We start from the raw sequence: 144,179 nt of genomic DNA, 5'->3' as shown, positions 1-144,179 counted from the left end.
TCCCCCGGTCCTCCGATCCCCCCCCCGTGTTCCGATCCCACCCCCCCATACTTACCTAGCTTCGATGTCCCTCCCGGTGTCCGGCCGTCTTCTCCATGGGCGCCGCCATCTTGGAAAATGGCGGGCGCATGCGCAGTGCGCCCGCCGAATCTGCCAGCCGGCAGATTCATTACAAGTACATTTTGATCGCTGTGGTAGGTTCTATCGCAGCGATCAAAATAAAAAAATAATAAATAAACCCCCCCCCCCTTTATCACCCCCATAGGTAGGGACAATAATAAAATAAAGAAAATATATTTTTTTCTTTTTCCACTAGGGTTAGGGTTAGAACTAGAGTTAGAACTAGGAGTAGGGTTAGGGTTAGGGGTAGGGTTAGGGTTAGGGGTAGGGTTAGGGTTACGGGTAGGGTTATGGCATGTGCACCCATCGGCAGCGGATCCGCAGAGAATTGGCCGCGGATCTGCAGCGGATTGGCCGCGGATCCGCAGCGGATTGGCCGCGGATCCGCAGCGGATTGGCCGCGGATCCGCAGCGGATTGGCCGCGGATCCGCAGCGGATTGGCCGCGGATCCGCAGTGGATTGGCCGCTGCAAATTCGAAGCAGTTTTCAATCAGGTTTACAGTACCATGTACACCTATGGAAAACCAAATCCGCTGTGCCCATGGTGCGGAAAATTCCGTGCAGAAACGCTGCGTTGTATTTTCCGAAGCATGTCAATTCTTTGTGCGGATTCCGCAGCGTTTTACACCTGTTCCTCAATAGGAATCCGCAGGTGAAATCCGCACAAAAAACACTGGAAATCTGCTGTAAATCCGCAGGTAAAACACAGTGCCTTTTACCTGCAGATTTTTCAAAAATCGTGCGGAAAAATCTCACACGAATCCGCAACGTGGGCACATAGCCTTAGGGTTAGGGTTGGAATTAGAGTTAGGGTTGGAATTAGGGCTAGGGTTTGAAATAGGGTTAAGATTAGGCTTGTGGTTAGGGTTACGGATAGGGTTAGGGGTGTGTTGGGGTTACAGTTGTGGTTAGGGTTGGGATTAGGGTTACGGTTGGGATTAGGGTTAGGATTAGGGTTAGGGTTGGAATTAGGGTTACGGGTGTGTTGCGGTTAGGGTTGTGGTTAGGGGTGTGTTGGGGTTAGGGTTGTGATTAGGGTTATGGCTACAGTTGGGATTAGGATTAGGGGTGTGTTGGGGTTAGTGTTGAAGTTAGAATTGAGGGGTTTCCACTGTTTAGGCACATCAGGGGTCTCCAAACGCAACATGGCGCCACCATTGATTCCAGCCAATCTTGCGTTCAAAAAGTCAAATGGTGCTCCCGCCCTTCCAAGCCCCGACGTGCGCCCAAACAGTGGTTTACCCCCACATTTGGGGTACCAGCATACTCAGGACAAACTGGGCAACAACTGTTGGGGTCCAATTTCTCCTGTTACCCTTGCAAAAATAAAAAATTACTTGCTAAAACATAATTTTTGAGGAAAGAACAATTATTTTTTATTTTCACAGCTCTGCGTTATAAACTTCTGGGAAGCACTTGGGGGTTGAAAGTGCTCACCACACATCTAGATAAGTTCCTTCGGGGGTCTAGTTTCCAAAATGGGGTCACTTGTGGGGTGTTTCTACTGTTTAGGCACATCAGGGGCTCTGCAAATGCAATGTGACGCCCGCAGACCATTCCATCAAAGTCTGCATTTCAAATGTCACTACTTCCCTTCCGAGCCCTGACGTGTGCCCAAACAGTGGTTTACCCCCACATATGGGGTATCAGCGTACTCACAACAAACTGGGCAACAAATATTGGGGTCCAAATTCTCCTGTTACCCTTGTGAAAATAAAAAATTGCTTGCTAAAACATCTTTTTTGAGGAAAGAAAAATGATTTTTTATTTTCACGGCTCTGCATTGTAAACTTCTGTGAAGCACTTGGGGGTTGAACGTGCTCACCACACATCTAGATAAGTTCCTTAGGGGGTCTAGTTTCCAAAATGGGGTCACTTGTGGGGGGTTTCTACTGTTTAGGCATATCAGGGGCTCTGCAAACGTAACATGATGCCCGCAGACCATTCCATCAAAGTCTGCATTCCAAAACGTCACTACTTCCCTTCCGAGCCCCGGCATGTGCCCAAACAGTGGTTTACCCCCACATATGGGGTATCAGCGTACTCAGGAGAAACTGGACAACAACTTTTAGGGTCTAATTTCTCCTGTTACTCTTGTAAAAATAAAAAATTCTGGGCTAAAAAAATATTTTTGAGGAAAGGAAACACATTTTTTATTTTCACGGCTCTGCGTTATAAACTTCTGTGAAGCACTTGGGGGTTCAAAGTGCTCACTACACATCTAAATAAGTTCCCTTGGGGGTCTAGTTTTCAAAATGGAGTCACTTGTGGGGAGTTCCTACTGTTTAGGCACATCAGGGGCTCTGCAAACGCAACCTGACGCCCGCAGAGCATTCCATCAAAGTCTGCATTTCAAAACGTCACTACTTCCCTTCCGAACCCCGACGTGTGCCAAAACAGTGGTTTACCCTCACATATGGGGTATCAGCGTACTCAGGAGAAACTGGACAACAACTTTTGGGGTCCAATTTCTCCTGTTACCCTTGGGAAAATAAAAAATTGTGGGCTAAAAAATCATTTTTGAGAAAAGAAAAATTATTTTTTATTTTCATGGCTCTGCGTTACAAACTTCTGTGAAGCACCTGGGGGTTATAAGTGCTCACTATGCATCTAGATAAGTTCCTTGGGGGGTCTAGTTTCCAAAATGGGGTCACTTGTAGGGGAGCTCCAATGTTTAGGCACACAGGGGCTCTCCAAACGCGACATGGTGTCCGCTAACGATTGGAGCTAATTTTCCATTCAAAAAGTCAAATGGCACGCCTCCCCTTCCGAGCCTTGCCGTGCACCCAAACAGTGGTTTACCCCCACATATGGGGTATCATCGTACTCAGGACAAACTGGACAACAACATTTGGGGTCCAATTTCTCCTATTATCCTTGGGAAAATAAAAAATTCTGGGCTAAAAATCATTTTTGAGGAAAGAAAAATTATTTTTTTATTTTCACGGCTCTGCGTTATAAACTTCTGTGAAGCACCTGGGGGTTATAAGTGCTCACTATGCATCTACATAAGTTCCTTGGGGGGTCTAGTTTCCAAAATGGGGTCACTTGTAGGGGAGCTCCAATGTTTAGGCACACAGGGGCTCTCCAAACGCGACATGGTGTCCGCTAACGATTGGAGCTAATTTTCCATTCAAAAAGTCAAATGGCACGCCTCCCCTTCCGAGCCTTGCCGTGCACCCAAACAGTGGTTTACCCCCACATATGAGGTATCGGCATACTCAGGAGAAATTGCCCAACAAATTTTAGGATCCATTTTATCCTGTTGCCCATGTGAAAATGAAAGAATTGAGGCTAAAAGAAATTTTGTGTGAAAAAAAAGTACTTTTTCATTTTTGCGGATCAATTTGTGAAGCACCTGGGGGTTTAAAGTGCTCACTATGCCTCTAGATGAGTTCCTTGGGGGGTCTAGTTTCCAAAATGGGGTCACTTGTGGAGGAGCTCCAATGTTTAGGCACACAGGGGCTTTCCAAACGCGACATGGTGTCCGCTAACGATGGAGATAATTTTTCATTCAAAAAGTCAAATGGCGCTCCTTCCCTTCCGTGCCTTACCATGTGCCCAAACAGTGGTTTACCCCCACATGTGAGGTATTGGTGTACTCAGGAGAAATTTCCCAACAAAATTTAGGATCCACTTTATCCTGTTGCCCATGTGAAAATGAAAAAATTGAGGCTAAAATAATTTTTTTGTGAAAAAAAAGTACTTTTTCATTTTTACGGATCAATTTGTGAAGCACCTGGGGGCTTAAAGTGCTCACTATGCTTCTAGATAAGTTCCTTGGGGGGTCTAGTTTCCAAAATGGGGTCACTTGTGGGGGAGCTCCAATGTTTAGGCACACGGGGGCTCTCCAAATGCGACATGGTGTCCGCTAAAGATTGGAGCCAATTTTTCATTCAAAAAGTCAAATGGCGCTCGTTCCCTTCCGAGCCCTGCCGTGCGCCCAAACAGTGGTTTACCCCCACATATGAGGTATCAGCATACTCAGGACAAATTGGACAACAACGTCCGTGGTCCAGTTTCTCCTTTTACCCTTGGGAAAATAAAAAAATTGTTGCTAAAAGATCATTTTTGTGACTAAAAAGTTAAATGTTCATTTTTTACTTCCATGTTGCTTCTGCTGCTGTGAAACACATGAAGGGTTAATAAACTTCTTGAATGTGGTTTTGAGCACCTTGAGGGGTGCAGTTTTTAGAATGGTGTCACTTTTGGGTATTTTCAGCCATATAGAACCCTCAAAATGACTTCAAATGTGAGGTGGTCCCTAAAAAAAATGGTTTTGTAAATTTTGTTGTAAAAATGAGAAATCACTGGTCAAATTTTAACCCTTATAACTTCCTAGCAAAAAAAAAATTGTTTCCAAAATTGTGCTGATGTAAAGTAGACATGTGGGAAACGTTATTTATTAACTATTTTGTGTCACATAACTCTCTGGTTTAACAGAATAAAAATTCAAAATGTGAAAATTGCGAAATTTTCAAAATTTTCGCCAAATTTCCGTTTTTTTCACAAATAAACTCAGAAATTATAAATTATAAATTTACCACTAACATGAAGCCCAATATGTCACGAAAAAACAGTCTCAGAATCGCTAGGATCCGTTGAAGCGTTCCTGAGTTATTACCTCATAAAGGGACACTGGTCAGAATTGCAAAAAACGGCAAGGTCGTTAAGGCCAAAATAGGCTGGGTCATGAAGGGGTTAAAACTGTGTGAATTTGGGCAAAATGTCTGGATATCACAAAAATATCCTTCCCTTCTTTTTTCTCACAGTTGGGACGTGCCTCCATGTCCTAATCCTCAAGTGACATATGGTGCAATCTATATATTGTTTTTTATACGGAAAAAAATTGTGTGTTGAGACACAATTTTTTTAATGTCCGATCAGCAATTATATTTACAGACGACAGGTGCCTCTATGAGGTCTAAAGTAACCCCATTCATAGCAAATGTTTTTAAGGCATGATTTGAATATAATTATGTTTTTCTCTTGGACCATCTCCTTCTTCATAACATAGTCTGAGTATAGTCGTTCTATTGATGACATCGTCATCATATGGTCTGGTGATGTGGCATCCTTACCAGACATATTGCAGTTTTTCAATAGTAATAGTATTAATTTGCAATTAGTGATGAGCGAGCATGCTCGGATAAGGTGATATCCGAGCATGCTCAAGTGCTAATAGAGCATCTTCAGCATGCTCTAACATTATGTTTGAGCTTCTTAGGCAATCCCGGCATGTATTGGGGCTGTCGACCAGCCACGAGACGTGCAGCCACACTGACTCAAACATAGTATTAGAGCATGCCGAAGATGCTCTATTAGCACTCGAACATGCTATGATAACATCTTATCCGAGAGTGTTCACTCATCACTATTTGCAATTCACTATGAAAACAAATTGCACTATAATAGAATTTTTGGATTTAAGTATATAGTGGCAGATAAAATCAGAGAGGATATTACAACCCTAGCGTATAAAAAACGGTATCTGGTAAGTCCCTGCATATTGTCCTCTCCCACCTCCCAGTTCAGTAGCGTCCTATCCCCCATTGTGCTTTCTCTACTGTGTTTTAATAATTCTCTTGGCATCACTTCCTTCCTCTTCTGGCTGAGTGCCTTCTGATGTCATCACACTGCACGCACCTGAGTCATACTGAAAGCATGGGGCAGATAGCTGAGGATGGTTTCTACCGTTCTATAGTTTCTATTTTCTATTGTAGGTAGCAGGGTTGCTGCATTGCTCCCTACTCAACATGTTCCTAATAACAAGGGTAATCTGGCCATGATCCCCCTGAGCCTTGGACTCTGAGCCACAGGCCAGATTGCTCTCATTACAAGCCACCCCTTCCACCTGAGCCAGATGCAAATGCAACAGCTACGAGAGCAGTATGTCCACCCCATGCCATGCTCAAACTGGGCATTATGTTAGCATATGATTGGGTTTATAAACCAGCAACAAGCCAAAAAATATCCAGCCTTCATATATATTTGATCCAGTCTTATCTTGAGGCTTCCAATATTGTGGTAAATCTAGCTATGGACCATCAAGTGTAAAATTCCAATCAAGACTCAAAAATAGTGTCCTATGACATTGAAATCATATACACTACTCAAAAAATAAAGGGAACACTAAAATCCCACATCTGATATATCAATGAATGAAATATTCCAGTTGCAAATCTTTATTCATTACATAGTGGAATGTGTTGAGAACAATAAAACATAAAAATGATCACCATAAATCAAAATCAATATCCCATGGAGGTTTGGATTTGGAATGATATTCAAAATAAAAGTGGAAAATCAAATTACAGACTGATCCATCTTCCGGAGAAATACCACAAGACAAGAATATGATGCTCAGTAGTGTGTGTCCTTCACGTGCATCTATGACCTCCCTACAATGCCTGGACATGCTCCAGATGAGGCTGTGGATGTTTTCTTGAGAGAGCTCCTCCCAGAACTGGATTAAAGCATCACTCAAAAGACCTGGACAGTCTGTGATGAACATGGCGTTGGTGGATGGAACAAGGTCCACAGCATCAATGCCTTCATCATGCAGGAACTATTAACACATTTCAAGTCTCCTGGTATAATGGCCTGTCTCCTGGTATCTTTTCCATGCTCTGGACACTGTGCTGACAAACACAGCTACCCTTCATGCCACAGCTCATATTGATGTGCCATCCTGGATGAGCTGCACTACCTGAGCAACTTCCGTAGGTTGTACAGTGCTACTGTACCTCTAGGGGTGAGAGCAATGGCAAAATGCAAAAGTGAGCAAATCAACAGCCTAAAAGAATGATAACAGAGAAATGGTCTGTGGTCACCACCTGCAGAACCACTTCTTTACAGGGGTTGTCTTGATTTTTGCCTATCATTACGACATGTTGTCTGTTTCATTTGCAGAACAGCAGGAGAAATGTATTCACAATCAGTGTTGCTTCATAAGGCCACTTTCACACATCAGGTGTTTGCTATCAGTCGCAATTCGTCAAATTTTGAAAAAAAACTGATGCCGCCGGATCCGTTTTTTTTCTCATAGCCTTGTATTAGCGATGAATCGCGATGGATGGCCTCACGTTTCATCTGTCGTTCGCTGGATCCATTGAAAATTGTTTGTCCGGCGACCAGAGACAACAGACAAAGTAACGTTTTTTTGTCTCCATCGAAAAAACGGACAGCGACGGATCCGTCGCCGTCCGTCATTTGCTACAATGGACGCCTATGGGCTCCGGATCCGTCAAATGACGGAATCGGCGATGGATTCCGTTATTTTAACTGAGCATGCTCTGAATTTTTTAGGATCCTTTAGCCAGCCCCCCTAGCCGGATCTGTCAAAAAAATGGATCCGTTGCATCAGTTTTTCACAATCTGTGACGGATCCGTCGATCCCTCGAGCCAACAGATTGTGACTGATGGCAAAAAACTGATGTGTGAAAGGGGCTTAACTGATCCAGTTGATTTCACAGAAGTGTGATTGACTTGGAGTTACATTGTGTTGATTGAGTGTTCCCTTTATTTTTTTGAGCAGTTTATATAGTCAGAATGCAGAACTCAAAAAGGCGAAAGGATTTCTTGCAGCTTTAGAAGAAGTTTTTAGGTCAAGGTTTAACTTTTCATTTAATACTTATTCTGTATTTGGAAAATAAGTTCCTTTCTTGTCTGTAGTTCCCATGTACGTGGTAAGAAGACATTATCTGAGTATCACTGACTTTGGACAGAAATCGAAATCTACTTTGGTCCACACATAGCAATTGACTTATTAAATAACCATCTGTTGTTAAAATTTGAATGTCAAAAATGCTTCATAATTATTTATGGCATGAATGCCATATGCTGATTTAATATCCACACAATTACTATTTCAGAAAAGGCTCAGGAATATTTTCACAGTTTAAGAATCCTTTAATAGGGTGTTGAGAATCAAGACTATGATCATCCTGTCGATAAAAGGTAGGTAAACAGAGGAATATTAATCGATACCAGACCACAGGGTTCCTCAGAATTTCTTGGCATGCTTAGCTTTGACGTTTTATGCTCATTTGCCCACTTAGGACACTGAAATTAAGGCAAGGAAAAAGCAATCTCTTTGCAAAAATGTAAATGTTAATTAAAACTCATTAATAATGCATGGGGCAAATAACAGTAATGTGAACAGTAAACAAATCTGGCATAAACACTATGAAGAAATGACTATTAGTTTCTATTTGAAGTTCCTTTGTTTAGTGCACACTTAGCAATTTGTAAAAATATGTGGGCAATTTAGTTCTTACATTTAAACCATCATAAATGTCTCACATTATATTACAGATTTTATTTCTCTCCACTGTGTGAGCGTCTGCCAGCCGGAAAGCGAGCACAGCGGTGACGTCTGACGTCACCGCTGTGCTTTCCGGCTATGGCGCTTACACAGTGGAGAGAAGCAGAACGCCGGGGACAGACACCGGAATGTAAGTATGTACTGTTTGTTTTTTTTACGTTTACGCTGGTAACCAGGGTAAACATCGGGTTACTAAGCGCGGCCCTGCGCTTAGTTACCCGATGTTTACCCTGGTTACCGGGGACTTCGGCATCGCTCCAGCGCCGTGATTGCAACGTGTGACCGCAGTCTACGACGCTGGAGCGATAATCATACGATCGCTGCGACGTCACGGATCGTGCCGTCGTAGCGATTAAAATGGTACTGTGTGACAGTACCCTTAGACTAGGGATCCCATTTTAGTGGATTATCTACTTTTAAAGGGAATCTGTCAGCCGGATTTCACCCCCAATCTATTTATATGCACATGTAGCTCTTTCAAAGACAAGTCCAGCAATACCTTTTTCTAGACAGCCCCATCCTCCAAGTCTGAAAAATAAGTGATTGAATTGATATGCCAATGAGACTGAAGATAAATTGTAGTTTTGAAGTCTCAGTCACTCCTGCTATACTCTTCGCCCAGTGCCACCTCCTCCTGCTTGCTTGACAGAGTCCAGGTGTCACAGGTGAGTCAGAGGCTGCAGACCGTCGCTCTGCATCTGACTGCAGAAGATCCCAGCAGTTACCTGTTGCGACTTGGAGCTATAGTAGTCAGTTATTTTCCTCTATGGTGCTTGTAGGACATCCACGTTTTTCTCTGAGTCTACTCAAGCTAAGTGTTTCCCTTGTTTGTTTATCCCATCTGTCTTTAGTGGTAGTGGGGATTTACTCACAATCATCCTGTTCTTTCCCGTGCAGGGCTTTTTGCCAGGGTCTGGCAGGAATTAGGTATCCTGCTCGGTGATAGGTGGGGAACATATATAGGGACGATAGGGCAGACAGGGTGATGTTAGATCTGCCTAGGGGTCTCCTTTCCCCCTTTCCCTAGTATTTGGTTTCCTTTCCCTTATCCCTTCATGTTTCACTTAGTCTTTCCTACTTGTTGCATGACACCATGCAGTTTGACTTTAGGCAAAGGAGTCATCAGTTAAGTACTTGAAGGCGGCACTGGGTGTGGAATGAAAGTGGAGTAACAGAGACTTTAGATCTGCAAAAATTCTTTAGCCTCATTTGCATATTAACTCAAAGTTTGATTTATCAGTTATTTGATTTTGATTTAAAGTTATTGCTAGACTTATCTTTGAAATTGCTAAATATCCATTTAAATAGTTTTGGGAGTGAAATCTGCTGAAAAATTATCTTTAAACTTTGAGGCAGATTAATTAAAATAGTCTAAAAGACAAACCATCTTTGTTGTTCATAGCAACCAGTCAATGCATAGTTTTCATTTCACCAAAACTGTTTAACACCTTAAGGCACAATTACATATATTAATGTCAGGGGATTTCACTATACATGTACAGTACATGATTAACTTAAAAGATCACCATTCACCACATGTTATCAATGTAATGAAAATTATTATCCCAGACACCAGAGACAACCTGCTCCCCAGGCAGGGATTAATCAGGTTTGGTCTCTGCACAGACAGAGCAATCAGAATGAAAGAAGCTGGTATAGCCAGTTTTACCAGCTCCAATCTTTTCAGTTGTCACTAAAAGAAGTTCAGAGATGGCTATCAGACAGAATGGGTGCCAAGGCTAACACCCTGCTGCATCCTATAATCCCCCTAGATGCCACTATCAATAGTGACAGTGGAATGTAGATGGTTAATAGTGATGACAAAACGTGCTCGGATAAGGTGTTATCCGAGCACGCTCGGGAGCTAACAAAGTATCTTTGGTATGCTCGAATACTATGTTTGTTTCACTACAGATGCATGTCTCACAGATGTTTGACAGCCATAACACATGAAGGGATTGCCTATTTGTTAGGCAAGCACTCCCTTCCAAGCCCTGCTTTATTACCACAGTGGTATCCAAATACCATAGTGTGTTCAGGAGAAATTGCCTAAAATTGTGTAGTCAGCTTTTTTTCTATTACACTTTGTGAGAATGAGCAATGTGAGGCTAAAGTAATATTTTAGTGGAAAATATGTAATTTTTTTGCTATCATGGGCAAATCTATGGGTTGAAAATGCTCACCACACAATGAGATTAAATCCTTGAGGAGTATAGCTTTTAACATGGTGTTAGTTGTGATGTTTTCTGCTGTTTTCGTACCTCAGGAGCAGTGCAAATGCAAAATGTCTTCAGCAATCTATTCTAATCAAATTTGAGCTCCAAAAATCAAATAATGCTTCTTTCCTTTTGTGTGTCCAAACACTAGTTTTTGACCCCATAAGTGGTACTGCCTCATTTAGAAGAAATTCGGTAATAAATTGTGGGGTTCAAATTTTTCTGTTACCATTTGTGAATATAACAGATTTGGGGAGAAAGCAAAATTTGAGTTAAAAAAAAGTACATGTTTCAATTTCTTATTCCACATCATGTTGCTGTGAAAACCTGAAGTTTTAACCAGCTACTTGACAGCAGTTATGAATATTTTGAGGGATGCAGTTTTTAAAATGTTATCACTTGGGGGGGTGGTTTCCACAAAGGTCAAAATTGGCTTAATCTTTAATTGGCTAAAAGATGAAAGCTGAGCTCTGAATTGGTACTAAAAAAAAGCATAATAAAATAAAATGACCATTGGGTATGAAGCCAGGACAGCAAGAAGCTCCACATAGGGCACATGCCAGCTACAGTACAGTATGTCATACAGCCAGCACGTGCCTTTAGCAACAGAGAGTTTAGCTGTCTTCAATCGCTGCTGTATAGCCACTTAAATGTTGCTGTCAACAATTGACAGCGAGATTTAAGTGGTAAGTGACGCATGCCCAGTAGAACATCCGTACAGGTGCCCATAGTCTCCCCACACCCATTTGTGGCTGCCATCTTGTTGCTTTTGTCAAATGATACCAATAACACTATAGTTCAAAATGCGAAAGATAAGCCCTCACACAGGTCTATAGACAGAAAAATTAAAGTGCTACAAATATCAAAAAATGTTGTTGCAGAATTATTTTTTATTACAAAGTTATGAATTATTTTTACCACTTAAGTAAAAACAAGCAAGTCTGGTATTACCATAGTAATACTGAACTGGCGAATCATGCAGCCCAGTAATTTTTATTGTACAATGGGCACAGTAAAAACAAAACACAAAAAATGGAAGCATTTCACGGCACCTCTTATAAGTATATTATATGGTAAAATCAATAGTAACATTCAAACCTACAACTCATCCAACAAAAAAACAATCCCTCATACGGCTATGTTGACAGAAATATAAAAAAAGTTATTTCTCTTGGAATAAGGAAAGGAAAAAATGAAATTACAAAAACAAAAATTGGCTGTGAGAGCAGAGAACCAAAGCAGCGTGAGGGTTTTATTGATGTTTTGCACATTGAATTTATCAGTACAGAAATATCTCGCCAAATTGAATGAATATTAGGCCAAGCCACATATGTTCCTTTCTGCCTACATCTCTCCAGAACAAGTTAGCTATTGATAATTGGTATTAGATAATCTGGATGGGAAAATATACAACTGTCAAAAAAAATATTTTAAGCCAGTTCCCACTAAGAAAAGCATTTTGATGTGTTTTTATGCAAATTAGAGCTCTGTGTCAATTATTTTATGTAAGTGGAGTATCAAGAATTTGCTCCCATTTTAACATTTGATATGTTCCTGTCACAAAGATAGGCACTGTCATCAGGGCCGGACTGGCCATAGGGCAGTTCTGGCAAATGCCAGAAGGGCCGGTGGCAGTAGTGGGCCGCTCGAATGTGCCGCTGTCGGCACACTCCCCACGCTGTCGCAGCACACTCCTGGCCCCGCATTCAACTATACCGGCGTCATAGACGCCGGTACAGTTGCATGCAATGATGGAGGAGAGAGCGTCCACTGACGCCCCCTCTCCCATCATTTCCCGCTCTGCCTGCCGCTGACACTGCGGGTGCGCGATGACGTCATATCATCGCGCACCTGCTGTGTGACCAGGCGGGCAGACTGCGACTGCTGAGACCAGAGCCAGGAGCAGCGCGGGACACGAGGAGAGAGGTGAGTAGTGTGTTTGGTTTTTTTTAACAATGAGTGATGACTGGATTGTGGAGCTATTGGGGGGGGGGCTGCCTGCCTGCATTACTTTCTATGGGGGCTGCCTGCCTGCATTACTTTCTATGGGGGCTGCCTGCCTGCATTACTTTCTATGGGGGCTGCCTGCCTGCATTACTTTCTATGGGGGCTGCCTGCCTGCATTACTTTCTATGGGGGCTGCCTGCCTGCATTACATTCTATGGGGGCTGCCTGCCTGCATTACTTTCTATGGGGGCTGCCTGCCTGCATTACATTCTATGGGGGCTGCCTGCCTGCATTACTTTCTATGGGGGCTGCCTGCCTGCATTACTTTCTATGGGGGCTGCCTGCCTGCATTACATTCTATGGGGGCTGCCTGCCTGCATTACTTTCTATGGGGGCTGCCTGCCTGCATTACATTCTATGGGGGCTGCCTGCCTGCATTACATTCTATGGGGGCTGCCTGCCTGCATTACTTTCTATGGGGGCTGCCTGCCTGCATTACTTTCTATGGGGGCTGCCTGCCTGCATTACATTCTATGGGGGCTGCCTGCCTGCATTACATTCTATGGGGGCTGCCTGCCTAAATTACATTATATGGGGGCTGCCTGCCTGCATTACATTCTATGGGGGCTGCCTGCCTGCATTACATTCTATGGGGGCTGCCTGCCTGCATTACATTCTATGGGGGCTGCCTGCCTGCATTACTTTCTATGGGTGCTGCCTGCCTGCATTACTTTCTATGGGGGCTGCCTGCCTGCATTACATTCTATGGGGGCTGCCTGCCTGCATTACATTCTATGGGGGCTGCCTGCCTGCATTACATTCTATGGGGGCTGCCTGCCTGCATTACATTCTATGGGGGCTGCCTGCCTGCATTACATTCTATGGGGGGCTGCCTGCCTGCATTACATTCTATGGGAGGCTGCCTGCCTGCATTACATTCTATGGGGGCTGCCTGCCTGCATTACATTCTATGGGGGCTGCCTGCCTGCATTACATTCTATGGGGGCTGCCTGCCTGCATTACATTCTATGGGGGCTGCCTGCCTGCATTACATTCTATGGGGGGCTGCCTGCCTGCATTACATTCTATGGGGGGCTGTCTGCCTGCATTACATTCTATGGGGGGCTGCCTGCCTGCATTACATTCTATGGGGGCTGCCTGCATTACATTCTATGGGGGCTGTCTGCCTGCATTACATTCTATGGGGGCTGCCTGCCTGCATTACAATCTATGGGGGGCTGCCTGCCTGCATTACATTCTATGGGGGCTGCCTGCCTGCATTACATTCTATGGGGGCTGTGCTGCATTATATTGTATGGTGTCTGCCTGCATTACATTCTATGGGGCCTGGCTGCATTACATTCCATATGCCTGTGCTGCATTATATTCTATGGGGCTGGCTGCATTCCATTACATGGGCCTGTGCTGCATTATATTCTATGGGGCTGGCTGCATTCCATTCCATGGGCCTGTGCTGCTTTATATTCTATGGGGCTGGCTGCATTCCATTCTATGGGCCTGTGCTGCATTATATTCTATGGGGCTGTGCTGCATTACATTCTATGGGGCTGTGCTGCATTACATTCTATGGGGCTGTGCTGCATTACATTCTATGGGGGCTGCCTGCATTACATTCTATGGGGGCTGTGCTGCATTATATTGTATGGTGGCTGCCTGCATTACATTCTATGGGGGCTGGCTGCATTCCATTCCATGGGCCTGTGCTGCATTATATTCTATGGGGCTGGCTGCATTCCATTCCATGGGCCTGTGCTGCATTATATTCTATGGGGCTGGCTGCATTCCATTCTATGGGCCTGTGCTGCATTATATTCTATGGGGCTGTGCTGCATTACATTCTATGGGGCTGTGCTGCATTACATTCTATGGGGCTGTGCTGCATTACATTCTATGGGGGCTGCCTGCATTACATTCTATGGGGGCTGCCTGCATTACATTCTATGGGGGCTGTGCTGCATTATATTGTATGGTGGCTGCCTGCATTACATTCTATGGGGGCTGGCTGCATTCCATTCCATGGGCCTGTGCTGCATTATATTCTATGGGGCTGGCTGCATTATATTCTATGGGGCTGGCTGCATTCCATTCCATGGGCCTGTGCTGCATTATATTCTATGGGGCTGGCTGCATTCCATTCTATGGGCCTGTGCTGCATTATATTCTATGGGGCTGGCTGCATTACATTATATGGTGGCTGTGCTGCATTATATTGTATGGGCCTGTGCTGCATTATATTCTATGGGGCTGTGCTGCATTATATTCTATGGGGCTGTGCTGTATTACATTCTATGGGGCTGTGCTGCATTTAATTCTATGGGGCTGGCTGCATTACATTCTATGGGGGCTGTGCTGCATTACATTCTATGGGGCTGGCTGCATTACATTCTATGGGGGCTGTGCTGCATTACATTCTATGGGGACTGTGCTGCATTAAATTCTATAGGGCTGTTCTGTATTACATTCTATGGGGCTGGCTGCATTACATTCTATGGGGGCTGTGCTGTATTACATTCTATGGGGGCTGTGCTGTATTACATTCTATGGGGGCTGTGCTGTATTACATTCTATGGGGGCTGTGCTGTATTATAGTCTATGGGGGCTGTGCTGTATTACATTCTATGGGGCTGTGCTGTATTATAGTCTATGGGGGCTGTGCTGTATTACATTCTATGGGGACTGAGCTGTAATGCTGGATACAGCTGTAATTATATGTTATATAGTCGTGTTACACTCCCCTCACTTCTTGTAGCCTACAAGTGTACAAAGATATTATACAGTCACCATGCGACAAGTGGGCCTGTGTGACTTCAAATGCCAGGGCTGAATTTTAGTCCCAGTCCGGCCCTGACTGTCATATATTGAGACACTAAACAGAAAATAGCAGTTTCGAGAAAAATGAGAGCGGTAATTTCTATTTTATATTTTAAAAGTCAATTTATAAAAACCTGTAAAAATGCTTTGAAATACTAGAAGAATGTACAAGAGAATCTTCTATATGATTTCAGCCAATATTTTTCCAGAATAAAAGGTCAATGTTAGGGCTATTGTAGTTTCATAGTTTTAAGGTTAAAAGAAAACACAAGTACATTGAGTTCACCCTAAAACCTAACCTGTTTATCGAGAGGAAGGCCAAAACCACATTAGGGAAAAAATTCCTTCATGACTCTACATACAGCAATCAGACTATTTTCCAGGATCAATGTCCCATCCCAAAATCTAATGCCCATAACCTGCAATATTATATTTTTCAAGAAAAAAAACCTGTAATATCATATTTTTCAAGAAGGGCAGTCAAGCCCTCCTTAAACTTTTATTTAGTGAATCTACCATTACACTATCGTGCCGCTGTTAATTTCATAGTCTCATTGCTCGCACCATAAAAATGCCTGAGCTGTGATGATGATTAAAGTTTTTTCCTATAAACATAGAAGATGTCCCCTTGTCATTGAAGGCCTAAGTGTAAAAATGTTATGAGAAAGATCTCTGTAGAGAGCCCCTCATACATTTTTACATTGTAATAAGATCGTTTTTCTAAAGTAAATAACCCCCAGTTTAATGACCTATTGTGATATTGCATTTCACCCATTCCCTTAATAACCTTGCTCTACTTTTTCACCTGTTCTAGTCCAACTATATCCTTTTTATACACTGGAACACAAATTTGTACAAAATATTCTAAGTGTGGCCACACTACTGACTTGAAAAGAGACAAAGCTTATCTTAAAGAGAATCTGTCACCCCATTTGAATGCTTTTAGCTAATAATATAAAGCTGAAACTAGTCATACCTGTATGCCTCTTTGATGATGCCTTGTTCATTAAAAATCTGACTAGCAACTTTTCAAAGTTACCGTATATACTCGAGTATAAGCCGACCCGAGTATAAGCCGACCCCCCTAATTTTGCCACAAAAAACTGGGAAAACTTATTGACTCGAGTATAAGCCTAGGGTGGAAAATGCAGCAGCTACCGGTGAATTTAAAAAATAAAAATAGATGCTCCATACCGTTCATTATTGCCCCAAAGGAGGTTCCATATAAAGCTGTGCCATATATAATGCTCCATACCGTTGATTATTGCCCCATAGATGCTCCATATATAGCTGTGCCATATAGAATGCTCTGCACCGTTCATTATGGCCCCATAGATGCTCCATATAAAGCAGTGCCATATATGCTCTGCACTGTTCATTATTGCCCCATAGATGCTCCTTATTAAGCTGTGCCTTATATGCTCTGCACCGTTCATTATTGCCCCATAGATGCTCCTTATAAAGCAGTGCCATATATGCTCTGCACTGTTCATTATTGCCCCATAGATGCTCCTTATAAAGCAGTGCCTTATATGCTCTGCACTGTTCATTATTGCCCCATAGATGCTCCTTATTAAGCTGTGCCTTATATGCTCTGCACCGTTCATTATTGCCCCATAGATGCTCCTTATAAAGCAGTGCCATATATGCTCTGCACTGTTCATTATTGCCCCATAGATGCTCCTTATTAAGCTGTGCCATATATGCTCTGCACTGTTCATTGTTGCCCCATAGATGTGCCATATAAATCTGTGCCATATATAGTGCTCTGCACCGTTGCCCCATAGATGTGCCATATAAATCTGTGCCATATATAATGCTCTGCACCGTTGCCCCATAGATGTGCCATATAAATCTGTGCCATATATAGTGCTCTGCACCGTTGCCCCATAGATGTGCCATATATAGTGCTCTGCACCGTTGCCCCATAGATGTGCCATATAAATCTGTGCCATATATAGTGCTCTGCACCGTTGCCCCATAGATACTCCACATAAATCTGTGCCATATATAACGCTGCTGCTGCTATAAAAAAAAAAAACACATACTCACCTCTCTTGCTTGCAGCTCCTCAGCGTCCCGTCCCGGCGTCTCTCCGCACTGACTGATCAGGCAGAGGGCGGCGCGCACACTATATGCGTCATCGCGCCCTCTGACCTGAACAGTCAGAACAAGAGGACGCGAAGACAGAGCGGCGCCCGGCGGTTGGAACGTGGACAGGTGAATATAAAATACTCACCTAGTCCCGGCGCTCCTGGCGCTCCCCCTGCCCGTCACACTGTCTCCGGGTGCCGCAGCTCTTCCTCTGTCAGCGGTCACCGGCATCGCTGATTAGAGAAATGAATTTGCGGCTCCACCCCTATGGGAGTGGAGTCCATAATCATTTCTCTAATGAGCGGTCCCACGTGACCGCTGAACAGGGGAAGAGCTGCGGCACCCGAAGACAGTGTGACAGGCAGGGGGAGCGCCAGGATCGCCGGGACTAGGTGAGTATGCCTCAGCGCCCTCTCCCCCTCACCCGCCGACCCCACCGCCGACCGTGACTCGAGTATAAGCCGAGAGGGGCACTTTCAGCCCAAAAATTTGGGCTGAAAATCTCGGCTTATACTCGAGTATATACGGTAATTTAAAAAAATGACGTAGCATCCCCCCCTTTTTCACAACCAGACAACCAGCCAAGTTATAGCAGACAGCTGGAGGCTAGTATTCTCAGACTGGGAAGCAGCAATGGATATTGGTTCTCCCCAGCCTAAAAATAGCAGCCCGCAGCCGGCCCAGAAAAGGCACCTCCATTAGATGAGCCAATTCTGGTGCTTTGGCCGGCTCTTCCCACTTGCTCTGATGTGGTGGAAAGTGGGGTAATAGTTTGGGGTTAATGTCAGCTGTTTTATGTCCTCTGACACCAAGCACAGGGGTTAGTAATGGAGAGAGGTCTATCAGATGCCCCCATTATTAACCCCATAATCAAAAGTATGAAAGACACAAACAGAAAAAAGTACTTTAATTGAAAAAACACTCCCCTGCAATAACCCTCTTTTACCCATTTATTAATGTAAATAAAATCATGGTATTCCTCACCTGTCAGCTGATAAGCCATATGTCACACGATGTGTTCCAACTCTGCTACATCTGGATGCATTACTGAGTGGTAGAATGATGCAACCGCTCAGTCCGGCATCCAGGATACACTGAGCTGAGCGTGAGAACACGGCTGTGTGTGACCAACGGTGATGTCATTAAGGTCATTAAGGTACCCCACACCATTTTATTTATAAATATTCAGCAAGCTACACACACACACTACACTAATTACTGTATTTGACTAACATATTTATCAATATGGACAGGGGCTGGCTGGTGAGTACTATCATCAGCCTAACCGGCTCTAGCTGCCATCAGCGATACCAGGAGTAGGCTCAGGAGAGCAGTCAACTCCTGACTCCTTTTCAGCGCCGATCAAAGCTGATGGTTCACTCGCTGTCATCTGTGTGATCAGAGCCGGTGTTTACCCTGCTGTCACACAGATGACATTGTGAGAAATGCAGGATGTTCACTGGCATGGGGTTCGAGTTCAGGTACCAGTCTGGTACTCAAACCAAACTTTTTTTTAAAGTTCGGCTAAACCCGTCGGACCTGAGCATCCACGGTTCTGCCTATCACTAGTCATTAACTAGTTAAACAGGGCTAGATGATAAATAATTACAGTAGAAAGTAGGAAGCTAAAGTTTGCAACGAATGTTCATTAGAAATGTCACCACGACTGCAGGAGATTAAGTTGTCTAGTTTACTGTACACAGTTTTGTTGGAGAGGATCGTACAATTTTTTTAGGCAGCAAGATCTCCTGCATGTCTGTCTGCGTCTCCCCACTTCACTTTTAACCTTCTTTGAGGATGCGATCGCAGTCTTAGCTGCAGCAAACCTTTAAGATGTGTACAAAATGTGTACAAAATGTCTGCTAAATGTCACAAATGAACAGGTGACAAGCAGAGAAATGTCAGAATATGCTAAAGTAACCATTTAGAAAATTACATAATAGTATGTGTCTATAAACAGGAGAAATGTAAATTTAGCAGTTTTCTTTTCCTTCTTTTGCAGATGATAGACAGCCTTCATACTAGCATCAGAACAGTTCATTTGTCATTGTTGGAAACATTTTATTTTACATGCACAATCAATTGATAAATTGTACTATTTTATTTTTTTTACATGTCAGAAAAAATTGCTTTTATCAAGTGTTGAAACATTGCCTTGTCACACTTCCCAGTGATAATAATGAGAAAAAAAACCTATCCCACTTGCAAACATTTTCTTTTTATCATAACACTAGATGGTGGCCCAAAAGCATCGGGTATTCTAGAATATGTATGTACATCTGTACATCTGGTGGTAGTGGAAAAAGCAAAATAGCACCTAAGGCTCGAGTTGTTCAGACAGCGTCATCGTCTGGCTACACAAGACCTCTAAGGCTCCCTTATCTGGGAGTAGGAAAACCGCTTTTAAAGCCAAAGCAGCAGGAACAAGTTTTGGCTTTCATTGCTGACTCAGCCTCTAGCTCTTTTGCCTCCTCTTCAGAAAGTTTGAAATATACAAGCAGAGAGTCATCAGTGGATGCTCCCAGTCAGGAACAAGTCGCTTCCTTGTGTCCTTCAGCCAAAGCAAAAGTGAAGGATGCGGCAGGTGACACTACAGTTTACTGCATGGAGCTTTTTACACATACCGTGCCAGGGTTAGAAAGGTAAATAGTTAACAGCCCATTACAAGAAGAATCGGACATGGAGTGCACAGATGCACAGCCACAGCTAGATTATTATGCTGTTCCATTGACTCAGACCACTACATTGCCCTCGCAGTGTACTGAGCCAGAATGTGACCCTGATGAGACTATGGTGCCCCGTCCCGAAGAGATGATGCCCTACCGGTTGGTTGAAAGCAAAGCTTTCAATGTCCTGGTGGCCTACGCAGTACCACGCTATGACCTACCCAGTCGACACTTCTTTGCGAGAAAAGCCATCCCAGCCCTCCACCAGCATGTCAAAGACCGCATTGTCTATGCACTCAGGCAATCAGTCAGTAGAAAGGTGCACCTCACAACAGATGCATGGACTAGTAGGCATGGCCAGGGACGTTACATGTCCATCACGGCGCACTGGGTTAATGTGGTGGATGCAAGGTCCACAGGGGACAGCCATAGTGGGACAGTTATGCCTAGCCCACGGTCTAGGAAACAGTTGACAGTAGGCGTTCGACACCCCTCCTCTTCCTCCTTCAGAAGCGAAAGCTCGTCCACAGAGCGCAGTCGCCCTACCACTCCATCCGCAACTGCCAGTGTTGCACACGAGGTGTCACATTATGGAACAGCTAGTGGTAAGCGTCAGCAGGCTGTGTTGGAAATGAAGTGTTTGGACGACAACAGACACCGCGGAAGTACTGGCCGAGTACTTGCAGCAAGAAACTCAGTCATGGCTGGGCAGTGTACATCTTGAGGCAGGCAAGGTAGTCAGTGATAATGGAAGGAATTTTATGGCTGCCATAGCCCTTTCAGAACTGAAACACATACCTTGCCTGGCTCACACCTTGAACCTGGTAGTGCAGTGCTTCCTGAAAAGTTATCCGGGGTTACCAGCCCTGCTCCTGAAGGTGTGAAGACTTTGCTCACACATCCGCTGGTCGCCCGTACACTCCAGCCGTATGCAGAACCATCAGCGATCGCTGAAGCTTCCCCAGCACCGCCTAATAATCGACGTTGCAACAAGGTGGAACTCCACACTGCACATGCTTCGGAGGCTTTGTGAACAGAGGCATGCTGTAATGTATTTGTGGGAGGATACACATGCACTGGCAGGCAGTTGGATGGCAGACATGGAGTTGTCAGGTGTGCAGTGGTCGAAGCTACAAGACCTCTGTCAAGTCCTTCAGTGATTTGAGGAATGCACATGGCTGGTAAGTGCAGATGACGCCATCATAAGCATGAGCATCCCACTAATGCATCTGCTGATGCAAAGTTTGACGCACATTAAGGAGCAGGCATCTGCAGCCGAGGAGGAGGGAAGCCTTGATGACAGTCAGCCATTGTCTGCTCAGGGAACTCTCCTGGACAAGGTGGCGGACGAAGAGGAGGAGGAGGAGGATTGGGATGAATATTTATGGGAGGAGGAAGCTGCTCAGGGGGCAATAGAAACTGGTGGCGTTGCAAGGTCAGGTACAGGGTTTTTGCGGGAGACAAGTGATGTTGATTTGCAAGAAAGTGCTCCTCAACCCAGCACAAGCAGTGAATTGACACCTGGAACATTGGCCCACATGGCTGATTATGCCTTGCGTATCCTAAAAAGGGACCCTCGCATTATAAAAATGATGACCGATGACGATTACTGGTTGGCCTGCCTCCTGGATTCACGCTATAAAGGGAAATTACAAAATATCATGCCACATGAGAACCTTGAGCAAATATTGGCTACCAAACAAGCAACTCTTGTAGACCGGTTGGTTCAGGCATTCCCAGCACACAGCGGCGGTGATGGTTCTCACACGAGCTGCAGGGGGCAACATGGCATAGGTGTTAGAGGTGCACAAATCAGAAGTGGCGTTGGACAGAGGGGTTTTATGACCAGGTTGTGGAGTGATTTCGCAATGACCGCAGACACGACAGGTACTGCTGCATCAATTCAAAGTGACAGGAGACAACATTTGTCCAGTATGGTTACGAACTATCCTTCCTCCCTTATCGATGTTCTCCCTCACACATCATTCCCCTTTGATTACTGGGCATCTAAAATAGACACCTGGCCTGAATTGGCAGAATATGCATTACAGGAGCTCGCTTGCCCAGCTGCTAGTGTGCTATCAGAAAGAGTCTTCAGTGCTGCTGGTTCAATACTGACCGAAAAAAGGACTCGTCTGGCTACCCAAAATGGTGATGATCTAACCTTCATTAAAATGAACCAATCATGGATTTCTAATTATTTTGCCCCACCTTCCCCTGCTGACACGTAGCTTGCCTGAAAAATGTCTTGCTTTTGGCCTCCTCTTACTGACTGCTCCAATTCCTCCATTAGCAGCTGCTGAATGTCCACCATAGGCCATTTTTTTACCTCTCTAAATGGGCTGACTCCCCCCACAGGGCACCACCCCATCATCACACATAATCCCGCCCCCCCACCCCATCATCACACATAATCCTGTCCCCCACCTTATCACCACACATAATCCCGCCCCCCAACCCCATTACCACACATGATCCCGCCCCCCCACCCCATCACCACACATAATCACGCCCCCCCACCCCATCACCACACATAATCCCGCCCCCACCCCATCACCTCACACAATCCCACCCCCCACCACATCATCACACATAATCCCGCCCCCCCACCCCATCATCACACATAATCCTGTCCCCCACCTTATCACCACACATAATCCCGCCCCCCAACCCCATTACCACACATGATCCCGCCCCCCCACCCCATCACCACACATAATCACGCCCCCCCACCCCATCACCACCCATAATCCCGCCCCCCACCCCATCACCACACATAATCCCGCCCCCCCACCACATCATCACACATAATCCCGCCCCCCCACCCCATCATCACACATAATCCCGCCCCCACCTTATCACCACACATAATATCATCACACATGATGACGCCCCCCCACCCCATCACCGCACATAATCCCGCCCCCCCACCCCATCACCACACATAATCCCGCCCCCCACCCCATCACCACACACAATACCGCCCCCCACCCCATCACCACCCATAATCCCGCCCCCCACCCCATCACCACACATAATCCCGCCCCCCACCCCATCATCACACATAATCCCGCCCCCCCACCCCATCATCACACATAATCCCGCCCCCACCCCATCACCACACATAATCCCGCCCCCCCACCCCATCACCACACATAATCCCGCCCCCCACCCCATCATCAAACATAATTCCGCCCCCCACCCCATTACCACACATGATCCCGCCCCCCCACCCCATCACCACACATAAACCCGCCCCCCCACCCCATCACCACACATAATCCTGCCCCCCCACCCCATCACCACACATAATCCCGCCCCCCACCCCATCACCACACACAATCCCACCCCCCACCCCATCACCACCCATAATCCCGCCCCCCACCCCATCACCACACATAATCCCGCCCCCCCACCCCATCATCACACATAATCCCGCCCCCCCACCCCATCATCACACATAATCCCGCCCCCCACCTTATCACCACACATAATATCATCACCACACATGATCCCCCCCCCACCCCATCACCACACATAATCCCGCCCCCCCACCCCATCACCACACATAATCCCGCCCCCCCACCCCATCACCACACATAATCCCGCCCCCCACCCCATCACCACACACAATACCGCCCCCCACCCCATCACCACCCATAATCCCGCCCCCCACCCCATCACCACACATAATCCCGCCCCCCACCCCATCATCACACATAATCCCGCCCCCCCACCCCATCATCACACATAATCCCGCCCCCCCACCCCATCATCACACATAATCCCGCCCCCCACCCCATCACCACACATAATCCCGCCCCCTCACCCCATCACCACACATAATCCCGCCCCCCACCCCATCACCACACATAATCCCGCCCCCCACCCCATCATCAAACATAATCCCGCCCCCCACCCCATTACCACACATGATCCCGCCCCCCCACCCCATCACCACACATAATCACGCCCCCCCACCCCATCACCACACATAATCCCGTCCCCCACCCCATCACCACACACAATCCCACCCCCCACCCCATCACCACCCATAATCCCGCCCCCACCCCATCACCACACATAATCCCACCCCCCCACCCCATCATCACACATAATCCCGCCCCCCCACCCCATCATCACACATAATCCCACCCCCCACCTTATCACCACACATAATATCATCACCACACATGATCCCGCCCCCCCACCCCATCACCACACATAATCCCGCCCCCCCACCCCATCACCACACATAATCCCGCCCCCCACCCCATCACCACACACAATACCGCCCCCCACCCCATCACCACCCATAATCCCGCCCCCCACCCCATCACCACACATAATCCCGCCCCCCACCCCATCATCACACATAATCCCGCCCCCCCACCCCATCATCACACATAATCCCGCCCCCCACCCCATCACCACACATAATCCCGCCCCCCCACCCCATCACCACACATAATCCCGCCCCCCCACCCCATCACCACACATAATCCCGCCCCCCACCCCATCATCAAACATAATCCCGCCCCCCACCCCATCACCACACATAATTCCGCCCCCCCACCCCATCACCACACATAATCCCGCCCCCCCACCCCATCACCACACATAATCCCGCCCCCCACTGCATCACCACACATAATCCCACCCCCCACCCCATCATCAAACATAATCCCGCCCCCCACCCCATCACCACACATAATCCCGCCCCCCCACCCCATCACCACACATAATCCCGCCCCCCCACCCCATCACCACACATAATCCCGCCCCCCACCCCATCACCACACATAATCCCGCCCCCCCACCCCATCACCACACATAATCCCGCCCCCCACCCCATCACCACACATAATCCCGCTACCAACACTTCACCACACTATTGTTATTAACTTCATTTTAAGTTAATTTACCACCTGCGTAAGCGCTATTGAATGTTGTCATTATTTACTTTAGTTTAATCACCAGCGTTAATTAGAAAGCAATGAGCGTGCCGAGCGTTAGCTGGCTGGAAACATCTAGTTATCTATAAGCAAAGAAAATATATATAGAATATATACTCAGCAGAGGAGCACACCCCTGTACGTAGGTATGCCACCTGTTTATTTTTGAAAAATAATTTGGCAGACATTTACCTCACTTTATTACTTTGGCCTACTAACTGTGTCAGCCACTCCTTACAGTTGTCCTCCACTAAACAAAGCTATGCCGCCAGTTTACTGCTGTTACCAATTTTGAACTGCATTTAGCCTACTTACTTTTTTGGGTCTACTAATTGTGTCTGCGCCACTCCTTACAATCGTTCTCGGCTGAACAAACCAATGCCGCCTGTGTACCCCTGTAACCAATTTTAAACTGCATTGAGCCTACTTTTTTATTTTAAGCCTACTATTTCTGTCTGCGCCACTCCTTACAATCGTCCTCCGCTGAACAAACCAATGCCGCCTGTGTACCCCTGTAACCAATTTTAAACTACATTGAGCCTACTTTTTTATATTAGGCCTACTAAGTCTGTCTGTGCCACTCCTTACAATCGTCCTTCGCTGAACAAACCAATGCCGCCTGTGTACCCCTGTAACCAATTTTAAACTGCATTGAGCCTACTTTTTTATTTTAGGCCTACTAAGTCTGTCTGCGCCACTCCTTACAATCGTCCTCCGCTGAACAAACCAATGCTGCCTGTGTACCCCTGTAACCAATTTTAAACTGCATTGAGCCTACTTTTTTATTTTAGGCCTACTAAGTCTGTCTGCGCCACTCCTTACAATTGTCCTCCGCTGAACAAAGCTATGCTGCCAGTTTACTCCTGTTACCAATTTTGTACTGCATTTAGCCTACTTACTTTTTTCAGCCTACTCACTGTCTGCCACTCCTTACAATTGTCCTCCGCTGAACAACGCTATGCCACCAGTTCACTCCTGTAACCCGTTTTGAACTGCATTGAGCGTACTTGTTTATTTTAGGCCTACTAAGTCTGTCTGCGCCACTCCTTACAATCGTCCTCCGCTGAACAAACCAATGCCGCCTGTGTACCCCTGTAACCAATTTTAAACTGCATTGAGCCTACTTTTTTATTTTAGGCCTACTAAATCTGTCTGCGCCACTCCTTACAATTGTCCTCCACTGAACAAAGCTATGCCGCCAGTGTACTCCTGTTACCAATTTTGAACTGCATTTAGCCTACTTACTTTTTTGGTCCTACTAACTGTGTCTGCCACTCCTTACAATTGTCCTCCGCTGAACAACGCTATGCTGCTAGTTCACTCCTGTAACCCGTTTTGAACTGTATTGAGCCTACATTTTTATTTTAGGTCTAAAAAGTCTGTCTGCGCCACTCATTACAATCGTCCTCCGATGAACAAACCAATGCCGCCTGTGTACCCCTGTAACCAATTTTAAACTGCATTGAGCCTACTTTTTTATTTTAGGCCTACTAAGTCTGTCTGCGCCACTCCTTACAATTGTCCTCCGCTGAACAAAGCTATGCTGCCAGTTTACTCCTGTTACCAATTTTGTACTGCATTTAGCCTACTTACTTTTTTGAGCCTACTCACTGTGTCTGCCACTCCTTACAATTGTCCTCCGCTGAACAACGCTATGCCACCAGTTCACTCCTGTAACCCGTTTTGAACTGCATTGAGCGTACTTGTTTATTTTAGGCCTACTAAGTCTGTCTGCGCCACTCCTTACAATCGTCCTCCGCTGAACAAACCAATGCTGCCTGTGTACCCCTGTAACCAATTTTAAACTGCATTTAGCCTACTTTTTTATTTTAGGCCTACTAAATCTGTCTGCACCACTCCTTACAATTGTCCTCCACTGAACAAAGCTGTGCCGCCAGTGTACTCCTGTTACCAATTTTGAACTGCATTTAGCCTACTTACTTTTTTGGTCCTACTAACTGTGTCTGCCACTCCTTACAATTGTCCTCCGCTGAACAACGCTATGCTGCTAGTTCACTCCTGTAACCCGTTTTGAACTGTATTGAGCCTACTTTTTTATTTTACGTCTAAAAAGTCTGTCTGCGCCACTCATTACAATCGTCCTCCGATGAACAAACCAATGCCGCCTGTGTACCCCTGTAACCAATTTTAAACTGCATTGAGCGTACTTTTTTATTTTAGGCCTACTAAGTCTGTCTGCGCCACTCCTTACAATTGTCCTCCGCTGAACAAAGCTATGATGCCAGTTTACTCCTGTTACCAATTTTGTACTGCATTTAGCCTACTTACTTTTTTGAGCCTACTCACTGTGTCTGCCACTCCTTACAATTGTCCTCCGCTGAACAACGCTATGCCACCAGTTCACTCCTGTAACCCGTTTTGAACTGCATTGAGCGTACTTGTTTATTTTAGGCCTACTAAGTCTGTCTGCGCCACTCCTTACAATCGTCCTCCGCTGAACAAACCAATGCCGCCTGTGTACCCCTGTAACCAATTTTAAACTGCATTGATCCTACTTTTTTATTTTAGGCCTACTAAATCTGTCTGCGCCACTCCTTACAATTGTCCTCTGCTGAACAAAGCTATGCCGCCAGTGTACTCCTATTACCAATTTTGAACTGCATTTAGCCTACTTACTTTTTTGGGCCTACTTACTGTGTCTGCCACTCCTTACAATTGTCCTCCGCTGAACAACGCTATGCTGCTAGTTCACTCCTGTAACCCGTTTTGAACTGTATTGAGCCTACTTTTTTATTTTAGGTCTAAAAAGTCTGTCTGCGCCACTCATTACAATCGTCCTCCGATGAACAAACCAATGCCGCCTGTGTACCCCTGTAACCAATTTTAAACTGCATTGAGCCTACGTTTTTATTTTAGGCCTACTAAGTCTGTCTGCGCCACTCCTTACAATTGTCCTCTGCTGAACAAAGCTATGCCGCCAGTGTACTCCTATTACCAATTTTGAACTGCATTTAGCCTACTTACTTTTTTGGGCCTACTTACTGTGTCTGCCACTCCTTACAATTGTCCTCCGCTGAACAACGCTATGCCGCCAGTTCACTCCTGTAACCCGTTTTGAACTGCATTGAGCCTACTTTTTTATTTTAGGCCTACTAAGTCTGTCTGCGCCACCTATTACAATCGTCCTCTGCTGAACAATGCTATGCCGCCTGTGTACCCCTGCAACCAATTTTAAACTGCATTGAGCCTACTTTTTTATTTTAGGCCTACTATGTGTGTCTGTCTGCGCCACTCCTTACAATTGTCCTCCGCTGAACAACGCTATGCCGCCAGTTCACTCCTGTAACCCGTTTGGAACTGCATTGAGCCTACTTTTTTATTTTAGGCCTACTACATGCCTACTACCTGTGTCTGTCTGCGCCACTCAATACAGCTGTCCTCCATTGAACAAAGCTATGCCACCTGTTTATTCCTGTTACCATTTTTGAACTGCTTGGAGCCTACTTTTTAAATGTGGGCCTACAACCTGTGTCTGCGCCACTCATTACAGCTGTCCTCCATTGAACAAAGCTATGCTGCCTGTTTACTCCTGTTTCGAATATTAAACTGCACTTGGCCTACTTGTTTGGTTGGGCCTACTAATGGTGTCTGCCGCTGCTTGTTGTTCTCCTCCACTGAACAAAGCTGAGCTTCAATTTTCAGCCTATATCAAATATTAAACTGCATTTGGCCTACTTGTTTGGTTGGGCCTACTAACGGTGTCTGCCGCTGCTTGTTGTTCTCCTCCACTGAACAAAGCTGAGCTTCAATTTTCAGCCTATATCAAATATTAAACTGCATTTGGCCTACTTGTTTGGTTGGGCCTACTAACGGTGTCTGCCGCTCCTTGCTTTTCTCCTCCACTGAACAAAGCTGAGCTTCAATTTTCAGCCTATATCAAATATTAAACTGCATTTGGCCTACTTGGTTGGTTGGGCCTACTAACAGTGTCTGCCGCTGCTTGTTGTTCTCCTCCACTGAACAAAGCTGAGCTTCAATTTTCAGCCTATATCAAATATTAAACTGCATTTGGCCTACTTGTTTGGTTGGGCCTACTAACGGTGTCTGCTGCTGCTTGTTGTTCTCCTCCACTGAACAAAGCTGAGCTTCAATTTTCAGCCTATATCAAATATTAAACTGCATTTGGCCTACTTGTTTGGTTGGACCTACTAATGGTGTCTGCCGCTCCTTGTTGTTCTCCTCCACTGAACAAAGCTGAGCCGCCTGTTTACTCCTGTTATCAATTTTGAACTGCATTTGACCCACTTTATTACTTGGCCCTACTAACTGTGTCTGCCACTCCTTACAGTTGTCCTCCGCTGAACAAAGCAATGCCACCTGGTTAGTCCTGTTACCAATTTTGAACTGCATTTAGCCTACTTACTTTTTTGGGCCTACTAACTGTGTCTGCCACTCCTTACAATTGTCCTCCGCTGAACAAAGCTATGCCGCCAGTGTACTCCTGTTACGTTACCAATTTTGAGCTGCATTTAGCCTACGTACTTTTTTGGGCCTACTCACTGTGTCTGCCACTCCTTACAATTGTCCTCCGCCGAACAAAACTATGCTGCCAGTTTACTCCTGTTACCAATTTTGAACTGCATTTAGCCCACTTTATTATTTGGGCCTATATCTGTGTTTCCTCCTCATCCTGCCCATTGCCCAGCCACAGGTAATGTCAGTGGCACAGGGCCCCTCTTAGTACGCAAAAGTGTCTCCGCTGGTGGGAGGTGCCCCCCCGTCAAACACACCGCCGTACTTTGAGGGGCCCTGTGCCAGTGCCAATGCGAACGAGTGGGCCCCCCTGCTTGCTCAGGATCACAGCACTTGCAAAGTTGAAATACTTACCTCTCCCTGCTCCACCGCCATGACGTAGTCCACGTTTCCTGGGCCCACGAAAAACTTGAACCAGCCCTACCCCCCCACAACTCCACAACTTTAGCCAATTTGACCCCCAATTTTCAATGCCTAACTGTTATTATAAAGTAAATTAAGATTGACAAGCTTCAATAATAAGAATTGATGTTTTTGACATTAAAATAGGCACTGTAGGTGTTTTCCTGTCCTCCACTCTCTGCCGACTTTGATTCCCCATTGACTTGCATTGGGTTTCGTGTTTCAGTCGGCCCCCGACTTTTCGCAATAATCGGCTGATTTCACCCGACCCGACTTTTGACAAAGTCGGGTTTTTCGAAACCCGACTCGATCCTAAAAAAGTAAAAGTCGCTCAACTCTCGTGGCTATTGCTGGAAACATTAAAATATGGCACTTAGCTAACATTTTATGATCAGTAACCATCCAACCACATCAAGATGTACCTAAATATTGATGGTCCCTCCCACTGATGTCTCATTTCTCTCTTTGCTAAGCCATGCCTCATATGGGCAGAGTATGTGAAAGGAAACCAGGAGTAGCTCGTAATTAAAACCTTGCATGCAAAAAATCGGTGGATTTTGGCCACATAGTGTATTTGTGCATTTATACATTAATTTAATACTAAAGGTGTGAGGAACCTATTTTTTCTTTATTTTATTCCTTTTCTTTTTTTCTTATTTATTCTTTTTCTTAAATTCTTCTTCTTTTTCTTTTATTTTTTGAATCATCAAGGGACCAGAAGTATATCAGAATAGGTGGTATTTCACTAAATTATTAAAATATTGTTCAGTATTTACATTTCAGCACGATTGCTGGCTGCATTCAACAGCCACACTGCATGTCTAACAAAAGATTTCCTGCTCCCTTAGGCTATGTGCACACGTTCAGCATTTTTTGTGTTTTTTTCGCGTTTTTTCACTATGAAAACGCGATAAAATCGCGAAAAAACTGCAAACATTAAGCATCCTATTATTAGAATGCAATCCGCAATTTTTGTGCACATGTTGCTTTTTTTCAGCGGCAAAATCGCATTCCAGAAAAAAACGCAGCATGTTCATTCCTTGTGTAGAATCACGGGGATTCAGCACACATAGGAATGCATTGATCCACTTACTTCCCACATGTGGCTATGCCCACCATGCGGGAAGTAAGCGGATCATGTGTGGTTGGTACCCAGGGTGGAGGAGAGGAGACTCTCCTCCAGGCCCTGGGAACCATATAATTGTTAAAAAAAAGAATTAAAATAATAAACCGTGATATTCTCACCTTCCAGCCTCCTTCGCAGCATTCCCGATCCTCGCGATGCTTCCGTTCCCAGTGATGCTTCGCGGCAATGACCTGTGATGACGTGGGTCTCGCGAGACCGCTACGTTATCTGAGGTCATTGCCGCTAGGCATTATTGGGAACAGAAGCATCGCTAGGAGTGGGAAGACTGCTGGGACGCCGGAAAGTGAGAATGTCATGCTTTTTTATTTTTTTTATTATTTTTAACATTAGATCTTTTTACTATTGATGCTGCATAGGCAGCATCAATAGTAAAAAGTTGGTCACACTTATCAAACACTATGTTTGACAAGTGTGATTAACCGGTCAATCAGTTTTCCAAGTGATGCTACAGATCGCTTGAAAAACGCTAGCATTCTGCAAGCTAGTTATGCTTGTAAAATGCTAGTGTTTAGCGGGAAAACACATGCCAATTCCGCCTGCGTTTTACCCGCGGCACAGTTGTGCAATTGCTACGGAAATTTCCACGGCAATTCCGTATGTGTGCACATAGCCTTAAAGACACTGCCCACTAACCAAGGACAGGAGCTCATCCCTATTGTTATTTTATTAGAACTCTCATGGCATGTCATGTGTTCAGCCCTCAACCAATGATCAGCTGCAATAAAGCTATGCCGGTCTCATTGAGCCGCCTTACTTTTGACACCAAACCAATGATGATATATAATATATGATGTAAGAAATCAATTACAAGGAGACGCTTCCAAATCTAATCAGTGTTGTGCTTCCATACCTGTCTAATACAAAATCATATTGAATATCTAAGCATATCTAATACCAGCATATAAATCACTAACAGCTGTATAGAATATACACAGTACTAGGTACAACCTCTAAATTCACATATAATATGATTACCATAGGATCCACAATACAGCGTACGATCTCCAAGTTTACAAGTAGTATAATTGTCCCATCTTTACAATGATGCATCTGTTAGCAGAGAGACTCTATATAAAGGAAAACTACCAGCATTAGATATTAACTGATCAAAATAAAATAATATATTTATATTTATATATATTTTTTTCTCCTGTGTCACAACTCTCCAACTGCCCAACTGACTGTGGGGAACCACAAATGGGCCAGTCTGAAGAGCTGTTCACACATTCTATTCCATGGGCATAAGAGGTCTGCTCCAAAGACTCACAGAATCCAGAAGAGGAAAACATCTGCACCCATGCCGCAAATGTTTTTTAGTTGAGTCCGAACAGAATCCAGACCCTCGTCACCAGACGTTAACCCCTGGGGATGGAGGTGATCCAGATGAGAGTCAGATACCTTAGGTGCATGTGGACTGTACTGTGCTATCAGGACAGGAAGAGATAGAGGGTAACTCGCAGGGCAAGAAGTGGGAGAACAAAGAGGATGACGATCAGGTTGTAGATCCCACTTGGGAACCCAGAGGTACACAGCTGAGTAGATCAGCAGAGGAGGTGAAGGAGGAGAAAGATGAGGAGGTTACGTTGTGGCTTGCCACACAGATGCGGAGTAATGCAACCATGACAAGCAGTGCATCCTCAGCCACAACTCTTGCTGTGGCCAGCAGCGGTCGTGGGTCTGCAGTTGGCATGGGTGGCAAGGGTTACCTAGCCTGGGCCTTTTATTGAGACCGAAAAGGATGACCCAACTCACGTTATCTAACAACTTTGTAAAAAAAGACTTGATAGTGGAAAAAATTGCAATAATTTGACTCCTACATACATAAACCAGCACCTGCGGCCTAGCAGGCCTTGACAACAACCGTATGCCCCATCAACTGCATCTGTTGCTTCTTCCTCCTTTGTCACCGTGGAAAGTGTTCTCACACAGGTCTCCAGCCACAGAACCTCCACTTGTTTACTTGCTACAGTCGGGGTGAGTGAGAGCCCGTCACCTGTTAAGGAAGTGGACATGACTTCTGTTTTTGACAAATCTCAGACATGAAGCACATCACATCTTTCTCAATCCACCATAACATCAATGCCTGCACCTCATCACCTCATTCACAGTCCAGCAGTTTGTCACGTTTACCTACTGCACTGTCTCTAAGCACAGCAGCCAGCCTTCGGTCCTGCAGTTGTGGTCACATAAAAGAATGTTTCCTCCTACACATGGAAAAGCTAAAAGCTTGAACTTCATCTTCTCCAATCTGTTGGCCACAGAAACACTGCTTTTCTGCCTGGTGTATACAGGGTCTTTCAGAAAGTTGATGGATCTCACAGTCGCCCAGTACCAGTTGCCCAGTCGCTATTACTTCTCTAAAAAAGCTGTTCCTGCACTACACCAGCATGTCGCAGACAACATCACCCGTTCCTTGCAAAAATCTATGTCTGCCAGGGTGCATTTCACCACTGACACCCGGATTAGCAAGCATGTCCAAGGGCGCTACATCTCTGTGACTCGGCACTGGGTCACTCTGGTGGCTGTTGGGACAGTCGAGCACTGGCAAATGGAGACTGGGATCATAGCTGGACATCCATTGGTGTGAGGTTTTTTTAATATATGAGTGAAAAAGGAAAATTGATGGGGAGGTTTTTTTTAAATATACATTTTATTTAGTAATGGGGGTGTCTGAAAAATGCCTCTCCATTACTAACCCATGGGCTTGATTTCAGCACCACCTGCTGACATCAACCCCACAATCCCATACCCCGATTGCCACTTCACCAGGGCAATTGAGAAGAGCTGAGGCTAAGCACCAGAATTGGCATATCTAATTGATGCGCTATTTCTGAGGGCTGGTCTTATTAGGTTAGGAATGGGCCAATATCCATTGCCCTTCCCAGCCTATTAATATCAGCTCCCAGCTGTCTGCTTTGTATTAGCTGATTATTAATAATACGGGGTACCCCACATAATATTTTTAGAGTTCTCTCATTATTAATAAACAGTTAAAGCAAAGCAGACTGCTAGGGGCTGATATTTCTATGCGGGGATGACGCATGGATATTGGCCACTTCCCAGCATAATAAGACAAGCACACAGCTGTCTGATTTCCCTTGGCTGGTTATTAAAAAATAGGGGGGAATACACGTTGTTTTTTTATTTTATTTTTTTTACACGGTCAGGCTAGATCATGTTTTGTGCCAGCCAATCACATTTTTTGGCATGGCTGTGATGGGGCTGGAAGTGCCCACAGTCTTAAAGCGTGTTGAATAGCTGCTGTGCAGCTTTCAACAAGCTTTATTAGTATGCCAAACCTGAACAGTAATACAATATGAAGTACGTATCCAGTACGGACCCCAAACTTTACACTATATAGAGGTTTTGGAACAACATATGCTCCCATCCACACAATATCTATTTTAGGGAAGGCATTGCATATTTCTGGAAGACAAAGCTAAACCACATATGGAATCCATCCAACAGCATGGCTTTACAGAAGAAGCGTTCAGGTGATGAACTGACTGTCTGCAGTCCAGACTTTTCCCCAATAGAAAACATTTGGCATGTAATGAAACAAGAAATCTGGTTTATATGAATCGGAACTCTTGAGCAGCTAAAATCCTGCATCTGACAAGAATAGGACAACATTCTTCTCCCAAAAAGGCAGCAAATAGTCTCCTCACTTCCCAAACATTTACATACTGTTGTAAAAAGAAGGGCTGCTACACAATGATATGAAAGAGTCTCGCACTCAACTTAAACATAAATTTGTAGATTCATTTGTAGCACCAGAAACGTTTCAGTCCGAATGGACTTTCATCAGTCAAGTGCTGTGCTTAGTATGATTGGCAAACTTTCTCACAGGAGAATGGTACACGTGTTGTGCCTAAAAAGGGCCGCCACACTATATGTCAGGGGAAAATAGGATTAGAGATATTATTTGAATTAAATGCTGTGGGGGTGGGGCGGTGACCACACGTAGCCTAAGAGCATACAAGGGCTGTAGAGAGCAAGGGACTTCTCCTCCAGACTCGGTATCCAGACTTTTTTAGGCACAACACGTGTACCATTCTCCTGTGAGAAAGTTTGCCAAACATACTAAGCACAGAACGTGACTGATGAAAGTCCATTCGGACTGAAACGTTTCTGGTGCTACAAATAAATGTACAAATTTATGCTTAAGTTGAGTGCGAGACTCTTTCATATTGACTTGATGGTTTGGGTATCTAGTCTCAGCACCTCTCTGTAGCTGTGCACACGGTGTTTGTTTCTATATGCTACACAATGATAGACATGGCCATGTCCCAAATGTTTTGAGATTTGTTATTTTCCATCAAGTTCTAAATGAATTAATTTTTTCAAATGAAATGGATAAATGCCTGACTTTATCCTTCTGATCTGTGTTCTCTGTTCTGGTTGTGAAAATAATATGGCTATGAGAGATAACAAAATCATTGCTTTTTTGCATCATTACATTTTTGTTCACCTTACATTTTACACAGTGTCCAAACTCTTGAGGTATTGGGTTATATTTTGAGTAGCCAATTATATAGAAAAGCTAAATGCCCTAAGAGAATGCCAAACTTTATTTTCTGTTAAACTTGAGTTATTTTCAGGGTATAAGGAACACTGTCAAGGGTTTACGATGACAAAAAGGAGCTAGAAGACTGCAGCTGTTATGGACCTGGTGGTTAGGAGCACCCGGAATGACCTGATGAGTAAACTAGTAATCGGAACAAGCTCTGGGAAAGTGGGAACTCTGCTGACCGCAAACCCTACTCCTATCACACACTAGAAATAGCCGTGGAGCGTGCCTAACTCTCCCTAGACGCCTCTTCACAGCCTGAGAGCTAACTACCCCTAAAGATAGAAATAGAAGCCTAACCTTGCCTCAGAGAAATTCCCCAAAGGTAAAGGCAACCCCCCACATATATTGACTGTGAGTTAAGAGGAAAGTCACAAACACAGGAATGAAACAGGTTTTAGAAAAGGAGGCCAGACTTCACTAAATAGTCAGAGGATAGAAAAGGGAACTATGCGGTCAGCACAAAAGACTACAAAAAACCACGCAGAGTAAGCAAAAAGACTCCCCACACCGACTCACGGTGTGGAGGTGCCACTCTGCACCCCAGAGCTTCCAGCTAGCAAGGGAATATCATGATAGCAAGCTGGACTAGAAATTAGCAGTACTAAGAAATATATTCAGGAAGCAGTAACAACAAATGAACTAGCAAAGACTTTGCTTCTGCTGAAGTAGACAGGTCCTCAGAGAAGTCCAAGAGAGATCTGAACCAATACTGAAACATTGACAGCTGGCATGAAGTAACGATCTGAGTGGAGTTAAATAGGGAAGCCAGCATAGTAATAAATGGGAGCAGCTGACAAATCCAACCTCAGTGACCAGCAGTTCCGCTCAAATCCACCAGAGGGAGTCCAAGAGCAGAACTAACCAAAGTACCATTCATGACCACAGGAGGGAGTCCGAGAACGGAATTCACAACAGTACCCCCCCCCCTTGAGGAGGGGTCACCGAACCCTCACCAGGGCCCCCAGGCCGATCAGGATGAGCCAAATGAAAGGCACGAACCAAATCGGCAGCGTGGACATCGGAGGCAACAACCCAGGAATTATACTCCTGACCATAGCCCTTCCACTTAACCAGGTACTGAAGCTTCCGTCTCGAAATACGAGAATCCAAAATTTTTTCCATCACATACTCCAACTCCCCCTCAACCAACACCGGAGCAGGAGGATCAGCGGAGGGAACCATAGGCGCCACGTACCTCCGCAACAACGACCTATGGAACACATTATGGATGGCAAAAGAAGCTGGAAGAACCAAACGAAATGACACAGGGTTGAGAATTTCAGAAATCTTATAAGGACCAATGAAACGAGGCTTAAACTTAGGAGAAGAAACCTTCATAGGAACATAACGAGAAGACAACCAAACCAAATCCCCAACACGAAGTCGGGGACCAACACAACGACGGCGGTTAGCGAAACGTTGAGCCTTCTCCTGGGACAACGTCAGATTGTCCACTACGTGAGTCCAAATTTGCTGCAACCTGTCCACCACAGAATCCACACCAGGACAGTCAGAAGGCTCAACCTGCCCCGAAGAAAAACGAGGATGAAAACCAGAATTGCAAAAAAAAGGCAAAACCAAAGTAGCCGAACTAGCCCGATTATTAAGGGCGAACTCAGCCAATGGCAAGAAGGTCACCCAATCATCCTGATCAGCAGAAACAAAGCATCTCAGATAGGTTTCCAAAGTCTGGTTGGTTCGTTCGGTTTGGCCATTTGTTTGAGGATGGAAAGCTGAAGAAAAAGACAAATCAATGCCCATCTTAGCACAAAAGGACCGCCAAAACCTAGAGACAAACTGGGAACCTCTGTCCGACACACTGTTCTCCGGAATGCCATGCAAACGAACCACATGTTGAAAAAATAATGGCACCAAATCAGAGGAGGAAGGTAATTTAGGCAAGGGTACCAAATGGACCATCTTAGAAAAGCGATCACAAACCACCCAGATGACAGACATCCTTTGAGAGACAGGAAGATCTGAAATAAAATCCATGGAAACATGCGTCCAAGGCCTTTTCGGGACTGGCAAGGGCAAAAGCAACCCACTGGCACGAGAACAGCAGGGCTTAGCCCGAGCACAAGTCCCACAGGACTGCACAAAAGAACGCACATCCCGTGACAAGGAAGGCCACCAAAAGGACCTAGCCACCAAATCTCTGGTCCAAAAAATCCCAGGATGACCAGCCAACACTGAGCAATGAACCTCAGAAATAACTCTGCTAGTCCATCTATCAGGGACAAATAGTTTCTCCGCTGGACAACGGTCAGGTCTATCAGCCTGAAACTCCTGCAGCACCCGCCGCAAATCAGGGGAGATGGCAGACAGAATTACCCCCTCTTTGAGAATACCAGCCGGCTCAGGGACTCCCGGAGAATCAGGCACAAAACTCCTAGAAAGGGCATCCGCCTTCACATTCTTAGAACCTGGAAGGTATGAGACCACAAAATCGAAACGGGAGAAAAACAGCGACCATCGAGCCTGTCTAGGATTCAACCGCTTGGCAGACTCGAGATAAGTCATATTTTTTTGATCCGTCAAGACCACCACGCGGTGCTTGGCTCCCTCAAGCCAATGTCGCCACTCCTCGAATGCCCACTTCATAGCCAGCAGCTCCCGATTGCCAACATCATAATTACGCTCAGCAGGTGAAAACTTTGTAGAAAAGAAGGCACATGGCTTCATCACAGAGCCATCAGAACTTCTTTGAGACAAAACAGACCCTGCTCCAATCTCAGAAGCATCAACCTCGACCTGAAAAGGGAGCGAAACATCTGGCTGACGCAACACAGGGGCCGAAGAAAAATGACGTTTCAGCTCCTGAAAAGCCTCAACTGCCGCAGAGGACCAATTCACCACATCAGCACCTTTCTTTGTCAAATCAGTCAAAGGTTTAACCACACTAGAAAAATTAGCGATGAAGCGGCGGTAAAAATTAGCAAAGCCCAGGAATTTCTGGAGGCTCCTCACAGATGTAGGTTGAGTCCAATCATAAATGGCCTGAACTTTAACAGGGTCCATCTCGATAGTAGAAGGGGAAAAAATGAAGCCCAAAAAGGAAACCTTCTGAACTCCGAAGAGACATTTAGACCCCTTCACAAACAAGGAATTAGCACGAAGGACCTGGAATACCATTCTGACCTGTTTCACATGAGACTCCCAATCATCCGAAAAGACCAAAATATCATCCAAATACACAATCATGAATCTATCCAGATACTTTCGGAAGATGTCATGCATAAAGGACTGAAACACAGATGGAGCATTTGAAAGCCCGAATGGCATTACCAGGTACTCAAAATGGCCCTCGGGCGTATTAAATGCTGTTTTCCATTCATCGCCCTGTTTAATACGCACAAGGTTATACGCCCCTCGAAGATCAATCTTGGTGAACCAACTAGCCCCCTTAATCCGAGCAAACAAATCAGACAGCAGAGGCAAAGGGTACTGAAATTTGACCGTGATCTTATAGAGAAGGCGGTAATCTATACAGGGTCTCAGAGAACCATCCTTCTTGGCCACAAAAAAGAACCCTGCTCCCAACGGTGATGAAGGCGGGCGAATATGCCCTTTCTCCAAGGACTCCTTTATATAACTCCGCATAGCGGCGTGCTCTGGCACAGATAAATTGAAAAGTCGGCCCTTAGGAAACTTACTACCAGGAATCAAATTTATAGCACAATCACAATCCCTATGAGGGGGTAGGACACTGGATTTGAGCTCATCAAATACATCCTGGTAATCCGACAGAAACTCAGGGACTTCAGAAGGAGTGGAAGCAGAAATTGACACCAACGGAACATCGCCATGTACCCCTTGACAACCCCAACTAGACACAGACATTGATTTCCAATCCAAAACTGGATTATGAACCTGTAGCCAAGGCAAACCCAACACGACCACATCATGCAAATTATGCAACACCAAAAAGCGAATATCTTCCTGATGTGCAGGAGCCATGCACATGGTCAACTGAGTCCAGTACTGAGGTTTATTCTTGGCCAACGGCGTGGCATCAATTCCCCTTAATGGAATGGGATACTGCAAAGGCTCCAAGAAAAAACCACAGCGCCTGGCAAACTCCAAGTCCATCAAATTCAGGGCAGCGCCTGAATCCACAAATGCCATAACCGAGTAGGATGACAAAGAGCAAATCAGAGTAGCAGACAAAAGAAATTTAGGCTGTACAGTACCAATGGTGACAGACCTAGCGAACCGCTTAGTGCGCTTAGGACAATCAGAGATAGCATGAGTGGGGTCACCACAGTAAAAACACAGCCTATTCTGACGTCTGTGTTCTTGCCATTCAGTTCTGGTCAAAGTTCTATCACATTGCATAAGCTCAGGCCTCTGCTCAGAGGACACCGCCAAATGGTGCACAATTTTGCGCTCACGCAAACGCCGATCAATTTGGATGGCCAAGGACATTGATTCATTCAGACCAGCAGGCATGGGGAATCCCACCATAAAATCCTTAAGGGCTTCAGAAAGACCATTTCTAAAAATTGCTGCCAGGGCACACTCATTCCATTGAGTAAGCACAGACCATTTTCTAAACTTCTGACAATATATCTCCGATTCATCCTGACCCTGACACAAAGCTAGCAAGATTTTCTCTGCCTGATCCACTGAATTCGGTTCGTCATAAAGCAATCCAAGCGCCAGAAAAAACGCATCTACATTAAGCAATGCAGGATCTCCTGGCGCAAGGGAGAATGCCCAGTCTTGAGTGTCGCCACGCAACAAAGAAATAATAATTTTTACTTGCTGAATTGGGTCACCAGAGGAGCGGGGTTTCAAAGCAAGAAACAGTTTACAATTATTTTTGAAATTCAGAAACTTAGATCTATCCCCAGAAAACAAATCAGGAATTGGAATTCTAGGCTCTAACATCGGGTTCTGAACTACATAATCTTGAATGCTTTGTACTCTTGCAGTGAGATGATCCACACAAGAGGACAGACCTTGAATATCCATATCTACACCTGAGTCCTGAACCACCCAGAGACTAAGGGGAAAAGAGAGACAAAACACACTGCAAAGAAAAAAAATGGGTTCAGAACTGCTCTTATCCCTCTTTGGAGATGCATTAACACTTTGTGGGCCAGCTGTACTGTTATGAACCTGGTGGTTAGGAGCACCCGGAATGACCTGATGAGTAAACTAGTAATCGGAACAAGCTCTGGGAAAGTGGGAACTCTGCTGACCGCAAACCCTACTCCTATCACACACACTAGAAATAGCCGTGGAGTGTGCCTAACTCTCCCTAGACGCCTCTTCACAGCCTAAGAGCTAACTACCCCTAAAGATAGAAATAGAAGCCTAACCTTGCCTCAGAGAAATTCCCCAAAGGTAAAGGCAGCCCCCCACATATATTGACTGTGAGTTAAGAGGAAAGTCACAAACACAGGAATGAAACAGGTTTTAGCAAAGGAGGCCAGACTTCACTAAATAGTCAGAGGATAGAAAAGGGAACTATGCGGTCAGCACAAAAGACTACAAAAAAACACGCAGAGTAAGCAAAAAGACTCCCCACACCGACTCACGGTGTGGAGGTGCCACTCTGCACCCCAGAGCTTCCAGCTAGCAAGGGAATATCATGATAGCAAGCTGGACTAGAAATTAGCAGTACTAAGAAATATATTCAGGAAGCAGTAACAACAAATGAACTAGCAAAGACTTTGCTTCTGCTGGAGTAGACAGGTCCTCAGAGAAGTCCAAAAGAGATCTGAACCAATACTGAAACATTGACAGCTGGCATGAAGTAACGATCTGAGTGGAGTTAAATAGGGAAGCCAGCATAGCAATAAACGGGAGCAGCTGACAAAGCCAACCTCAGTGACCAGCAGTTCTGCTCAAAGCCACCAGAGGGAGTCCAAGAGCAGAACTAACCAAAGTACCATTCATGACCACAGGAGGGAGTCCGAGAACGGAATTCACAACATGCAGCGTCTGATACCCCGATGCTGAATGAAAGCAATTCACCTTCATATTAAATGGTGTAAATTTGTTTGGGCAGTGCAGGGGTTAATCTGCTCTGTTGAGAGCTTTTGGAGCTAAGGCTCTTAGCTGAGCACTGTTAGTCACTCCCATCTCCTATATACTCTGGGTCCTGACTTACACTCATCGTTAGAGCTAGCTTTTGCTGCATTGCTTTCAAGATTGTTGGTGGCTCTTTGAGTAGGCGGTTGGTGGATTTATTTGTGACTGTTGCTTGGTTTTGAGTGTGTAATAATTCCCTTTCTTCTCCTACTTTGGTTTAACCCCATCCTAAAGTACCCAGTGCATGCCTCTGTTATATGTGTGTGTATACTTGTATGTTGGTATTTTTCCATTACCCCTGTTCGTATTACCTTGTTAAGTCTGGTTGGTATATTAAGGTACACTACTACTCCCCTCTTCCCTGGGTGGGGGGAAGGGTACAGACTGAGGGCAGATTCAAGAGCTAAGGCAAGGTACGTGGCTCTGACATCTTTAACCATCAGAAGAAATCTGGGGAGCAAGGCGAGCTAGGGCACCTCCTAGCATTAGGGACAGGGAAAGAGCCCCGAGTCCCAGGACACCCGACAACAGAGACGTGACAAACACATTACTAATAATTGTCATTTAAGACATCATTAAATTCTTCACCTTACACTACAGACCCTTGACCAGTCCTGCTCTTGCATATATATAATCTTTAATGTCCAGATAGCACCTCACACATAAGTTCCAGGAGAAGTGAAGAGAATGTAAATGCCTGATGTTTTGCACATGCAGCAATGACAAACATGTTTCTTGGCAGGAAAAGCAAAAGTCATAAAAATAAATGACAATTTACAGCAAACATATGGCTGGCTGTAATAATGTCATTGTGATGTAAGTTACATTACTTTGTTTGTGTGATTTTCCACAATCTGAAAAAGAGCCAAGTCACCAATTAAATGATAAACAACAGAAAGTTTACTCAGATGACTTGATGGAGAAACCAGTATTTAGCAAATACTTGAGAACTTGTTTGCCACATTACTAAATTACCAGTACATAAAATGGCAAATTTAGTGATATTGAATAATGCATTCGAACAATTAATGGATATTCATGTCTCTGTCTAAAATAATTCCTGACATGTACAGTTGCATGTAAAAGTTTGGGAACCCTAGTCAAAATTACAGTCATGGCCCCCTGGGGAAGCTGACGCGAAACGCGCGTTGGGGCTAAGTGGCACGTCTCATTTGCATATCATCATGGGTAAGAGCTTGTAGTGATGAATTTGGATGGGCTCCTGGGGGATTGTTTGACTCCAAGCACTGAATTTTAAAGGAGCCCTGTCACTTTTCTCTCTCCCATCACACTACTATGACTTATAGGTTTACATATGCACTATGTACTTCCCTACTATGAGGAGGTAAATACCCTATTCTTGGATGCAACACTGATGTTGCTCCCGTTCTCTACCTGATCTCTTCTCTTTTTTTTTTTTACCTTTGTGCAAATTGATGTACTATGTATTATTTGATTTGATACATGTTATCTGTATATTTAATAAATTTATACCTTTTATGATACTTTGGACATTTGACTTCATTTTTTTCTTCTATTGAAAGCATATTGGAGTGTCCTCCTCATTGACCCTATTGTGGTGATATTTATGTTCTTTGTGGTGGTTCATATTCATCATATTGTGAACAATCAAGCAATTTGAACATGAAGTGATCTTTAAAACGGCTAAAGGTAAAGATGACACATTTCCTTTGTATTTTAGGCAAAAAATATATATTGTCATTTTTTACATTTTAAAAATTACAAAAAGGAAAATGGACCGATGCAAAAGTTTGGTCTGCCTTGGAGATTTGTGAGCTCAGATAACTTTGACCAAGGTTTCAGACCATAATTAGCCTGTTAGGGCTATGGCTTGTTCACTATCATTGTTAGGAAAGGCCAGGTGATGCTAATTTCCTAGCTTTATAAAAGCAGGAACAGTGAAGATTAGAGTTGAGCGACTTTCATTTTTTTAAGATCGAGTCGGGTTTTGTGAAACCCGATTTTGTCCAGAGTCGAGTCGAGTGCAGTCGGCCGATTATCGCTAAAAGTCGGGGATCGACCGAAACACGAAACCCAATGCAAGTCAATGGGGAGGCATAGTCGGCAGTGAGTGGAGGCCAGGAAAACACCTACAGTGCCCATTTTAATGCCAAAAACATCCATTCTTGTTTCTGAAGCTTGTCAATCTTAATTAACTTTATAATAATAGTTGGGCATAGGGAATTGGGGGTCATTTGGCAAAAGTTGTGGGGGGAGTAGGGCTGGCTCAAGTTTTTCGTGGGCCCAGGAAATGCGGACTACGTCACGGCGGTGTTGCAGGGAAAGGTAAGTATTTCAACGTTGCAAGTGCTGTGATCCTGAGCAAGCAGGGGGGGCCCACTCGTTCGCATTGGCACTGGCACAGGGCCCCTCAAAGTACAGCGGTGTGTTTGCATGGCGGGGGCGCCTCCCACCAGCAGCGACACTTTTGCGTACTCTGAGGGGCCCTGTGCCAGTGACGTCGCCAACGAGTATGCCCCCCCACCTGATGAAGGAACCTGCACTTTCATCTGCACCTTCCTCTCTGTCCCTGTGTAAGGTGGTATAACATGCGGGAAGGGGAACCTTACTTTCAGCAGGGTCAGATTCTGGCTGTGTAGAGTATAAGGGGAATGTAGTGGTCTAGGTCAATGTACCAGCAGACTCATCTAGCAGTGGCTGGGCAATGGGCAGGATGAGGAGGAAACAGATATAGGGCCAAAGAATAAAGTAGGCTAAATGCAGTTCAAAATTGGTAACAGGACTAAACAGGCGGCATTGCTTTGTTCAGTGGAGTAGCAAACCCAAGAGCAGCAGACACTGTTTCAAGGGCCTAACCACACTAGTAGGCCAAATGCAGTTTAATATCTGATAGTATAGGGCGAAAGCCAGAATGTGGAAGCTCAGCTTTGTTCAGTTGAGGACAACACCAGGCAGGGGCAGACAGACACCTTTAGTAGGCCGGAACAGCCAATTTTTTAAAAAAACAGCAGTTAGTAAGAGGCAGAAGGTAGAAGCTCAGCTTTATTCAGTTGAGGACAACACCAGGCAGGGGCAGACCCCTTTAGTAGGCCGGAACAGCCAATTGCATTTTTAAAAATGGTAATTTGGAACTGAAGGTTGAAGCTCAGCTTTATTCAGTTGAGGACAACACCAGGCAGGGGCAGACAGACACCTTTAGTAGGCCGGAACAGCCAATTGCATTTTTAAAAATGGTAATTTGGAACTGAAGGTTGAAGCTCAGCTTTATTCAGTTGAGGACAACACCAGGCAGGGGCAGACAGACACCTTTAGTAGGCCGGAACAGCCAATTGCATTTTTAAAAATGGTAATTTGGAACTGAAGGTTGAAGCTCAGCTTTATTCAGTTGAGGACAACACCAGGCAGGGGCAGACAGACACCTTTAGTAGGCCGGAACAGCCAATTGCATTTTTAAAAATGGTAATTTGGAACTGAAGGTTGAAGCTCAGCTTTATTCAGTTGAGGACAACACCAGGCAGGGGCAGACAGACACCTTTAGTAGGCCGGAACAGCCAATGGCATTTTTAAAAATGGTAATTTGGAACAGAAGGTTGAAGCACAGCTTTGTTCAGTTGAGGACAACACCAGGCAGGGGCAGACAGACACCTTTAGTAGGCCGGAACAGCCAATGGCATTTTTAAAAATGGTAATTTGGAACAGAAGGTAGAAGCTCAGCTTTATTCAGTTGAGGACAACACCAGGCAGGGGCAGACATTCACCTTTAGTAGGCCGGAACAGCCAATTGCATTTTTAAAAATGGTAATTTGGAACTGAAGGTTGAAGCTCAGCTTTATTCAGTTGAGGACAACACCAGGCAGGGGCAGACAGACACCTTTAGTAGGCCGGAACAGCCAATTGCATTTTTAAAAATGGTAATTTGGAACTGAAGGTTGAAGCACAGCTTTATTCAGTTGCAGCTTCTTGGCAATAGTATAAAGAAGACGAGACAGGACAACACTCGTTGGATGCCATATCTGTGTTTTCACTGGAAAAAAAACTGTAATTTAACTACTTGTAGGAGAAAGTTTTTGTAGCTGGAGGCCACTTTTTGTATTGTACCAGTTTTTGGTTGTATGTTTGGAACTGAAGGTTGAAGCTCAGCTTTATTCAGTTGAGGACAACACCAGGCAGGGGCAGACAGACACCTTTAGTAGGCCGGAACAGCCAATTGCATTTTTAAAAATGGTAATTTGGAACTGAAGGTTGAAGCTCAGCTTTATTCAGTTGAGGACAACACCAGGCAGGGGCAGACAGACACCTTTAGTAGGCCGGAACAGCCAATTGCATTTTTAAAAATGGTAATTTGGAACTGAAGGTTGAAGCTCAGCTTTATTCAGTTGAGGACAACACCAGGCAGGGGCAGACAGACAACTTTAGTAGGCCGGAACAGCCAATGGCATTTTTAAAAATGGTAATTTGGAACAAAAGGTTGAAGCACAGCTTTGTTCAGTTGAGGACAACACCAGGCAGGGGCAGACAGACACCTTTAGTAGGCCGGAACAGCCAATTTTTTTTAAAAAACAGCAGTTAGTAAGAGGCAGAAGGTAGAAGCTCAGCTTTATTCAGTTGAGGACAACACCAGGCAGGGGCAGACCCCTTTAGTAGCCGGAACAGCCAATTGCATTTTTAAAAATGGTAATTTGGAACTGAAGGTTGAAGCTCAGCTTTATTCAGTTGAGGACAACACCAGGCAGGGGCAGACAGACACCTTTAGTAGGCCGGAACAGCCAATGGCATTTTTAAAAATGGTAATTTGGAACAGAAGGTAGAAGCTCAGCTTTATTCAGTTGAGGACAACACCAGGCAGGGGCAGACAGACACCTTTAGTAGGCCGGAACAGCCAATTGCATTTTTAAAAATGGTAATTTGGAACTGAAGGTTGAAGCTCAGCTTTATTCAGTTGAGGACAACACCAGGCAGGGGCAGACAGACACCTTTAGTAGGCCGGAACAGCCAATGGCATTTTTAAAAATGGTAATTTGGAACAGAAGGTTGAAGCACAGCTTTGTTCAGTTGAGGACAACACCAGGCAGGGGCAGACAGACACCTTTAGTAGGCCGGAACAGCCAATTTTTTTAAAAAAACAGCAGTTAGTAAGAGGCAGAAGGTAGAAGCTCAGCTTTATTCAGTTGAGGACAACACCAGGCAGGGGCAGACCCCTTTAGTAGGCCGGAACAGCCAATTGCATTTTTAAAATTCGTAATTTGGAACAGAAGGTTGAAGCACAGCTTTATTCAGTTGCAGCTTCTTGGCAATAATATAAAGAAGACGCGACAGGACAACACTCGGTGGATGCCATATCTGTGTTTTCAATGGAAAAAAACCTTTCAGTTAACTACTTGCAGGAGAAAGTTTTTGTAGCTGGTGGACAATTTTTTTTAAAAAAAGCAGTTAATAAGAGGCAGAAGGTAGAAGCTCAGCTTTATTCAGTTGCAGCTTCTTGGCAATAATATAAAGAAGACGCGACAGGACAACACTCGGTGGATGCCATATCTGTGTTTTCAATGGAAAAAAACCTTTCAGTTAACTACTTGCAGGAGAAAGTTTTTGTAGCTGGTGGCCAATTTTTGTACTGTACCAGTTTTTTGTTGTATGTGTTTTTGTTTTTAATGTTAAAATGTCTGCATTTGATATCTCTCCAGTATTTTCTTTTTTATAAGCAAAATACTGCAGTTTTACATCGGTTACATGGATACACGGGCAGGCAGCTTGGTGGTCAGTGGAGGAGTATTTAAAGTAGGGACCGCAGACAGGCTATCAAAGGCCTAAAATAACAAACAATAGGCTCATGGCAGTTTTAAATCGGTTACATGGATACACGGGCAGGCAGCTTGGTGGTCAGTGGAGGAGTATTTAAAGTAGGGACCGCAGACAGGCTATCAAAGGCCTAAAATAACAAACAATAGGCTCATGGCTGTTTTACATCGGTTACATGGATACACGGGCAGGCAGCTTGGTGGTCAGTGGAGGAGTATTTAAAGTAGGGACCGCAGACAGGCTATCAAAGGCCTAAAATAACAAACAATAGGCTTATGGCAGTTTTACATCGGTTACATGGATACACGGGCAGGCAGCTTGGTGGTGAGTGGAGGAGTATTTAAAGTAGGGACCGCAGACAGGCTATCAAAGGCCTAAAATAACAAACAATAGGCTCATGGCAGTTTTACATCGGTTACATGGATACACAGGCAGCTTGGTGGTCAGTGGAGGAGTATTTAAAGTAGGGACCGCAGACAGGCTATCAAAGGCCTAAAATAACAAACAATAGGCTCATGGCTGTTTTACATCGGTTACATGGATACACGGGCAAGCAGCTTGGTGGTCAGTGGAGGAGTATTTAAAGTAGGGACCGCAGACAGGCTATCAAAGGCCTAAAATAACAAACAATAGGCTTATGGCAGTTTTACATCGGTTACATGGATACACGGGCAGGCAGCTTGGTGGTCAGTGGAGGAGTATTTAAAGTAGGGACCGCAGACAGGCTATCAAAGGCCTAAAATAACAAACAATAGGCTCATGGCTGTTTTACATCGGTTACATGGATACACGGGCAGGCAGCTTGGTGGTCAGTGGAGGAGTATTTAAAGTAGGGACCGCAGACAGGCTATCAAAGGCCTAAAATAACAAACAATAGGCTCATGGCAGCTTTACATCGGTTACATGGATACACAGGCAGCTTGGTGGTCAGTGGAGGAGTATTTAAAGTAGGGACCGCAGACAGGCTATCAAAGGCCTAAAATAACAAACAATAGGCTCATGGCAGTTTTACATCGGTTACATGGATACACAGGCAGCTTGGTGGTCAGTGGAGGAGTATTTAAAGTAGGGACCGCAGACAGGCTATCAAAGGCCTAAAATAACAAACAATAGGCTCATGGCTGTTTTACATCGGTTACATGGATACACGGGCAGGCAGCTTGGTGGTCAGTGGAGGAGTATTGCAAGCAGTGTCTGTCCCAGTACTCCCAAAATATAAATAGATGTTAATGTCTCGCAAAACAACCAAAAAAAAAAAAAAGGTGGCATACTTAGGTACAGGGGTGGGCTCATCTGCTGAGTTTCTGACATAGTAATTTGGCAGTAACTATTTAATGGTGCCAATATAGGACACAGACACAGACTACTTTAAGTTGCATCATAGATGTCTACAAATTTGTATTGTCAGTGCCAGACATTGAATGATGTCAGCGAATAGACTAAAGATTGGTGGAGCTGTGCGACATAATTTTGCACGTGGTAGAGCACAGTTTGAGCTGGGGGAGGGGGGAACTCTCTTGAGGCCGGCGGGACCGCCCCAGGGCCCCTCTTGTTACAACGGTGTGTCTGACGTTGGGTGCGCACCACCACCGCCAGAGACACTACATTGTACTATGAGGGACCCAGTAGCAATGCCGTCAACCAAAAGCGAGCACACCCACCTCTTCAGACAAACAGCAGTCTCACGGGTGCTTGCGCCAAGTCGCGATACCACGGCCCCGTGTGGGGAGTTTGGCCATTTAGGGAGGTGTAAACATGTCGTATGCTGTACAATCAGCTGCAGCAAATTAGACATTAGAAAAGTAATTCACAGGCAAGAGCTTTTCATAGGAAAGCTAGGTGTCGGCCGGGCAAGGTGGGGCAAAAGATTTCGAAATCCAGTTGTGGTTCATTTTAATGAATGTTAGATCGTCAACATTTTGGGTAGCCAGACGAGTCCTTTTTTCGGTTAATATTGAACCTGCAGCACTGAATACTCTTTCTGATAGGACACTTGCTGCCGGGCAAGCAAGCTCCTGCAATGCATATTCTGCCAATTCTGGCCAGGTGTCTAATTTTGATGCCCAGTAATCAAATGGGAATGACGGTTGAGGGAGAACATCGATAAGGGATGAAAAATAGTTAGTAACCATACTGGACAAATGTTGTCTCCTGTCACTTTCAATTGATGCAGCAGTACCTGTCCTGTCTGCGGTCATAGCAAAATCACTCCACAACCTGGTCAGAAAACCCCTCTGTCCAACGCCACTTCTGATGTGTGCACCCCTAACACTCCTAGTCTGTTGCCCCCTTGAGCTCGTGTGAGAACGATCACGTGCGCTGTGTGCTGGGAATGCCTGAAGCAAACGGTCAACAAGAGTTGATTGTTTGGTTGCTAATATTAGTTCCAAGTTCTCATGTGGCATAATATTTTGCAATTTGCCTTTATAGCGTGGATCAAGGAGGCAGGCCAACCAGTAATCGTCATCGTTCATCATTTTCGTTATGCGTGTGTCCCTTTTTAGGATACGTAAGGCATAATCCGCCATGTGGGCCAAAGTTCCAGTTGTCAAATCTCCGGTTGTGATTGGGTGAGGGGCAGTTGCAGGCAAATCTACGTCACTTGTGTCCCTCAAAAAACCAGAACCCGGCCTTGACACGCAACCAATTTCCAGTGCCCCCATGAAAGGTTCCGCATTAAAAATATACTCATCCCCATCATCCTCCTCGTCCTCCACCTCCTCTTCGCCCGCTACCTCGTTCTGTACACTGCCCTGACCAGACAATGGCTGACTGTCATCAAGGCTTTCCTCTTCCTCTGGTGCAGACGCCTGCTCCTTTATGTGCGTCAAACTTTGCATCAGCAGACGCATTAGGGGGATGCTCATGCTTATTACGGCGTTGTCTGCACTAACCAGCCGTGTGCATTCCTCAAAACACTGAAGGACTTGACACATGTCTTGTATCTTCGACCACTGCACACCTGACAACTCCATGTCTGCCATCCTACTGCCTGCCTGTGTATGTGTATCCTCCCACAAAAACATAACAGCCCGCCTCTGTTGGCACAGTCTCTGAAGCATGTGCAGTGTTGAGTTCCACCTTGTTGCAACGTCTATGATTAGGCGATGCTGGGGAAGGTTCAAAGACCGCTGATAGGTCTGCATACGGCTGGCGTGTACAGGCGAACGTCGGATATGTGAGCAAAGTCCACGCACTTTGAGGAGCAGGTCGGAGAACCCAGGATAAGTTTTCAATAAGCACTGCACCACCAGGTTTAAGGTGTGAGCCAGGCAAGGAATGTGTTTCAGTTGGGAAAGGGAGATGGCAGCCATGAAATTCCTTCCGTTATCACTAACTACCTTGCCTGCCTCAAGATCTACTGTGCCCAGCCACGACTGCATTTCTTGTTGCAAGAACTCGGACAGAACTTCCGCGGTGTGTCTGTTGTCGCCCAAACACTTCATAGCCAATACAGCCTGCTGACGCTTGCCAGTAGCTGGCCCATAATGGGACAACTGGTGTGCAACAGTGTCATCTGCCGATGGAGTGGTTGGCCGACTGCGGTCTGTGGAAGAGCTGTAGCTTCTGCAGGAGGACGAGGAGGAGGAGGGGGTGCGAACGCCTACAGCCAACTGTTTCCTAGACCGTGGGCTAGGCACAACTGTCCCGAAATTGATGTCCCCTGTGGACCCTGCATCCACCACATTCACCCAGTGTGCCGTGATGGACACATAACGTCCCTGGCCATGCCTACTGGTCCATGCATCTGTAGTCAGGTGCACCTTTGTACTCACAGATTGCCTGAGTGCATGGACGATGCGCTGTTTAACATGCTGGTGCAGGGCTGGGATGGCTTTTCTGGAAAAAAAGTGTCGACTGGGTAGCTCGTATCGTGGTTCAGCGTACTCCATCAGGGCTTTGAAAGCTTCGCTTTCAACTAACCGGTAGGGCATCATCTCTAACGAGATTAGTCTAGCTATGTGGGCGTTAAAACCCTGTGTACGCGGATGCGAGGATAAGTACTTCCTTTTTCTAACCAGAGTCTCATGTAGTGTGAGCTGAACTGGAGAGATGGAGATCGTGGAACTTGCGGGTGTGCCGGTGGACATGGCAGACTGAGAGACGGTTGGAGACGGTATTGTTTCCGCCGGTGACCTAGATGCAATATTTCCGCCTACAAAACTGGTGATTCCCTGACCCTGACTGCTTTTGGCTGGCAAAGAAACCTGCACAGATACTGCCGGTGGTGCGGAAAATGGTGGCCTTACAGTGACGGAAGGGATGTTGCGTTGATGACTAGCTTCATTGGCCGAGGGTGCTACAACCTTAAGGGACGTTTGGTAGTTAGTCCAGGCTTGAAAATGCATGGTGGTTAAGTGTCTATGCATGCAACTAGTATTGAGACTTTTCAGATTCTGACCTCTGCTTAAGCTAGTAGAACATTTTTGACAGATGACTTTGCGCTGATCAATTGGATGTTGTTTAAAAAAATGCCAGACTGCACTCTTCCTAGCATCGGATCCCTTTTCAGGGATTGCAGACTGAGCTTTAACCGGATGGCAACGCTGTGCTCCAACAGGTTTTGGCTTTGACACGCGTTTTGGGCCAGATAGGGGCCCGGCAGATGGAACCTGTTGCGATGTTGATGCCTGCTGCGGCCCCTCCTCCACCTCCGCTTCTGAACTACTGCTGCCTGCACCCTGTTCCCCCAATGGCTGCCAATCGGGGTCAACAACCGGGTCATCTATTACCTCCTCTTCGAGCTCGTGTGCAACTTCGTCTGTGTCACTGTGTCGGTCTGTGGTATAGCGTTCGTGGCGGGGCAACATAGTCTCATCAGGGTCTGATTGTGGATCTGTACCCTGAGAGGGCAATGTGGTGGTCTGAGTCAAAGGAGCAGCATAGTACTCTGGCTGTGGCTGTGCATCAGTGCACTCCATGTCAGAATCTACTTGTAATGGGCATGGCCTGTTAAGTGTTTCACTTTCTAAGCCAGGGACGGTATGTGTAAAGAGCTCCATGGAGTGACCCGTTGTGTCGCCTGCTGCATCCTTCTCTCTTGTTGTAGTTTTTGCTGAGGAGGACAAGGAAGCGACTTGTCCCTGACCGTGAACATCCACAAGCGACGCGCTGCTTTTACATTTACCAGTTTCAGAAGAGGAGGCAAAAGAGCTAGAGGCTGAGTCTGCAATGTAAGCCAAAACTTGCTGTTGCTGCTCCGGCTTTAAAAGCGTTTTTCCTACTCCCAGAAAAGAGAGCGTTCGAGGCCTTGTGTAGCCAGACGACGAAACTGGCTCCACAGCTCCAGACTTAGGTGGAATATTTTTATCCCCACGACCAACTGATGCTCCACTACCACTACCATCATTACCAGCTGACAATGAACGCAAACGGGCACGACCTCTTGCACCAGACTTCCTCATTATTTTAAAAAATTAACCAAAGTAACTTTATTTGTTGCTGTCAAACAACTTACACGGTGAGCTATAACTTCAGTATGATTTCTATATCCCTTAACAGGTTGGTGAGACCACAAGGAAAATCAGGCACAATGTTACACACTCTGTTTTCTGTGGCACAAAATCACAGAGATGACACACACGCAGGACTGTCACTCAAGCACTAATGTCAATATTATTCTCCCACCTAATTTTTTTTTTTTTTTTTTTCTCAGGGAGACTTTAGAAACCAAATAAGATAAAATGTTTTTTTCAGGGACAATTTAGAAACCAAATACTAATAAAAAAAAAAATAGCCTTTCTATGGCCCACAATTAGAGAGAGAGAGGTGGCACACCCAGGAGTCAAGACTGGCACACAAGCTGAAAGGGCAATATTACTCTCCCACTGTTTTTTTATGTATTTTTTTTTTCAGGGAGACTTTAGAAACCAAATAATATTAAACAAAGAAAAAAAATAAATAGGCTTTCTATGGCCCACAATTAGAGAGAGAGAGGTGGCACACCCAGGAGTCAAGACTGGCACACAAGCTGAAAGGGCAATATTACTCTCCCACTGTTTTTTTATGTATTTTTTTTTTCAGGGAGACTTTAGAAACCAAATAATATTAAAAAAAGCAAAAAAATAAATAGGCTTTCTATGGCCCACAATTAGAGAGAGAGAGGTGGCACACCCAGGAGTCAAGACTGGCACACAAGCTGAAAGAGCAATATTACTCTCCCACTGTTTTTTTATGTATTTTTTTTTTCAGGGAGACTTTAGAAACCAAATAATATTAAAAAAAGCAAAAAAATAAATAGGCTTTCTATGGCCCACAATTAGAGAGAGAGAGGTGGCACACCCAGGAGTCAAGACTGGCACACAAGCTGAAAGGGCAATATTACTCTCCCACTGTTTTTTTATGTATTTTTTTTTTTTCAGGGAGACTTTAGAAACCAAATAATATTAAAAAAAGCAAAAAAATAAATAGGCTTTCTATGGCCCACAATTAGAGAGAGAGAGGTGGCACACCCAGGAGTCAAGACTGGCACACAAGCTGAAAGGGCAATATTACTCTCCCACTGTTTTTTTATGTTTTTTTTTTTTTCAGGGAGACTTTAGAAACCAAATAATATTAAACAAAGCAAAAAAATAAATAGGCTTTCTATGGCCCACAATTAGAGAGAGAGAGGTGGCACACCCAGGAGTCAAGACTGGCACACAAGCTGAAAGGGCAATATTACTCTCCCACTGTTTTTTTATGTACTTTTTTTTTTTCAGGGAGACTTTAGAAACCAAATAATATTAAAAAAAGCAAAAAAATAAATAGGCTTTCTATGGCCCACAATTAGAGAGAGAGAGGTGGCACACCCAGGAGTCAAGACTGGCACACAAGCTGAAAGGGCAATATTACTCTCCCACTGTTTTTTTATGTATTTTTTTTTTCAGGGAGACTTTAGAAACCAAATAATATTAAACAAAGCAAAAAAATAAATAGGCTTTCTATGGCCCACAATTAGAGAGAGAGAGGTGGCACACCCAGGAGTCAAGACTGGCACACAAGCTGAAAGGGCAATATTACTCTCCCACTGTTTTTTTATGTTTTTTTTTTTTTTCAGGGAGACTTTAGAAACCAAATAATATTAAACAAAGCAAAAAAATAAATAGGCTTTCTATGGCCCACAATTAGAGAGAGAGAGGTGGCACACCCAGGAGTCAAGACTGGCACACAAGCTGAAAGGGCAATATTACTCTCCCACTGTTTTTTTATGTATTTTTTTTTACAGGGAGACTTTAGAAACCAAATAATATTAAAAAAAGCAAAAAAATAAATAGGCTTTCTATGGCCCACAATTAGAGAGAGAGAGGTGGCACACCCAGGAGTCAAGACTGGCACACAAGCTGAAAGGGCAATATTACTCTCCCACTGTTTTTTTATGTACTTTTTTTTTTTTCAGGGAGACTTTAGAAACCAAATAATATTAAAAAAAGCAAAAAAATAAATAGGCTTTCTATGGCCCACAATTAGAGAGAGAGAGGTGGCACACCCAGGAGTCAAGACTGGCACACAAGCTGAAAGGGCAATATTACTCTCCCACTGTTTTTTTATGTACTTTTTTTTTTTCAGGGAGACTTTAGAAACCAAATAATATTAAAAAAAGCAAAAAAATAAATAGGCTTTCTATGGCCCACAATTACAGAGAGAGAGGTGGCACACCCAGGAGTCAAGAATGGCACACAAGCTGAAAGGGCAATATTACTCTCCCACTGTTTTTTTATGTACTTTTTTTTTTTTCAGGGAGACTTTAGAAACCAAATAATATTAAAAAAAGCAAAAAAATAAATAGGCTTTCTATGGCCCACAATTAGAGAGAGAGAGGTGGCACACCCAGGAGTCAAGACTGGCACACAAGCTGAAAGGGCAATATTACTCTCCCACTGTTTTTTTATGTACTTTTTTTTTTTCAGGGAGACTTTAGAAACCAAATAATATTAAAAAAAGCAAAAAAATAAATAGGCTTTCTATGGCCCACAATTAGAGAGAGAGAGGTGGCACACCCAGGAGTCAAGACTGGCACACAAGCTGAAAGGGCAATATTACTCTCCCACTGTTTTTTTATGTTTTTTTTTTTTTCAGGGAGACTTTAGAAACCAAATAATATTAAACAAAGCAAAAAAATAAATAGGCTTTCTATGGCCCACAATTAGAGAGAGAGAGGTGGCACACCCAGGAGTCAAGACTGGCACACAAGCTGAAAGGGCAATATTACTCTCCCACTGTTTTTTTATGTATTTTTTTTTTTCAGGGAGACTTTAGAAACCAAATAATATTAAAAAAAGCAAAAAAATAAATAGGCTTTCTATGGCCCACAATTAGAGAGAGAGAGGTGGCACACCCAGGAGTCAAGACTGGCACACAAGCTGAAAGGGCAATATTACTCTCCCACTGTTTTTTTATGTACTTTTTTTTTTTTTCAGGGAGACTTTAGAAACCAAATAATATTAAACAAAGCAAAAAAATAAATAGGCTTTCTATGGCCCACAATTAGAGAGAGAGAGGTGGCACACCCAGGAGTCAAGACTGGCACACAAGCTGAAAGGGCAATATTACTCTCCCACTGTTTTTTATGTATTTTTTTTTTTCAGGGAGACTTTAGAAACCAAATAATATTAAACAAAGCAAAAAAATAAATAGGCTTTCTATGGCCCACAATTAGAGAGAGAGAGGTGGCACACCCAGGAGTCAAGACTGGCACACAAGCTGAAAGGGCAATATTACTCTCCCACTGTTTTTTTATGTATTTTTTTTTTTTTTCAGGGAGACTTTAGAAACCAAATAATATTAAAAAAAGCAAAAAAATAAATAGGCTTTCTATGGCCCACAATTAGAGAGAGAGAGGTGGCACACCCAGGAGTCAAGACTGGCACACAAGCTGAAAGGGCAATATTACTCTCCCACTGTTTTTTTATGTACTTTTTTTTTCAGGGAGACTTTAGAAACCAAATAATATTAAAAAAAGCAAAAAAATAAATAGGCTTTCTATGGCCCACAATTAGAGAGAGAGAGGTGGCACACCCAGGAGTCAAGACTGGCACACAAGCTGAAAGGGCAATATTACTCTCCCACTGTTTTTTTATGTACTTTTTTTTTTTTCAGGGAGACTTTAGAAACCAAATAATATTAAAAAAAGCAAAAAAATAAATAGGCTTTCTATGGCCCACAATTAGAGAGAGAGAGGTGGCACACCCAGGAGTCAAGACTGGCACACAAGCTGAAAGGGCAATATTACTCTCCCACTGTTTTTTTATGTACTTTTTTTTTTTTTCAGGGAGACTTTAGAAACCAAATAATATTAAAAAAGCAAAAAAATAAATAGGCTTTCTATGGCCCACAATTAGAGAGAGAGAGGTGGCACACCCAGGAGTCAAGACTGGCACACAAGCTGAAAGGGCAATATTACTCTCCCACTGTTTTTTTATGTACTTTTTTTTTTTTTCAGGGAGACTTTAGAAACCAAATAATATTAAAAAAAGCAAAAAAATAAATAGGCTTTCTATGGCCCACAATTAGAGAGAGAGAGGTGGCACACCCAGGAGTCAAGACTGGCACACAAGCTGAAAGGGCAATATTACTCTCCCACTGTTTTTTTATGTTTTTTTTTTTCAGGGAGACTTTAGAAACCAAATAATATTAAACAAAGCAAAAAAATAAATAGGCTTTCTATGGCCCACAATTAGAGAGAGAGAGGTGGCACACCCAGGAGTCAAGACTGGCACACAAGCTGAAAGGGCAATATTACTCTCCCACTGTTTTTTTATGTATTTTTTTTTTCAGGGAGACTTTAGAAACCAAATAATATTAAAAAAAGCAAAAAAATAAATAGGCTTTCTATGGCCCACAATTAGAGAGAGAGAGGTGGCACACCCAGGAGTCAAGACTGGCACACAAGCTGAAAGGGCAATATTACTCTCCCACTGTTTTTTTATGTACTTTTTTTTTTTTCAGGGAGACTTTAGAAACCAAATAATATTAAAAAAAGCAAAAAAATAAATAGGCTTTCTATGGCCCACAATTAGAGAGAGAGAGGTGGCACACCCAGGAGTCAAGACTGGCACACAAGCTGAAAGGGCAATATTACTCTCCCACTGTTTTTTTATGTACTTTTTTTTTTTTTCAGGGAGACTTTAGAAACCAAATAATATTAAAAAAAGCAAAAAAATAAATAGGCTTTCTATGGCCCACAATTAGAGAGAGAGAGGTGGCACACCCAGGAGTCAAGACTGGCACACAAGCTGAAAGGGCAATATTACTCTCCCGCTGTTTTTTTATGTATTTTTTTTTTTTCAGGGAGACTTTAGAAACCAAATAATATTAAACAAAGCAAAAAAATAAATAGGCTTTCTATGGCCCACAATTAGAGAGAGAGAGGTGGCACACCCAGGAGTCAAGACTGGCACACAAGCTGAAAGGGCAATATTACTCTCCCACTGTTTTTTTATGTACTTTTTTTTTTTTTCAGGGAGACTTTAGAAACCAAATAATATTAACCCCTTCATGCCGCGGCCCTTTTTCGTTTTTGTGTTTTTGTTTTTCGCTCCCCTCCTTCCCAGAGCCATAACTTTTTTATTTTTCCGTCAATATAGCCATGTGAGGGCTTATTTTTTGCGGGACGAGTTGCACTTTTGAACGACATCATTGGTTTTACCATGTTGTGTACTAGAAAACGGGAAAAAAATTCCAAGTGCGGTGAAATTGCAAAAAAAGTGCAATCCCACACTTGTTTTTTGTTTGGCTTTTTTGCTAGGTTCACTAAAGGCTAAAACTAACCTGCCTTTATGATTCTCTAGGTCATTACGAGTTCATTGACACCTAACATGTCTAGGTTATTTTTTATCCAAGTGGTGAAAAAAATTTCCAAACTTTGCTTTAAAAAAAAAAAAAAAAAAAGTGCCGTTTTCCAATACTCGTAGCGTCTCCATTTTTCGTGATCTGGGGTCGGGTGAGGGCTTATTTTTTGCGTGCCGAGCTGATGTTTTTAATGATCCCATATCAACGCAGATGCGTTCTTTTGATCGCCCGTTATTGCATTTTAACGCAATGTCGCGGCGACCAAAAAACGTAATTCTGGCGTTTCGGATTTTTTTCTCGCTACGCTGTTTAGCGATCAGGTTAATACTTTTTTTTAATTGATAGATCGGGCGATTCTGAACGCGGCGATACCAAATATGTGTAGGTTTTTTTTTTTATTATTGTTTTATTTAGGATGGGGCAAAAGGGGGGTGATTTAAACTTTTATATTTTTAATATTTTTTTCACATTTTTAAAAACTTTTTTTTTTCACTTTTGCCATGCTTCAATAGCCTCCATGGGAGGCTAGAAGCAGGCACAGCCCGATCGGCTCTGCTACATAACAGCGATCATCAGATCGCTGTTATGTAGCTGAAATGCATGTGTACTGTGAGCGCCGACCACAGGGTGGCGCTCACAGCAGGCCGGCATCAGTAACCATAGAGGTCTCAAGGACCTCTATGGTTACCTTCCTGATGCATCGCCGACCCCCGATCATGTGACGGGGGTCGGCGATGACGTCATATCCGGCCGCACGGCCGGATGCGGTAGTTAAATGCCGCTGTCTGCGTTTGACAGCGGCATTTAACAGGTTAATAGCGGCGGGTGAATAGCGATTTCACCCGCCGCTATTGCGCGCACATGTCAGCTGTACAAAACAGCTGACATGTCGCGACTTTGATGTGCGCTCACCGCCGGAGCGCACATCAAAGCAGGGGACCCGACATGCGCAGTACATGTACGGCGCATGTCGCGAAAGGGTTAAAAAAAGTAAAAAAATAAATAGGCTTTCTATGGCCCACAATTAGAGAGAGAGAGGTGGCACACCCAGGAGTCAAGACTGGCACACAAGCTGAAAGGGCAATATTACTCTCCCACTGTTTTTTTATGTTTTTTTTTTTTTCAGGGAGACTTTAGAAACCAAATAATATTAAACAAAGCAAACAAATAAATAGGCTTTCTATGGCCCACAATTAGAGAGAGAGAGGTGGCACACCCAGGAGTCAAGACTGGCACACAAGCTGAAAGGGCAATATTACTCTCCCACTGTTTTTTTATGTATTTTTTTTTTTCAGGGAGACTTTAGAAACCAAATAATATTAAACAAAGCAAAAAAATAAATAGGCTTTCTATGGCCCACAATTAGAGAGAGAGAGGTGGCACACCCAGGAGTCAAGACTGGCACACAAGCTGAAAGGGCAATATTACTCTCCCACTGTTTTTTTATGTATTTTTTTTTTCAGGGAGACTTTAGAAACCAAATAATATTAAAAAAAGCAAAAAAATAAATAGTCTTTCTATGGCCCACAATTAGAGAGAGAGAGGTGGCACACCCAGGAGTCAAGACTGGCACACAAGCTGAAAGGGCAATATTACTCTCCCACTGTTTTTTTATGTACTTTTTTTTTTTTCAGGGAGACTTTAGAAACCAAATAATATTAAAAAAAGCAAAAAAATAAATAGGCTTTCTATGGCCCACAATTAGAGAGAGAGAGGTGGCACACCCAGGAGTCAAGACTGGCACACAAGCTGAAAGGGCAATATTACTCTCCCACTGTTTTTTTATGTATTTTTTTTTTTCAGGGAGACTTTAGAAACCAAATAATATTAAACAAAGCAAAAAAATAAATAGGCTTTCTATGGCCCACAATTAGAGAGAGAGAGGTGGCACACCCAGGAGTCAAGACTGGCACACAAGCTGAAAGGGCAATATTACTCTCCCACTGTTTTTTTATGTATTTTTTTTTTTTCAGGGAGACTTTAGAAACCAAATAATATTTAAAAAAGCAAAAAAATAAATAGGCTTTCTATGGCCCACAATTAGAGAGAGAGAGGTGGCACACCCAGGAGTCAAGACTGGCACACAAGCTGAAAGGGCAATATTACTCTCCCACTGTTTTTTTATGTATTTTTTTTTTTTCACGGAGACTTTAGAAACCCAATAATATTAAAAAAAACAAAAAAATAAATAGGCTTTGTATGGCCCACTGAATGAGAGATGGCACACACAGGAGTGGCACACAAGCCCTGACTGAGGCCAATATTTTTCTCCCACTGATTGATGTAGTGTTTTTGTGTTGAGGTAGATTTTAGAACACAAATCAAGGAAAAAAATAAATAGGCTTTCTATGGCCCACTCAGTGAGAGATGGCACACACAGGGATGGCACTGTAGCAGAAATGCCAATCTTAACCCCTTCACCCCCAAGGGTGGTTTGCACGTTAATGACCGGGCCAATTTTTACAATTCTGACCACTGTCCCTTTATGAGGTTATAACTCTGGAACGCTTCAACGGATCTTGGCGATTCTGACATTCTTTTCTCGAGACATATTGTACTTCATGATAGTGGTAAAATTTCTTCGATATAACTTGCGTTTATTTGTGAAAAAAACGAATATTTGGCGAAAATTTTGAAAATTTCGCAATTTTCCAACTTTGAATTTTTATGCCCTTAAATCACAGACATATGTCACGCAAAATACTTAATAAGTAACATTTCCCACATGTCTACTTTACATCAGCACAATTTTGGAACCAAAATTTTTTTTTGTGACGGAGTTATAAGGGTTAAAAGTTGACCAGCAATTTCTCATTTTTACAACACCATTTTTTTTTAGGGACCACATCTCATTTGAAGTCATTTTGAGGGGTCTATATGATAGAAAATACCCAAGTGTGACACCATTCTAAAAACTGCACCCCTCAAGGTACTCAAAACCACATTCAAGAAGTTTATTAACCCTTCAGGTGTTTCACAGGAATTTTTGGAATGTTTAAATAAAAATAAACATTTTAACTTTTTTTCACACAAAATTTATTTCAGCTCCAATTTGTTTTATTTTACCAAGGGTAACAGGAGAAAATAGACCCAAAAATGTGTTGTACAATTTGTCCTGAGTACGCTGATACCCCAAATGTGGGGGTATACCACTGTTTGGGCGCATGGCAGAGCTCGGAAGGAAAGGAGCGCCATTTGACTTTTCAATGCAAAATTGACTGGAATTGAGATGGGACGCCATGTTGCATTTGGAGAGCCCCTGATGTGCCTAAACATTGAAACCCCCCACAAGTGACACCATTTTGGAAAGTAGACCCCCTAAGGATCTTATCTAGATGTGTGGTGAGCACTTTGACCCAACAAGTGCTTCACAGAAGTTTATAATGCAGAGCCGTAAAAATAAAAAATCATATTTTTTCACAAAAATGATTTTTCGCCCCCAATTTTTTATTTTCCCAAGGGTAAGAGAAGAAATTGGACCCCAAAAATTGTTGTGCAATTTGTCCTGAGTACACTGATACCCCATATGTGGGTGTAAACCATTGTTTGGGCGCAGGGCAGAGCTCGGAAGGGAAGGAGCGCCATTTGACTTTTCAATGCAAAATTGACTGGAATTGAGATGGGACGCCATGTTGCGTTTGGAGAGCCCCTGATGTGCCTAAACATTGAAACCCCCCACAAGTGACACCATTTTGGAAAGTAGACCCCTTAAGGAACTTATCTAGATGTGTGTTGAGCACTTTGACCCAACAAGTGCTTCACAGAAGTTTATAATGCAGAGCCGTAAAAATAAAAAATCATATTTTTTCACAAAAATGATCTTTTCGCCCCCATTTTTTTATTTCCCCAAGGGTAAGAGAAGAAATTAGACCACAATAGTTGTTGTGCAATTTGTCCTGAGTACGACGATACCCCATATGTGGGGGTAAACCACTGTTTGGGTGCATAGCAGAGCTCGGAAGGGAAGGAGCGCTATTTTACTTTTCAATGCAAAATTGACTGGAATTAAGATGGGATGCCATGTTGCGTTTGGAGAGCCCCTGATGTGCCTAAACATTAAAAACCCCCACAAGTGACACCATTTTGGAAAGTAGACCCCCTAAGGAACTTATCTAGATGTGTTTTGATAGCTTTGAACCCCCAAGTGTTTCACTACAGTTTATAACGCAGAGCCGTGAAAATAAAAATTCTTTTTTTTTTTCACAAAAATGATTTTTAGCCCCCAGTTTTGTATTTTCACAAGGGTATCAGGATAAATTGGACCCCAAACATTGTTGTGCAATTTGTCCTGAGTACGCTGATACCCCATATGTGGGGGGGAACCACTGTTTGGGCGCATGACAGAGCTCGGAAGGGAAGGAGCGCCATTTGGAATGCAGACTTAAATGGATTGGTCTGCAGGCGTCACGTTGCATTTGCAGAGCCCCTGATGTACCCAAACAGTACAAACCCCCCACAAGTGACCCCATATTGGAAACTAGACCCCCCAAGGAACTTATCTAGATGTGTTGTGAGAACTTTGAACCCCCAAGTGTTTCACTACAGTTTATAACGCAGAGCCGTGAAAATAAAAAAAAAATTTTTTTCACAAAAATGATTTTTTTAGCCCCCAGTTTTGTATTTTCACAAGGGTATCAGGATAAATTGGACCCCAAAAGTTGTTGTTCAATTTGTCCCGAGTACGCTGATACCCCATATGTGGGGGGGAATCACTGTTTGGGCGCATGACAGAGCTCGGAAGGGAAGGAGCGCCATTTGGAATGCAGACTTAAATGGATTGGTCTGCAGGCGTCACGTTGCATTTGCAGAGCCCCTGATGTACCCAAACAGTACAAAACCCCCACAAGTGACCCCATATTGGAAACTAGACCCCCCAAGGAACTTATCTAGATGTGTTGTGAGAACTTTGAACCCCCAAGTGTTTCACTACAGTTTATAACGCAGAGCCGTGAAAATAAAAATTCTTTTTTTTTTCTTCACAAAAATGATTTTTTAGCCCCCAGTTTTGTATTTTCACAAGGGTATCAGGATAAATTGGACCCCAAAAGTTGTTGTTCAATTTGTCCTGAGTACGCTGATACCCCATATGCGGGGGGGAATCACTGTTTGGGCGCATGACAGAGCTCGGAAGGGAAGGAGCGCCATTTGGAATGCAGACTTAAATGGATTGGTCTGCAGGTGTCACGTTGCATTTGCAGAGCCCCTGATGTACCCAAACAGTACAAACCCCCCACAAGTGACCCCATATTGGAAACTAGACCCCCCAAGGAACATATCTAGATGTGTTGTGAGAACTTTGAACCCCCAAGTGTTTCACTACAGTTTATAACGCAGAGCCGTGAAAATAAAAAAAAAATTTTTTTCACAAAAATGATTTTTTTAGCCCCCAGTTTTGTATTTTCACAAGGGTATCAGGATAAATTGGACCCCAAAAGTTGTTGTTCAATTTGTCCTGAGTACGCTGATACCCCATATGCGGGGGGGAATCACTGTTTGGGCGCATGACAGAGCTCGGAAGGGAAGGAGCGCCATTTGGAATGCAGACTTAAATGGATTGGTCTGCAGGTGTCACGTTGCATTTGCAGAGCCCCTGATGTACCCAAACAGTACAAACCCCCCACAAGTGACCCCATATTGGAAACTAGACCCCCCAAGGAACTTATCTAGATGTGTTGTGAGAACTTTGAACCCCCAAGTGTTTCACTACAGTTTACAACGCAGAGCCGTGAAAATAAAAAATCTTTTTTTTCCCACAAAACTTATTTTTTGGCCCCCAGTTTTGTATTTTCCCAAGGGTAGCAGGATAAATTGGACCCCAAAAGATGATGTCCAATTTGTCCTGAGTACGCTGATACCCCATATGTTGGGGTAAACCCCTGTTTGGGCACACGGGAGAGCTCTGAAGGGAAGGAGCACTGTTTTCCTTTTTCAACGCAGAATTGGCTGGAATTCAGATCGGATGCCATGTCCCGTTTGGAGAGCCCCTGATGTGCCTAAACAGTGGAAACCCCCCAATTATAACTGAAACCCTAATCCAAACACACCCCTTACCCTAATCCCAACAGTAACCCTAACCACTCCTCTAACCCAGACACACCCAACCCTATTCCCAACCGTAAATGTAATCCAAACCCTAACCCTATCTTTAGCCCCAACCCTAACTGTAGCCCCAACCCTAGCCCCAACCCTAGCCCTAACCCTAACCCTAATGGGAAAATGGAAATAAATACATTTTTTAATTTTTTTATTTTTCCCTAACTAAGGGGGTGATGAAGGGGGGTTTGATTTACTTTTATAGCGGGTTATTTAGCGGATTTTTATGATTGGCAGCTGTCACACACTGAAAGACGCTTTTCATTGCAAAAAATATTTTTTGCGTTACCACATTTTGAGAGCTGTAATTTTTCCATATTTGAGTCCACAGAGTCATGTGAGATCTTGTTTTTTGCGGGACGCGTTGACGTTTTTATTGGTAACATTTTCGGACACGTGACATTTTTTGATCGCTTTTTATTCCGATTTTTGTGAGGCAGAGTGATCAAAAACCAGCTATTCATGAATTTCTTTTGGGGGAGGCGTTTATACCGTTCCGCGTTTGGTAAAATTGATAAAGCAGTTTTATTCGTCGGGTCAGTACGATTACAGCGATATCTCATTTATATCATTTTTTTAATGTTTTGGCGCTTTTATACGATAAAAACTATTTTATAGAAAAAATAATTATTTTGGTATTGCTTTATTCTCAGGACTATAACTTTTTTATTTTTTTGCTGATGATGCTGTATGGCGGCTCGTTTTTTGCGGGACAAGATGACGTTTTCAGCGGTACCATGGTTATTTATATCAGTCTTTTTGATCGCGTGTTATTCCACTTTTTGTTTGGCGGTATGATAATAAAGCGTTGTTTTTGCCTCGTTTTTGTTTTTTTTTTCTTACGGTGTTTACTGAAGGGGTTAACTAGTGGGGCAGTTTTATAGGTTGGGTCGTTACGGACGCGGCGATACTAAATATGTGTACTTTTATTGTTTTTTTTATTTTATTTAGCTAAAGAAATGTATTTATGGGAATAATATTTTTTTTTTTTTTCTTTATTTAGGATATTTTTTTTATTTTTTTTTTACACACATGTGGGGAATTTTTTTTTACTTTTTTACTTTGTCCCAGGGGGGGACATCACAGATCATTGATCTGGCAGTGTGCACAGCACTCTGCCAGATCTGCGATCTGCTGTGCAGGGCTGCAGGCTTACCAAGTGTCTGCTCTGAGCAGACACTCGGTAAGCCACCTCCCTCCCTGCAGGACCCGGATGCCGCGGCCATCTTGGATCCGGGACCTGCGGCGAGGAGGGAGGTAGGAGACCCTCAGAGCAACGCGATCACATCGCGTTGCTCCGGGGGTCTCAGGGAAGCCCGCAGGGAGCCCCCTCCCTGCGCGATGCTTCCCTATACCGCCGGTACACCGCGATCATGTTTGATCGCGGTGTGCCGGGGGTTAATGTGCCGGGGGCGGTCCGTGACCGCTCCTGGCACATAGTGCCGGATGTCAGCTGCGATATGCAGCTGACACCCGGCCGCGATCGGCCGCGCTCCCCCCGTGAGCGCCGCTGATCGGTGATGACGTACTATCCCGTCGGCGGTCATACGGGCCCACCCCACCTCGACGGGATAGTACGTCAAATGTCGGGAAGGGGTTAATCTTCCACAAAAAAAAAAAAAAAACAGGGACTGTCCTACAATTACTATCTCCCTGCAGTAATGTAAGCCAGGTATGGCAGGCAGCAATAGGAGTGGACTGATGCACAAATTAAATAAAAAGTGTGGACAAACAAAAAAGATAGCTGTGCAGAAAGGAAGGAACAAGAGGATATGTGCTTTGAAAAAAGCAGTTGGTTTGCACAGTGGCGTACACACAGCAATACAGCTATCACGGAGCCTTCTAGGGCAGCCCAATGAGCTACAGCGCTGTGGGAAAAAAAAAAAATGTAGCTTCCAGTGTCCCTGCACACCGAAGGTGGTGTTGGACAGTGGAAATCGCTACAGCACAAGCGGTTTGGTGGTTAGTGGACCCTGCCTAACGCTATCCCTGCTTCTGACGAAGCGGCAGCAACCTCTCCCTAAGCTCAGATCAGCAGCAGTAAGATGGCGGTCGGCGGGAACGCCCCCTTATAGCCCCTGTGACGCCGCAGACAGCAAGCCAATCACTGCAATGCCCTTCTCTAAGATGGTGGGGACCAGGACCTATGTCATCACGCTGCCCACACTCTGCGTTCACCTTCATTGGCTGAGAAATGGCGCTTTTCGCGTCTTTGAAACGCGACTTTGGCGTGAAAGTCGCGTACCGCATGGCCGACAAGCACAGGGGTCGGATCGGGTTTCATGAGACGCCGACTTAGCCAAAAGTCGGCGACTTTTGAAAATGAACGACCCGTTTCGCTCAACCCTAGTGAAGATCAAAATAAAGTCTGGAATACAGTGCAAAACTTCAGTGAGAGCTGCTCACAGGATTGCTATTTTATTGAAGATCCATTAAAAAATTACAAAACGCGTGCGGGGGATATATAAAACGAATGCTTGCTATGATTCTGAGCGGTGTACCGCTAGAAATGCGTCCGTTTTTTATGTCCCCATATGTGTTTTGTCATTTTTTAATGGATCTTCAATGAAATAACTTTTTTGTATTACCTATGGATGGATGTACAGAATTTCCTTTTCTATTGCCTATTATAGCTGCAAACTGGCAGCTGAACACTACACCTACCGTGTTGGATTATTTCAAGTGGATATCGCTATTAGCAACATTGCTGAGCTTCCCACCCTTTCTTTGTTCTTTCTTTCTGCTCGTAGGATTGCTAGAGAAGAAAATCAGAACCCTCGTTTGACTGCAAAAGATCTTCAGAACGATTTAGTAGACTTTGAAGTTGTACATTGTTCTACTACTCAGACACCTGCACAAATATAGCCTTCATGCAAGAGTAATCAGATAATCAGAAGAAAACCTCTCCTACGTGCTCACCATAATATTAAGCATCATAAGTATGCAAAAGAACATCTAAACAAGCGTTTATGTGTTTTGGAAACAAGTACTGTGGACAGGCAAGGTTAGAATAAAACTCTTTGACCACAATGATCAAAGGTATATGAGGAGAAAAAGGGCACAGCATTTCAGAAAAAGAACATCTCACCAACCATTAACCATGTGGTGGATCAAATATGCTTTGGTGTTGTGTTGCAGCCAATGGCACGGAGATCATTTCACGGGGAGAGGGAAGAATGGATTCAATGAAATTTCAGTAAATTCTTAATGCAAACATAACACCATCTGTAAAAAAGATGAAGTTGAAAAGAGGATGGCTTCTACAAGTGGATAATGATCCTAAACACACGTCAAAATCCACAATAGACTACCTCAAAAGGTGCAAGCTGAAGGTTTTACAATGGCCCACACAGTTCCCTGAACCATACATCAATGAAAATCTGTGACTAGACCTCAAAATAGCAGTGCATGCAAGATGACCCAGGAATATGACAGAGCTGGAAGAATTTTCCAAGGAAGAATGGATGCACATTTATAAGCTATGATACTTACAGAAGGGGGTGCTACTAGGTACTAACCATGCAGGGTGCCCAAAATTTTGCATCAGTCCATCTTCCTTTTTGTAATTTTTAAAATGTAAAAGATAAAAAAATATATATATTGGTTTTCGAAGTGGCACTATGGCCACAATTCCACTTAAATCTGTGAGTTTGGCCTTGGGTGTGTCAGTTTTGGAGTTTGCAATCTGCAATACAGGAGGCTCTGTGCAACTCAGATCTGTGTGGAGCTAACACAGAGCCAGGGACTTCAATGTGACTGACACACCCAAGAGACACGGCAGTGCCATTGCCTATGGCACCGGTTTTGAACACAGACTGTATTTGTGGAAACCCAGCTGCGATCCGGAGGATATCACTCCTGTAAGCGAGTCTGAAAATAAAAACACTGTTTATGTTGAATTTTCTGTGATCCCTGCCTATCTGTCACACTGCACCAACCCTGCTGCACTACATATGGTTGGGGAATGAGGGCAGTGTGAACTGAGTCATACCCAAAGCCAACTGCATGTCGGGTATTAGGGCTGCAGCCCAAGCCAGCCGATAAAACAGAGGAGCTGTTGAAGCAATTGGTCCTTAGTCAGCGGCGGCAGCAGGAGTTGTACCAACAGCGGCAGATGACCAACAATTTGATCCTGCAACAGATTGCGGCCCTGCGAGAGACGCCCTCACCAGCGACCCTGATCCGTTCTGAGGCCCTGTAAAAGCCGGGTCAGCGCTGAGGAAGATGATTTCTGAGGATGATAAGGAAGCCTTCCTCACTGTGTTTGAGTGCACAGCAGAGCAGAAGAGCTTGTCATTTTCCAAGTAGGCTCAAGTTGTGGCCTCCTTCCTGACGGGAGATGCCCAGAAAGTTGCTGTACCAGTTATAGCTGGAATCAGGTGGGAGGGGGGATGAGGCTTAAGACAGAGGACTGGCTTTCCCAGCACAAAGCTATAAACATTCCTCAGTGGGTGTTGGTGGTATGCTAGTCTTACATTACAGCTATATAGCAGGGGGGAGGGAGGAAGAGTGGCTTAGAATTCCAGCCTGTGCTTGCAGGTAGAGGAAACTGCAGCTGAGAGCACTGTATGTGTAACTGGAGCAATCAGAACTTCTTCCTATTTCCTGACACCTCAAGACAAGGAAATGAAGCTCAGCAGTGTGTGTGACCTCCATGTGCCTGTATGACCTCCCTACAATGCCTGGGCATGCTCCTGATGAGGCGGCGAATGGTCTCCTGAGGGATCTCCTCCCAGACCTGGACTAAAGCATCTACCAACTCCTGGACAGTCTGTGGTGCAACGTGACGTTGGTGGATGGTGCAAGACATGATGTCTCAGATGTGTTCAATCGGATTCAGGTTTGGGGACCGGGCAGGCCAGTCCATAGCTTCAATGCCTTCATCTTGCAGGAACTGCTGACACAGTCCAGCCACATGAGGTCTGGCATTGTCCTGCATTAGGAGGAACCCAGTGCCAACCGCACCAGCATATGATCTCAAAAAGGGTCTGAGGATCTCATCTTGGTACCTAATGGCAGTCAGGCTACCTCTGATGAGCACATGGAGGGCTGTGCAGCCCTCCAAAGAAATGCTAGCCCACACCATTACTGACCCACTGCCAAATCGGTCATGCTGAAGGATGTTGCAGGCAGATCACTCTCCACGGCGTCTCCAGACTCTGTCACGTCTGTCACAGGTACTCAGTGTGAACCTGCTTTCATCTGTGAAGAGCACAGGGCGCCATTGGCAAATTTGCCAATCCTGGTGTTCTGTGACAAATGCCAAGAATCCAGCACGTAGTTGGGCTGTGAGCACAACCCCCATCTGTGGACATCGGGCACTCAGACCATCCTCATGGAGTCAGTTTCTAACCGTTTGTGCAGACACATGCACATTTGTGGCCTGCTTGAGGTCATTTTGCAGGGCTCTGGCAGTGCTCCTCCTGTTCTTCCTTGCGCAAAGGCTGAGGTAGCAGTTCTGCTGCTGGGTTGTTGCCCTCCTACAGCCCCCTCCACATCTCCTGGTGTACTGGCCTGTCTCCTGGTAGTGCCTCCAGCCTCTGGACACTACGCTGACAGACACAGCAAACCTTATTGCCACAGGTCGCATTGATGTGCCATCCTGGATGAGCTGCACTACCTGAGTCACTTGTGTGGGTTGTAGAGTCCATCTCATGCTACCACGAGTGTGAAAGCACAACCAACATTCAAAAGTGACCAAAACATCAGCCAGAAAGCATTGGTACTGAAATGTAGTCTGTGACTCAAGTTCTAGTTTTGAATATATATGTGTATATATATATATATATATATATATATATATATATATATATATATATATATATATATATATATATATATATATACATATATGTCGATCAACTTAATGAAAAAGGTAAGGCTTTGGGAAGAAGTGGAGGAAAAAATTATAAAAGTATAAAAATGGAAAAAATGGCCTGGTCCAGAAGTGGTTAATGGTGTCTCTCAGGTTTCTGTCTTAATGGACCAAAATGATGCGACATGCTTTGTTATTTTATTCAGCATTGCGCATAGATCTGCAACGATGTCTCCATAGTCAAAATCCTATTTCTGGTTTTAGTCTTCAAACTGGCGCTGGCTGTTCATTAATTTTGTGCAAAGTAAAACATTGTCTTTATTTTTGTGTTAAACTATTTTGAGACTTTTTAGCGCAAAAAGTTGCACATTTTCAAAATTGACACAAATAATTGCATTAAAATATCTACAGGAGGATTTGGGGCACATTTGCATCAAATTTTGCACAAGTGATAAAAGGTTTTGGAAACACTTAACTTCAATCACAGTGGAGAAGTAAAAAATAAAAAAAAAATAGGCAAACAAATATAAAATAGACTTAAAAAAAAGTAAATAGAAAGATGAATATGGGGCTAGCAAAAAAATGCACAAAACACTTAAAACTGGACAAAAACCAGGTGTACAGGTGCTTCTCACCAAATTAAAATATCATCAAAAAAATAATTTATTTCAGTTCTTCAATACAAAAAGTGAAACTCATATTTATATAGAGTCATTACAAACAGAGTGATCTATTTCAAGTGTTTATTTCCGTTAATGCTGACGATTATGGCTTACAGCCACAGAAAACCCAACAGTCATTATCTCAGTAAATTAGAATAATTAACAGAAACACCTGCAAAGCCTTCCTAACCATTTATAAAGGTCCTTTAGTCTGTTTAAGTAGGCTCCACAATCATGGGGAAGACTGCAGACTTGACAGATGTCCAGAAGGCAGTCATTGACACACTCCACAAGGAGGGTAAGCCACAAAAGGTCATTGCTAAAGAAACTGACTGTTCACAGAGTGCTGTATCCAAGCACATTATTGGAAAGGAAAAAGTGTTGTAGAAAAAGGTGCACAAGCAACCGGGATAACCGCAGCCTTGAAAGGATTGTTAAGAAAAGGCCATTTAAAAATTTGGGGGAGATTCACAAGGAGTGGACTGCTGCTGGAGTCATTGCTTCAAGACCCACCACACACAGAGATGTATCCAGGACATGGGCTACAAGTGTTGCATTCCTTGTGTCAAGCCACTCATGACTAATAGCCAACACCAGAAGTGTCTTACCTGGGCCAAGCAGAAAAACAACTGGACTGTTGCTCAGTGGTTCAAGGCAATGTTTTCAGATGAAACAAAATTTTGCATTTCATTTGGAAATCAAGGTCCCAGAGTCTGGAGGAAGAGTGGAGAAGCACACAACCCAAGCTGCTTGAGGTCTAGTGTGAAGTTTCCACAATCAGTGATGGCTTGGGTAGCCATGTCATCTGCTAGTGTAGGACCACTGTGTTTTATCAAGAGCAAAGTCAGCGCAGCCATCAACCAGGAAATTTTAGAGCACTTCATGATTCCCTCTGCTGACAAGCTTTTTGGAGATGGAAATTTCATTCTCTAGCAGGACTTGGCACCTGTCCACGTTGCAAAAAGTACCAAGACCTGGCTTAAAAACAACAGTATCACTGTGCTTGATTGGCCAACAAACTCGCCTGACCTTAACCACATACAGAATCTATGGGGTATTGTCAAGAGGAAGATGAGAGACACCAGACCCAACAATGCAGACGAGCTAAAGGCTGCTATCAAAGCAATCTGGGCTTCCATAACACCTCAGCAGTGCCACAGGCTGATCGCCTCCATGCCACGCCGCATTGATGCAGTAATTGATGCAAAAAGAGCCCCGACCAAGTATTGAGTGCATTTGCTGAACATACATTTTAATAGGCCAACACTTCAGATTTTAAAATCATTTTTCAAGCTGGTAGTATTCTAAGTATTCTAATTTACTGAGATAATGACTTTTGGGGTTTTATTGGCTGTAAGCCGTAAACATCAACATTAACAGAAATAAACAATTGAAATAGATCACTCTGTTTGTAATAACTCTATATAATATATGCGTTTCACTTTTTGTATTGAAGACCTGCAATAAATTAACTTTTTGATGATATTCTAATATTGTGAGAAGCACCTGTATATGTATTAATGACTTGGGCCCTAAAACCCCAATTTATCAAGACTGATGATTACACCAGTATTGATGAGGGAGCGCGTAGGAGTTGGCTGCTCCTGATTCATTAAGAGCTGCACTCCTCTTAATGAATCAGGAGCATCTGAGGAATGGTGTGCACCTTAATGTGCCTTGTCACTAGTGTTGAGCGATACCGTCCGATACTTGAAAGTATCGGTATCGGAAAGTATCGGCCGATACCGGCAAAGTATCGGATCTAATCCGATACCGATACCTGATACCAATACAAGTCAATGGGACTCAAGTATCGGACGGTATCCTGATGGTTCCCAGGGTCTGAAGGAGAGGAAACTCTCCTTCAGGCCCTGGGATCCATATTAATGTGTAAAATAAAGAATTAAAATAAAAAAATATTGCTATACTCACCCTCTGACGCAGGCTGGACCTCACCGAGGGAACCGGCAGCGTTGTTTGCTTAAAATGCGCGCTTTACTTCCTTCCGTGACGTCACGGCTTGTGATTGGTCGCGTGCCGCCCATGTGGCCGCGACGCGGCCAATCACAGCAAGCCGTGACGTAATTTTCAGGTCCTCAATGCCTAATTCTAGGCATTCATGATTTTAAAATTACGTTCCGGCTTGTGATTGGTCGCGTCGCGGTCACATGGGCGACGCGACCAATCACAAGCCGTGACGTCACGGGAGGCAGGAGACGCGCGCATTTTTAAAATTACGTCACGGCTTGTGATTGGTTGCGTGCCGCCCATGTGACCGCGACGCGACCAATCACAGCAAGCCGTGACGTAATTTCAGGTCCTGAATGCAGAAATAGGCATCAGGACCTGAAATTACGTCACGGCTTGCTGTGATTGGTCGCGTCGCGGTCACATGGGCGGCACGCAACCAATCACAAGCCGTGACGTAATTTTAAAAATGCGCACGTCTCCTGCCTCCCGTGACGTCACGGCTTGTGACTGGTCGCGTTGCCCATGTGACCGCGACGCGACCAATCACAAGCCGGAACGTAATTTTAAAATCATGAATGCCTAGAATTAGGCATTGAGGACCTGAAAATTACGTCACGGCTTGCTGTGATTGGTCGCGTCGCGGCCACATGGGCGGCACGCGACCAATCACAAGCCGTGACGTCACGGAAGGAAGTAAAAGCGCGCATTTTAAGCAAACAACGCTGCCGGTTCCCTCGGTGAGGTCCAGGCTGCGTCGGAGAGGTGAGTATAGCAATATTTTTTATTTTAATTCTTTATTTTACACATTAATGTTGTTTCGATACCGATACCCGATACCACAAAAGTATCGGATCTCGGTATCGGAATTCCGATACCCGCAAGTATCGGCCGATACCCGATACTTGCGGTATCGGAATGCTCAACACTACTTGTCACAGATCTTGCTCCAGTTCCTAACATGTCGTGCCCCCATCCCATTTTGGGAGAGCTGTGAGAAATTAGGGATAAGTAGCTCAGAGTTACTCAGAGTTTCGCCAAAATTCTGCTGCTTTTCAAAGCAATTAACGCCAGAATTCTAGGTTTTTGTATTATATGATCTGTGGCAACTAATAAATATGTTTCTTTGTTTTCTTTTACTGAATTATCAAGTTTTTATCTTGATATACACTATACTTAGTGGATTGTACTGTGCAGTGAAAAATAAGGCACAATTATTTATTAATTCCAAGATGACTAGTGAATTAGATAGAGTATATAGAAGAAAGGGAAAACCAGCTACATATTCACTGCACAGCTCTGGAGAAGGCCTGATTTATAGCCCAGATAAGCATGATGCCTTCAATATGGAAAGTGGGGGAAATGTTGTATAACCTGCTGTTATGTGACATACTGCAGAGACTATAAATCAGCTCGATTGTCTACAGCCATATTTCACATAGCAGAAATCAACTATGTATAGAAGAAACATGTGAAAGCACAACATGATGGGTAGTGTAGCTCATATTAACTACACTCTTGTGTTGAAAAATGTTTCTTTTCAAGAATGTTTAACCCCTTAAAGACCAGAGGTATTTCTGTTTTTTGCTCCCCTTCTTCCCATGGCCATAACTTTTTTATTTTTTGGTCAAAATGGCCATGTCCAGGCTTGTTTTTTGTGGGATAAGTTGTAACGTTTAACAACATCATTGGTTTTACTTTGTCATGTACTTGAAAACAGGAAAAAAATTCCAAGTGCGCTGAAATTATAAAAAAAAGTGCAATCCCACACTTGTTTTTTGTTTGGCTTTTTTACTAGGTTCACTAAATGCTAAAACTGACCTGCTATTATGATTCTCCTGATCATTGTGAAGTCATAGACACCAAACATGTCTAGGTTCTTTTTTATCTAAGTGGTATAAAAATTCCAAACTTTGTTAAAAAAAAAAAAAATTGTCCCATTTTCTGATACCCACAGCGTCTCCATTTTTCGTGATCTCGGGTTGGGTGAGGGCTTATTTTTTGTGCACTGAGCTGCCATTTTTTATTATATCATTTTGGTGCAGATACAATATTTTGATCACCCATTATTGCATTTTAACTCCTTTCCAACATCGGGCGTATATTTACACTGATGTCGGACTCCTTCCTCTCACTGCCAGAGCCCACATCTTTCCCAGCACATGTCAGCTGTTTTGAACAGCTGATATGTGCCCACAATAGCCGCATGTGGAATTGTGATCCACCCACGGCTATTAACCAGTTATCGTATATTTCGGACTATAAGACGCATCGGACCATAAGACGAACCCCAAATTTTCAGAAGGAAAATAGGGAAAAAAATATAATGTGTCAAATGGGGTCAGTCTTACAGTCTGAATTCAGTTTACCAGGGGGGATCGGCACAGGTGGAGGAGTGGTCACAGGGGTTGCTTGGTGGTCCAGGCTGGTGCGGTGGCCTCCGTGAAATCCCATCCCAGGCTGGTGCAGCAGTGGTGCTTTGTGGTGTGGTGGTGGTGCTACTCTGTGGGGTGGTGGTGATGCTCCTCTGCGGGGCGGTGGTGGTGGTGCTCTGTGGGGTGGCGGGGCTCTGCCAGCATTTCGTGAAAGCCCTGAGGCCCCTGCAGATCCAGTGATGCAATGCGGTGGCCTCTGGGAAAATGGCCACCGAGGGCGGCGCACGCTCAGATTCAGATCTCGGCAACAAGATCTCTTCCTGAGATCTCGGTAGACAAGATCTCAGGATGAGATCTCATTGCTGAGATCTGAATCTGATCATGCACCACCCCCGGCAGCCATTTTTTCGGATGCCACCACATCGCAGCACTGGATGATCTGCCAGGGCCTCTATGCTTTCAGGAAATGCCAGCGGAGCCCTGCCGCCCCACAGAGCATCACCACATCCGCTGCCCCAAAGAAGAGCACCACCGCCACCACCCCCCACAGCACCAGCCTCGGAAGGGAGGTTGCATCCCCCTGCAGCTCTGGACCGGAATTGTGTCATAGTATTTGTAAGTATATTTCGACCATAAGATGCATACCTATTTTCCCAAAAAAACTTTTGGGAAAAAGGTGCATCTTATGGTCCCAAAAATACAGTAAATGCCGCTGTCAAACTCTGACAGCGGTGTTTAACAAGCGCTTCCGGCAATCGCGCTGGAAATCTGCCCATCGGTGACCCGCATCACGTGACCGCAGGTCTCTGGTGTGTTGGCATGACAGCAGGAGACCTCTATAGTTGTCAGTGCCAGCTTGCTGTGAGCGTCACCCAGTGGTCGGCGCTCATAGCAAGTGAGTAATTCTGCTATGTAGAGCCGATCTGATCATTGCCTCTATGTAGCAGAGACGATCGGGTTATGGCAGCTTCTAGTCATAGAAGTCATAGTCATAGTCATGAGACTATTGAAGTATGCCAAAAGTAAAAAAAAAATGTTTTAAAAAATGCAAAAAAATATAAAAGATTAAATCACCCCCTTTTCGTCCCATTCAAAATAAAACAATAAAAAAACAAACATACACATATTTGGTATCACCACGTTCATCTATTAATAAAAGAAAGTACAACTCGTCCTGCAAAAAACAAGCCCTCACATGGCCATTTTGACGAAAAAATAAAAAAGTTATGGCTCTAAGAAGAAGGGGAGCAAAAAACGAAAACGCAAAACCGAAAAAGCTCCGGGGGCTAAAGGGTTAGGGTATGTGTCCACGTTCAGGATTGCATCAGGATTTGGTCAGGATTTTACATCAGTATTTGTAAGCCAAAACCAGGAGTGGGTGATAAATACAGAAGTGGAGCATATGTTTCTAGTATACTTTTCCTCTAATTGTTCCACTCCTGGTTTTGGCTTACAGATACTGAGGTAAAATCCTGACCAAATCCTGATGCAATCTTGAACGTGGACACATACCCTTAATGTGACCCAAAAAATGTAATTCTGTTAGTTTGACTTTTTTTCTTGCTACGCCGTTTTATAATCAGGTTAATCCTTTTTTTATTGATAGATCTGGCAATTCTAAATGTGGAAATACCAAATATGTGTTGATTTTTATAATTGTTTTATTTTGAATGGGGCGAATCTTTTATATATTTTTTATATTTTTAAAAACATTTTTTTTTCCTTTTGCATGCTTCAATAGTCTCCATTTGAGACAGAAGCTGCCATAACTCGATCGGCTCTGCTCCATACAGGCGATGATCAGATCTCCTGTATGTAGCAGAATTACACACTTGCTATGAGCGCCGACCACTATGCGGCACTCATAGCAATCCGCCAGTGACAACCATAGAGGTCTCCATCGGCGACCTGCGGTCATATGACATGGGCGCCGATGTGAGAAGGTAATGACATGCTTCCTGCGTGTGCATGTTTGACAGTGGCATTTAACGTGTTAACAACTGCGGGTGGATCGCAATTCTACCCGAGGCTGTTAGGGGCACATGTCAGCTGATCAGATCAGCTGTCATGTGCCGAAAAAGGTGCAGGATCATTGCTGGGGGAGGGGTCCAATGATGGACTCTGTCCGTCATAGGACATTAAGGGGTTAAGGTCAGTACATTATTTAGCAATATGATATGGCATTATGTTTATGAATTTGGTACACCCTGCGTGCAGCACATGCTGCATTCGGCACACGATGCAATAGTAATTTATTTCCCATTAAGAGATTTCACTTTTAAAGCAAAATATGCAATCAGTGTAGGCAGCCCATATAGTTTCAGGTAATTTTATATAGCTCCTTCATACAGTCGCATAAAGATTCAACACCTTTCAACATGTAGACTTTTATGCAGGTCTATGATAAATTGTGAATCTTTTGATCTGGAAAGAAACATATTCACCAGTTTGCGAATCTCAATTGTAAAGATATGCCACTTTAATAAATAGCCCAAGTGAAGCTTCATCTGAAAAGAAAATTTCACATATTTTACAGCAATGGGTTACATCTCCCATCCCAAAAGGATTTAACTTCCACTATCTAATAGAAAAATAAAATGTAACTTGTTCCTTGTCTCCTAAATGCACGTATTTAATAGATAAGAAATGGTTAAAATTTCCACCCGATGCTAAAATTAACACTTGAAAGAAATCTGTCATGTCCCTTAAAGGGAACCTGTCACCTCAAATTGGCGGGATATTTAAATGACTTTTTACCAGTCCAATGGGCGGCGTTTCATCTTCATTTCTCCACCCTGTCCGTCCCTGTCGTCCACAATATGTTAGTGAGTTAGAGTACGTGTGCTCTATAGTTGGCGCGTGCGCAATGGAATGTTCGGTCGCGCACGCGCAGTATGCTTTGCCCAACTGCGGGCAAAGCTGAAAAGCGTTACTGCGCATGCGCCCGCGCACTATGTCCAGGACGTATTTCGCTATGTTGCGGGACATAGTGCGCGGGCGCATGCGCCGTAATGCTTTTCGGCTTTGCCCGCAGTAGGGCAAAGCATACTGCGTGAGCGCGACCGAACATTGCATTGCTTGGTAGAGCACTAATGTTAGAAAAATGTGAGGACAGTAACACAGGTAGTTGACTGAAAGCTAGTGTAGGCCTGCCGGTCTAGGAGCCCTACTGCTACAGGCAACCCACATGAAGGAGACCCAACTTGGAGTACAAATATTTCAAACAATTATTGCCACACATCACTAAAGTGGCATCAATTCCACAGAGTAGAAACAGAATAATGGGCCTCTGATACCCCTTCCACAACAGGCAACCCACTAGAAGGAGACCAAACTTGTAGTCTCCACATTTAAAAAAATGATTGTCACACACCACTAAAGTGGCATCAATTTCCACAGTGTAACATCAGCAGCAGTAGTAACTGTGGTGCAAAAGTCAATGGAGATCCATGACTTGTTCAATTTGATGAACGTTAGGCAGTCTAAACTTTCAGGGGACATCCGGATGTGCTTATCTGTCAGGACACCACTAGCAGCACTGAAAACACATTTTGAGAGAACTCTGGCTGCTAGGCATGACAAAACCTCCAAGGTGTGACAGGCAAGCTCAGGCTACTCTTCCATTTTTGAAGACCAAAATTAAAAAGGGTCCAAATTCCCCGATGGCATTGATATTGAGCTCAAGAAACTCATGCACCATCCTTTCCAGTCGTTCACAACGTGTCAGACTTGTACTCTGTTGTGCTGGTACACGGGCTGGTCTAACAAATGTATGAAATGACTCACAGAAATTTGGTATACCACTTACATTGCTGCTGCTGCTAATGTTTTTGCTGTGACGCCTTGATGTTTTCAGGGCTGGAAGTCTAGAACTGCGATGCGCACTGTGTGCCTCACTGCTGTCTTGGGGAAAATCACTCTTAACCCCTTCGCGACGGAGCCCTTTTTCGTTTTTGCTTTTCTATTTTTTGCTCCCCTTCTTCCCAGAGCCATAACGTTTTAATCTTTCTGTCAATATGGCCATGTGAGGGCTTGTTTTTTGGGTAACAAGTTGTACTTTTGAACGACACTATTGGTTTTAACATATTCTGTATTCATAAACAGGGATATAAATTTCAAGTGCAGTGATCTTGCAAAAAAAGTGCACTTCCACAACTGTTTTTTGGATTTTTTTTACCATGTTCACCATGTTCACCAAATGCTAAAACTGACCTGTCATTATGATTCTCCAGGTCATTATGAGTTCATAGACACCAAACATATGATTTGAACTTTTGATTTTTTAAATATTTTTAAAAACATTTTTTTATTTTTGGCATGCTTCAATACTCTCCATGGTAGATTAGAAGCTGCCATAACTCGACTGGCTCTGCCACATACAGGTGATGATCAGATCACCTGTATATAACAGAATTAGACACTTGCTATGAGCACCAACCACCCGGTGGCGCTCATAGCTGTCCAGCATTGACAACCATTGAAGTCTGAAAGAGAACTCTGGTTATCATCCCGACCCATCGATGACCCGCGATCACGTAACGAGGGCATCGATGGGTGGGAATATCGCTGCTATTGCCGGAAGCACTCATTAAATACCGTTGTCAGAGTTTGACAGCAGCATTTAACGAGCTAACAGCAGCGGGTGGATCGCGATTCCGGGCACATGGCAGCAGTTCAAAACAGCTGACACGTGCCGGGAAAGATGTGGGCTCACCGCCGGAGCCCACATTAAAGGGGGAGACACGACATGTGCAGGTCTAGTACGGGCAAGGCCTTAAATGGGTTAAGATTGTCTACATGCATGTTTCAATACTCCAGCATGCAAGCATCCATTTCCAGGGGAGGAAGCACCTAACTAAATGTAGATCCATGGATCTAACAGAGTAGCAACCTAGTAGTCAGCATTATTTCTAATCCTAACAATATGGGCATCATGTCGCAGATAGTGCAGCAAGAAGTCACTCATATGTTGGGTACTTCCATGAGGTGTGTTGGTGGCAGTAACACTCAAGCTTGCTTCCTTGGTCCCCTCTCATCAACCATGGACAAAAGAGAGGGGATCATTAGCCTCTTCATCTCCTGACTATTGCGCACCCATCACCGTTTCCTCCTTGTCCTCCTCCATTTGTTCCTCAGCTTCTGCACCTTCAACAGTTTTTCTGGTACCATGAGCCACTCTCAATCGCTGTAATCCACACTCCCATGGCACCCGCCTGTGTGATGACAGTCCGAAACTTAGATATATTGCTATCCCTTCCGCATCTTCCTTTGCTTCCACCTTTTCCTCTGGAACCACCACCTTTACCCGCTGACTATTCAAAGTGTGCTCAAGCATGTAGACCGGAATATTGATGCTGATGATGCCATCGTCAGCACTAACCATCTTAGTAGCCATTTCAAAACTGTGCAGAAGGGTGCAGCGGTCCTTTATCTGTGCCCATTTTACAAGCAAGATTTGCACCACATCCATACTGCATTGGCCCAAGCTCTGCAAAAAGTTATACCACACCAAGGCTTGATGCTGCTGCCACAGTCGCTGCAACATGTGCAGAGTGGAATTTCACTGTGTCAATACTTCGCAAATCAAACGGTTAATCGGTAGGCCAAAAGACCTCTGTAGCGATGCAAGTCGATAACCTGTGGGGTGCAATCAGCGGATGTGAGCACAAGGTGTCCGTGCTTTCTGCAGCAGCGCATCCATGCTGGGATAGTGGTGGAAAAATTGCTGTACCAGCAGGTTGTGGATGTGAGCCATGCAAGGCATGTGTGTGAGGTTGCCCCAGCAAAGGGCCGCCACCAGGTTCGCACCATTATCACATAGTCTTCCCTGGCTCCAGTTTCAGTAGAGCCAGTCATTGCTCTAACTCGGCCTGGATACCCATCCACAACTCTTCAGCTGTGTGGTTGTGATCTCCAAGGCATATTAATTTTAACACTGCCTTACTGCAGTGAGTCCTGGCTGCGTAGTACGGAGGTGGGGTGACTCTGCACTGTTGAACCAAGTCTCTCATTAAAAGAGTAGTACAGGATGCAGGTGGAAGCCATGGATGAGAAGTAGCAGAGGAAGTGTTAGATACAGAGGTTTAGCTGACCAATACAGTTCAACCGGAATCAGAATAGGGTTTAATACAATAATTACCAAATTGCCAAATGGCAAATAGACCCTAAATAAACATCCTTAGACAATAAAATATGACTTTTAATGATTACTTATAATCATAATAAGAAAAGTGTGCTCATTAAAATTACAGAGTCCACAATAGTTATTGATGTCTGAAATACATCAATGTAATACCTCCTCAAGCAGTGTGATTGTAAACTGCTGGGGGCTATTACCACAGTGATAGCTATTGGGAAATACTTCCCTATCAGTGTATAGATCTAATGATGATAGATGGCTTCACATGAGGGTAGGTATTGTTCAATTCCTCCATTTATGCAAGTTATAGTAATTCATTTTGCTGGCTATTAGCCTTTGTGAGGCATACACAGTGGGTACGGATTCAGACCCCTTTAAATTTTTCACTCTTTGTTTCATTGCAGCCATTTGGTAAATTCAAAAAAGTTCATTTTTTTTCACATTAATGTACACTCTGCACCCCATCTTGACTTTAAAAAAAAGAGCTGTAGAAATTTTTGCAAATTTAATAAAAAAGAAAAACTGAAATATCACATGGTCATAAGTATTCAGACCCTTTACTCAGACACTCATATTTAAGTCACATGCTGTCCATTTCCTTGTGATCCTCCTTGAGATGGTTCTACTCCTTCATTGGCGTCCAGATGTGTTTATTTAAACTGATAAGACTTGATTTGGAAAGGCACACATCTGTCTATATAAGACCTCACAGCTCACAGTGCATGTCAGACCAAATCAGAATCATGAGGTCAAAGGAACTGGCTAAGGAGCTCAGAGACAGAATTGTGGCAAGGCACAGATCTAGCCAAGGATAGAACATAATTTCTGCAATACTCAAGGTTTTTAAGAGCATAGTGGCCTCCATAATCCTTAAATGGAAGAAGTTTAGGACCACCAGAAGTCTTCCTAGACCTGGCCGCCCAGCCAAACTGAGCAATCGTGGGAGAAGAGCCTTGGTGTGACAGTTAAAGAAGAACCCCAAGATTACTGTGGCTGAGCTCCAGAGATGCAGTAGGGAGATGGGAGAAAGTTCCACAAAGTCAACTATCACTGCAGCCCTCCACCAGTCAGGCCTTTATGGCAGAGTGGTCCAATGGAAGCCTCTCCTCAGTGCAAGAAATATGAAAGCTGGCATAGAGTTTGCTAAAAAACACATGAATGTCTCCCAGATTATGAGAAATAAGATTCTCTGGTCTGATGAGATGAAGATAGACCTTTTTGGTGATAATTCTAAGCGGTATGTGTGGAGAAAACCAGGCACTGCTCATCATCTGCCCAATACAATCCCAACAGTGAAACATGTTATTCCCATAAATACATTTCTTTAGCTAAATAAAATAAAACAAACAATAAAAGTACACATATTTAGTATCGCCGCGTCCGTAACGACCCAACCTATAAAACTGCCCCACTAGTTAACCCCTTCAGTGAACACCGTAAGAAAAAAAAAAAAAAACGAGGCAAAAAACAACGCTTTATTACCGCCGAACAAAAAGTGGAATAACATGCGATCTGTTGTGAACTCCGTTTTCAGGCTCCCTCTTGTGGTCACAGATGGTATTTTGTGACTTTGGTTTTTTGGCTCCCCCTGGTGGTTTGGTTTATTATCCTGCGGGTCTGCTGGATCAGCTGCCTCGTTATTCACCAGGGAGGCTCCTATTTAGCTCTGCTTCACTTCCACTTGTTGCCGGCTGTCAATGTATTCAGTGCTATTCTGATTACTCCTGATTATCTCGTTTTCTGCCTCTTCAGGATAAGCTAAGTTCTGTTTGAATATTTTTTGCTCATCTGCCTGCAATATGATTTCTGTGTATGATGAGTCTAGTCCAGCTTGCTAACATGTGATTTCTTTTTGCTGGTAAGCTCTGGGGTACGGAGTTGCTTCCCCCGCACCGTTACTTGGTGCGGGGGCTCGAGCAATCTCTGCGTGGATATTTTGAATAGGGTTTTTTATTGACCGCACAGTTTCCTTCCTATTTTCTGCTATCTAGTATTAGCGGGCCTCATTTGCTAAATCTGATTTCATCTCTGCGTTTGTGCTTTCCCCTTAACTCACCGTTAATATTTGTGGGGGGCTATTCTATATCTTTGGGGTCATTCCACTGAGGCAAGTGAGGACTTACTTTCCCTCCAGGAATAGTCAGTTTCTCAGGCCGTGACGAGACGTCTAGGATTTTTAGGTAACGTTCCACGGCTACCTATAGTTGTTTGCGGATAGGATCAGGTTGCGGTCAATCTAGTTACCACTTCCCCAGAGCTAGTAGTCTGTTCAGTTACTTAGCTAGTCCGACCTGCGATCCTTGCCACTAGGATCATAACAGTACAGCCGGCCTATAAAGTGTTAATTGCATGGCAGAAGCAGGAGAAAAGAAGCTTGGAGATTTTTTTTTTTTTTTTTTTGCTGCCGTGTGTCTAGCTGCTGTGTGTCTGGCTTCTCTCCTCCTCTTAATCTTGGTGTGGCTCTGAGTTCAGCTGCTGATATGGATATCCAGAGTTTAGCCTCCAGTGTAGATCATCTTGCTGCAAGGGTACAAAGTATTCAGGATTTTGTTGTGCACAGTCCTATGTCAGAGCCTAGAATACCTATTCCGGAGTTGTTTTCTGGAGATAGATCTAGGTTCCTGAATTTTAAGAACAATTGCAAGTTGTTTCTTTCTTTGAAACCTCGTTCCTCTGGGGATTCTGTTCAGCAAGTTAAGATTATTATTTCTTTCTTGCGTGGCGATCCTCAAGATTGGGCTTTCGCATTGGCTCCAGGGGATCCTGCATTGCTCAGTGTGGATGCATTTTTCTGGCCCTTGGATTGCTCTATGAGGAACCTAATCTTGAGAACCAGGCTGAAAAAGCGTTGTTGGCCCTCTCTCAGGGGCAAGATGATGCAGAGGTGTACTGCCAGAAATTTCGGAAATGGTCGGTGCTTACTCAATGGAATGAGTGTGCCCTGGCTGCAAATTTCAGAAAAGGTCTTTCTGAAGCCATTAAGAATGTCATGGTGGGGTTCCCTACGCCTGCAGGTCTGAATGAGTCAATGACTCTGGCCATTCAGATTGATCGGCGTTTGCGGGAGCGCAAACCTGCGCACCATTTGGCGGTGTCTTCTGAACAGACACCTGAGTCTATGCAATGTGATAGAATTCTGACCAGAAGTGAACAGCAAAATTATAGACGGCAAAATGGGTTGTGCTTTTACTGTGGTGACTCAGCTCATGTTATCTCAGCATGCTCTAAGCGCACAAAAAAGATTGATAAATCTGTCACCATCGGTACTTTACAGCCTAAGTTTATTTTGTCTGTTACCCTGATTTGTTCCCTGTCATCTTACCCGGTTATGGCTTTTGTGGATTCAGGTGCTGCCCTGAGTCTGATGGATTTGTCATTTGTCAGGCGCTGTGGTTTTGTTTTGGAGCCTTTAAAATTCCCTATTCCACTAAGGGGAATTGATGCTACACCATTGACTATGAATAAACCTCAGTACTGGACACAAGTGACCATGTGCATGACTCCTGTTCATCAGGAGGTGATTCCCTTTCTTGTATTGCATAATTTGCATGATGTTGTCGTGTTGGGCCTGCCATGGTTGCAGACTCATAATCCAGTCCTGGATTGGAGAGCAATGTCTGTGTCAAGTTGGGATTGTCAGGGAATTCATGGCGACGCTCCTGTGGTGTCAATTTCTTCATCCACTCCTTCTGAGGTCCCTGCGTTTTTGTCAGACTACCAGGATGTATTTGATGAGCCCAAACTCAGTTCTCTACCTCCTCATAGGGATTGTGATTGTGCTATAAATTTGATTCCTGGTAGTAAGTTTCCTAAGGGACGACTTTTCAATTTGTCAGTGCTGGAGCATGCTGCTATGCGGAGTTATATAAAGGAGTCTTTGGAGAAAGGACTTATTCACCCCTCCTCCTCCCCTCTTAGTGCGGGGTTCTTTTTTGTGGCTAAGAAGGATGGTTCCTTGAGACCTTGTATTGATTATCGCCTTCTGAACAAAATCACGGTCAAATTTCAGTATCCTTTGCCATTGTTATCTGATCTGTTTGCTCGCATTAGGGGGTCTAGTTGGTTCACCAAGATAGATCTTCGTGGTGCGTATAACCTTGTGCGTATTAAGCAGGGTGATGAATGGAAAACTGCATTTAATACGCCCGAAGGCCATTTTGAGTACTTGGTGATGCCTTTTGGACTTTCTAACGCTCCTTCTGTCTTTCAGTCCTTTATGCACGACATCTTCCACGAATATCTGGATAAATTTATGATTGTGTATCTGGATGATATTCTGTTTTTTTCGGATGATTGGGAGTCCCATGTTAAGCAGGTCAGGATGGTGTTTCAGGTCCTGCGTGCCAATGCTTTATTTGTGAAGGGCTCAAAATGTATTTTTGGAGTCCAGAAGGTCTCTTTTTTGGGTTTCATTTTTTCTCCTTCTGCTATTGAGATGGACCCAGTCAAGGTTCAGGCTATTCATGACTGGACAAAGCCTACATCTGTTAAGAGTCTTCAGAAGTTCTTGGGTTTTGCTCATTTTTACCGTCGCTTCATAGCTAATTTTTCTGGTGTTGTTAAGCCATTGACGGATTTGACCAAGAAGGGTTCTGATGTTACTAATTGGTCTCCTGCGGCTGTGGAGGCCTTTCGGGAGCTGAAGCGCCGGTTTTCTTCGGCTCCGGTCTTATGTCAGCCAGACGTCTCCCTTCCTTTCCAGGTCGAGGTTGATGCTTCTGAGATTGGAGCGGGGGCTGTTTTGTCGCAGAGAAGCTCTGATGGCTCTGTGATGAAGCCATGTGCTTTCTTTTCAAGAAAGTTTTCGCCTGCCGAGCGGAATTATGATGTTGGTAATCGGGAGTTGTTGGCTATGAAGTGGGCATTTGAGGAGTGGCGACATTGGCTCGAGGGAGCTAAGCATCGTGTGGTGGTCTTGACTGATCACAAGAATTTGATTTATCTCGAGTCGGCCAAGCGGCTGAATCCTAGACAGGCTCGTTGGTCATTGTTTTTCTCTCATTTTGATTTCGTGGTCTCATACCTGCCTGGTTCGAAGAATGTGAAGGCTGATGCTCTTTCTAGGAGTTTTGTGCCTGACTCTCCTGGTGATTCAGAGCCAGCTGGTATCCTCAGAGAAGGGGTGATTTTGTCTGCCATCTCCCCAGATTTGCGACGAGTGCTGCAGGAGTTTCAGGCGGATAGACCTGACGTTGTCCACTGGAGAGACTGTTTGTCCCGGATAGATGGACCAGCAGAGTTATTTCCGAGGTTCATTCTTCGGTGTTGGCAGGCCATCCTGGGATTTTTGGTACCAGAGATTTGGTGGCTAGGTCCTTCTGGTGGCCTTCCTTGTCGCGGGATGTGCATTCCTTTGTGCAGTCTTGTGTAATTTGTGCTCGGGCCTGTCCCGAAGAGGCCTTGGACGCACATTTCCATGGATTTTATTTCAGATCTCCCTGTCTCTCAGAGAATGTCAGTCATTTGGGTGGTGTGTGATCGTTTTTCTAAAATGGTCCATTTGGTGCCCTTGCCTAAGTTGCCTTCCTCCTCCGAGTTGGTTCCTCTGTTTTTTCAAAATGTGGTTCGTTTGCACGGGATCCCTGAAAATATTGTTTCCGACAGAGGATCCCAGTTTGTGTCTAGATTTTGGCGGACCTTTTGTGCTAAGATGGGCATTAATTTGTCTTTTTCGTCGGCCTTCCATCCTCAGATGAATGGCCAAACCGAGCGCACTAATCAGACTTTGGAAACCTATTTAAGATGTTTTGTTTCTGCTGATCAGGACGACTGGGTGACTTTTTTGCCATTGGCCGAGTTTGCCCTTAATAATCGGGCTAGTTCTGCTACTTTGGTTTCGCCTTTTTTTTGCAATTCAGGGTTTCATCCTCGTTTTTCCTCGGGTCAGGTGGAGTCTTCTGACTGTCCTGGAGTGGATGTTGTGGTGGATAGGTTGCATCAGATTTGGAATCATGTGGTGGACAATTTGAAGCTGTCACAAGAGAAGGCTCAGCGCTTTGCCAACCGCCGTCGCTGTGTGGGTCCCCGACTTCGCGTTGGGGATTTGGTGTGGTTGTCTTCTCGCTTTGTTCCTATGAAGGTCTCCTCTCCTAAGTTTAAGCCTCGGTTTATCGGTCCTTATAAGATTTTGGAAGTCCTTAACCCTGTGTCATTTCGTTTGGACCTCCCGGCATCCTTGGCTATTCATAATGTGTTCCATCGGTCGTTGTTGCGGAGGTATGTGGTGCCTGAGGTTCCTTCAGTTGAGCCTCCTGCCCCTGTGCTGGTTGAGGGAGAATTGGAATACGTGGTGGAGAAGATCTTGGATTCTCGTATTTCTAGACGGAGGCTTCAGTATTTGGTTAAGTGGAAAGGCTATGGTCAGGAGGATAATTCCTGGGTTGTCGCCTCTGATGTTCATGCGGCCGATTTGGTTCGTGCCTTCCATGTGGCTCACCCTGATCGCCCTGGGGGTTTTGATGAGGTTTCGGTGACCCCTCCTCAAGGGGGGGGTACTGTTGTGAACTCCGTTTTCAGGCTCCCTCTTGTGGTCACAGATGGTATTGTGTGACTTTGGTTTTTTGGCTCCCCCTGGTGGTTTGGTTTATTATCCTGCGGGTCTGCTGGAACAGCTGCCTCGTTATTCACCAGGGAGGCTCCTATTTAGCTCTGCTTCACTTCCACTTGTTGCCGGCTGTCAATGTATTCAGTGCTATTCTGATTACTCCTGATTATCTCGTTTTCTGCCTCTTCAGGATAAGCTAAGTTCTGTTTGAATATTTTTTGCTCATCTGCCTGCAATATGATTTCTGTGTATGATGAGTCTAGTCCAGCTTGCTAACATGTGATTTCTTTTTGCTGGTAAGCTCTGGGGTACGGAGTTGCTTCCCCTGCACCATTAGTTGGTGCGGGGGCTCGAGCAATCTCTGCGTGGATATTTTGAATAGGGTTTTTTATTGACCGCACAGTTTCCTTCCTATTTTCTGCTATCTAGTATTAGCGGGCCTCATTTGCTAAATCTGATTTCATCTCTGCGTTTGTGCTTTCCCCTTAACTCACCGTTAATATTTGTGGGGGGCTATTCTATATCTTTGGGGTCATTCCACTGAGGCAAGTGAGGACTTACTTTCCCTCCAGGAATAGTCAGTTTCTCAGGCCGTGACGAGACGTCTAGGATTTTTAGGTAACGTTCCACGGCTACCTATAGTTGTTTGCGGATAGGATCAGGTTGCGGTCAATCTAGTTACCACTTCCCCAGAGCTAGTAGTCTGTTCAGTTACTTAGCTAGTCCGACCTGCGATCCTTGCCACTAGGATCATAACAGCGATCAAAAAGACTGATATAAATAACCTTGGTACCGCTGAAAATGTCATCTTGTCCCGCAAAAAACGAGCCGCCATACAGCATCATCAGCAAAAAAATTAAAAAGTTATAGTCCTGAGAATAAAGCGATACCAAAATAATTATTTTTTCTATAAAATAGTTTTTATCGTATAAAAGGGCCAAAACATAAAAAATGATATAAATGAGGTATCGCTGTAATCGTACTAACCCGACGAATAAAACTGCTTTATCAATTTTACCAAACGCGGAACGGTATAAACGCCTCCCCCAAAAGAAATTCATGAATAGCTGGTTTTTGATCACTCTGCCTCACAAAAATCAGAATAAAAAGTGATCAAAAAATGTGCACGTGCCCGAAATTGTTACCAATAAAAACGTCAACTCGTCCCGCAAAAAACAAGATCTTACATGACTCTGTGGACCAAAATATGGAAAAATTATAGCTCCTCAAAATGTGGTAATGCAAAAAATATTTTTTGCAATAAAAAGCGTCTTTCAGTGTGTGACGGCTGCCAATCATAAAAATAAGCTAAAAAACACGCTATAAAAGTAAATCAAACCCCCCTTCATCACCCCCTTAGTTAGGGAAAAATAAAAAAATAAAAAAAATGTATTTATTTCCATTTTCTCATTAGGGTTAGGGCTTGGGTTAGGGCTAGGGTTAGGGCTAGGGTTAGGGCTAGAGTTAGGGCTAGGGTTAGGGTTAGGGCTAGGGTTGGGGCAAGGGTTAGGGTTAGGGCTAGGGTTAGGGCTAGGGTTGGGGCTAGGGTTAGGGCTAGGGTTAGGGTTAGGGCTAGGGTTAGGGCTAGTGTTACGGCTAGTGTTAGGGCTAGTGTTAGGGCTAGTGTTAGGGCTAGGGTTATTGCTAGTGTTAGGGCTAGTTTTAGGGCTAGGGTTATTGCTAGGGTTAGGGCTAGGGTTGGGGCTAGGGTTGGGGCTACAGTTAGGGTTGGGGCTAAAGATAGGGTTAGGGTTTAGATTACATTTACGGTTGGGAATAGGGTTGGGTGTGTCTGGGTTAGAGGTGTGGTTAGGGTTACTGTTGGGATTAGGGTAAGGGGTGTGTTTGGATTAGGGTATCAGTTATAATTGGGGGGTTTCCATTGTTTAGGCACATCAGGGGCTCTCCAAACGGGACATGGCATCCGATCTCAATTCCAGCCAATTCTGCGTTGAAAAAGGAAAACAGTGCTCCTTCCCTTCAGAGCTCTCCCGTGTGCCCAAACAGGGGTTTACCCCAACATATGGGGTATCGGCGTACTCAGGACAAATTGGACAACATCTTTTGGGGTCCAATTTCTCCTGCTACCCTTGGGAAATACAAAACTGGGGGCCAAAAAATAAGTTTTGTGGGAAAAAAAGGATTTTTTATTTTCACGGCTCTGCGTTGTAAACTGTAGTGAAACACTTGGGGGTTCAAAGTTCTCACAACACATCTAGATAAGTTCCTTGGGGGTCTAGTTTCCAATATGGGGTCACTTGTGGGGGTTTGTACTGTTTGGGTACATCAGGGGCTCTGCAAATGCAGCGTGACGCCTGCAGACCAATCCATTTAAGTCTGCATTCCAAATGGCGCTCCTTCCCTTCCGAGCTCTGTCATGCGCCCAAACAGTGGTTCCCCCCCACATATGGGGTATCAGCGTACTCAGGACAAATTGGACAACAACTTTTGGGGTCCAATTTATCCTGATACCTTTGTGAAAATACAAAACTGGGGGCTAAAAAATCATTTTTGTGAAAAAAAAAGAATTTTTATTTTCACGGCTCTGCGTTATAAACTGTAGTGAAACACTTGGGGGTTCAAAGCTCTCAAAACACATCTAGATAAGTTCCTTAGGGGGTCTACTTTCCAAAATGGTGTCACTTGTGGGGGGTTTTAATGTTTAGGCACATCAGGGGCTCTCCAAACGCAACATGGCATCCCATCTTAATTCCAGTCAATTTTGCATTGAAAAGTAAAATAGCGCTCCTTCCCTTCCGAGCTCTGCTATGCGCCCAAACAGTGGTTTACCCCCACATATGGGGTATCGCCGTACTCAGGACAAATTGCACAACAACTTTTGTGGTCTAATTTCTTCTCTTACCCTTAGGGAAATAAAAAAATGGGGGCGAAAAAATCATTTTTGTGAAAAAAATATGATTTTTTATTTTTACGGCTCTGCATTATAAACTTCTGTGAAGCACTTGTTGGGTCAAAGTGCTCAACACACATCTAGATAAGTTCCTCAAGGGGTCTACTTTCCAAAATGGTGTCAATTGTGTGGGGTTTAAATGTTTAGGCACATCAGGGGCTCTCCAAATGCAACATGGCGTCCCATCTCAATTCCAGTCAATTTTGCATTGAAAAGTCAAATGGCGCTCCTTCCCTTCCAAGCTCTGCCCTGCGCCCAAACAATGGTTTACACCCACATATCGGGTATCAGCGTACTCAGGACAAATTGCACAACAATTTTTGGGGTCCAATTTCTTCTCCTACCCTTGGGAAAATAAAAAATTGGGGGCGAAAAGATCATTTTTGTGAAAAAATATGATTTTTTATTTTTACGGCTCTGCATTATAAACTTCTGTGAAGCACTTGTTGGGTCAAAGTGCTCAACACACATCTAGATAAGTTCCTTAAGGGGTCTACTTTCCAAAATGGTGTCACTTGTGGGGGGTTTAAATGTTTAGGCACATCAGGGGCTCTCCAAACGCAACATGGCGTCCCATCTCAATTCCAGTCAATTTTGCATTGAAAAGTCAAATGGCACTCCTTCCCTTCCGAGCTCTGCCCTGCGCCCAAACAATGGTGTACACCCACATATGGGGTATCAGCGTACTCAGGACAAATTGTACAACAACTTTTGGGGTCTATTTTCTCCTGTTACCCTTGGTAAAATAAAACAAATTGGAGCTGAAATAAATTTTGTGTGAAAAAAAGTTAAATGTTCATTTTTATTTAAACATTCCAAAAATTCCTGTGAAACACCTGAAGGCTTAATAAACTTCTTGAAAGTGGTTTTGAGTACCTTGAGGGGTGCAGTTTTTAGAATGGTGTCACACTTGGGTATTTTCTATCATATAGACCCCTCAAAATGACTTAAAATGTGATGTGGTCCCTAAAAATAAATGGTGTTGTAAAAATGAGAAATTGCTGGTCAAATTTTAACCCTTATAACTCCGTCACAAAAAAAAATTTTGGTTCCAAAATTGTGCTGATGTAAAGTACACATGTGGGAAATGTTACTTATTAAGTATTTTGCGTGATATATGTCTGTGATTTAAGGGCATAAAAATTCAAATTTGGAAAATTGCAAAATTTTCTAAATTTTCGCCAAATATTCGTTTTTTTCACAAATAAACGCAAGTTATATCGAAGAAATTTTACCACTATCATGAAGTACAATATATCACGAGAAAACAATGTCAGAATCGCCAAGATCCGTTGAAGCGTTCCAGAGTTATAACCTCATAAAGGGACAGTGGTCAGAATTGTAAAAATTGGCCCGGTCATTAACGTGCAAACCACCCTTGGGGGTGAAGGGGTTAATATCCTACACTGTTTGGTGTCGTCAGCAAAGACTGACCCTTTACTCTCAATCCCATTCACAAGGTCATTAATAAAGAGGTTAAAAAGAATTGGTCCTAGCACAGATCTCTGCGGACCCCAATGCTGAATATATCCCATTTAGAGAAAGTGCCATTTATGACAACTCTTTGTTTCCTGTCATTTAGCAAATTCCTTACTAGTGTTGAGCGATACCTTCCGATATCGGAAAGTATCGGTATCGGATTGGATCGGCCGATATTCAAAAAATATCGGATATCGCCGATAGAGATACCCGATACCAATGCAAGTCAATGGGACCAAAATATCGGAATTAAAATAAACCCTTTCTTTCCTTGTAGGTTCATTCTACATGAAGGAAAACAAGTAAGAATAATGTAGGATGTATTGGGGGAGGTGGCGGAGACATTAAAGGCATAGAGGTTTAGCCCAATCAAACAGAATAGCAGGAATTTTTTTTTATATTTTTTTAAGACGTTCGGAGTTACAAAGATATTGACAATGTTAAGGTTTTTTTTATTTTGTCAGATATTGATGTTTCACTACTTCCATGCCCTTCACCTTCTTTTTTACTTCTCCAACACTTTCTTCATCATCCTCAGCAGCAGCATCTTTGACATCAACTTCTTCTTCACCTTATTCATCTTCTTCTTCATCTTCTACCTCTTATTTTTCTTGTTACATTCTTCATCTTCTTGTTATTAAACTGTTATTCTTCTTCATATTGTACTTCTTCATCATATTCTTATTTGTGACAGGCATTGCTGTTGTTGTTATGTATAACAGTTTGAAGATTACACCTTCCATTCTGCCTGCCACAAAAGAGTTACAACAGTATTTGTCCGCGTTCAGTTAGGCCTGCAGCAGCAGGCTTTTTCCAGGGGCACCACGAAGAGGAACGGCCTCACCCCCATACACTGCTTAGTCTTCTTCTGCTTATAATTTAGATAATATCTTTTGCTCTGATGTTTAGTCTTATGCTTAATGTTCTTCTGCTCTTTGTTCTGCAGCCTCTTTTTCTTCTGCTTCTCGGTCTTCCAGGTCGTCGTCTCCAGGGTCGTCGTTTCTAGGGTCATCGTCTCCGGGGTCATCGTTATCTCCAGGGTCGTCGTCTCCAGGGTGGTCGTCTCCAGGGTCGTCATATCCAGGGTCGTCGTCTCCAGGGTCGTCGTCTCAGGGGTCGTCGTCTCTGGGGTCGTCGTCATCTTAGGGGTGGTCCTCAGAGTCGTCGTCTTTAGGGTCTTGAACTTGGAAATGTAGCAGAAGGTACAAGAAGGCTGAGGAAATGCCGAGAACCAGCTGATGGAACTGGAACCCGGATGGCTACCCAAAGGTCCAAGAGCCAATGGAACTACCGAGGACCAGCTGACGTTACTGGAACCCGGTTACTAAGCAGGAGGTACCCGTTCCAGAAAGAACTACCAAGGACCACCTGATGTTGGTGGAACTCGGATACCCAGAAGGAGGGACCTAAGCCAAAGGCTCTGCCCGGAACTAGCTGACGGTACTGGAACCAGGATGGGGAGCAGAAGGTACAAGAGCAAAAGACACTGCCGAGAACCAGCTGACGGTACTGGAACCCGGATGGGTAGCCGAAGGTCCAAGAGCCAATGGAACTACCAAGGACCAACTGACGTTACTGGAACCCGGTTACTAAGCAGGAGGTACCCGTGCCTGAAAGCACTACCAAGGACCACCTGACGTTGGTGGAACTCGGATACCCAGAAGGAGGCACCTAAGCCAAAGGCTCTACCCGGAACCAGCTGACGGTACTGGAACCAGGATGGGGACCTATTCAAGATTGTCTTCCTAGAGCCCCAACTAGCGGTGTTGGAGCAAAGGGTCAGCAGGGGGAGCAGAGTGTAGGCCGAAGCCTGCACTGGAGGCAGTTTTAGGTCTGTTGTGTCTGCGTGGCGTTTGCAGGACACGTTGTTGCCGGCTACACAGCAGGGGAACAGCTGGCGTTACTGAACCCCACTGACACACTGGCGGGTGTCTTTCTCTGTGCAGCCAGCACTACTGGGCACCAACTGGTGGTGTTAGAGCCCAGGGACAGCAGGGGAAGCAGAGTGTAGGCCGAAGCCTAATTGGAGCAAATTGAAAGGAAACCTTTAAACCCCCCTCAGGTGTTACAAACTAGAATAGCCACCTTGTGCAGCAGTAATGCTGCACTAGTAATAGATTGCTCTTTTAATTTTGTTCCTTGCACACGCTGAATGAAACACGTGTACAATTTAGCCCCTTATACCGTCAAACTGTCTTGGAGGCGGGACTTTCCTTCTTAATGAGATGCAGCACAGCTGTCAAAAATACCACCGTGGTGCTGGGCGCAGCCTCCTGAGCGTCGCTTTTTTCTGTCCAGGAGTCTGCTCTGTTGTGTTATCCCTTGGCCATGAACTGTTATTGCTGCCCGTCTTCTGACATCATTTGATGTCAGCCGGTGCGGTCGCGCTGCCCATGAATCCCAGCCCCGCAGTGTCTTTTCATTTATTCACACTGCGGACCTGGGATTCATGGCCTTGCGCAGTAAATATGTTCGCCTCTCACTCATGTCCTGAGGGGCGTTGTGTCGGGCAGGGCGGCCGCACAGGCGCAGCCAGCCTGCCAACCAATGATGTTAGAAGACGGGCAGCGCTACCTGCGCATGGCCAAGGTTGAGCATAGCAGCGCAAGGTCCGTGGCAGCTTAAAACAACGCTGATGAGGCGGCGCATGGCGCCAAGGGGGTTGCTGCGTGTCATTACAAAGGAAAGTCACACCTCAGGGACGGTTTAATGGTATCAGGGGACACATTTTATACATGTTGAGTTTGACGTGTGCAAGGAGAATAACTTAATGAGCCACCTTGTTCAAATGCAGCATTACTGCTGTACAAGGTGGCTGTTATACATACAAATGCCTGAAGGGGGGGCAGGTTCCTTATAATTTCCGTTGTGGTGTCTGCGTGGCGTTTGCAGGACATGTTGTTGCCGGCTACACAGCAGGGGAACAGCTGGCGTTACTGAACCCCACTGACACATTAGCGGGTGTTTTTCTCTGTGCAGCCAGCACTTCTGAGCACCAACTGGCGGTGTTAGAGCCCAGGGTCAGCAGGAGGAGCAGAGTGTAGGCCGAAGCCTGCACTGGAGGCAGTTTTAGGTCTGTTGTGTCTGCGTGGCGTTTGCAGGATACTTTGCCGGCTACACAGCAGGGGTACAGCTGGCGTTACTGAACCCCACTGACACATTGGCGGGTGTTTTTCTCTGTGCAGCCAGCAATTCCGAGCACCAACTGGCGGTGTTAGAGCCCAGGGACAGCAGGAGGAGCCGAGTGTAGTCTGAGGCCTACTTGTAGCAAGTTGAAAGGGAACCTTTAACCCCCCCCCAGGCATTTGTAGCTGAAAGAGCCAACTTGTGCATCACAAATGCTGCAAAAGGAAAAGGTGGCTCTTGTAATTATGCTACTTGCAAACGCAGAACTAAACACTTATAAAATGTGTCCCCTGATACCGTGAAATCGTCCCGGAGGTGGGACTTTCCTTCGTGGTGGGACCCAGCACTGGCATTATTCCTACCCCCTTGGCGGCGTGTGCGGCATCCTCAGTGTTGTTGGAATCTGTCACCGAGCCTGCGCTTTTATGTTCAACCTTGGTCATGCGCAGTTAGCGCTGCCTGTCTTCTGACATCACTTGTTGTCAGGCGGGCTGTGCCTGTGCGGTCGTGCTGCCCAGGATCCCACCTCGCTGTGTCGTCTAATGTAATCACACTGCGGGCCTGGGATCCATGGGCATGCGCAGTGCATATCGTAGCCTCTCACTCACCTCCTTTCGGCTTCTTCACACAGTGCGGCGTCACGTCTGTGGCATACTATTAGGGATCAGCTGATGGCGCACAGTCTGAAGAACGCGAAGGGAGATGAGTAAGAGGCTGAGGTGAAGATATGCACTGCGCATGCCCATGGGTCCCAGGCCCGCAGTATGATGAAATCAGAAGACACTGCGAGGCGGGATCTCGGGCAGCGCGGCCGCACAGGCCCAGTCCACCTGACACCAAATGATGTCAGAAGACGGGCAGCGCAAACAGCGCATGGCCAAGGTTGAACATAGCAGCGCAGGCTACCGGACAGATTAATACAATGCTAAGGAGGCGGCGCAAGGCGCCAAGGGGGTAGGGATGACGGCTGTGCTGCGTTCCATTACGAAGGAAAGTCCCACCTCCGGGACGGTTTTACGTTATCAGTGGACACATTTTATAAGTGTTAAGTTCTCCGTGTGCAAGGAGCAAAAGTAAAAGAACTACCTTTTCCTTGTGCAGCAGAACTGATGCACAAGGTGGCTCTTTCAGTAACAAACGCCTAGGGGGGGGACAGGTTCCCTTAAATTTCAGTTGTTGTGTCAGCGTGGCGTTTGCAGGACACGTTGCCGGCTACACAGCTGGGGAGCAGCTGGCGTTACTGAACCCCAATAACAGTGGAGCGACTGTTGACTGTGCAGACAGCACTTCCGGGCAGCAACTGGCGGTGTTGGAGCCCAGGGACAGCAGGAGGAGCAGGCTGGAGGTATTGCCGCAACACAGCAGGGGAGCAGCTGGCATTACTGAACCCCAATAACAGAGGAGCGACTGTTGACTGTGCAGACAGCACTTCCTGGCAGCAACTGGCGGTGTTGGAGCCCAGGGACAGCAGGAGGAGCAGGCTGGAGGTATTGCCACAACACAGCAGGGGAGCAGCTGGCGTTACTGAACCCCAATAACAGAGGAGCAACTGTTGACTGTGTAGACAGCACTTCCGGGCAGCAACTGGCAGTGTTGGAGCCCAGGGACAGCAGGAGGAGCAGGCTGGAGGTATTGCCGCAACACAGCAGGGGAGCAGCTGGCGTTACTGAACCCCAATAACAGAGGAGCGACTGTTGACTGTGCAGACAGCACTTCCGGGCAGCAACTGGCGGTGTTGAAGTCCAGGTACAGCAGGAGGAGCCGAGTGTAGGCTGAGGCCTACTTGTAGCAAGTTGAAAGGGAACCTTTAACCCCCCCAGGCGTTTGTAGCTGAAAGAGCCAACTTGTGCATCACAAATGCTGCAAAAGGAAAAGGTGGCTCTTGTAATTATGCTCCTTGCAAACGCAGAACTAAACACTTATAAAATGTGTCCCCTGATACCGTGAAATCGTCCCGGAGGTGGGACTTTCCTTCATGGTGGGACGCAGCACTGGAGTTGTTCCTACCCCCTTGGCAGCGTGCGCCGCATCCTCAGCATTGTTGAAATCTGTCACCGAGCCTGCGCTGTTATGTTCAACCTTGGTCATGCGCAGTTAGCGCTGCACGTCTTCTGACATCACTTGGTGTCAGGCGGGCTGTGCCTGTGCGGTCGCGCTGCCCGGGATCCCACCTCGCTGTGTCATCTAATGTAATCACACTGCGGGCCTGGGATCCATGGGCATGCGCAGTGCATATCTTAGCCTCTCACTCACCTCCTTTCGGCTTCTTCAGACTGTGCGGCGTCACGGCTGTGGCGTGCTATTAGGGATCAGCTGACGGCGCACAGTCTGAAGAACGCGGAGGGAGATGAGTAAGAGGCTGAGGTGAAGATATGCACTGCGCATGCCCATGGGTCCAAGGCCCGCAGAATGATGAAATCAGAAGACACTGCGAGGTGGGATCTCGGGCAGCGCGGCCGCACAGGCCCAGTCGACCTGACACCAAATGATGTCAGAAGACGGGCAGCGCAAACAGCGCATGGCCAAGGTTAAACATAGCAGTGCAGGCTACGGGACCGATTAAAACAACACTAAGGAGGCGGCGCAAGGCGCCAAGGGGGTAGGGATGACGGCTGTGCTGCGTTCCATTACGAAGGAAAGTCCCACCTCCAGGACGGTTTTACGGTATCAGTGGACACATTTTATAAGTGTTAAGTTTTGCATGTGCAAGGAACACAACTATAAGAAATACCTTTTCCTTGTACAGCATAACTGATGCACAAGGTGGCTCTTTCAGTAACAAACGCCTGGGGGGGACAGGTTCCCTTAAATTTCAGTTGTTGTGTCAGCGTGGCGGTCGCAGGACACATTGCAGGATACACAGCTGGGAATCAGCTGATGTTACTGAAACCCAATAACAGTGGGTCGTGTGTTTTGGCTGTGCAGATGGCACTTCTGAGCATCAACAGGCATTGTTGGAGCCCAGGGATTACAGGTCAGGTGGTAAAAAGATGAACACAACAGGAGACCTGGATACTGTAGACACCCAATTATTTAATCAGGAAGAGGAGTGGCGAATTCCTGCGAGATCCAGGCCTGGTTCATTTTCAGAAAAGTAAGCCGGTCAACGATATCGGATGATAGTCGCATGCGACGGTCTGTTAGTACACCACCCGCGGCACTAAAGACGCGTTCCGATAATACACTAGCCGCAGGGCAAGCCTGCACCTCCAATGCATACTGGCTTAGCTCTGGCCATGTATCCAGCTTAAAAAACCCAAAACTTGAAAGGGGAAGAGCCGTCTGGGAGTACAGTAAGAGGGCAAGACATGTAGTCTGTCACCATCTGACGGAACCGTTGCCTCCTGCTGACTGGAGCCGCCGGTGATGGTGTAGACATTTGTGGCGGGCACACAAAACTGTGCCACAGTTCGGCCATACTGGTCTTGCCTTGGGCAGAGGCACTGCTTCTGCTCCCTCTTTGTGCAGAGCCTCCTCCACTGCCTCGACGCACTGAGATGCTTTGTAAAGCACTAGCAGCACTGCTCTCAGTTGGACTGGAGAAGATGATGGAATTCACCAGTGTGTCTTGGTACTCCCGCATTTTACGCTCCCGGTTCAACGGTGTGATGAGGCTTTGTAAGTTGTCCCGGTAGCGAGGATCTAGAAGAGTGTACACCCAATAATCAGCCATGTTGAGTATGTGGGCGATGCGGCGGTCGTTTCTCAGGCACTGCAGCATGTAATCAACCATGTGCTGCAGACTGCCAACTGGCCAAGAAACGCTGTCCCTTGCTTGATGCGTTATCTCTGCCTGCTCTTCATCACCCCACCCTCGCTGTACACACTGACTACTGGACAGTTGTGTAACTCCCTCCTCTGGATGGATGTCTTCCTCCTCCATTGACTCCTCCTCATCCTCCTCACAAAGTGTCCCCTGCCTACGCCTTTGTGAGGAACCACGTAGCGCTGACTGTCCAGAAGCTGATGGAAATGGTGACTCCTCATCCTCCACCTCTTCCACAACATCATCCCTTAGCGCTTGCAGTGTTTGTTGAAGCAGGCAGATAAGGGGGACAGTCATGCTGACTAGTGCATCATCTGCACTCGCCATCCGCGTGGAATAATCGAAGGGATGCAAAACCTGGCAGACGTCCTTCATAGTGGCCCACTCTGTGGTTGTGAAGTCTGAACGGCGCTGAGTGCGACTTCTTTGCGCCTGATGCAGCTGGTACTCCATTACTGCTTGCTGCTGCTCACACAACCGCTCTAACATATGTAACATGGAATTCCACCTGGTGGGTAGGTCACATATGATGCGATGTTCCGGAAGGCGGAATCGGCGCTGCAGAGCTGCAATGCGCGATCTTGCCGTGCTGGAACGCCACAAGTGAGCACACTCTAGGCGGACCTTGTGCAGCAGTGCATCAAGATCCGGATAGTCCCTCAAAAAACTCTGCACGACCAAGTTGAGCACATGTGCCAGACATGGGATGTGAGTGAGGTTGCCTAGGCCCAGAGCTGCCACCAGATTTCGGCCATTGTCACACACTACCATGCCTGGCTGGAGATTCGCTGGCACAAACCACACGTCGCTCTCCTGCTTTATGGCATTCCAGAGCTCCTGCGCTGTTTTGCTTCGATTCCCCAAAGAAATTAATTTCAAGATGGCCTGTTGACGTTTGGCCACGGCTGTGCTCATATCGGTCGTAACAGGTAAACGTTCACGGGTTCATGTGGAGGTGGACTGTGACGGCTCCTGCAGCGATGATTCTGAGGAACTTGTGTATGAGGAGGAGTCAATGCGTACAAACTGGATTCCTGCAATCCTTGGAGTTGGGAGAACACGTCCTGTGCCACTCGCACGATCTGTACCCGGCTCAACAACATTAACCCAATGGGCAGTGAGGGAAAGGTATCGCCCCTGTCCATGGTGACTGGTCCACGCATCGGTGGTGAGGTGGACCTTGCTACTGATGGCGTTCAGTAGCACGTGTTTTATGTGTCCCTCCACATGCTTATGCAGGGCAGGGACGGCTTGCCTGCTAAAAAAAAGCGGCTGGGCACGTTGTATTGTGGGACTGCCAATGCCATCAACTTATGGAAGCTGTCAGTCTCCACCAGCCTGAATGACAGCATTTCAAGGGACAGTAGTTTTGCAATGCCAGCATTCAGAGCCTGTGCTCAGGGGTGGTTTGCCGAGAATGGCCGCTTTTTCTCCCATGCCTGTGCTACCGATGGCTGTAGACTGGGCTGGGACTGTGAGGATGACTGGGAACGTGGTGCTGTGGGTGGAATTACAGTGGGTCTCTGGACAACAGTGCCAGAGGTTCTTCCATGGCGTTCCTGTGAGGAAGCCGAACCAGCTGTGTGTGAGCTGGAGGAAGAGGCAACAACACGAGCTGAAGAGGTGGTAGGTGCAGCTGTTGGTTGGCCTAGGTCTTCAGTGTGTTTTTGTAACTCTGCCGCGTGCCTGCTCCTCACATGTTTCCACATATTTGTGGTATTGAGGTTGCTGACATTTTTCCCTCGTTTGACTTTCTGATGACACACCTTGCATTTGACAAAGCAAATGTCATCTGCAACTGTGTCAAAAATGGACCAGGCACTGCAAGTCTTGGGAGCGCCCGTTTTGGCTTTTGGAAGAGACATGCTCCTAACGGGTGCTGAAGTGGAGGCTACAGGCTCCGCAGTCTTCCCCCTCCCTCTCCCTCTTTGGCCCGTTCGGGGAATCTCTACCTCAGAGCTGCTCCCACCACCTTCCTGTACCTCACGCCATGATGGGTCCAGGACCTCATCATCTACACTCCCCTCTTCCACCAACTGCTTCTCCTGGGTAGTCTCGGCAGCACAGTACACACCAGAAAGTGGCACCTGAGTCTCATCATCAGCTGCATACTGAGGTGTGCTGACCGGAGGCACTGGCCCACCCATCTCTTCAGAGTCAGAGAGACAAAGCTGTTGGGCATCACTGCATACTGCCTCTTCTTCCATTTCTCCAATGCTGCTTGGCTGGCCCCCTGTTTCCAAGCCAAGAGATTCAGAGAACAGAAGTAGAGACGGCTCCTGTCCTGGGCTCTCTGACTGCCTGGGCAATTTGGCAGGTGGTGAAGAGACAGATGGGTGCTCTCCAGTGCTCTGTGCCTGAGAGGATGTGGCACTAATTGAAGTCGATGCGTTAGCTGCCATCCATCCGACAACGGCTTCAATTTGGTCTTCACGCAGCAGCGGTGTATGGCGCTCTCCTACAAAGCTGCGCATGAAGGACTGTTCCCTGCTGAAACTGGGTGATGATGAGTCACCGGTGCCTGCAGCAGCCATAGAATCCCCACGTCCTCTCCCTGCTCCGCGCCCAAGCCCACGTGCCTTACTCCCTGCCTTCTTCATCTTGGTTGACTGATAAAGATAAGCAGAAAAGTACTACTAAGGGCTTAGTGTGCTTATTCCTGAACAGCTCCTAACAGGTATAAGAAACACTGATTTTCTAGAGTGTGGACTAGACTTTAATATGAGCTAATGTGGCCTACACAACTGTAAAGTGGTGTGTTTGGTGAACTTTTTAACTTTTTTTTTTGTTAGTTGCAGAACTGACTACTGAGTGAGCTGCAGTCAGACAAAGACCGTGCAGACAGCCGTAAACAGCGCTGCAAGGCCCAAAAAAGCTCCTCTCTGTTATCCTATGTAGTGTTTTTCCAAAATTTAGCTGGATACGGATGGAAAGCCACTAATAGGAAATATTTGAATAAATGTGCAGCAGGCTGCACTATTTGGCAAAAAAGGACAATGGATTTAACTGTATGAGGCTGTGACGCACCCTGAGCTGACTCCAACCGGCTGTGGCTGCAGACAGACTACAGAGCGATGTGCACTCACACAGCGACCATGCAGACAGCCGTAAAAGGCACTGCAAGGCCCAAAAAAGCTCCTCTCTGTTATCCTATGTAGTGTTTTTCCAAAATTTTGCTGGATACGGATGGAAAGCCACTAATAGGAAATATTTGAAAAAATGTGCAGCAGGCTGCACTATTTGGCAAAAAAGGACAATGGTTTTAACTGTATGAGGCTGTGACGCACCCTTAAGTGACTACAACCGACTGTGGCTGCAGGCAGACTACAGAGCGATGTGCACTCACACAGCGACCGTGCAGACAGCCGTAAACAGCGCTGCAAGGCCCAAAAACCCACCTCTATGTTATCCTATGTAGTGTCTTTCCACAATGTAGCTGGATACGGGTGGAAAGCCACTAATAGGAAATATTTGAAAAAACAGTGCAGCAGGCTGCACTAATAGCAAAAAAGGACAATAAATAGAACAGTATGAGGCAGTGAAGCACCCTGAGCTGAATACAACCGGCTGTGGCTGCACACAGACTACAGAGTTAGCTGCACTCACACACACAGAGACCTTGCAGACAGCTGTGAACAGCGCTGCAAGGCAAAAGCAAGGTTCTCACACAGCGGTTGCTAAATTAGCCTGGGTAAAACACAATGAAGCAAATCGCTATCTCAAAACTGGCACTCAGTCAGAACACAGCGTCCTGTCCCTAACTGAATTCACAGCAGAGTGAGCCCGAAATGGCGGCAGCGATTTTTATAGTGCATCATGACATCATTTCAGCAGCCAATCATAGCCTTGCCAGTAGTTACATGCCCACCATGCAGAACAGGATGTGCCCACACTTGAAATCATTCCTCATTGGCTGAAATAGGCAGTTTGAATTCTGGGAACTTCCGATTCCGGTATCCGATATGTGGAGAATATCGGAACTCGCTATCTGAATTCCGATACCGCAAATATCGGCCGATACCCTATACTTGCGGTATCGGAATGCTCAACACTATTTCCTTACCCATCTGCAAATAGTTTCCCTGAGTCATTGCTTCTGTAGCTTCAGTATAAGACTATTATGTGGAACTGTATCAAATGTTTCTCCTCATAGAAACCCAAGATGTTACTTAGACTGACTTATTCTTCATGAGTCCATGCTGGTTGTCAGGTATTATATTATTATCTACAATATATATCTGTAGGTCATCTCTTTTAATGTCCTCAAAAATTTTGCACACTACTGATGTCAGGCTTACTGTATGGTAGTTTACCTGGATCCACCTTCGTACCTTTCTTAAATATTGGTATCACATTAGCCGTCCTCCAATCCCGTGGCACCACCCCTGTTACAAGAGAGTCTAAGAATATGAGATACAGTGGTCTGTTATTTATTGAGATCAATTTCCTCAGTATCCATGGATGAATATCATCTGGGCTGGGGGATTAGTCAATGATTAAATTGCTCAGACGTAGATGTACTTCTATGTGTGTTAAACTAGTTATATCAGGTTGTGAATTTTGATTTTTGCCTTGTTGAATGATCATTGGTGAACACGTAGGAAAAGTGCCTGTTTAATATCTGAGCCTTTTCTTTATCCTCTGTGATTATCTTGTTATTGTGTTATTGTCATATTTTAAGGGGCTGATACCATCTATTTTTTTTCTTTTTGGTGCTGATGTATTTATTAAAAAAATTGAGAATTTATTTTAATGTCGTGGGCAATTTGTTTCTCTGTAGATAACTTTGCTAGCTTGATTTCTTTTTACATTTCTTATTTAGATCTTTATACTTCTGAAATGCTATTTCAGTATTCTTTGCTTTCAAGATTTTGAATGCCAATTGTTTTTGTCTTGTTAAACTTTGCACTGTCTTATTTATCCATAATGGTTTCTTTTCATTCCTTGACATTTTATTACCAGAAGGTTTAATTTTTCTGCTGGATTCTAGTAGTATTTCCTTAAAAATGCCCCATTTATGTTCAGTATTCCCAGTTAACATGACGTTGTCCCAATCTATACGGTTAAACTCTTCCCTTAATTTGTTGAAATCAGCTTTCCTAAAGTTTCAGGTTTTGGCATTTCCATTTTTGAATGTTTGATTGAAAATTACATTGAAACTTACCATGTTATGTTCACTACTTACCAAATGCTCCCTGACCTGTAGATCTGAAATTGTATCTCGTCTATTTGACAGAACCAGATCCAGCAGATTACCTCCCATGGTTGGTTCTTCAACCAGCTGAGAGAGGTAATTGTCCTGAACTGTGGATAAGAAATTGTAGCTTTTAGCAAAGCAGAAGATTCTATGTCCCATTGAAAGTCTGGATAGTTAAAATCCCTCATTATAAGAACCTAGTTACTGTTTGCTGCCATTTTAATTTTATGCTGCATTTCCTCCTCTACTTGTTTTGCTATATTAGGAGGCTTGTTGCAAACTCCAATTAGCAGCTTTCCATCACTGCCATCCCCATGTACATTGTGATTCTACATTGCTGTAACTCCCCCTTAAAATCTTCATTGAGCACAGGTTTTAATTTGGATTTAATGAAGATGCACACCCCTCCACCTATTTTATTTTTCCTGTCCTTTCTAAATGTAGTTAAACTCTCTACATTTGTTACCCAGTCATGGCTCTCGGCAAACAAGGTTTCCGTAATGCCCACCACATCTTATTCTGTGACCATCATAAGAGTCTCCAGTTCAATCATTTTGCTTGCTAGACTTCTTGCTTTTGCCAGCAGACTTTTAATATTATTAGCACATTTGTTACTCCTACTCAGCACCCTGTCTTCCTTGCATATCCCAGCCCCCCTAAATCCTCATTTACTCCTACTGACTCCCTCTCTATGTCTTCTCTGTCTATCCCCTTATAAGCATAACTACCTTCCTTCCCCCCAAATCCTAGTTTAAAAGCTCCTCCATCAATCTTACCATTTTTTTTCTCAAGCATAGCTGACAGAAAAGTCATCCCACTTGTCCAGGAACCCAACCCCTTCCTTCCTGCATCAGTTTCTAAGTCACTTAGTTATCTCCCTAAGCTCCTGCTACTAGTGTTGAGCATTCCGATACCGCAAGTATCGGGTATCGGCCGATACTTGCGGGTATCGGAATTCCGATACCGAGATCCGATACTTTTGTGGTATCGCGTATCGGTATCGAAACAACATTAATGTAATAATGTGTAAAAGAAAGAATTAAAATAAAAAATATTGCTATACTCACCTCTCCGACGCAGCCTGGACCTCACGGAGGGAACCGGCAGCGTTCTTTGCTTAAAATTCGCGCGTTTACTTCCTTCCGTGAAGTCCCGGCTTGTGATTGGTCGCGTGCCGCCCATGTGGCCGCGACGCGACCAATCACAAGCCAGAACGTAATTTTAAAATCCTGAAGGACCTGAAATTACGTCACGGCTTGCTGTGATTGGTCGCGTCGCGGGCACATGGGCGACGCGACCAATCACAAGCCGGGACGTCACGGGAGGCAGGACACGCGCGCATTTTAAAATGCGTGCGTGTCCTGCCTCCCATGACGTCACGGCTTGTGATTGGTCGCGTCGCCCATGTGACCGCGACGCGACCAATCACAAGCCAGAACGTAATTTTGAAATCCTGAAGGACCTGAAATTTCGTCACGGCTTGCTGTGATTGGTCGCGTCGCGGCCACATGGGCGGCACGCGACCAATCACAAGCCGGGACTTCACGGAAGGAAGTAAACGCGCGAATTTTAAGCAAAGAACGCTGCCGGTTCCCTCCGTGAGGTCCAGGCTGCGTCGGAGAGGTGAGTATAGCAATATTTTTTATTTTAATTCTTTCTTTTACACATTAATATGGATCCCAGGGCCTGAAGGAGAGTTTCCTCTCCTTCAGACCCTGGGAACCATCAGGGATACCGTCCGATACTTGAGTCCCATTGACTTGTATTGGTATCGGGTATCGGTATCGGATTGGATCCGATACTTTGCCGGTATCGGCCGATACTTTCCGATACCGATACTTTCAAGTATCGGACGGTATCACTCAACACTACCTGCTACCTATCTAGTAAAGCTCGTGGCACTGGCGGTCAGATATGACCTTGGTCAGATGTGACATAATTTAAAGTGTGACATCTTTTAAGTGTAACATCAGAAATATACCAGAAATAGTACAGAAATCGGCCAGATGGTAAGACTAATCACTGTCTTCTAATTTTACTTGTCTTTCTTTTCTTCTCTTGCTCTTTATCCATGCTGATATTTGGCCTCACTATTTTTGCTCAACTAATCTTCACTCTACTTCGCTATCCCCAAACCCCTGCACCCTCGAACCAAATAAATATCTCCCCTCTCTCCTACCCCCACCTTGCTTCATCTGCAGACCTGCTCCTTAACCTCAGACCTCTCCTAAAATATAATATAAGCTGATCACTCTCCTTCACCCACCTGGTTTCCCTTTCTCTGCCTCTTCTCACTGCTGGCGACATATCCCCCAATCCTGCCCCTCTACCTCATACATCCCATTAAGCCTCACCCCTATCCTTCTCACACTAAGAGAAACTACAGCAATCCCCCACACTTAAAATCTGTGCCACTGACCCCCACCCCCCTGCTTCCTCTCTCTGGGGCACTTTGGAATGCCCGCTCCATCTGCAGCAAGCTCCACGTGATCCACGATCTCTTTACTTCCCGCAACCTTTCCTTCCTGGCCCTCACTGAGAACTGGCTGACGCCCGATGACACCGCCTTCCCTGCTGCACTGAGTTACGGTGGCCTCCAATTTACCCACACTCCTCGCTCTGGCAACAGACATGGCGGAGGAGTGGGTTTCCTTCTTCCTAAAAACAGCTTATTCAACCCTATCCAACCCCGACCCTCCCTTATCCTCCCTTCTATCAAGGTTCACTCTGTCCGTATCTACTCTCCCTCTAATCTCCAAATGGCTGTCATATACCGACCACCGGGCTCAGCCACTGCCTTCATTGATAACCAGTTCTCCACCAGGCTTCTTCACTTTCTCTCTGCTGACGTCCCCACCATCATCATAGGTGACTTTAATAACCCTACTGACACCGGCCAGCCAGCAGCCTCCAAACTCCTGTCCCTTACTTCATCCTTTGGACTTACCAGTGGTCCTCCACAGCTACCCACACAGCCGGACATACACTAGACCTCATCTTCACCCAACTTTGTTCTCTATCTAATCTCACAAACTCTCCCTTCCCCCTATCTGACCACCATCTACTCACCTTCTCATCCTTATCCTCCTCACCCGCCCCCCATCTCCAGCCTCTAGCACATCCTTGCAGAAACCTCACAGACCTAGACATTCACAGACTCTCAGACTCTCTTCTACCTCTGTCCTTCATATCTTCACTCCACGACATGGACAGCTCCACCGCTTTCTATAACGCCACCCTCACACCAGCCATAGACTCTCAAGCATGGCAAAGTGCAACAAATCAATAGGCAAACCTGGCACAACAATCTCACCAAAAAACTTTGACAAGCATCCAGGGTCGCGGAGCGGCGTTGGAAGAAAACACACCTGCCAGATGACTTTACTGCTTTCAAACAAGCTACACTTGCCTTCAAATTAGCCCTCACCTCTGCTAAACAGACCTATTTCACAAATCTTGTATTTTCATTATCCTACAACCCAAAACAACTGTTCAGCACATTCAACTCTCTCCTCCACCCACCACTGCCACCTTCAACTCCCCTCATCTCTTCCGTGGACTTTGCCACCTACTTCAAAAATGCACTGTGTGCAGAATTATTAGGCAAGTTGTATTTTAGAGGATTATTTTTATTATTGATCAACAACTCTCAATCAACCCAAAAGACTCATAAATATCAAAGCTTAATATTTTTGGAAGTTGGAGTGGTTTTTTTTTTTAGATTTGGCTATCTTAGGAGGATATCTGTTTGTGCAGGTAATTATTACTGTGCAGAATTATTAGGCAACTTAATAAAAACCAAATATATTCCCATCTCACTTGTTTATTTTCACCAGGTAAACCAATATAACTGCACAAAATTTAGAAATAAACATTTCTGACATGCAAAAACAAAACCCCAAAAAATTAGTGACCAATATAGCCACCTTTCTTTATGATGACACTCACCAGCCTTCCATCCATAGATTCTGTCAGTTGCTTGATCTGTTTACGATCAACATTGCATGCAGCAGCCACCACAGCCTCCCAGACAGCCACCGAGAGACATTTTATGAGAGACCACAGGTTCTCTATGGGGTTCAGGTCAGGTGAACAAGGGGGCCATGTCATTATTTTCTCTTCTTTGAGACCTTTACTGGCCAGCCACACTGTGGAGTAGTTGGAGGCATGTGATGGAGCATTGTCCTGAATGAAAATCATGTTTTTCTTCAACGATACGACTTCTTCCTGTAACACTTCTTGAAGAAGTTGTCTTCCAGAAACTGGCAGTAGGTCTGGGAGTTGAGCTTCACTCCATCCTCAACCCGAAGAGGTCCCACAAGTTCATCTTGGATGATACCAGCCCATAGCAGTACCCCACCTCCACCTTGCTGGTGTCTGAGTCGGAGTGTAGCTCTCTGCCCTTTACTGATCCAGCCTCTGGCCCATCCAACTGGCCCATCAAGAGTCACTCTCATTTCATCAGTCCATAAAACCTTTGAAAAGTCAGTCTTAAGATACTTCTTGGACCAGTCTTGATGTTTTATTTAATGTTTCTTGTTCAAAGGTGGTCGTTTTTCAGCCTTCCTTACCTTGGCCATGTCCCTGAGTATTGCACACCTTGTGCTTTTTGATACTCCAGAAACGTTGCAGCTCTGAAATATGGCAAAACTGGAGGCAAATGGCATCTTGGCAGCTTCACGCTTGATTTTCCTTAATTCATGGGCAGTTATTTTGTGCCTTTTTTGCCGAACACGCTTCTTGCTACCCTGTTGGCTATTTGCCATGAAACGATTGATTGTATGGTGATCACACCTCAAAAGTTAGGCAATATCAAGACTGCTGCATCCCTCTGCAAGACATCTCACAATTTTGGACTTATCAGAGCTCGTCAAATCTCTCTTCTGACCCTTTTTGCCAAAGGAAAGGAAGTTGCCTAATAATTAAGCACACCTTATATAGGATTTTACTCTTAGACAACACCCCTCCTCATTACAGAGATGCACGTCACCTGATTTACTTAATTGGTAGTTGGCTCTCACGCCTGAACAGCTTGGAGTAGGACATGTATAAAAAGTATGTGAGCAAAATACAACTTGCCTAATAATTCTGCACACAGTCTAAGATCGACCAAACAAGGCAAACCTTTACTGTTCCACCACCCCAACCACTCCATATACCAGACCTCTGCTCTTCCCTAATAACCTCCCTCTTCAACATCACTAAAGGAGAGCTTACTCGCTTCCTTTCCAAATCACACCTCACCACCTGTGCACTTGACCCCATCCCTTCCCACCTGTTCCCCAACCTTACTAACATGCTCATTCCAGCCCTAACCTATCTCTTCAACCTATCGCTATCATCTGGTATCTTCCCCTCTGCCTTCAAACATGCCACCATCACATCCATCCTTAAAAAACAAACCTTGACCCAACTGCTATGCCCAGCTATCGCCCCATATCACTGCTCCTGTTTGCTTCAAAACTCCTTGAGCAGCATGTCCATGCTCAACTTTCCTCCCACCTCTCATCTAACTCTTTCCTTGACAACTTCCAATCTGGCTTCCGCCCCCACTATTCCACCAAAACTGCCCTGACCAAAATTACTAATGACTTGCTCACAGCCAAAGCCAACAGACAGTTCTCCATCCACCTCCTTCTCGACCTGTCCTCTGCCTTTGACACAGTCGACCACTGCCTACTGCTACAGATTCTTTCTTCCCTTGGCATCAAAGACCATGCCCTGTACTGGATTGCCTCATACCTTTCCGAACGCACATTTAGCATTTCCCACTCCCACGCTACCTCCTCATCCCACCCTCTCTCTGTTGGTGTCCCTCAAGGCTCTGTCCTTGTGTCCCTCAAGGCTCTGTCCTACGTTTTTCCATCTATTACCTTGGCCTAGGACAACTCATAAATTCCTGTAGCTTCCAGTACGACCTGTATGCGGACGACACTCAGATCTACCTCTCTGGCCCAGATGTCACCTCCCCACTGTCTAGAATCCCAGAGTGTCTATCAGCCATATCCTCCTTCTTCCTCTCGCTTCCTAAAACTCAATGTAGACAAAACCGAACTCATCATCTTTCCTCCATCTCCCGTATCTCCCCTACCCGATTTATCTATTAATGTAAATGGCATCATGATCTCTCCTGCACCTGTAATCCGCTGCCTCGGAGTAACTCTCGACTCTGCCCTGTCCTTCAAACCGCACGTCCAAACTCTTGCCACCTCCTGTCACCTACAACTCTCAAATATTGGCAGAATCTGTCCCTTTTTCAGCCCTCAATCTTCTAAAACTCTTGTGCATGCCCTCATCATCTCCCGCCTTGACTACTGCAATACCCTCCTCTGTGGCCTCCCCGCTAACACTCTTGCTCCACTCCAGTCTGTCCTCAACTCTACTGCCCGGCTAATCCACCTCTCTCCTCGCTACTCCCCTGCTTCTCCCCTCTGCAAATCCCTCCACTGGCTCCCAATTCCCCAACGAATCCAGTTCAAACTACTAACACTGATCTACAAAGCCATCCACAACCTGTCCTCTCCCTATATCTCTGAACTAATCTCTCAATATCTTCCCTCACACAATCTTCGATCCTCCCAAAACCTCCTACTCTCCTCCACACTTATTCGTTCCCCACACAACCGCCTCCAAGATTTCTCCTGAATATCCCTCATCCTTTGGGATTCCACGCCTCAACACGTCCGATTATCCACCACCCTCGGATCCTTCAGACAGAATCTGAAAACCCATCTCTTCAGGAAAGCCTACAGCCTGCAATAACCATTCTGCTGCCTCACCACCACCCAAGCTGCTGTTTCACCATCAACAGAGCTGCTACACTCCGACCTTCTGTCTCTTCCCCAATATCCCATAAGTCTGCAAGAACAGGGTCCTCTCCCCTCTGTACCAGTCTGTCATTGTAAATTCCTTTACTGTAAATGATATCTATAACTCTGTATGTAACCCCTTTCTCATGTACAGCACCATGGAATTAATGGTGCAATATAAATAAATAAATAAAAAAAAAGTGTTTCTGAAAACACCGCCTGTGAAAGTCCTGGCCTTCAGCTTCTCTCCTACTTGCCTGTAATCAGTCTTAACCCCTTCATGACTGGAGCTTTATTCAGTTTTGTGTTTTCATTTTTCGCTCCCCTTCTTCCCAGAAAAAAATCTTTTTTATTTTTCTGTCAACATGGTGATGTTAGGGCTTATTTTTTGCGGGACGAGTTGTACTTTTGAATGACACCATTGGTTTTAACATGTCATGTACTAGAACATGGTAAAAAAATTCCAAGTGTGGTGAAATTGCAAAAAAAAGTGCAATCCCACACTTGCTTTTTGTTCGGCTTTTTTGCTAGGTTCACTAAATGCTAAAAGTGACCTGCTATTATGATTCTCCAGGTCATTACGAGTTCATAGACACCAAACATGTCTAAGTCCTTTTTCATCTAAGTGGTGAAAAAAAAATCCAAAATTTGCTAAAAAAAAACTGCGCCATTTTCCAATACCCGTAGCGTCTCCATTTTTCGTGATCTCGGGTTGGGTGAGGGCTTATTTTTTGCATGCCAAGCTGACGTTTTTAATGATACAATCTTGGTGCAGATACGTTCTTTTGATCGCTCGTTATTGCATTTTAATGCAATGTTGCGGAGACCAAAAAAGCATAATTCTGGTGTTTTGACCTTTTTTATCGCTACGCCATTTAGCGATCAGGTTGATCCTTTTTTATTGATAGATCGGGCGATTCTGAACATGGCGATACCAAATATGTGATTTTTGTATTGTTTTATATTGAATAGGGCAAAGGGGGGAGATTTAAACTTTTATATTTTTTTAATCTTTTTATATTTTTGAAAACATTTTTCTTTAACTTTTGGCATGCTTCAACAGTCTCCATAGGAGACTAGAAGCTGCCATAGCCGATCGGCTCAGCTACATAGAGGCGATGAAAAGTTCATCTCTATGTAGCTGAATTACTGACTTGCTATGAGCGCTGACCACTGGGTGGCGCTTATAGCAATCCGGCAATGACAACCATAGAGGTCTCTAGAAGACCTCTGGTTGTCATGCCGATGAACCAATGATCCCCGATCATGTGATGAGCGTCACCAGTATGCGTACTTCTGGCACGATTGCTGGAAGCGCCATGTAAATGCCACTGTCAGAGTTTGACAGCGGCATTTAACTAGTTAATAGCCACGGGTGGATCGCGGTTCCACCCGCGGATAATGTGGACACATGTCAACTGTTCAAAACAGCTGACATGTCCCAGAAAAGATGTGGGCTCACCGCCGAAGCCCACATCAATGGGAGGGATACCGACATCGGCGTACTATTATGCCCGATGTCGGTAAGGGGTTAAGGACCATCTATCTCCCACTAATTTTGTCATTTTGTAATTTTGGTACCGATGTGTACCATGACCACTGGGTTTTCCCCAGCCCCACCCACCAATCTGTCTATCCAATCCGCAATATGTCGAACCCAGCAGACAACACACTGTTCGGCATTCACAGTCTCGGCGGCAGTGATCCTGTCTGTCCGCTTAATTATAGAGTTCCCTACCACCAACATCTGTCTTGCTTTTGCTGCACTCCTATTTCCCTGCTTTCTACAGCAATCGTTTTCCTGGTTGCCCTGAGCGAACATCCTGCTATAGTGATCATAGTCCTTGGCTTGCATTCCTAATATCAGCCAAACAGGCATATTTACTAGGTTGTGCTAGATCAGGACTGGGTTCCCTGGCACTTTCCCCTACCCCTACCCTTTTTTGTAACATATTTGGCTGCGTACTTCTCTGTCTTGATCTTCCCCACCTCATCCTCTTCCATATCACTGGCCCTAGCCAGCGCAAGCTCAGTGAGCTCTAAACTCCTCTCCAGGTTTGCGATGCTCCTGAGAGTTGCAAGCTGCATATTTAGATCCATTAACTGAGCTTCCAAACATGTAACTCACTGGCATCGAGTGCAAACATATTCACCCTCAAACGGCTGTTCAAGGCATGCATATATCTCACAAAATGCACACCTGAAGGCATTGTCCATGGAGCACATATTCAATAGGGATAACCGTACAGATAAAAGCAGAAAAAAAAGCAATGGAATGTAGTAAGGAAAACACCAAACTATGCTCTTGTGTTAAACTGTGATATTTTGTTTAAAGAAGTTGTCCACTACTATAAAGTTTTTTGTTTTTTTTCATAAATCTTGTTATTATGTGCCACTGAAAACATCTACTGTGTTTATTTTAACAATATTACCTGTTATCATGCTGTAGCAGCACATCTTCAGTGCTGGATTCAGCTCTCATGGGGTTAATCGACTACTTCCTTATTGTGCCCTAATACTACAAGTTCCATGATGCTTTGCACTGCCACTAAGCCCGAATCTAGCACACCCACTCCAAAAACAAACCCAAACCCCTCCCTCCTCTCTGTTCAGGCTGATGAGGAGAGGTCATCTTGGTCACAAGCTGAAAGCAGCACCAAGCACTGCACAACCATGGTGATCAAGCTTTGAGCTTTTTTTCTTTCTCATCTATTTCATAGTATAGTTTAGTATACATATATGATATACTGTAAAGAGATCTAACTTCGTATATGTCTTACATATGTAAATTACACAATACATGTGTGGGTATATATGTCCATCTACATACGCTTGTGTGCATGTATATATATTATGTGTGTTCTTATTTTACACTATTTGTGCTCATATACAGGAGAGACCCCAGTTTCAGAAACAATATATGGGCCATTTGCAGTATAACAGCTCATGCTAACTCACAATTCCACCTGCTCTGGAGGTAGAAATGGCCCCCAATGCCTCTTCGCTGCAAAGATTGCACCAATATGCGGTCAAACCTCTTATATACACACAAATATATACTTCTATGTGTATGTAAGGAAAAAATTATTTATTCAGATACATACACTTTATTATTTTGATGCAGAGTGATATATACATATATATGGAACTTGGAAGGGTTTGTCCACTATTCTAACAACCCCCTCTCAGTCTGTATGTTTCGCATTGATGGTACCCTGTAGTCAATCAGTGGCCGCATCACTCTCCCCGCCTTCTAAGCAAACTCTTATATCTGTTGGAAGTGAGTGTTGCTGCATTTTTTTTAATATTTACCAAATGTAAGCCACTTCTTCCTAAAGGTACCGTCACACAACGATATCGTTAACGATATCGTTGCTTTTTGTGACGTAGCAACGATATCGTTAAGGAAATCGTTCTGTGTGACAGCGACCAACGATCAGGCCCCTGCTGGGAGATCGTTGGTCGCTGAGGAAAGTCCAGCACTTTATTTTGTCGCTGGACTCCCTGCAGACATCGCTGAATCGGCATGTGTGACGCCGATCCAGCGATGTCTTCACTGGTAACCATGGTAAATATCGGGTTACTAAGCGCAGGGCCGCACTTAGTAACCAGATGTTTACCCTGGTTACCAGCATAAACGTAAAAAAAAAAAAACACTACATACTTACATTCCGTGTCTGTCCTCTGGCGCTGTGCTTCTCTGCACTAGCTGTGAGCGCCGGCCAGCCGTAAAGCACAGCGGTGACGTCACCGCTTTGCTTTCCGGCTGACCGGCGCTGACAGTGCAGAGGAAAGCACAGCGCCGGAGGACAGACACGGAATGTAAGTATGTAGTGGGTTTTTTTTACATTTACAACGGTAATCCAGGGTAAACATCGGGTTACTAAGCGCAGCCCTGCGCTTAGTAACCCGATGTTTACCCTGGTTACCAGGGGACTTCGGGATCGTTGGTCGCTGGAGAGCTGTCTGTGTGTCGCTGTTTAGTCGCTGTGTGGTCGCTGGGGAGCCGTCACACAGACCGCTCTCCAGCGACCAACGATGCCGGTCCCCGGGTAACCAGGGTAAACATCGGGTTACTAAGCGCAGGGCCGCGCTTAGTAACCCGATGTTTACCCTGGTTACCAGCGTAAAAGTAAAAAAAAAAAACACTACATACTTACATTCCGCTGTCTGTCCCTCGGCGTTCTGCTTCTCTGCACTGTGTAAGCACAGTGGCCGGAAAGCAGAGCGGTGACGTCACCGCTGTGCTCGCTTTCCGGCCGGCAGGCGCTCACAGTGCAGAGAAGCAAAAAATGGATCATGCAAATGTGGTCACAGGATGCGTTTTACCAATAGACTTGTATTAGCGATGGATCAGTCGTGTTTTTGCAGACCGTCTGTACGAAAAAACTTTAAAGTGAACTTTTGTTGTCCGGTGCGCCGGCTATTTTCTAACGCGCATGCGCTGCAGAAACTCCACCCCCTTCTCCCCGCACTTCAGAATGGGCAGTGGATGCGTTGAAAAACTGCATCCGCTGCCCACGTCGTGCACAAATTTCACAACGTGCGTTGGTACGTCGGCCTGACGCATAGCGATGGACACGTACCGACGCAACAGTGAGAGGCCTTAATGAGTGTAATTTTAAAAAAAAAAAAAAAAAGAAAAAAACGGCGTGTGCTCCCGCGCAATTTTCTGCGCCAGAGGGGGAAAACCACGGCCGGGGGCCAATATTTGTATCCTGCTATGAATACCAGCCCGCAGCTGTCTGCGTAGCCTTTACTGGCTATAAAAATAGGGGGACCCCCCCCCCAAAAAAAAATGACGTGGGGTTCCCCTATATTTTATTGCCAGAAAGGCTACGCAGACAGCTGCAGGCTGATATTCATAGCCTAGAGAGGGGCCATGGATATTGCCCCCCCCCAGCTACAAATACCAGTCCGCAGCCGCCCCAGAAATGGCGCATCTGTAAGATGCGCCAATTCCGGCACTTAGCCCCTCTCTTCCCACTCCCGTGTAGCGGTGGGATATGGGGTAATGAAGGGTTAATGTCACCTTGCTATTGTAAGGTGACATTAAGCCGGGTTAACAACGGAGAGGCGTCAATAAGACGCCTATCCTTTATTAATCCAATAGTAAGAAAGGGTTAATAAAACACACACATTTTGAAAAAAGTATTTTAATATTCTTCATTTAACCATACTTACCATACTGCAGCGCCTGCAAAAAAAAGTAAAATAAACCATATACTACCTTTCCGCCGTAGTCCAATTAATAACGAGTGTCCCACGACGATCTCCCCTATAGAACAGTGACATCGGGTGATGTCACTGCTCTATAGGACCCTCAGTGACACACTGACAGGAGACAATGGCTCCTGCAGTGCATCACTGAGGTTACTCTAGTTCACTGGTCTCACTTTATGGCAATTGCTGTGTGGGAAAATATCTCACCCAGCAATGCCAATAGTGAGACTAGGGACTATTTTCTCACAGGGGCGTAGGAATACCTTGTGAGGAATACATGATGGAAGGATACCTTCCATCATTGTGCTCCTGGAGCCCCTGGAGAGTGGTCGCATCAACTGATGCTCCTGCTCTCCACGGGAGATTGTCGTGGGACACTCGTTTTAATTGGATTTCTGCGGACAGGGAGTATATTGTTTGTTTATTATTTTAATATTTTTTACAGGTGACAATGGCTTCGGGGAACAAAGTGACAAGTGATGGTGAGTATGTACTCTATGTTATATGTACTGTATGTCTGTAGTATGTATGTATGTACTGTATGTCACATGTTGTTGCATGGTGCATGTCGTCGCATGGTGCATATGTCGTCGCATGGTGCATGTAGCATGTCGTCGCATGGCGCATGGCGTCGCATGGTGCATGTCGGCGCATGGTGCATGTCGGCACATGGTGCATGTCGTCGCATGGTGCCACATGGTGCATGTCGTCGCATGGTGCATGTCGTCGCATGGTGCATGTCGCATGTCGACGCATGGTGCATGTTCTTGCATGTCGTCGCATGGCGCATGTCATCGCATGGTGCATGTCGTCGCATGGCGCATGTCGTCGCATGGCATTGCATGGTGCATGTCGTCGCATGGTCATGTCGCATGTCGTCGCATGGTGCATGTCGTCGCATGGTCATGTCGCATGTCGTCGCATGGTGCATGTCGTCGCATGGTGCACGTCGCCGCATGGTGCATGTCGTCGCATGGTGCATGTCGTATGGTGCATGTCGCCGCATGGTGCATGTCGCCGCATGGTGCATGTCATCGCATGGTGCATGTCGTCGCATGGTGCATGTCGTCGCATGTCGTCGCATGGCGCATGTCGTCGCATGGTGCATGTCGCCGCATGGTGCATGTCGCCGCATGGTGCATGTCGTCGCATGGTGCATGTCGTCGCATGGTGTGTTGTATGTATGTATGTATGTATGTATGTACTGTGTTTTGTTTTTTTTACATTCAACACATTAGCCGGATGATGGGACTACTACTGTCCCATCATTGGCTAATGTGTCACTCACTGTCAGTGTAGCAGGCAGAGCCCGATGGGACTTGTAGTCCCATCGGACGATGCCTGCACACACACGCACAGCGTCGTCACGCACACACACACGCACGGCGCCGGCACACACACACGCACAGCGCCGGCACACACACACGCACAGCGCCGGCACACACACACGCACAGCGTCGGCACACACACGCACAGCGCCGGCACACACACGCACAGCGCCGGCACACACACGCACGCACAGCGTCGGCACACACACACGCACAGCGTCGGCACACACACACGCACACACAGCGTCGGCACACACGCACACACAGCGCCGGCACACACGCACAGCGCCGGCACACGCACAGTGTCGGCACACACACACGCACAGCGTCGGCACACACACACGCACAGCGTCGGCACACACACACACAGCGCCGGCACACGCACACACAGCGCCAGCACACACGCACACACAGCGCCGGCACACACACGCACAGCGTCGGCACACACACACGCACAGCGCCGGCACACACGCACAGCGTCGGCACACACACACGCACAGCGTCGGCACACACACACGCACAGCGTCGGCACACACACACGCACAGCATCGGCACACACACACGCACAGCGTCGGCACACACACACACACGCACAGCGTCGGCACACACACACGCACAGCGTCGGCACACACGCACAGCACCGGCACACACACACACGCACAGCGCCGGCACACACACACACGCACAGCGCCGGCACACACACACACACACGCACAGCGTCGGCGCACACACACACACACACGCACAGCGTCGGCACACGCACACACAGCACCGGCACACACGCACACACAGCGCCGGCACACACGCACAGCGTCGGCACACACGCACACACAGCGCTGGCACACACGCACACACAGCGCCGGCACACACGCACGCACAGCGCCGGCACACACACGCACAGCGCCGGCACACACACGCACAGCGCCGGCACACACACGCACAGCGCCGGCACACACAGCGCCGGCACACACACGCACAGCGCCGGCACACACACGCACAGCGCCGGCGGGCAGAAGCGCCGGCGGGCAGAAGCACCGGCAGGCACAAGCACCGGCGGGCACATGCACCGGCGGGCACAAGCACCGGCGCCGGTGGGCACATGCACCGGCGGGCAGAAACGCCGGCGGGCACAAGCACCGGCGCCGGCGGGCACAAGCACCGGCGGGCACAAGCACCGGCGCCGGCGGGCACATGCACCGGCGGGCAGAAACGCCGGCGGGCAGAAACACCGGCGCCGGCGGGCACAAGCACCGGCAGACCCCCGGCGACCGAAGCACAGCCCAGCCACACATCATGATCCCAGCACTGAGCAGTGAGCACACACAGCCCTGCCCGCCCCCAGGACAGCCCTGCAGGCAGCCCCCAGCACCGCCCACAGCCCAGTCACTCTTGCTGAGTGACTGCTGACTGTGGGGGCTGGTCACGCCTGCTGCTGACGTCACGTCAATTTTCAGAGCCTGGAAATTGACGTGACGTCGGCGGAAATGAGCGGCGGCTGCAGTCTGGGGGTCATGTGACCCGGACTCAGCAGGAGGAATAGAGCCGCTCACAGGCGAAAACGTCAACAGAAGGTAATGGCACAATTCATTAGGGGCCCCGGGGGGGTACATTGGGGGGTTAATTAAAAGTAGTGGACAACCCCTTTAACTATGGACTTATCTGCAGCCTCGGACTTAATGACAGCCCTCTCTCCACTCAGTAGGCCTCACTTAGAGTGTCTGGAGCTTGTAGTCCACTTAGCAGCACAGCACAGGTGTTTCTGCTAGAAGGTTCTGGAACAAACACTTACCATGTCCACTTTTTATATGAAGAGGAACATGTGACTTCGGCAGCCATAGAAGCCCTTGTGTCATGACGTTGTGGATGGTCTCTGTGCCCTGATTGGCTGCCGGAATGTACAGACATTAAGGTATTTTTTTTAAATTACATTACGCCGCTCCTCTGACCCATACAGCTCCCCTCCCCTCATAAAACGCGTCCCCCCTGCTCATCGTATAGAACCACTATCCTAGCCAAAGTCATAACCAAAGCATTAGTGGAAACATGTTTATTTACTGATATGTGACCGAATTTTGCAAACTTTCAGGAAAAATTATTGGGAAACCGAACACGAATCCTAATGTGGTATGTTTGTGCCGAACTTTAGTTCGCTCATCTCTAACGAGGAGTAAAAGGAGATGGACATTTCTGGTTGACTTAGGTGCTGTTGGAAAACTTATTCCACACTGTTTTAGTATGTGAATCACCTGCCAGGGCCTAGGGGTACTCGGTACCAGGTCCGGTACTTAAATGGGATGTCACGGTGGCTGCGACTTGGTCTGTGGCCCTGGGCGCCCAAGTAAAAGGGATAGTTTTTAAAGAGAGTTGTAAAGAAATAAAAGTTTGTGACGCCACCTGTGGTACTCGGTCAAGGGTGACCGACGCTGCTTAAAGGGGTCCTCTGGGGGTGATGGTAAGGCAGCAAGATGGTATCACTTCCCATAGGTGAAGCTGGGTCCGGGAAGCTGGGTCCCCAAGGCTCCCGGTGTGCTGAGCAGGGATGGTGTGGTGCCGTTAATAAACAGAGGATATGGGGTTGTAGTTTCTTTACCTAGTTTACTGTTGTAGACAGCCTCAGTCCAGGGTACCGGCAAAGGGTGTCAATGGAGTCCAGGCAGCCTGAAAACAAGTGGGAATCCCTTTGCCAGTTCAGTTTGGCAGCCTTCCACTATGCGCTGGTTACTAGTCCCCTGCTGCCTGTGGCTTCCTGACAAGGTCCTCATTTACTCTCTGTCCTGGGACCGTCCCTACATGGTAGGCAACACGAGCTATTCCCTTGGGGTCTCTATACACGGTGATTCCAGGCTCTGGATGTTGCTGTACCTCAGGTGTAGTGTGAGCAAGTCATTTTCAGCTTCCTGCCCTCCAGTTCTGCCATGGGACTTGTAGTTCCACATGACCTCGGGCTCCCGGTGCCCAGTTTCTTCACTTCTGCCTGGAAGGAGCCCAGTCACGGCTCCCTTCCAGCTCTGTAGTTCTCCTGTGCTCCTTCACTGTTCCTTGTCTGCACCAGACTAACTAACTCCTCCTCCAGACCAGAATGTATATAGGGAAGTTCCCCTAAAACCGGGTCCAGAGCTCCCCCTTTTGGCCTGGAGTCAGAATGTGTTGAATGTACAGCTCATCTGCCAAAGGGACTCTCCTCGTCTCCAGGCATGGCATCACCCTCCCTGAGAGAAAGGCAATACCACTGTGGTACCTGAACTCCTGGAGTGCCACATATGTAATAGTAGCTTTATTACACATTTCAAGTTTCCTTCCATACAGTAATCACATAGAAAGAGGGAATCCTGTTTGTTTTCCCTTTGGTAGCAAACAGACCAGCAGAGGCGTGGAGAAAATTATACAGCAGTAATCAGCAGTGTAGCTATGAATCCAGCACAGGGATTCACCGGGTAGAAATTGCACGATATGTTTCTTTGCATCTCACTCTGTGCCTCTCCTCCGCTGCCTTCCCAATAGACTTCAATATTCTATCTAACCTGACACCCCGTTATTCTGGCATTTCGTCTTGTCTTCAGTAAGATGGAGATTTGAACTGGCATTTTTTAGATTGAATAATGAGTTCAGGAGGAGTGTTTCGTAAGTGGAGAAAGAAGAAGATATATGAAATCTCTGAAAATATATATTACAAAGTTTCTAATATTCTCATTGCAGCGCTGGAGTCCTGGGTTCTAATCCCACCTTGGGCAACATCTGCAAGGAGTTTGTATGTTCTCCCCATGTTTGTGTGGGTTTCCTCCGGGTACTCCGGTTTCCTCCCACATTCCAAAGACATACTGATAGGGAATTTGATAATGTGTGCAAAACTGTAAAGTGCTGCGGAATATGTTAGCCCTATTTCAGGATTGTATTAGTATGCTATGAAAAAATCACATGACAGATTTCCTTTAAGAAGTCCAGTATTGGACCTCCTCCAAACATTTTTTAGTAATTATTCAAAACTACACTTGACTACTGTACTAAAAATGCTTTATCTCATTGTCACCACTATTATTTTTTTTTTCTGTCTGTAACATACAATGTGGCAGCATAATACATGTGATTCTAATCCACTATGTGACATACAACACAATTACTAATAAATAATAAGCTGAAAACTAATCTTAGGACACACAGTACATTTATTGCTCCGAGCTTCTGAATTTCCTTAACGATCTGTTGTTGCCAGAAAACTTCATATCATTGACGCAAGCCATGGAAAGTACTGTCATCTAGAACAATAGCAGCAGTTCAGAAATAGTGAATCTAAAAAACAACCAAGGAAATGTATTTTTAACAAAAATCGCTGGGAGGCAGTCAGCAGAATATTTAATTGTATCATTCTTTCTATAAAGGGGGCACAATCTTTGTTGGGGATCATGATAAAAAGGATTGAAGGATGGATCTTTAGATTTACAGAGGAGGTATGATAAACCAAAAGAGGGTTGTTGTTTTTTTCGTTAAGCACCAATATGTTCATACTCCGCACCTCTCAGATAAAGATCTGTGCAGAACATGCAGTCGGTTCAGAATTTTATCTTCAGGCACTAATACATTATTCATCTTCTACAATGACATATTTTAGAGGTGAAACAGCAGAGAGGAAACGTGTATATATATATCGCTTCTCCCTTGTGTTTGCGTGGCGGCTTGGTAGAATGTTTCTCTTAAATGGTGCAGGCGGCTGCCATACAATTGATGCTTTGTTCAGAAATGAATTGAATCTATACATGCTAAGATAGCAAAGAACAAAATATGGAATGTCTGCATTGTATCTGGCACATGTGACAAAGGACTGCTAATTCTGTGCTGTTCAATTACGCCAATTAAAGGGTAATACATGTTTTTGCACCTTCACAAGAGAGCCATAAATTCTCTTTTTATGTCGAAGAGGAAAACTGTACATTTTCTATGAAGCGAGTATACTAAAGAATAAAATTCACTGGAATACACTCATTATTCTTTATAATGAGTCATCAACTGCATATTTAGAAAGCTGTTTAAGCCCCATGGAGCTATTTATTACAGCAGAAAAATCTAAAGTTCAGCTGCGTTGACATTTATATGGGTTCTTCTTTTCTAAACCAAGGACCTAATGGCAGTGACATTTTAATAAATGAAATGTGGGTGATTGGCACTTACTATTATAAAGAGAGCCCTTTATAGTTTGTTTAAACTTTTCACTTTTTTAGAAAACAAATGAATCATGGTCTATGCACAGACATGTATCAGATTTGTATATATCTCAAAAGGGTTTTTTTTTTTTGCTTGACTATAAAAAATATTTTCAGCGTCAATCACTTACACAAAAATATACATTTATTCTTAATGTTAACCCTGGTAATGGGTCACCATAAAATTTATGAAAAATGCTTTTTTGCAGTGAGAGACTGTAGTGCATCATATGAGGACATTGGTTTATATGCTTGTTTATCTTCTAAATACAAATTTATCCAGTACCAACCAAACAATCAAATAGATTTCCATCCGAATCCTGCTTTTCAACAGGGCAGACATATTGCTTGTCACATTACTTTGTTGGCTAAAAGAGAGTATCTATGTGGAAGAAAAAATGTCAAAGTATAGGATTTTCTTTAAAGAGGTCAAAAGCAGAATTTAACAAATGTGCAAGAATTTGGTTTTGGGATACTTAAATAGTGTCAGGTATTAAACCTGCCTGGTGTGAATCTAGGAGAAATACTCTGCAGCATCCTGTTTTTAAAGAGGACCGATTAGTTAAAACAAATATGTAATTTTTCTTTTTTTTAATGACCGTCAGCTTGATTTCGAGCCACGGCGACTTGAAGGATGAGCGATCTGTACGAAAATTGATCTTGTGCAAGCTTAAATAGGTCCACCAGAGTCTTCTCCGCAGTTATCTTTATAGTATCAAGCCATCGTGTTGCTTGTCTTCCTCTTCACCTTGTTCCTTCTCGTCTTCCTACCATGATGTCTTTCTCCAGTGATTGATCTCTTCGTATGATGTGTCCAAAGTAGGCAAGTCAAGCTTGGTGATCCTTGCTTCGAGTGACATGTTTGGCTTGTTTTGTTCCAAAATTGATTTGTTTGCTTTTCTTATCATCCAAGGTACTGAAAACATCCTTCTTAAGCACTACATTTTAAAGGCGTTGATTCTTCTTCTGTCTTTTTGCTTTATCGTCCAGGTTTCATATGTGTTTGCTACCACAGAAAAGGCCAAACTATGCACAACCTGTTTCTTCATCACCAGTGAAATGTTCCTCAATTTAAAGAACTTCTCCAGTGGCTTCATTGTTGATTTGCCCATATTCTCCTATTGACTTACTGTGCCATCGCTGCATCTTGACTGATGATTACTAATCCGAGTAGGTTCAAGTTCTTTACAACTTCCATTTCAACGCCGTCCATCTCAAATGTGTCCCGGTCGTATCTGGCAGTAGTCAATGACTTTGTCTTCTTTTGTCTTGAGTTGCAGTCCTATGTTTAAGCTTTCCAACTTGACACTCCATAATAAATACTTCTTTCCATTTATGCTTGTTGCTGTCAATGTTGTATTGTCTGCATATTTAAGATTATTGATGATTCATCCACCAATTTTGATTCCATCTTCTTTTTCAGCAAGTCCAGCCTTCCTGGAAATAGCTTCTGCATATAAGTTGAAGAGAAATGGTGACAAGATGCAGCCTTGTCTGATGCCTCATTCTACTTTGAACCATGCCGTGTCGCCGTGTTCCATTTGAACTGTCCATTCTGATTTGATGTACAGGTTCCCATTAAGGCTGATCAGATGGTTCAGCCCAACCATTTTTTGTAAATCTAGCTCTTCTACTAAATCCAGCATTTTTTTTTATTTTCTCCATACCTTTTAAAGAAGCACTCCCATCAAAATGTTTATTTTCTTAATATATTGCAATCATTATATTATATAGCACTGTGAACTTACAATTGCTCATTTTGGCCTTTATCCCAGCTAGTTCTTCTCTTTTTCTATTAGTCTATGACAATCAAGTGATTAAAAACTGACTAGCCAAATCCTTCTAAGCTCTATATAGAAATAAGGGGTACATTTTTCCTGTATGTGTCATGTGTCATGACAAAAGTCCCTGGCAGGAGGGAGGAGTAGCAGCTGGGCTAAGAGTTAACCAGCAGGATGATAAATGCAGGGAAAAGAGACTTCCTGTTTCTACATACAGCAGACAAAAGAGATGAATTTGCTAGGTAGAAAGGCAAAGTGAGCAATTGTAAGTACACAGTGCTTTGTAGTATGACTGCAATATGTTAAGAGGATAAAAACTTTGACGGGAGTGCTTCTTTAACCTACGTGAGCGTGTAGTCCTCAAGAAGACTCCAATAGAAAACAGTTGAATACTGTACCTACTTGGCTAACAAGAGATTTACTGATAGGGAAGAAGGGATACTATCTCATAAACGGATAGGTACAGGAGCAAAAGAAAAGTGTCATAACTCGGTTTGGGAATTCGATCTGCTGAACTGTGGCTGTATGGTCGGTTCCCCTGTCTGCTGAGCTATTGCTTTTTCTTCCCTGTCCAAATGCTAATAGTTACAATTGTTTTTGTTCACTCTTCCTGGTTTGCTTTTCTCCTGGTGTTTTCCATTTTCTCATTTTACCAACAAAAGGAAAGAATAGATCATGCCCACATATACGGGAACACCTCAATGTATAAAAGTACAATACTTTATTGGCAGGTATCAAAAATACATGAAGACAAAACACAGAAGCGATATTTTTTAAAAACACTAAAATTCCAAACATGCAACACAGACCTATACAAGTATCATGCCCTGATATGGTGGCGATGATAACCCACATCAATATTCCCCAAAACAATAAGTGCAGAATGACTCTTGAAACATGATAAATGATGTTATATGTCTGAACCACAATAACGGATCAATATATACATGGCTACATCAATATCACAGTACCATATGGGCCCAAAAAGTAATATTCTGGCACAAGAAAAAAAATCCCAGGGTTTTTTGTATGTACCTAGTTCAGAGCACTAGAAAAGAATATCCAATCAATGATACATGTGAAGTAAGGAAAAGATAATGAAAAGAAGGAGGGCGAGGATTAACAAGCCCAATCCTTAAAGCAATATGCAATCATACCCATGAATCCTGGGGTTCAGAACGGAGCCATAAAAGCAAAAGGGGAAGAGATGTGGGATAGGTTCCCATGTGTATTGCTGCAAAAGTTGCGGCTTCCTCAAGGAAAAGATAGCATTTTCTCATTTTAGTTTGCTTCATAATATTCTGGGTTGAGTTTTATATGTTCACCCTTCATTGCACTTCCTTGCTGGCTATACCTCTAGGTGGACTTGTGCTTAGGAGTAACAGCCATTCAGCAAAGGGGTTTACCTTAGATGGTAAACAGCAGTTGCATTCCTGCAGTGAGTCTGTTTTCCTTCCCAGTCCCTCTTCCTTTCACTTCTTTAGGCTTGTGAGAGGTTATATTTGTTCCATTTACTTTTAGCTCCATTAAGATTTCTCTCTACCCTATATAAACATGTTTTAATTTTCTTAAAATGGTTTTTCGTTTCCTCCTGCACATTTTCCTCTCCTCTTATTGGCAATCTGTTGTTGCCTCCCCCCAGGTTTACCAGGGAGTACGAGAAGCTCCTCGATGGTCTTTTAGGGGGACAGGTCCAAGGTGGTGCTTTTGACTTGAGTGGACTAGGTTTTTTCTAGTCTGTACATAAGCATCAGATATGATGAAATGATGCCTTTATGGAATACACAAATGATAGAATACACTAGTGATTCCTACTTCATTTCTTCATCCCTACACACCTCTATTTTACTATAAAAATAAATAATACAGATGAAATTACAGTGGAAAATAAAGTCAATAAGCTGTAAGACTAGTGATTATTGCTTTCTCCACAGCAGCCTTCTATACATTTCCCAGAAGATACATCTTTCATCTGTCTGGTGTGACAACAGATATTTCAATGCAGTGTGGAACTGGTTCAATCATGGTTATTCAATCAATAACTCATACAGGTTGTAGTGTCATTGTCTTGGCAATGAAGTACAGGAAAAGTATACAAGTCATTAAACAAAAAAATTACATAACTACAAAGGTAGTAAATATAGCAGCTGTTATAGGGCTTAGCTTCACTCCAAGGCAAAGTATAGATACTAGTTAAAGATAAATTTACACTCAAATCAAAGGTGGAAATGAAAAATCTCTGGGAAACCAAGGGGATAAAAAAACATAGGACAGAAAGGTGACCAAAATAATAAAAATCACTACAGGATTTCTTTTATGATATACACTTACTGGCCACTTTATTAGGTACACCTGTCCAACTTCTTGTTAACACTTAATTTCTAATCAGCCAATCACATGGCGGCAACTCAGTGCATTTAGGCATGTAGACATGGTCAAGACAATCTCCTGCAGTTCAAACCGAGCATCAGTATGGGGAAGAAAGGTGATTTGAGTGCCTTTGAACGTGGCATGGTTGTTGGTGCCAGAAGGGCTGGTCTGAGTATTTCAGAAACTGCTGATCTACTGGGATTTTCACGCACAACCATCTCTAGGGTTTACAGAGAATGGTCCGAAAAAGAAAAAAAATCCAGTGAGCGGCAGTTCTGTGGGCGGAAATGCCTTGTTGATGCCAGAGGTCAGAGGAGAATGGGCAGACTGGTTCGAGCTGATAGAAAGGCAACAGTGACTCAAATCACCACCCGTTACAACCAAGGTAGGCCTAAGAGCATCTCTGAACGCACAGTGCGTCGAACTTTGAGGCAGATGGGCTACAGCAGCAGAAGACCACACCGGGTACCACTCCTTTCAGCTAAGAACAGGAAACTGAGGCTACAATTTGTACAAGCTCATCGAAATTGGACAGTAGAAGATTGGAAAAACGTTGCTTGGTCTGATGAGTCTCGATTTCTGCTGCGACATTCGGATGGTAGGGTCAGAATTTGGCGTAAACAACATGAAAGCATGGATCCATCCTGCCTTGTATGGAGCATCTTTGGGATGTGCAGCCGACAAATCTGCGGCAACTGTGTGATGCCATCATGTCAATATGGACCAAAATCTCTGAGGAATGCTTCCAGCACCTTGTTGAATCTATGCCATGAAGAATTGAGGCAGTTCTGAAGGCAAAAGGGGGTCCAACCCGTTACTAGCATGGTGTACCTAATAAAGTGGCCGGTGAGTGTATACTCTTGAAGAAGCAGTCAATATAGAAACTCAGTATTTTTGTTCCATCATTTAGGCCCCTTTCACATGTCAGTATCTCCGACACTTACACATGCACACCCGCATCAAACGCAATTTGTTGCGGAAAACTAACACTGCACATCACCCTGAAAGCACCATCCCCACTGTCAAACATGGTGGTATCATGGTCTGGGGATGCTTTTCGTAGACAGGGTCAGGGAAGCTGGTCAGAGTTGATTTTTAACACCTGCCTAAAAACTAGTGCATATTTTGAATAGCAGCCATAGTATATTTTCACTTGCTTAGCTTATTAATTTGATACTATGGGTTGTATTGGTCATATTCTACATATTCTAGACTCCTAACTGATAACATTCAGTTGTTAATTCTATGAGGAATGAAAGATAAACAGCACAGCATGGAGTTTTAAAACAAAAGGTGATTCTGAATTTTTATTTCATGGAGATAGAGTATACAAGTATTTCTAAAAACAGGCAAATTAGGGAAGCTGATGGGTTCCTATCTATATTTGCAGCAAATTATATGACTAATTTTACACCAAACTTGTTTAACCATATCTGTAAAAATCTATAAAATACAAAACTTGTAATGCCCAGCAGAAAGTAAAACACTCTGAACTTTGCTTTAGTTGAGATTGTTGAAAATACTCAGATCAGGAGCTGCGGCTGTAAGAAAAACGGATTTTTAAATAGAAAGCCTGCTGTGCTATAAAATGTATGTGCTTAAAGTCATCGGGAATAGAACTAAGATCTGTAACAATGCAGTGAAAAGAACAAAAATACAACTATAAAAGTTCCAGTGTATGTGACTTATCTGAAGTGCAGCACAGTTCAAGCATGATAAATGAGAATGATGAGGTTTACCATGCAGAAAACAGTCAGTGATAGACCAGCAGAGTAGGCAGGCTAAGCTGATTAAGACAGATACCAAAGGAACAAAATAATTAGTTTTTGATTCTGCCTGCCAGACGAGTAAAACCTATGATAATGAAAAAATAAATTGAGTATCAGCAGCCATCTGTACTTTCTGAACATTTTTAGAAACTCATCAAGTTAGGATGGACACATTTTATGGCGTTGAAATGTCATTCAAAAATGATGGCTAACAGAGTATGGCCTTTGTACAAATGTGCTGAGATTTACATTATATTGGATTAACATGTTTGACATTACACAAACTGCAGCTCATCCAAAATGATTTTCTTCTGAACCCTTCACTTGCACTTACTCTTCAGTTAGTGTCGAGACTTTAAAAGAATATTTCTTGATATCCACTTGAACTTTATAATATTCCAAAAAACATGTAAATGACTCCAGAAATACTTCTATTTTGTTTTCCTGTTTCATATAGTGTATACAGTAAATGCACTAAGCTGTGGGCTTGATGTCACCTAACAATACAAAGGTGACATTAACACCACTTGCCACCGCTACAGGGCAAGTGGGAAGAGCCGGACAAAGCACCAGAATTGGCACATCTAATAGATGTGCCTTTTCTGGGCAGCTGTGGGCTCCAATTTCAAGGCTGGGGGCAATATCCATGGCCCCTTACCAGCCTGAGAATACCAGCCCTCAGCTGTCTGCGTTAGCAAGATTGGTTGTCAAAAATGGGGGGACCCCAAGCCATTTTTTTAATTATTTATTTACAGAACAGCAGTAACTGATGAATACTCCCATCCGCCGCTCCTGCTCTCGCTGTTATTAGCAGAAGCAGGTGTCGGATGATGCGAGCAGTTGTCCCATCTGCTGACACCAGTGACCGGAGGTAAACTTTATACTTCCGATCACTGCTGAGCACTCACACTGCCTTTTGACAGCGTGGGAATCACAGCTCTCTGACCAGCGGGGATGATTTCACCCAGGGCCGGCATCAGCACCCGGGGCACCCGGGCAAGTGCCGGGGCCCTGAGCAGGCAGACCCCCCACCTGCTCCGGGCCCCGGCACTTGCGATACTTACCTCACCTGATTTCAGCGCTGCAGCGTCTCCCATTCTGTGACTGTGACATTCAGGTCACAGATGACATCACCAGTGCACGCCCTCTGCCTGCGCAGTCGCAGCACAGAGCAGGAAGACGCCGACGGTGAGGAGTCCAGAGCAGAGCAGCGTCAAGCAACGAGAGGTGAGTATTTCATTTTTTTTTTTTAATATTTGGAGCAATATATGGGGACCATCAGAAGGGGCCCATATATTGAGCATTATATGGGGCAAATTTAATATGGAGCATCTTGTGGGGCCAATAATATATGGAGCATCTTATGGGGCCAATTTAATATGGAGCATCTTATGGGGTCAATTCTATATGGATCATCTTATGGGGCCAATTCTATATGGAGCTTCTTATGGGGCCAATTACATATGGAGCAGTATATGGGGCCAATTACATATGGAGCAGTATATGGGGCCAATAATATATGAAGCATCTTATTGGACTAATTATATATGGAGCATTTTATATGGCCAATTATATATGGAGCCTTATATGGGGCCCATTATACATGGAGCATCTTATGGGGCCAATTATTTTTGGAGCATTATATGGGACCCATTCTGTAAGGAGTATTATATGGGGCCCATTCTGTATGGAGCATCATATGGGGCCCATTCTGTATGGAGCAATATATGGGACTCAGTATACTGTATGGGGCCGATCATATACTGTATGGAGCATTATATGAGGCTCATTATATATGGAGCAATAGATGGGGCCCATCATATACTGTATGGAGAATTATATGTGGCTCACTGTACTGTATGGGGTCAATTCTGTATGGAGCAATATATGTGGCTCATTCTGTATGGAGCACTCTGTGGTGTCCATTATACTGTATGGATCATTATATGGGGCTTATTATTCTGTATGGAGTACTAAGTGCAGCCCATTATACTGTATGGCGCAATATATGGGGTTCATTATTCTGTTTGGAGCAATATATGGGGCTCATTATTCTGTTTGGAGCAATATATGGGGCTCATTATTCTGTATAGAGGACAATACTGTACGGTTTCTGAGCTAATGTAGAATGTACAATAGATATCACTCATGTAATATAAGAAGTAAGTGAAATCTTTGGCATTGTACTATACCTATATTTCTCTGCCATATCGGTGCATTATGAATTGTGGTATGTGTTAAAGGGGCCCACCGGGATTCTTTCGCCCAGGGCCCATGAAAACCTGGAGCCGGCTCTGATTTCACCGACGATCACAAGCGGTGTTTACCGCACTATCTTGCACATTACAGAGCAGCAAATGGGGTCCAGGTTTGCATCCAGGTACTGTTCTGGTACCCGAACCCGAATTTTTTGAAACTGTTCGGCCGGACCCGCCAGACCCGAACATCCAAGTGTCCGCCCATCTCTATTTAATAATAATTAATATCGCATTTCTAAAGCAAATTTTATAGACAGAGCCCCAGGCATTGCAAATATTTTAGCAGTTTTTGTCTAGTATCCACTGACTTTGCTTTCCTACTGTGAAGAAAAGGTATGACAATACATTTTGGTTCAACATATGCCAAAAATACACTCTTTTAGTACACTCTGTGTGTAAAGGTACCTTCACACTAGGTGACTTTACAACGATAACGATAGCGATCCGTGACGTTGCAGCGTCCTGGATAGCGATATCGTTGTGTTTGACATGCAGCAGTGATCTGGATCCTGCTGTGATATCGCTGGTCGTTGCTGAAAGTTCAGAACTTTATTTGGTTGTCAGATCGGCGTGTATCGTCGTGTTTGACACCAAAAGCAACGATGCCAGCAATGTTTTACAAAGGTAACCAGGGTAAACATCGGGTTACTAAGCGCAGGGCTGCGCTTAGTAACCCGATGTTTACCCTGGTTACCAGTGTAAAAGTAAAAAAAACAAACAGTACATACACACCTTCTGCTGTCTGTCACACGTCCCTCGCCGGCGGCTTCCCGCACTGACTGTGAGTGCCGGCCTTAAAGTAAAAGCAGAGCACAGCGGTGACGTCACCGCTGTGCTGTGCCTTACGGCCGGCAATCACAGTCAGTGCGGGAAGCAGATGGTGGGGGACGTGTGACAGACAGCAGAAGGTGAGTATGTACTGTTTGTTTTTTTTACTTTTACACTGATAACCAGGGTATACATCGGGTTACTAAGCGCGGCCCTGCGGTTAGTAACCCGATGTTTACCCTGGTTACCCGGGGACTTCGGCATAGTTGGTCGCTGGAGAGCTGTCTGTGTGACAGCTCTCCAGCGACCACACAGCGACGCTGCAGCAATCGGCATCGTTGTCGATATCGCTGCAGCGTCGCTTAGTGTGAAGGTACCTTAAGAGTAAGATTATGGTTACACTTACCATGTGCGCCAAGAACGTGCATGTATTAGCTATTATAATCCCACCTTTCTTACCCAATGCATCATTTTCTAATGGTAAATTTGAGTAGAATAAGAAACTAACCCCAACCAAGCTCAGACAAGAAAAGGGTGATAAAAAGCCTTGACGTACTGCAGATGATTGGAGGATGCCGCAAATATTGGTGGAGTTGGCAAACTTTAATTTTTATGGGGCCTTAGAAAGTGACCATCAACAGTCTAAAGTTTACCAAAATTGATGATTTAAACCAAACCAATCATTTGTTGAGTGAAATTCAACAACGAACAATCATTTTAGCTAATTAATAACAGAGCACCATGATCTGAAAAGAAGTTGGCCATTTGTAACATTTTTATCCTATTGTCTCGCGTCCTATTCCATACAGAATATTCGAAGAATATTATTCATTTGTTATTGGATGTCATAGCACACGTATAGCTACTATGAACTGAAATGGGAAATATGGACTAAAAAGTGTATTTCTGTTTCAGTGGACAAATCATTTTTACCAGATAATCTTTTTTTAACTGTTGTTCAACCATCAACCTATTTCAATCTCATGGGTATGGCCACCTTTACTTTCCAGAAAACTAATTCATACATAAAACAGCAAAGGACCAAAATAAAACATTGTTTGGTACTAGTGATCCCTAAATGGATGATACATGTTTAGCTACGGATGCAAAGTGAATATGTCACATGACAGCAATTCTCCAAAAAGTTACCTTTAAAATGTAAAGTGCTGCGGAATTATTATTATTATTATAAGTCGAATTATAGTGTGTGGGCAGGTCACAAATCAGTTGGTGACAGGGCAAATTAAAGCGCTACTGCAGCAAAGCTAGTCCACCGAAAGCCTGAGATGACTTTCGGAAATGTGCGCTAACATGCAGTACCTTGGAAAGTAGGTCCGGAAAGTCAGGGTATGTTTTTAAAAAATGCTGTACTACCAAGTTCAGCACGTGAGCCATGCATGGAACGTGTGTACCAGCTTGCCGAGCTTTAGAGCCGCCAACAAGTTACATCTATAACTGCACACAACCAGATCTGTTTTGAGCTTCAGCGTGGAGAGCCACCGATCGGTCTGTTCTTTTATCACCTTCAGCAGCTTGGCTGCGTTGTGAGCTTTATCACCTAAACAGATGAGTTTCAGCAGAGCATGCTGCGGCTTTGCCAAGGCAGTAATGCTGCAGACCTCCCAGCTGGGGAGTGATGAGGAGGCTAATTTCGGTGAGGAGGAGAAGAGACTGGAACTGTAATATGAGGAGACTGAAACCCTGATGGAAGTTGGGAACGCTATTCTTGGTGTGGGTAAGAGGTGTGATGTTTCAGCCTTTGACTGTCCCAGACTCCACCAGGCTCAGCCAGTATGCCATAAGGGAAATATAGCGTTCCTCTCCACAAGAACTTGTCCATGTGTCTTTGGTAAAGTAGACCTTCCCTGTGACTGTGACACACCCCCTGATGAAAGCTACGTGCCAAAACACGTGTTGGGATCTGGTGCCAGCACAGCAGGAGATGACCACAGATATTTATTGATTTTATTTATGCTCATTTATCTACTTGTATTTTCACCTTATTACCTATCAATCTGCGCATGCCAAGCTGCATGTATTTAAGGGTATCCAGTTTTGGAATCCAGTACTTTAAATATTAGCCTGTCATGTAGCCCTGTATACACTGTGCATCTCCTCCTTGCTGTTGTGTCACCTTAGCTTGCTCCCCTTACTTTATTTCATTCTGCACATTTTATATAAAAAAAATTCTTTCAATAAAGGTTTAAACAATTTAGCACATTTTTTGCTGTATAGTGTATTTATAGGTTTACTGTCACGGCTCCAGGGTATTAATGCTGCGGGGAGAGCTGCACACAGCAGCAAAGGAGCTGAGCTAAACGCCGAGTTACTAACCTGGTAACCAACAGGACCTGAAACATGTGCAGAGTGGGAGGAGATCGGGGGCGGAGCCAGATGCCAGGGTACAAAGAAGGGATAAACACTAGAGAGTTATCAAACAAGCAAAGATCAGAGCCAGAAGATCACAAGGTACCAAAGGGAAGAGACAGGGGATAGTCAGAAGTTAAGCCAGAGTTCAGTAATCCAGAAGAACAAACAGATTAACGCACAGAGAGCAAGAAAAATACAATGCAAACCGAGCACACACTCCAGGAGTCAAGCACACAAACTAAAGCAGAACATATAGGTGACAGAGAAACCCAGTTTAGAGTGAGTATAAATACCCCTGGCCAACAACATTAACCCTGAGAGAACAGGACATTATCCATGTCCTAACCATGACATTTACATTTCCCTGTGACTGCATTGGCCAGGGCACGGCTGATATTGTGTAACAATGCTTAATTATGTAACGCGTTGATGACACACTGGGAAAAATAGTTTCGGATGAGAATCGAGTACCATGAGGCTGCCACCACCAAGAGGTCACGGAAAGACAAGTCGAAACGGCAACATTTCAAGGGCTACCAATCTTGCTATGTGGGTGTTTAGCGTTTTGGCCTGTGGATGGGTTGATATTTCTGCTCTATTTTACTGTCTGGTGCAGGGACAAGTGATCGATGCGCTTTGACAATGAACTGGATGTGGTCACTGACTGTTGTGTCTGTACAACTACAGGTTGCGGGCAGGAGGCATCAGCACCTGCTTCATGGACCACAGATTGGGAAGGCTGTAACAAAGGGGAAGGGGCAGTGGTTTTACCATCAGACAACATTTTTTACTCAGGCATTCCGCCCACCTACTGGGGTCCTTGGCTGCCATGTGCTTTTGCATGCTGGTGGTGCTCAAGTTGGCAGTGTTCTTGCTGCTTCTTAGCTTGGTTTGGCAGATGATGCAATTACAGTTGTTTTGTTTGATGGAATTTTAGAAAAAAAACTGCCATACAGTGGAGCAACCCACCTTTGGCCTGTTATCTAGCCGAGTGCCTGGGGCTCTATTGAACAGTTGACCGAGTTCTCCCTCTCGTCAAACCACTACCCCTTCTTGGCTGTTTCTGTGCTACGGATCCATCCCTGTCTGCACTGCTGTGATTGGGAGGTGTGCCACTGTGCCAGGTTGGATCAGTGGCCTCATGATCGACCACGTCATCTTCCAATTTATCAATCTGATAATTCCTTCTGAATTGTGATTTTAGGCTGACCTGATGGCAACTGTGCCTCATGATTATCCTCCATCTCTTCAAACATCAATTGACCTTCCCCAATATTGCTTTCTCCTGGCAATGGGTGTTCGAATGTTTAGGCATAACTGCACTCCACCTCCTCATGACCCTCTTTAATGGTGCATGCTGAGGGGCCTGACAAATTACAAGGGAACATAAACAGTTCCTCAGAATGACTAGTATTGGGGATATATTTCTCCTGGGACTCTTGATGATGGGAATAAGGAGAACCAGGTTGAGGAGTCAGAGGCCCAGCCTCTTTGCTACTGAGACTGGACCTTGTGGAAAACTTCATGGTGCTGCCATAGAGCTTTTGTCTGCCATCCAACCTACAACATTCTCACAATTGTCTTGGTTCATCAGTGGTGTAGCATGCCGACCACATTTTGACAGGAACCTAGAATGAGATTCAGTCACCTTCTGATCTGTAACATGGCCTTGGTGGGCACTATCATATTCATGTCCCTTAACGTCACCCTTACTCATATTGAATGGAATGCTTTATGCTTATGAAAAAAAATACTGGCTTTATGTTTGACAAAGTACCCTCACAGAGGTGTATTATTTGGAATGGCATTGTAAAGGGATGGGGAATATGTATTCCACTATCTTGCTAACTATTTGGCATGAGGGAGGGACCTCCCAAATGTAGGAGTGAGAGCCCTCACAAGTGTTGAAGGAAAAACTAAAGCCAAAATGCTCCGTGTGAACATATGCTAAAGGGGTGGTATTTTTTTATTATTATTTAGTGTTAAATACATGTAATTATGGAGGAAAAAATGTTTCTTAGCATTTTTCCCTAAAAAAAATTAGGTTTGGTTTGGTAGGTCTTTTTATAAATCTGTAAAACTGGCGCAAGAGTCTAACAACATTATTCCCAGGTACCATATATGAGTCAGAAAGGCATGCAAGGCATCTTCTCCATGCTGTTCCAATTTAGTTTTGGCTCTTTCCCATTAATTTCAACTTTTTTTCCCATGTCCCCAGACTTGTTTGTTGGGTCCAGCAGAAAAATATTCGGCACGAATTTAAGGATATTAGAAATTATTCAGTCTGATTTTCCCAAATCTGAATATTTCACTATTCAATCATCACTAGGTATTAACAGAAGAAAAAATTGTTTCAGTGGGGATGAGACCTGTATAGCAAAGAAGATATACTCCAAACTATTTCAAAATGAGATCTACCCTACTGCATCACGTTAGTAAGAGAAGAAAGAAATGTTTCAGTGTGGATGAGGCCTGTATAACAAAGAAGATGTGCTCCACACAATATAAAAGTGAGATCTCCCCTACTGTATCACTTAAGTAACAGAAGAAAGAATTGTTTTACTCTAGATGAGGCCTGTATAGCAAAAAAGATCTGCTCCAAACAATATCAAACTGAGATATCTCTCCTAATGTATCATGTTGGTAACAGAAGAAATGTTTTTTCTGTGGATGAGGCTGATATAACATAGACTATATACTCCACACAATATCAAAGTGAGATCTTCACTATTGTATCATGTTAGTAACCAAAGAAAGTAATTTTTAGAGTGGATGATGCCTGTGTAACATAAAAGATATGATCCAAACAATTTTAATACTCTGATCTAGTCTGCTGTATCATGATTGTCACATAAACAAAATATTTTTTTTTTACTGTACAACAGCTATGCAGAAAGATTAATTTCACCACCACTAAATGACAAGGTGAGATATGGTGTGCTGATTCATGTTAGCAACAGAATTTTTTTTTACTGTATAACAGCTCTGCACACAGAACAATGTCACCGCCACTAAATGACAAGGCGGGTCATAGCATGCTGTATCACGTTTAGCAACAAAACAAAAAAAAAATTTTTTACTTTGCAACAGCTTTGCACAAAGATGAATTTCACCACCATTAAATGACAAGGTGGGATATGGTGCGCTGTATCACACTTAGAAACAGAATTTTTTTTTTTACTATGGAACAGCTTTGCAGAAGATGAATTTCACCGCCAATAAATGACAAGTTGAGATATGGTGTGCTGAATCATATTTAGCAACAGAAAAAATATATTGTTTTTTACTCTGCAACAGCTGTGCACAAAGATGAATTTCACCGCCACTAAATGACAAGGTGGGATATGGCATGCTGCATCATGTTTAGCAACAGAAAGCAACTGTTTTTTTATTACTCTGCAACAGCTTTGAGGAAAGATGAATTTAATTGCCACTAAATGGCAAGTGGAGATATGGTGTGCTGAATCACGTTAGCAACTGCAAAAACTTATTTTTTTTACTGTGCAACAGCTCTGCACACAGAACAATTTCACTGCCTCTAAATGACAAGGTGGGATATAGCATGCTGAAACTAAAAAAATAAGGTTTAGAAAGGTCTACTCGTGTATGGAGCACAATTGAAGCAGTGCACAACTGCTGGAAGGTCGATTTCACAGTCACACAGGACATTAGCTATCTAAACTATCTGACTTAGAAACAACCACCTAGCTAACTAGCTAAAATCTATCAGAACCCATGCCCAGCAAAAGGAGTAGCCTCTCTATGCTGTTATAATGACACAATGGCGCTAAAACAAGATGTCTGCTCTTTATATAGAGAGGAACATGTGAATTCAGCAGCCAATGATACAAGTCATTGTGTCCAGACATTGTGGATGTTTCCTGCACCCCGATTAGCTATCCACAATGTGCACACATAAAGTTAGAAAAAAAATTTACAAGCATGCTGCTCCACTGAGCTCTCTTCACCCCATACCTTCATCAAACACATGCCCCCCGCTCAACACACACCACCACTATCCTAGCCAAAGTGCTCAAAATATTTTTGTGGCAAAGCAAATATTTTCCCACACTTTCATCAAATGTTAACGATTTTTACAGATTTTTCTGAAAATTTGCTCGTGTTTCCGATCACGAATCCAAATGTGTCATATTCGTTCCGAATTTATGTTTGGAGATCGTTTTCCGAACATATTCATTCATTTCTAGTTAATAGTTACAGTTTGATGATATCTGTGTAGTTTGTATTTATGCCGTATTATTTTTGCTTATGTCTAATTTTTTCAGTAACCCTCTATGTTGTGGTAATTACATAGTTATTAAGGTTGAAGGAAGACTTTAAGTTCATCTAGTTCAACCCATAGCCTAACATGCCCTAACATGTTGATCCAGGGGAAGGCAAAAAAAACCCATGTGGTAAGAGTAAGCTCCATCATGGGGAAAAAAATTCCTTCCCGACCCCACATACGGCAATCAGACTAGTTCCCTGGATCAACGCCTTATCAAGGAATCTAATATATATACCCTGTAACATTATACTTTTCCAGAAAGGTATCCAGTCCCCTCTTAAATTTAAGTAATGAATCACTCATTACAACATCATACGGCAGAGAGTTCCATAGTCTCACTGCTCTTACAGTAAAGAATCCGCGTCTGTTATTATGCTTAAACCTTTTTTCCTCCAGACGTAGAGGATGCCCCCTTGTCCCTGTCACCGGTCTATGATTAAAAAGATCATCAGAAAGGTCTTTGTACTGTCCCCTCATATATTTATACATTAACATAAGATCACCCCTTGGCCTTCGTTTTTCCAAACTAAACAGCCCCAAGTGTAATAACCTATCTTGGTATGGCAGATCCCCCAGTCCTCTAATAACCTTGGTCGCTCTTCTCTGCACCCGCTCCAGTTCAGCTATGTCTTTCTTATACACCGTAGACCAGAACTGTGCACAGTATTCTAAGTGTGGTCGCACTAGTGACTTGTATAGAGGTAAAATTATGTTCTCCTCATGAGCATCTATGCCTCTTTTAATGCATCCCATTATTTTATTTGCCTTTGTAGCAGCTGCCTGACACTGGCCACTGAATATGAGTTTGTCATCCACCCATACACCCAGGTCTTTTTCATTGACGGTTTTGCAAAGAATTTTAGAATTAAGCACATAGTTATACATCTTATTACTTCTACCCAAGTGCATGACCTTACATTTATCCCCATTAAAGCTCATTTGCCATTTATCAGCCCAAGCTTCTAGTTTACATAAATCATCCTGTAATATAAAATTGTCCTCCTCTGTATTGATTACCCTGCAGAGTTTAGTGTCATCTGCAAATATTGAAATTCTACTCTGAATGCCCCCTACAAGGTCATTAATAAATATGTTAAAAAGAAGAGGGCCCAATACTGACCCCTGTGGTACCCCACTACTAACCGCGACCCAGTCCGAGTGTGCTCCATTAATAACCACCCTTTGTTTCCTATCCCTGAGCCAGCGCTCAACCCACTTGCACATATTTTCCCCTATCCCCATTATTCTCATTTTATGTATCAACCTTTTATGTGGCACCGTATCAAAAGCTTTTGAAAAGTCCATATACACTACATCTACTGGGTTCCCTTGGTCCAGTCCAGAACTTACCTCTTCATAGAAGCTGATCAAATTAGTCTGACATGAATGGTCCCTAGTAAACCCGTGCTGATACTGGGTCATGAGGTTATTCCTCTTCAGATACTCCAGTATAGCATCCCTTACAATGCCCTCCAGGATTTTACCCACAGTAGAGGTTAAGCTTACTGGCCTACAATTTCCGCGTTCAGTTTTTGTCCCCTTTTTGAATATTGGCACCACATTTGCTTTACGCCAGTCCTGTGGTACAGACCCTGTTATTATGGACTCTTTAAAGATTAAAAATAATGGTCTATCAATGACTGTACTTAATTCCTGCAGTACTCGGGGGTGTATCCCATCCGGGCCCGGAGATTTGTCAATTTTTGTGATTTTTAGATGCCGCCGTACTTCCTGCTGGGTTAAGCAGGTAACAATTAATTGGGAATTTTTATCACTAGTCATATTGGCTGCCATGGGATTTTCTTTTGTAAATACTGATGAAAAAAAGTCATTTAGCATATTGGCTTTTTCCTCATCCTCATCCACCATTTCACCCAGACTATTTTTAAAGGGGCCAACACTATCATTTTTTAGTTTCTTACTATTTTTGTAGTTAAAGAATATTTTGGAGTTATTTTTGCTCTCTCTGGCAATGAGTCTCTCTGTCTCAATCTTTGCTGCCTTGATTTGCTTTTTACAGAATTTATTTAATTTTTTGTATTTATTTAATGCCTCCTCACTACCTACTTCCTTTAATTCTCTAAATGCTTTCTTTTTGTCACTTATTGCGCCCCTTACAGCTCTATTTAGCCATATTGGTTTCCTCCTATTTCTAGTATGTTTATTCCCATACGGTATATACTGTGCACAGGTCCTATCCAGGATGCTAATAAACGTCTCCCATTTTCTTTGTGTACTTTTATGTCTCAGGATATCGTCCCAGTTAATTGCACCAAGATCCTCTCTCATCCGTTGGAAATTTGCCCTCCTGAAGTTTAGTGTCCTTGTCACCCCTCTACTACACATCTTATTAAAGGAGACATGAAAACTTATTATTTTGTGATCACTATTCCCCAAGTGACCCCCAACCCTTATATTTGATATGCGGTCTGGCCTGTTGGTTAATATTAGGTCTAGCAGTGCCCCCCTTCTTGTTGGGTCCTGAACCAGTTGTGAAAGGTAATTGTCTCTCATAGTTGTCAAAAACCGATTACCTTTACTGGAATTAGTTTAGACACACCTTCTCATTTAAAGATTTTTCTGAATTTTCATGACTATGAAAATTGTACATTCACACTGAAGGCATCAAAACTATGAATTAACACATGTGATAACAACTAAAGAAGGTTTTTAAGAAAAGTTAATGTAAATAACTATTTACCAAATGTATAGTAAATAACTGTTATTTCACATAAGCTCAATTTAAACTGTTGATATAAGAATTTTAAAGTGTTTTTTGATGTGTAATGTGGAGACGATTTTCTTCCTGAGCTATGATGGTAGCTGCGTGCAGGTCCCGATGGTCAAACTTTCCTTTGTATCGAAGAAAGAATACAAACAATCTCACTACGCAGACTAGCAGGCAGCAGCAATAAAACACTCTGGGGAAGTATAATACTTTCAGTCTGGTATCATTACCTTGTCACTTCTTCTTCATAACAACTCCGAAACACTTCTGTAAATTGCTTGTGCTTTAACAATAAAAGGTATTTGTCAGCTCAGAGAGTCGAGCAAACATAATTTTTTTGTGATCTAAAATTGTAATTGAGTATTCAAATCTCCTTCGAAACCCAATTTTTGAACAGTTTGATGAAAAGATTCGATATACATTGGAGATATACTCAGTACAAACTGAAGCGTTATCTCTTGCTCTGATAATGGCTCTGATACAATTGTGTCTAAGGGTGCTTTCACTTTGCATTTAGTTACATGCTCGGATCTTTCGTCTGAACCACCCTGCAAAACGAGAATCAGACATACAGTGGGTATGGAAAATATGCAAACCCCTTTAAATTTTTCACTCTTTGACTCATTGCAGCCATTTGTTAAATTAAAAAAAGTTAATTTATTTCACATTAATGTACACTCTGCACCCCATGCTGACTGAAAAAAAACAGAAATGTAGAAAGTTTAGCAAATTTAATAAAAAAGAAAAACTGAAATATCACATGGTCATAAGTATATAGACAGGCACACACCTGTCTATATAAGACCTCATAGCTCACAGTGCATGTCAGACCATATGAGAATAATGAGGTCAAAGGAACTGGCCAAGGAGCTCAGAGACAGAATTGTGGCAAGGCACAGATCTGGCCAAGGTTACAACAGAATTTCTGCAGTACTCAAGGTTCCTAAGAGCACAGTGACCTCCATAATTCTTAAATGGAAGAAATTTGGGACCACCAGAAGTCTTCCTAGAACTGGCCGTCCAGTGAAGCTGAGCAATCGTGGGAGAAGAGCCTTGGTGAGAGAGGTAAAGAAGAGCCCCAAGTTCACTGTGGCTGAGCTCCAGAGATGCAGTAGGGAGATGGGAGAAAGTTCCACAAAGTCAACTATCACTGCAGCCCTCCACCAGTAGTGCCTTTATGGCAGAGTGGCCTGACAGAAGCCTCTCCTCAGTGCAAGACATATGAAAGCCCGCATAGAGTTTGATAAAAAACACATGAAGGACTCCCAGACTATGAGAAAAAAGATTCTCTGGTCTGATGAGATGAAGATAGACCTTTTTTGGTGATAATTCTAAGCGGTATGCTTGGAGAAAACCAGGCACTGCTCATCACTTGCCCAATACAATCCCAACAGTGAAACTTGGTGGTCGTGGCAGCATCATGCTATGGGGTGTTTTTCAGCTGCAGGGACAGGACAACTAATTGTCATTGAAGGAAACATGAATGCAGCCAAGTACAGAGATATCCTGGATGAAAACCTCTTCCAGAGTGCTCTGGACCTCAGACGTGGCTAAAGGTTCACCTCCCAAGAAGACAATGACCCTAAACACACACCTAAAATAACAAAGGAGTGGCTTCAGATCAATCTGTGACCATTCTTGACTGGCCCAGCCATAGCCCTGACCTAAACCCAATTGAACATCTCTGTAGAGACCTGAAAATGGTTGTCCACCAACATTCACCATCCAACCTGATGGAACTGGAGAAGATCTGCAAGGAAGCATGGCAGAGGATCCCCAAATCCAGGTGTGAAAAACTTGTTGCATCATTCCCAAGAAGACTTATGGCTGTGCTAGCTTAAAAGGGTGCTTCTACTCAATACTGAGTAAAGGGTCTGAATAATTATGACCAGGGGCGAATTATAATAGGGTCCATCTGGGCGGTAGACCAGGGCCCAGTGGTGTGGGGGGCCCTGGGCTACCGCTCACATTGCCCGCCGCCATCAGGGCATTACTGCCCTGACTGGCATATGGGCCCAGTGAGCAGAGGGGGCCTGCATCGGGCCCCGTCTCATCTACTCACCGGGCCCCTACCGGCGCTGCGGCAGTTTCACCTATTGATGTGCGGGAGCGCCCGCACGTCAATAGTTAACAACAGCCACCAGCCAATTGGAGGCTGGCAGCTGAAGTCGGCCACAGGCGCAGCGCACACGTCGCCGGCGTCTGACGTCATTGTCAGTCCTCGGCGAGTCTGTGCTGCTGGAGGGAGCTTTGCTGCTGGAGCGCAGGTCAGGTGAGGAGAACTCGTTTTGGGGGGGTTTTTTGTGAATGGAAATCCGGGGGGCCCGGGCCAGAATGCTGGACACTGTCTGGGGGCAATATGCTGGACACACTGGGGCAGATTGCTGGACACACTGGGGGCAATGCTGGAGACACTGGGGCAGATTGCTGGACACACTGGGAGCAATGCTGGAGACACTGGGGCAGATTGCTGGACACACTGGGGGCAATGCTAGAGACACTGGGGCAGATTGCTGGAAACACGGGCAAAATTCTGGAGTCAGACACTGGGGGTAATATGCTGGACACACTGGGGGCAAAGCTGGAGACACTGGGGCAGATTGCTGGACACACTGGGGCAATATGCTGGACATACTGGGGCAGATTGCTGGACACTGGGGGTAATATGCTGGACACACTGGGGCAGATTGCTGGACACACTGGGGGAAATATTGGAGACACTGGGGCAGATTGCTGGACACACTGAGGGCAATGCTGGAGACACAGGGGCAGATTGCTGGACACACTGGGGGCAATATGCTGGAGTCAGACACTGGGGCAGATTGCTGGACACACTGGGGGTAATATGCTGGAC

The sequence above is a fragment of the Ranitomeya variabilis genome, chromosome 1 (genome assembly GCF_051348905.1).
Source record: "Ranitomeya variabilis isolate aRanVar5 chromosome 1, aRanVar5.hap1, whole genome shotgun sequence".
NCBI classification, from domain to species: domain Eukaryota; kingdom Metazoa; phylum Chordata; class Amphibia; order Anura; family Dendrobatidae; genus Ranitomeya; species Ranitomeya variabilis.
This window is presented reverse-complemented; position numbering follows the sequence as displayed.